The following is a 134,701-nucleotide window of genomic DNA, read 5'->3' as shown; positions in this document are numbered from 1 at the left end:
ACCAGAAATCAGTGCTGCCGGTGCGTGCGTGTACTTGTACAGTGCACAGCGTAATCATGAATATTCATGTGGTTTGGAAAGTACGGGACTAAGAAATACGAGTGTAAAAAGGTCAGTTTTCTCCTTAGCCCAGGACAAGAGCTCAGTACGGGATTTATTGGCGAGTGTAAAAAGCTGAAAAAATTGGTACGGGACTAACGATAGTCCTGGGTCAGAGAAAGTACGGGGTTAAGAAACACAAGTGTAAAAAGGGCTTAACGGACCTTACCGCGAGGAGAACGAAATTCCTCGAGGAAACAAAACCGCAGGAGAGAGGGAGGGGTACCGTTTTAACAGACACACTCCAAAAACTTTCCCTGGGTCAGGTTTTTACCACCGGCCAGAGCCGCGTGTCTGTAAACAAATTGCGGCTACAATCCATGATCTCAATAACTGCATAAAAATCAGTGGTGACAATCAATGCACATGATTGGCGCGCGGTGTGTCAATCATTCTCTGTCTGCAATGTTGCACATGCGTGTTGAGTGTATCGAAGGAATGTTACCGCAGTTGCGTTCTTATCAACAGAAGAGTTACCCGGGTGATGTCAGGGTAATGTCACGGTAATTGCCTCGACAAAGTCCGAGAAACATTTTCCGGCAGGCAGGGTAAAAAAAAAAGGGGGGGGGATTACCCGGACGGTACCCGGACGTTGTCGCAGTAACAAGGCTCTGCAATTGAAATGGGGCTTTAGTCTTTCTTTTTTTTTGTCTACAACGAAATATATTGTCATAAACAACACTTTTTTTTTTCAACATAGTAGACAGTTCCAAATTTGTGCACGGTCGTAATAAAAAATAACTTTATTTTCTTTACTTTCTCTTTTTCTGTTATCCTCTACTCAGAAAAAAAAATATATATGTGTGTGTGTACATATATAGATATGTATATATATATATATATATATATATAAAGAGAGAGAGAGAGAGAGAGAGAGATAGAGAGCTGGAAGATAACATCATTTGCTTGATTATTTTTAGAACGCCTATGGATTGAATTCTATACGTGAATTGACTATTTCTTATTCCTCATTTGGAATTTTTCCGAGATGGTGACAAAATCAAGAATGATCTCATTTTGTTATTTCAGGTTCTGCCTCTGATTCTGGATAGTGACCAATGACAACTCCATATATTGTGCACCTGATTTTGATACTGCCCCTCCATCTACATCTGTTCTTCTGCAACTTCTTCCAGCTGATGCTCCACCCAAGTAGAAGTTAGGGTATTTCATTTACTTGTCATGTCGCATAATAACACTTGCAGGGTGTCAGAAAACTTGCTGGCAGGAAGCTGTTTATCTATTTGATGAAGTAAAACCTGACTCATTTTTATTTAGTGAAAACTGTGCTGTTGTTGCTAATGTTGTCGTTGTTGTTTTTAGTTCCAGCGTGTATCATTTTCCAGTGTTCCAGGGTTACTAGTCACAGCATTTTACCCCGTGACTAGCTCTAGCTTTGGTGTCAGCTTCCGTTTTCATCGCTTCTGTTATATAACGGATGTTTATTCGATAAATATGTCATAAGGTAAAGAGAGTTACTTACAATTGCCGACATATGATATGTATGTAAGTGTGATTATATATATATATATATATATATATATATATATATATATATAGAAATAGCAGTAATAAAGTCACAACAGAGGAATGCAGGGAATGCATTAATAGCCAATCTTGATTTAATGAATAATCCGAATTTTCGAGGATCCTTCCTCTTCTTCAGGGATGACAGTGCGAATATTCACAATGATTATATCATTATATTATTATAATCATTGTGAATATTCGCGCTTCTTGTTGATTTTTAATTTAAACAAGACGATCAAGAATTTTACATTAAAATACTAGATTTTTGAAAAAATGTGAAAATAAATTTACACCACAGTAACACCAGCAGGTGTGGTCTCTTATTGAAGCTGGACGGGTGTTAAACCATTGATATTAACACCAACAAATATCAAATCAACACCATGTGGTGTTATTTTTGAATTAACACCAGTACAGTGTCAAAATAACACCAGGTACAGTGTCAAATTAACAACACGAAGTGTCAGGTGAACACTTTTCAACACCATCACAGTGCATTTTCTACACCGTGGGTGTGGTCCTCTATTGAAGTTTGATCGGTGTTAGATTTAACACCCATGTTTTTACATCGATGTTTTTACACCAATGTTTTTACAGTGTATATATATAAGGCCTATTCACATTTAGCATTTAGGAAAAGGAGAAAGAGCAGGAAAACACTGATTGGCGAAGGATCATGGTGGATATCGTGATTATGAACATGATCGTCTCTGTTTCATAAACTATTCATTGTCGTGACCATGCTCTTGACTTTAAAGAAGATGAAAGAAACTGTCATGACTCTTCAGAAGTCACGACGCCAGGAAAGGTCTTGCTTAGATGACGTGTGGAGGGAATCTTAAATTAAGCCGCTATTCTTGCCCACCCCCACCCCCAGTTTTTGTGCTTGGTTGTTCGATTGGTTGATCGGTCGGTTGGCTAATGTTCACAGAAAAACATGACATATTAAAAAATAATGGCACTAGTTGTCAAACACGAAATGAACGAGACTGGGAGATGCTGGAGAAAATGAGGAAGACGTACGGAGGAAAGAATATTTGAAATTGTTAGGGTTAAAAGACTTTCTTTAACTACCTTATGTATTGTGTGTAAAGCTAAGTTGTTATCAAGGTAACATCCACTCATATTTAAGGCAATCGAAGTCGACCTATTGCCATTGTAAGTATCTCAGGGTCTGATTCTAATTCACCGATCTTTGCCCCCTAGTTAAGATCCATATTAATCCATTGACGTTTATTTGAACCAATCGTATCACTCATTTGTATTTCATATCGAACACGAACGCATGAATATGCAAACAGACATAACACCGTATCAAACAGGTACATTGTGCCATGCGCTTGAATGAATGCCTGAGATTTAATGCCACAAAAGAGACGCCCTAACAGTGTTTTTATCACTGTATCCTTGTCATTAAGAATGTACAGCTCCTTAACCTATCTAAAGTAGAACAGAAGTGATAAATATTTCTATCATACATCCATACTAAATTATTCATATATATATATATATATATATATATATATATATAATATATATATATATATATATATATATCATATCATATCATATTGTATTAAATCATACATTATACAGTGTACATCATGTAATTATCACATAATATTTTTCATACACTATGTCTATTACTCACGCCAAACGCTTGGGATCCACATCAGTTTGGGCCTCGGAAGCAATGATCTGAGCTGCTTTGTCTAACGCCTCTTCGTTGCCCTCGTACACTTTTGGGATCTCGTCTCCGCTGACGGCCTTGTACGATCTCCCGGCCAGGTAGCTGTAGGTATAGGGCTCGAAATGGATCTCCGTGCCCTCGATGGCACCCAAACACTTGGCCAGGGCAGATGAAATGGTCCTAGGCACACACCACAGGATCACTCTGGCGCCACTGTCGGTAGATTCCCCAGTAGAAGACATAATTTCTGTTTCTGCTCTGTCTTCGTGAAAAAGTACTTGGCTGGCTCTACGCACTGGTTGTGATAGCAAAGGCCGTAACTATACTGGTCGCCGCACTCCAGTTGAAGTAGGACTACTCTCCTCGAGACCGCAACTTGACCTTGCACGTGACTTACGCTTGTGCCTGCCCTGACCCTTAGCCACGTCAAGACAAGATTAGATGAGATATTGGAGCCATTATGAAGTTAGGACAATCCCAGGTTATCTACGAGTACCTCGTTTTGTTTGATTAGGGGGTATTACTCTAAACGGCTATTTCACATTTTGCCCCTGAGCTACAGAATATGAAGAGACTATATTTCATTCTGACGTTGTACAATACACAGTTTGATATGGTTTGTGCAAAACTATATAGTCAGACCGAGTGACCCGTGTTTAGGTATTAAGCAGTCCTCATGAAATATATTGAGTTAAATGGTTTTATTGATGCACAACTCCACATCTCCACATCTATGAAAATGACTCACTTTGCAAAAACTACTTACAAATGTTATTCTTTGCTATTAGTACAGTCTACTATGTCGAAATATTGGGTCCCGTGAGATTTTCGTGCCAAAATTGATTTTTTTGGCTAACTTTGTCAATTTTGGGGTGCTGAATCCAAAAAACTTTGGTTCCATTTTTTCCAACCACGTCTTCAGCCGCCATTTTGAATTTCAAAATGGCCGCCATAGCAAACTGTATTTTGACCCAATTCTCATAATGTGAGCATCATAGAAGGCTCAAATTTGATGAAAAAAGCATATTTATGATGTCAGACATTCTAGTATACCATTGTCTGATACTGTAGATAGCATTAATACAATTTTTAGGCAGCCATCTTGAAATTCAAAATGGCCGCCATAACTAAATATATTTTACCCATATCTAAGGTTGTAAGCATTATGGAAAGTGTAAATTCGGGGTAAAAAGCATGCTTGTGATGTCAGGCATACTAACATATACATTTTTTTTTAAATGATGGATTATTTTATTGGCGGCCATCTTGAAATTCAAAATGGCCACCATAACAAATGTAATTGGGCCTGTATCTCATATCGTATACATTGAGTAAGGTTGTAATTCGGGGCAAAGAGCATGCATATGCTATCAGACATTCTGAAACATCTTTCTCTGAAACGATGGTTCATTTTGATATTGAAGGTGGCCATCTTGAAATTCAAAATGGCCGCCATACCAAAACGCATATCTTGACCAACATCTCATGTTGCTAGGGGCTGTTGTAAGCAATAAACAAAATTCACGTTTCGGGCATAAACCAGGCTTATAATGTTGAACATTCAGATGCACTTTTCCCCTCCCTGAAATTGCAGATCACTTTCGAGGCGACCATCTTAACATTCAAAATGGCTGCTTTTTAGCTAATATCTCTGGTTACAAGCAATGAATGTCTATGGTGGCTTACAGTGTACATTCTTTTAAAAACACACACATAGGGCCTATGCATTCTGTAATAATGGATTATTCGCATTGGCCGCCACTCTTGAAATTCAAAATGGATTTCGACCATATTTGGTACTGTATTAAGATCATTAAACTGCAAACCCAAGCATGCTGGAACACTCATGTGTAAGTCAATCACTTCAGTGAATTGCGTAGGCGGGACTACTTCCTGTCCTGTAGGTACACTGCCATGTTGAAATGCAAAATGGCAGCCATGGGAAACATTCCTTTAAAAGCGTAGCGTTTAGGTAAAAATTGTGAATGGGAAATCATGTGATTCTGACGTCAAAACAAATGACTTTCAAAATAACCCCTTAATAACTGTGTCTGAGTGACTAAATGCCCCGTTTAGACGATTTGGTTGTAGAGTTTACAATATTTGCCCTATATTCTAAAAATTTGTGGGATAGTCACTTTAATAGATATAATGGCTTCTAGGCTCATTCCCTGCATGAGTTTTTGAAGTCACAGCACTTTAAGGCTGTACACAGGGAGGATTGGTTCTATAAAATTCTTCCAGAAACAATGACTTTTGCATTTCGTTGGTGTAGGAAGCTCCAAGTATTTAATTTAACAGTTCATGGATACCCTCTGGAAATAGCTACAATGTAATATATCATATTTCCCTGTAGTAGATGCACAAATTAGGTTGTGAGAGTTGACGAGGTTTGCTCTCTCGATGTGTTGTATCAAGACTCTACTAGGGTAAAGCGGGAGATTGTCCTGGTTGAAGTCATCCACGCCAAACTTCTGGAAGATATGGACTGTGTCATTTCACATTCTGCATGATTCCAGGTTCAGATACTTCTTGGTCCATCTGCTCTTTGAGACATCCTCAAATTTTCAACTTCAGCCAGCACCATGAAAGGCATGAAAAAGCAGACCTTTATAGTTGTTGTTTTTGTCACAACAAACTGCAGAACATAATCTCTCAATAATGTCAATTGTACTATTATCATTTTAACAATTTTCCAGTGATGGAGCAGACATCATGCAATGCAGTAAGTAAAGCAAACTTACAAGATCCATCAGGAGAATTGAAATGTCAGTGTATACGTAATAATCATCAATATCTCTGATTTTCCCGTTGCTCTTGAAGTAGCATCTAATACATACAATGGAATGAGGCTATCTGTTTCCTCGTTGTGAGTGACGGGTGACAGCTCCCATGGCATCTTTGATGAACCCTTTGTTTCTTTTCTTTCCGTGATGTGGTCTCTGTGTCAGATAGAAATGACTGCTCAGTATTTCAACTTTCAGGTCGATTATTTGGCTCAGTTTTGTGGATTTCTAAGGCATGGGTATGGAAAATTCAATTCAATTCAATTCATGCTTTATTTCATTTTTCGAAAAGAACATAAACATTTCACTTTCTTTGGTAACAGAGAATAAGGTTGCATAGTCAAGACAAAGTAAATTGAGAAAAATAAAATCGAAGAACCTTGGAATAAGAAATACGTTGTAATGAAACTTGACTGAAGTGATAAAGACGACATAATGCGTAAGACATCGAAAAATGGAGGGACCCACTAAAAAGACAATGCTTGTAGAATGTGGGCCCCTCAAGTACAGAATGTCAATAGAAATTGAACTGATGCAAAAAGGGGAAGAAAGACTGGGAATAAAGTAAAAAAGAAAAAAGTCTGGAAGCCCTCTAGGAAGATAGAGTATCAAACAGACATACATACTCAGGCGAGTAAACAGAAAACGAAACTGGGACGGCGAAACTAATAAAGGGGGACTCATAGACAAGACAGAACGAGACAAGACAGAACGAGACAAGACTAATATAACAGGAAGACAATACAACGGACAGAAAGACAGAGCAGATCCAGTGATCCTCGACAGAATTCATTGAAAAAAATGATGGGATGCGTGAAAAGGATACCATTATATAGAAAAGTATAGAGAAATAGATGCAGAAATAATATAAATGAAATCAAACCTACTCTGTAGGTGTCTCAGGACAAGAGAGACGAGAAAATACGGTCACTTGTAAGCCAAGTTCTTCGAAAAGGAATTGAAATAAGCCAACAGGCTAATTCAATTCTGTGAATGAACCTTTGTTAGTGAGAATGAGGAGAAGGCCATGAAATTATGAGATGAAGAGTGATTGTGGAATTCCTTAGAACTTATACCTTCCGATAATTGTATCGTCCAGCAATGACTGGATAATGACAGGTCTATTAGACTGTAGAACTCGCAGAAATGTTTTGAGAAGTTGGTGATCCTCTTATGCTTAATGACTTTGGATCCAATCTTATACATGGTGTATTTTGATTGCACGAGCTGAATGTCTGGCCTTTTCATACTATCCGAGAAATGAATATATTTTCATTCTCTTAGATACGAATTTAGTACAGAAGATGAAAACTGCCCTTTTCATCTCTTTCTAGAATATCCCCCTTGCATGTTTCCGATAGCTGAATGCCAAACACCACATTCATCAGCTTCAAGGCAGTGACAATTTTTGAGATTACCCTCATGTGATGGTCTTCTAAATTGAGGAGGAATTCTGATGCATGCAAAGTGCCACAGAACTGAGCTATTATTGCTCCTTTGTTGTTTTAGAATCATAGGCTGTATACAGCAGAAAGCATCTTGGAAGTCTTAATAATTGAAGATGACCCACTCAAGGGCAATCAGGAAAGAGGCTACTCATTCCTTATTCATTCTGCATTATTCCAGAAATATATCTAGTGTCTAGCAAATCTAGTTTCAGTTTGTGGCCAACAAACAAGCTTGTGAATGGGGTGCCTGGTAGGGTGACCGTGGCATTTCTTGCCATTGCGAGACTTTTCCTTGTTTTTTGTCTTCAATCTCTCAAGGCAGCATCAAGTTTTTGAAGATCATCTTCAATTGTATCAATGGTTGCTTTTGTACAAATATTTTACTGACTGGGATTAACTGTAATCATTAACGAGGTTCCACGATGCAAAGTGATGTGTTCCCTGAGAGGCAAAAACAAACCGCTTTTGCGCACAATTCGGGAACCGCATATACCCGCCTGGCTATATGGGATGTAACGTTTACATGCTTGCTTGCCCACATGTATGGGACAGGGGTATACCCCCCCCCCTCCCATGCTTAGTTTTTGCCCCTCAGCATGGCTTGATGACATCATTGGAACCTCGTCCTTACATTTTGCATTTATGGCTGTCATTTTGAGAGATGGCTGTCATTTTGAATTGAGAGATGGCTGTCATTCTGCTTGAAATGGAAGTGAATTCGGTCTAACTAGAACTATTCTGGCATATTCATCTAAGGCGCTTACAACAATATTATATGTTTTCTATATAGCAGCCATCTTGAATTTCAACATGGTTACCTGTCTAATGATCCACAATTAGGAAACAGCTGTACTGGAACGTTGGACACCACAAGCATGCGCATTCTTGAAAATTTGATGCTGCTACAATAATTGCAACCTAGGATATGGGTAAAAACGCTACGGCGGCCATTTTGAAATTCAAGATGGCAGCCTACAAACTGGACAAAACAATGCACAATATTAGAAAAAGATATATCAGAGTGTCTGACATCACAACGTGGCATTTTGAACCAAATTTGAAGCTTCTACAATGCTCACTTTATGAGATATGAGTCAAATTACAGTTTCCCATGGCGGCCATTTTGAAATTCAAGATGGCAGCCTAGAAATTGTATCAAAACAATCCACAATATCAGAAAAAGATATAACAGGGTGTCTGACACCACACTCATACATTTTGCACCAAATTTGAAGCTTCAACAATGCTCACTTTATGAAATATGGGTCAAAATACAGTTTGCTATGGCGGCCATTTTGAAATTCAAAATGGCGGCTGAAGACGTGGTTGGAAAAAATGGAACCAAAGTTTTTTGGATTCAGCACCCCCAAATTGACAAAGTTAGCCAAAAAAAAAATCAATTTTGGCACAAAAATCTCACGGGATTACATAGTAGCCTCTACTATATCTATGTATCATTCCTTCAAACTCATGTCGAATTTATTCTTTTTGTACATTCTGTTGAAAGAAGTGAAAATAAAACCTTTGAATTGAATTGCATTGAATTACGGAAGTACAGATATACTGCATTCTTAACGAAGAGCGGTAACAAAAAGCGTATTTGTGTGACCGACAATATTCTGTATAGCTTCTTTAAAAATGTACAGGGTAGTCTGATTCAGGACCGGGTGGCCTGCTTTACAACAGAGTCATGTGACGTTAAATTACATTGCACAATATTAGGTTTCAGCGGTAAAGGCAACCACAATGCTTGCCCCCTCCCCCCCCCCCCTTTTAATTTTCGATGTAGTGGCACCAGAAAACTGCCCCGAATCCTTCCACTTTTTTTTTGATACGCCCCTTAGTGATGTCATGTAGTCGTGATCAATTTCAGTGTCTAAAGTTATCAAACTGGTCCATACGTGTACAGTCTTTGATATTTTTTCTTTTTTGTTTTCAGAAGATAATTAGGACTCCTCAAACATTAGTCCATTGATAGGTATTAATTATTATCACGCAGTAGTAACATTTACAATACTGTTCTCTACGTATCAAATTTCTCGTTGCCATGGTTGCAGGTGGAATTAAATGGCCTACTGCAACCCACTGTGTCCCGAGCAGGACTGCTAATAATCATTATTTCAGGATTGCGGCAGGTTAAAATGTGCCGCAGGATGTGACAGGGGGTGCACGGACTGTCGTGTTCTATTACAGGAGTGACAGGTTGCGTGAAAAGGAAATTTTGACGGCAAGGGCCATACCAAGTGTACAATAGAACAAACAAGGAGTGTTTGCTAATGTGTCTGCTCCATTAAAGGGATATGTTATAGTATTGGTTAGATGAGGCTTTATGAAATATTAAAGAGCATATTATTATAATTTTATGAGGAATCTAAATGTTATTTGATGAAAATACGGTTTTGAAATAACTGAAATATACAAAAACAAAGTTAAACAAAGCAATCCTATTACATTGGGTCCAACTTTTTATCAGGATCACTCCATTTTGGATATATCTGCCATTCCAAGACCAATTTTTATCACATGTACTTTAAGATATGTAAGGGGAACCCCTTACGTCTATATTTTCTTTCATATTTCTTGAAGTTTGTCATTATCTTAAAAAAATGATCTAAAAAAATAGTAAGCTGACGTCTAGCGTCTCATCCCATGCGAAAATATATCATCCCTTTAACGCTATACACAGCAATGGCAAAGATCGATGTAAACTTATCCGGTTGAACCCTCGACCAAAGTTTGACCTAACCTAACCCGGTACACCAATAAAATCTTATACTCTTGGGGCATTGATATGAACACGGGGTAAACGATTAACGTTGTAAGGGTTTTGTAGATAAAATGCTAAAATGATAAAATTTTGCTGATAAAATGTCATTGCGTGTGTTTGTGTGTGTATGGTATGTACTGTTGGTGTTTTTGTCTGTATTGTTTATTATTCATCGTGAAATCACAAAGGAACAATGATACAATACTACAGGAATATAAAACTGAAGATAAACGGATAGATTGCCCTGCTCGCAGCTCAGCCTTCATGGTCGTGCTGGTCTTCCGAGAAGTCCAAATTCACATGAATTAAACACATTAATTTAAACTCTATACAATGAAACTAATTATACACACACATACGCTTCATACCTACACATTATTATCATGTAGCAAAAAAAGCTGCTGAAAACTGCTTATCCAATAATACTTGATATGTTTGATTACTTTAATTTTGTTGCCTCCTCCTGGTACACCTTTCAGGGCTCACTGTTTGTTCATCCCCCCCCCCCCCTTCCCCTTGCTGTTGCCTTTTCACTCTTTCCCTTTCTTTATCCCTCTGGTGTTCCTTATATCCTCTTTGACGTTGCCTAGCTCCCTATTCATCCTTTTCCTTCAGTGGTTGCCCCCCTTGATCCTCTTGATCATCACTGACCCCCCCCCCCCCATTTGCCTTTGTCTGTCCACCCTCCTCTGCAGTTTCAAGTGACCAAAGCTGGCCTTGTTATCAGTATCGGCATTGATATCACTAGGATTTGTCTAACACCATTATTTCGTCTTCATACATTTATCATTATCATTTCAACACTTTTGTCATGTTCACGACAGACTAAAACAGACACAGGTCATTTTAAGATAATTACGGGTAATAATTATGGCATAATAAAGATATCAATGCATGCTTTGGAGATCAATGTAAGCTTTTGAGGTGAGGCTAAGTAGGGCGAAAGGTCTTGTTGATTGGAGCTTTCAGAGGTAACCCAATTGTTGTCTCTGATCAAGTGCATACGGATCATTTGCTGTAATCACCCTGCATCATCCCCTATATATACAATAAATGAATGGATTATTCTATTTCTTTCACTTATGAATACTCTTGAGAAATGCTGGGCCTTAATTACTTATGGGTGTTTTTTTTTCATGATCGATGAAAGGATTTACTTCTTGATTCAATGTCACAATAGCTGCCCTAATATCCAAGACAATAGCCCTCTTTTTTGTCATAATCATCATCGGTTTGACATGTGAATCAAAATTTCTGATACTCAACACAACTTACTATAATTGTTATTTTCTGCCGTTTCTTGAGAGATGGTGTCGTAGCTTGAACATAACACGAGATCACCTTCAAAGTATATCGACAGTCTTCTAATCAGATAAAGCTATCTTGAGATGAGGGGTATGATATTCAATATCTTCACTGAAACTATTATAATATGTTGACAGGATGTATCGATTGTTTCTACCTGGTGCATTTGGAATTACAGGAGTATCTATCGTCTCTCTAATTTTTAATCAAAGGTTTTCCCCATTCAAACGTCTTTATTTTTTTTTCCTGTTTGGCGGAGGTTTGTATGAGATCATTCTATTTTATTAGATAAGTTATATATTTATGGTATCCGAGGTAATTTGTTCAAATTATTTTCAAATTATTTGGATAATCAGAAACAATTTGTATCGGTTAATAGATGTAAATCTGAGATGTGTAGCCTGGGATGTGGAGTGCCTCAGGGTTCAATACTTGGTCCACTTTTATTTCTCATTTACATCAATGATATTTGCAGTGTCACAGAAAAAATAAAGTTCATTTTATATGCAGATGATACCAGTATGTTTATGTGTGATGATAATGTTAATACTTTATTGTTACGTTTTAATGAAGAGATTCAAAAAATTATGATTGACTTCTTATGAATAAATTAGTTTTGAATGTGAAGAAAACTCAATGTATGATTTTTACTACTAAGAAAATTGATATACAGAATTCAGCAATTTATATGAATAACAATTTAATAAAAATTACGAGTTCATTGTCATTTCTTGGCGTCATTATTGATAATAAATCATCTTGGCATAAACATATTGATTCAGTCTTCAATAAGATTTCTAAATGTATCGGTATTTTATACAAATTACGATATTTTCCCCACAATATTTTATGCATGATTTATAACGCTATTATATTAAGTCAACTTCAATGTGGAAACATTGCTTGGGCAAATACATCAAATTATTCTATGGTCAGACTTTTCCGTCTGCAGAAGAAAGCAGTGAGAATTATATGTCACGCCAATTATCTTGCCTCCACTAAACCTCTTTTTATGAAATGTAATGTTTTAGATATTTTTGAATTGAACAAATATATTATTGGTGTATTTATGTATTTATGTTTTAAAAATTGTATTCCCCCAAGTCTTTCTTCCTTGTTTCAGTTAAATAGTGCTATTCATTCGTATTGTTTGAGAAATCCTCTGAATTATCATTTACCTCTTAATAAAACAAATGTTGGTTTTTATTGTGTTTTGTATAGAGGACCTTTAATTTGGAATAACTTGCCACAGCCAATTAAGATGAGTCCATCTTCAAATGTTTTTAAACGAAGATTTAAATTATTCTTATTGGAAAAAGAAAAGTAATCTACACATTCGGGTATTACTCTGTGTTTGTTTGTTGTTTGTTTGTTTTTGTCTCTATGTGTCTATTGTAGAATATGTATTTTCAATCTCTTTGGTTTTAATAGCTATGCACATTTATTTGTACGATTTATTATGGCTTTTATCATAAATGCTTTTGTTATGGTGGCAGCTGCTTATAAAACTTTGTTTTTCTTGCTGTCTCCACATTCTGTTATATTTTTATTGTCAATTTGAATTTATCTATATCTTGTCTGAATGTTTTTCATCTGTTTGGATGAAATAAACGCAAATTGAATTGAATTGATATATGTGACCCTGCATCACAAAACCAACAAAAAGCCGCCAGACATGTTTTTTTTTTTTTAGTTTAAGGGCAGATTTCCAAAGAGTAGACTCTTAGCTTTAAAATGATGTATAACTCAATTCAAAATTAATGGACTCTCCTAACCTATCTAGATACTGGAAAGAAAGCACACACTCTGGAAAAGTGTGAGCTGAGAAAAGAGGCTCTGAAGTACAGGGTATATTCAAGTCCTTAATCTTTACCAAGCCGTGCTATAGCTGTGCGATGAAAGGGACAAAACACAGGATGTAAACCAACGAGCAACAACAATGAAGGGATTAACAGATAGAAATGAAATTGAGCATGTTCTATTAACATATTTTGTCCATGATTAATACCAATTTTCAAAGTACTCTCTTTATCCTTTGAAACATTGTTAGACTTGAAAGTGAAGAGTGTGCAAAGGATTTCAAGAAATGAAAAGGGGCCTTTAAGACATACCATTCCCCTCCCCCCCCAAAAAAAAAAAAGTTGTAGAAAAACTGCTGAAAACACACTTTCCAATTCACGTTATGCAGCATTATGATCCCAAAATAAAGAATAATGTAGATGAAGGATAGCTCTTTCAGAAAATATGAAAAACTCAAGATTGACGGGGTTCACCCATCATCTTTTTTTTTAATCCTCACTTGAAATCAAGGGATGCAACGTTTTGTTGGTTTTGTGATGCAAGGTCACAAGTCATATGTTTATGGGGAACAAAGGGGACTTTTGATCTCACCAAATCAATGTTAGTTTAACGAGGCAAATTAAAGTGTTCAAACGTTTTCGCAATTTTACCATTGTCATTAGCAAACATGAATTCGTCATGCCAACCATTATGAGATTTGTTTGCCATTCGTTACTATCAGTAAACAGTAAACAACAACAAAAAATATATTTGCCTCTGCACCTGCTACATTCTTTCGTCTCAGTGAGGCCCTGCGGGTTTGCGCTGAGCCAAAAATCTATAATTTTCGATAGGTTAAAGGTTGCGGCTGTCGGAACGAGGGAAAAGGGGTGGAAAAGTCAAAATGGGCTGAAAAGAAAAGCCACCATAATGTAAGCTACAAGTACTACAATGTGATTAGCCAAGTGATCGGGTCGCCATGGACGAGTGTGTCCTTTGCTCGATCATGATAGGAAACATAAAATTATTCTAAGTTGTGGGATAGTGACGCAAGGTATCAATTTAAAGCAAGGAGGTAAGTATGATGGCGATAGCTCGCTTATTCCGTTACTGAGTTCCTCCTTGATAAATGAAATACCTATACATAATTTGGTACATGGTAAGATTGTAGGGCTTGGGACAGAAACACTTACCAAGCGATTCAGCTCTAAATAACTTGTGCAAAACAGTAACTTACAAAGCTTCTCATTTTCATCTTTTTGATCGAATACTATTCTAGAATTGCTGTGTCACTAAGAGTGAATTCATGGATGCTCCATTTTTTTTTTTCAACAGACGTCATATTCAACAAACATCGTAGTTAAGTCACAGAAGAAAAAAATCACAACTCAGCTTGCACTGAAAAATAAACGAGTTTGGCTTGCAGAAAGCATTTTGACTTCAGAGCAAATCTTAAGACTTATAACTGCGGTGTGTTTCATCGAAACATATAAGTTGGTATGTTATAATAATTATTATCTTCAATTCATTGTGACATTCTGTAGTCAAATTATATCGTATATTGATGTCACCAATGTAACTTTCAGAACGTATTACCTGTATGAATAGGGGCGTACACACTACTCAAATTTCACCATATTTCACTCGCACTACAGAAACATTGAGTTTATAGTTTCGTTGATTTTGTCAACATACAAGCAAACAAGCAAATATTTGATTGAATCAGAGTTTGGCATATCGAATGTCGTGTCCAAATACCGCCTACAGGTTTTCTCAAGAGAAAGAAGAAAGATATATTCACTCACTTATGGGCGTTGGCGAATGACCTACAAGTGACTCTACGCAGTATGTGTTTTACTGCATATTACATAGACGACAGGTGCAGGTCTCTAACAATAAAATTGTTTCTTTTTGGTGAAATATTTTATCCCTTATTCGGAAGGTGAGCCAAAGTGCATTGATGATGACCCCTACCCTTATAAGAATATAAAAGGCATGCTCAAAAGGCGACTCAGTATCGGACTCTTGAGACATGAAATTTAATCCCTGCTGAAAAATGATCATGCGATGAAAATAATAAAAGATCCACTATGATGCAGAAGAGCAGTACATTCCCACCGTTTTCATTCATTTTCGTTCTGTGCCAAAATGAGCTCGTTTATTAAAAGGGATCGTACAGTTTTGGTCGAGACCTAATTTCAGGTTTCTAACATTTTTTGGTGAGATAATGAGAATTAAACCTCTTATGAAATATGAAAGAGCATGTAATTCTATGAGGAATTCAACATTTGATGAAAATTGGTTTTGAAATGGCTGAGATATCCAAAAAAGAGCGATTCTTATAAAGTGTGGGACCCACATTTTATTACGATTCCTTTGTTTTACTTTGTTTTTGTATGTTTCAGTCATTCCAAACCCGATTTTCATCAAATAAACTTTGAATTCCTCTTAAAATGGTATGCTCTGTACTATGCATAACTGTTTTCTTGGTATTTCGCAAAAAGTCAAAAGCCCAATTCTCATCTCCACCAATACTGTCCCATCCCTTTAAGCGCATGAGAAGGTTCTGTCTCTCTTTCTCTTTATTTACCATTTTCTATTAAGGATTCCATTCTGATATCTATTGTGATCGCGAGTTAACTAGTCCCATTTTAATTGCATTCCAATCTGTTCGATCCCTTCCAGCATTGCTCTTGCAGGCATTTGTTCTTGATAGCACGATCATAGATTTAAGAGAGAGAGCCAGGTATATTGTCCATTCAAAGTTAATAATGTATCATTTTATCCGACACCCATTTTCATCGCCACTAATAATTCTTACACTCGGAAATCACATCTCATGTTATTCCTCCGGCATGGTGGTATAATAATTGTTCAGTTTTGTCTAACAGCACCAAATTTGGCCCACATGTAGATGACACTTCTCCTCTTTCCCATACGGACCAACACTGCAAACACAATTCGCACGATGGCGTCAAATTATTGAAGACAGGATTGAGTTTATTTATCATGTTTCTCAAGTAATAACTCGATGTGTTCATTAATTTTGTCTTTTATCTCAATTGTTGTTGTTTTTATATTAATCTAGCATCAGAACCTATAATTCTACCAGCTTGTTCGGACCAAGAGTTCTTTGTAAAGATTGGCTCGTTAAGCAAGTTCGAAATGTAACTTTACGTATTGACGTCATTATGAGACAACATTGTGGTCCTGGTCATCCGTTTTATTTTGTTAGTTTGCTTGCTTGTTTGTGTGTGTATGGATGTGTATTTTGTATTTTCATTTCAGTTATCATCAAGTAAACGAATGAGATGCTCGGTGTTTTCATTATCAAATTTTAATTATTCACGTCTTTTGTATGAAAAAGAGAAGAGTGCACATGAAAGAAATATTTTTCTCAGTTTGTCCAAACTATGCGAATATTTTGTAAATTGTGGCAGACATACAAGTTTCTATTACTGTCCTTATATCATTTGTATGGACATTGATAAATACAACCATGGGGGAAAAGTGTGTGTGTGTGTGCGCGCGCACTTTCATGCATTCTTCGTGCATTGTACATGATATGTATACTAGTACATGCAGTGTACGACTCTTGCGAACTGACACCGTGAACATTGATGGCGGTATTACATCCTCTACTTTTGAGCATTATTATTGACGTTCTTATTATTGAAGAGAGCAAGGTAAGACCGTGTGCAAACTGACTTAGCACGATCTTTTGAACCTACCTTATCATGTGAATGGCTGTATCTTTCTATTCACAATACAGATCCTGGGGGGGGGGGGAGCTATGGATTACTACAAGTACATCGTAATGATAAATCACCATCTGTTCCGCAATACATAATTATAACACTATCAATTTACAAGCGCAAAATCTGTAAAGATAATATTCTTCTGCGCATGCAAAAGCTTTTGATATACTTGACAATAATACTCACTTAAAAAGAAAATGTGTCTTGAGTTTCGATTTCAAGACTGCTACAATTGGGATTTCGTGACTTACATAATCAAACACACACAATCACATGCAGACATAATAAATGAATACACATGCGTATAAAGTGATAATGAATAACCGTTTGCCTTTGTGATTGCGTGCGTGTACGTGTGCTTAAAAAGATCCTTGTGAAAAGAAACATCCGTGGATGTCGCAGAGTTCCATATTCTAAATACTGTGCTGCGGTTACACTTAGAACATACTGAAAACCATGAGCAACATGTTCTGTCATCAAACTATGTCCTGTCAACAAACGTGGGTCGCTAGATGATCTCAGCATTTTATGTTACGCAGATACGGACTGTTTTTTTCGGGCCTTGTTGATATTATTGACCAACTCTATCTCGCTTTATTTACTAAAATACCTCACTTGATGAATCCTCGTTTCGGATTGACTGAACTCGCGGGCATAAATACAGCTATGGCACGTGCAGCACAGAGCTTCATAGCATCCAAGCGACCCTTGTAACATCCAAGCGAACCGCTTCATAGCATTCAAATTGACCTCAACTAATTAATCAACCTAATATCAACCATGCCCCGAAAAGCAGTCCATTTTTAACTCCCCTTACGACCCGAGGAACTTGCCTTGCGTGTCATAGAATGCAGGTGAGATCCCAATGGGGGCAAATGTTCATCTTTTATATACCGCATAAACTTAAACTAGCAGAAATTTCTTACAATTGCGATAGTGTTCACATCAAATTAACACACCATTATTATTGTGATTATCGTTAACAAACTTATCTCCTACACATGACGCAGGTACGTTCTAACACCCTAATGACCGAAAGAGGGCGCGGTTTACAACTATGGGGCAGTGCCGTATATATACGGCACTGCTATGGGGCAGTTTAGTTTTCATGGGGCTGTTCAAGTATACTTTGCGGCAGTTATAGTGCAATCCACTTTTATTTAACAATGGGAGGCGACTAGAGAATGTATGCCCCAATTTCTACCAGTCAGATTCGAGAATTAAAATGAGGTAAGCTTATCATACAATGTAGAATATTCTATGCCCGGAATGTGTTTACCACATTCGCTTCTGTGGTTTTAATCAAAATTAGAAAACAGATTGGACACCACTTATTGGTGCAAAGTATTATTTGAGAGTACCAAAGGGAAATTAACGCCCAAAGTACATTATGTTTAGATTCAATGAATGCAGAACTGTATAACATTTTAGGAAAATTCCCTTTTTAAACAAAGATGCCGATGATGCTGTTACAGTTGGCAGACGGAGTTCAGAAATGGCATGTAGAGCATGTCTGATATTTTTGTTGTTGTTGTTAGGTATTTAATCAGGGAGGTGGCTTCCCACTTCCTTGATTTAATAGATCTTGATTTAAGTAATAATGCCGAGAGTCATGCACTGATAAGTAGCGCTTTGAAATTGTCCTGTTTCTCTATTATAATGATATGTCAAGCAGAATTCAATCTCTTTCATTGTCATTATACGTGTGACATTTTCGAGATATTTTGGCAAGTCATAATTATGCTTTCAGTGTTAGATTCAAATATTATTGTACTCAATTACTTTTTTTCTTTTCAATTGACTTTTGGTAACATTTCGGTACAAATAATGCAGAAACAAATCAACCTGTCAGTATCATAAAGTCAATCGAACAAATCAATCAATCAATCAATCAATCAATCAATCAATCAATCAATCAATCAATCAATCAATTAGTCAGTCAGCCAGTCAATATGAAGAATTTAAAAAAAACTATGGCGACAGGTATGCCTCCGCCATAATGCATGGTTCTCCATATAGGTCTATAGCACAATGTCTTGACAATGTGTGATGACAATTTTATTTACTGGCAAAATATTAACATGACAGGTTTGTAGCAAATGCACTGAATGTTCACTTTCCTTGACCTAGGTTTCATTGGATGAATATGGCTATACTGTCTAAGAGTGCAGGTATTTGGAGATTTGAGGATTTGCACCCAACATTTGAGTCTTTTATAAGTTTAAAGAAGAAGTGAAATTTAGCACTTCCACTTGACCTTCGACCTTTTGACCTCTCACCTTTTGGTAAGAAACTTCCAAGAGAAGCTGTATTGGGTAATACATGCATATACTAAGTTTCAAGAAAAAAATCCTGCAAGCATTGCATAGATAAGAGGGAAATAATGATATTTTGATGAGTTGACCTTGACCTTTGACTCCCAGGGCCCCGTCTTATAAAGACTTCAAATCAATCACAAGTCCCTAAATCAATCGCAACTTGCATTGCAGCTCACAAGAAACTTGTGATTGATTTCTATCACAAGTCTTTATAAGACAGGCCCCTGACCTTTGACTCATGACCCCTATATTCCCTACATGATCACTGCCAGTCAGTACATGCATATATACTAAGTTCCATGAAGATATACCTTGAAATATTTGTGAGATATGGAGAAAAAAGTGAAAATTTAACATTTTCACTTGACCTTTGACCCTTGACCATTGACTTCATGACCCAAAACTCCCTCTAGGGAATCTTTATTTGGTATATCATGCATACACCAAGTTTAAAGAAAATACCTCTGATGGGCATTGCATAGACATAGGGGAAATAGTGAGATTTTGAGCATTTGACCTTGACCTTTTGATATTTGACCTTGAGCATGTGCGCCCAAAAGTTGATAGGCACAACTTCGCCCACTCATACTTATTCATGCCAAGTTTCATTATGATACCTCTGACGGTTTTTTAGATACGCTGTCCACAAAATTGATTACGGACGTAAGGAAGGACGGACGGACGGACAACCCGAAAACATAATGCCTCCGGCGTCACGTCGTGGCGGAGGCATAATAATGCTCACGCCGCCGCTCACGAACAAGCATGTGAAAATAATCATTTGAAACATACACCGGTATTTGGTTATTTTCAAGGTATTATGTTTCTTGGTGAACGTCTGTGACATTATGGATGAAACAACAATTTTGCGAAACTCAAAATAAACGTGCCCAGTAGACCCAATTCACATCTTTTTCAGTGTTGGTTGATTGTGTTCACCACCATGGCTAATATCAGTCTTCAGTCAGAAGAGTTCTTCGTTAAAATCTTCCTCATTGGAGGATACTTGTTATTAGGGGATTGGACAAACGAATGTTGGAAGAGATCGGGCTTCATTGTGACCCTGTGCATTGTGATTAGTTTAATCACCAATTTCGTCACACCTTCCTTCATGTTCGACTCGAGCAAGTTGACTTCTTCGCAACAATAGCAAGACTCCCAATTCCCCCCCCCCCCCCCCCCCACCCGCGCAATCTGTTATACACTTTAGACTGGATTCGGGGGAATTTGCATCACAATAGGCGTTATTGTTAGAACGCCTCTCGGGGGAAGCCAGTCGTGAACTGTGTGGCAATAGGCGTTGTTGAATCACGCACGTTCCCCTACCTGCAATGCAAACTGATTGTTCACACAGTCACTGGTGTACACCTATTGGACTGGTATCATTGGTGACGTGTGGTCTCCTGCGTATTACACCACAGGACCTGTTTGGTTCGAGTAAGCGGATATCCCGAGCAGATGATTACGACTATGGCCGACTTTAAGTTTTGTACCTTGCTCATTTGTTTTATTACGACTCTCTCTTCCGCATGGCTAGTATGTGGATTGCCACTTCAGGAAAACGGTGAGTATAGTTTCCTTGCCAGTTTTTGAGGGAGTTGCGTGTTTGGCTTCAATCATGGAAATAGGTAGGCTCTACTGACGTTATTGCATAATACCTTCAGAAAGGAATACGCTTGAATATGTTTAGCCTGATATAGACACATTATACAGACCTAATCAATTTTAAAGCACTGTAACTAAACTCGTCGATAACAACTTCGCATCCAAAACGTAAAGAAAAGGTGATTCAATGGATCATGCAATGAGTCAGATACATTGCTATAGTGCAAGTTGCATAACTTTCCAACTTTTGTGACAGAAACTAGGGATATGATTCGAATGCCTTTTGAGAGAGGTCTGTTTAAAGCTGGCATACATGTACATGTAGATCCCCATTAAGTTTTTGACATGACTGGTACTGTCCATTTTGACATCAGATCATTTTTTTTTTTTCATACAGACAACTTACCCTTTAGTTTAGAGGAAACGGTTGTGTCTAATAATATAATATTATAACGTCGTGAAAAAAACTGTTATACAGAAGGATACATCAGACAATGAAGGTTAGGCGTTAATGTCTACAAAGGTCTCCGGCTAATACGTGTGAATTGTAGATTGTCTTTTCCCCCCGTATTAACAGACTCAGCGACTCATACCCAAAGAAGTACAGTTCATATTTTCTCTTGTGTCACTTGGTTTGGTACACAATGAAAAAAAAAATCATCTTTTTCTGTTCTTAATGTTTAAAGGGATAAATAGCCTAGTAGCACGAAGAGGATAATCTTTTTTGGGAGGTACTGTAGGTGGGCCACTTCATCGGGTTAGCACCCTTCTCTTTCCGATGAATGAGTGAAGTGGGATCTTTTATGTGCTTGGATTGAGTTTCCCTCACACGGAACCACAATATTTATTTAATGTTCTATCCGAGGGCTTGCACGATACTGCGATAAGCTGTTTCTTGTGGTCGTTATCTCGATTGAAGAAAGCATGAGTACGCACACAGATATAAGTATTGCCCCTTGAGAAAGTTAACCGAAGATATAAAAAGATTACACTGTAAATATTTGGCGAAAAGCAAAGAGGAAACACGTATCACTCTTTTTTTTTAATGCTGGAGACGGAAGATAAAGACCTTTCTTATAAGCTACATGGACTTTTCTATTTCGATACATGGATGGTTTGTGATTATCACGTTGCTCGTTCTGAACCTCACCAAGCTGTAAATTTGCTCTAGATCATGTTTTTAGGTACTGAAGCAAGTAGTGCACATGATATGTTTAGCATAGGTGCGTTCGAGCAGACCTCAGTTGTTCTGAATTCAATTTGTGATGCAACTCGTTTACTCATTATGTGACTTCCGGTATAAGCATTAATATTGTTTTGTCCCTTTTTGCGTTTGTTTGTCTTATAACATACATGGTTAACATACCTGGTTTGAGACTTGAAGTTATACTCATTTGCCCTTGTCCTTCTCCATATTGTGGGTACGGTGGCAAACAAACTTGCATTTTTGAAAATAGAATGACATTAAAATAATTATTACTCAGACTTATGTTTGTCCCTTTCTTCCATGCTTTCTCGGTGTTAGATTTGAAAGAATTGAAAGAGTTTCAACTCATGCGCATGGTCGGACATGAACACCCTGCAACATAAAGCAAATCAGCCAAACATGCCTCGTGCTACTCTTTAATACTGTCCTTCGAACCTGTGTCACATAATACTTACTTACTTGGTATACTTGGGTGTAGAGACTGGAAGCAAAGCTTATTTGTCCCTCATTACAATTCTGTTCCGTCTCAGGTAGGGTTCATACTTGATTGGATCATTTCACCAGTATCTTTCTACATGTAGGGAAGACTTGAATTGGTTTATGGTGGTAGCATTGATGACTTCCTTAGGTAGTGCATCCCATTTGTTTACATTTCTTATCGAGAATACATTAAAATTTAACTACACAATCCAATGCTTCATAACATGTTATCAGGCTACTTGTCTTTTATTTGATTATAAAACCTCACTATACATTGAATGGCAAATACATATCATAACTTTAGTCTTAACTCGTGTTATTATCACTAGCAACAAAGTTTGCCAATTGGCGTACAAGCATGCTGAGAGTCAACGTTTTCCGTTTTTTTCAGGAGACACACCAGGATAATTAAATGAGGTGATATGGCACTTTAATATTGTTACCTTCTTCATCTTAATCACCTCAGAGGAAGATATTTTCAAAGTGAAACTAATCTAGATGTAGCATGGGAATGCAAGCAATCAGTTCTGGACAAAATCAGCTGTAATAAGAAATACTCTTGTACTTTATCCGTTCTCATGCCCAGTAACTACAGATAGATAATTGTCGTCGAGTAGAATGAACAAATAAGATAAGATGTTGTACAATGCAGAAATCATGGTAATGCAGTAATATATATACAATAATGAAATAAAACTAACCTTGATGACAAGGAAATATGTTATCAAGGTATCATAAACCAGGCTCAAATGATCGCATTAATATCTCGTGGGAATGATCACAGACTGTCGAGTCTCAAATCAAATCGATTTGTTAGCATGTTGACTCAAGCAAAATGTGACACATGTGTTAAATGTAAACAAGTGAGGTATCTCACGTGCTCAAATTAAACTGTTCTAATTTGTCCATCAGATACGGTTTGTACAGTAAATCAACAATGTTGCAAAACTCCTCACATTTGCAAGTAGTTAACACATGTAGAATTAATTTGCCGCACTGTTATCATAAGTTACATTGTTATTCCATTACGCACTGTGCAGAAAACTATATACATTTAGGACACATAACTTACATCGAAATTGAATTGAAGAGCAATAGAGAATGTCACGTGGCGCGTATGAATGATCAATCTATCGATGATTGGAACCACAGACAAAAATGATTCAGTTCCATCTTTAATTACGGGAGGAGCCAAAGCAAAAAGTTAATTGCATCTTTAATCACAGGAGACCTGAGTGCCCGTAATCTAGTTACCTATACCTGCTTGGCAGACACCGACACAGACCAGCAGACACACTTGCTCTGAGTTTGCAGTTGAAAACATGTCTTTTGCCCGATCTTATTTTCAGCTACGCGATTGTTTGCCAATTAGCTTGAGTCATGGGAGACTTACTGTTTGTTCGCCTCGTTAGTAAACCACACAACTGTCCATGCTAATGCAAATAGACGTCATTTGCGCAAATAATTTCGTTTTCCCTGCATATACATGCTACAATCAACATAACGCCGTCGCCATTAAAGACGGTTTTCATTCGTAGCATAAATATATCTATAATGATAATACATTTATACATAATGTATAGCGTATCTGTAGCAGACCAGAAAAGGGGAAATAATCATCCAGAAATTTGTCATGCTGTAGTAAAACACCAACAGTTTACTTACAAAAGCACAAATTTTTAGAGCACCCTTCCCCTTTTCGTGTGATTTTGAATACAGACGTAAATAAACTGTAACTTAAACATTGGTGTTGAGCTACAGCATGATACATTTCTATGGGATTATTTTGCATCTGCTGTTCTCCTACTGTCCATGACCCTATATGACCAATTATGTTTGGCAGTGAAGGAAATCGAAATATTCAACAAAAACCTCGTGATCCTTCTTTTAACGTCTGGCCTTCTCACTCTCTAACTGCTGGACAAAAGGTTAAGGATTATGAAGAAGACAATTTGACAATGAATATCACACTTAAATAAGTATGGTCACAACTCAGAGCAGGGGCCGACCGATTTGCATCCTGCTCTTTCGTCGCAGAAATTTTAACTCCGGATCAAAACTTCAGCGGCGACCGACCGATGCTCTAAAAATCAGTCGCACCCGGTAACACACCTATAGGTGCCCGACCGAAATGATCTAAAAACTCGCCAACCGGTCGCCGAGCAGGCTAATTTGGGGGGGTTGTGACCGTAGCCCCCACTAGACTGCAAAAACACACGTAAGGAGAACTGAATACCTGGTGTAAGGAATCAATTTCAGCGTGACATCTCATCCTAGTGTCGGACTTGAGCAGTTGAAGGTCAAGTCCTAGACCAATGTAGGTATTTACATAAGCAAAACAGGGGGCATCGTGGCTAAACCAATGGGCATATAAATTGATTTCAGCCCTTCCATGCAATGACCATAGTCTGGTCATTATTTGAATACGTGGGCGTTCTCTGGTTATGTACAAAATATGTACGATGTTATAGTAGCCCTTATTTGTTTTAGATTGTAATTTCTCATTTTGATACCTGTGCATCAAATGTTTTGATATATCATGCATGCGCTAGTCATACTTAATCTCAACCGTCCTTTGCGGCAGGTTGTGAATAACGGTTTTTCCGAACAACATTCTTCACAAATCACGATCGCGTAAGGATTGTGTTTTCAGAAAGTCCCTGAGAAACAAAATTTGACCAACTCTGATGGGCAGTGGTTGTATCGCACCATTGATTCCACAGGACAAGATAGAGCCTCGACAATTGTGAACTCAACACGACTACTATGTCTTTACCTTCAAACATTAGATATTCTCTGTACTGCATCAAAATTAGGTATAGGATTAATGAGTGTTCCATCGACAGTAAACTGTTGTTGCTTTATTTTGGAGGGCACACCTCTTGACAGTCGTGTATAACGCATCTAAACATTTGTAGATTGACGCGTGCAGTATTTAAAAAATCATGTTTCTGTGCACTTATTCTTTGAACATTTGCTAATCTTTTTCAGTCAATGATGGTGACGTACCCTCAAAGCAACCAGAGGCAATAAATTCCGGCTCAATGTTCCCATCTGGCATGCAACCTCCGCCTCCTGGTGCACTCAACGATGGTGCCGTACCAGTAAAGCAACCACAGTCAGCCAACCCTGGTTCCATGTTCCCATCTGGCATGCCACCTCCGCCTTCTGGTGCCCTCAACGATGGTGCCATACCAGTAAAGCAACCACAGCCAGCCAACCCTGGTTCCATGTTCCCATCCGGCATGCCACCTCCGCCTCCTGGTGCCGTCAACGATGGTGCCATACCAGTAAAGCAACCACAGCCAGCCAACCCTGGTTCCATGTTCCCATCCGGCATGCCACCACCGCCTCCTGGTGCCGTCAACGATGGTGCCCAACCAGTACAGCAACCACAGCCAGCTAACCCTGGTTCCATGTTCACATCTGGCATGCCACCTCCGCCCCCTGGTGCCCTCAACGATGGTGCCATACCAGTAAAGCAACCACAGCCAGCCAACCCTGGTTCCATGTTCCCATCTGGCATGCCACCACCGCCTCCTGGTGCCCTCAACGATGGTGCCCAACCAGTAAAGCAAACACAGCCAGCCAACCCTGGTTCTATGTTCCCATCTGGCATGCCCCCTCCTCCTCCTGGTGCCCTAAACGATGGTGCCCAACCAGTAAAGCAACCACAGCCAGCCAACCCTGGTTCCATGTTCCCATCTGGCATGCCCCCTCCTCCTCCCGGCGCACTGAACGATGGTGCCGTATCACCAAAGCAACCACAGTCAGCCAACCCGGGTTCAGTGTTCCCATCTGACATACCTCCACCGCCCCCTGGTGCGGTAGACAACGTTGCACAAACTACCATTCAGCGGGAAAGTCAATATCAGACAATACCTTCAAGCAACCATCCCAATTCTTTGCCCGGCAAAAGTCAAAGTTCAAACTCTCCCGCCGAATCACCGGATAACGCCGTTGCTGAGCCAAACTACCTCACCGGATTTCAAACACCAAATAATGCCGCTCCGCCAACGGGACAAGAGGTGCCTATCCTTAACCCTTCCCAGCAACACACTGAGGTTAACAATCAAACTGCCTCGGTTATTCCAACAGGGAATATAGCGGATGATGCTAGCCAAAACATTTCCCCCAATAATCCGAATGCCGTTGCTCCATTTAGCCCAGATAGTGTGTCTCTGACGGATGGCGCGAAACTAGCCGAAGAAACAGGAAGCGTTGTACATTCTGAGACACAAAGCAGCCCAGATGAGGCATCTCCCAACGAGCAGGGCGTAGATGGAAACCTAGCACAACCACAGGATGAGACAAAAGTTATTCAAGTTGGCATTGATACCGTTCCCGATAAGGAATCTTTTGAGGAAAGCATTGTCATAGTAGAGGAAGAAGGACCTGAATCTTCGGATTATTCATTTATGAACTCGTTTTTTGACTTACAATCAGAGGACGAAAGTGATTATTTCGGAATGAATGCATTTGACTCGTACACAAGCCCGGACTATGATTTTGGCGGGGAAGAAGATCAGACGGAAATGACAATAAATTTTGGCGTCTCCAGCAGTGACACTTATGGTGGTGAGTGTCATCTTTATATTTTGCTGTTAATCGTAGGAGTTTGCACAGACGTATATTGTACGAAAAGTTACTAACTTTAAGGACTCTGAAAGTGAATTAGCGTTGAAAAATGAGGCCTTCAGCAAATGGAGATACCAGATACCCACCCAAATTAAGATTGTGGTAGCCATGTATACAAACCGAAAGGATGGATTGCGATCGTGTCAATACTGTGTCTGACACAACACGTTTCATCAGAGATGACGTCATACACAGACATTAGGTTGTCATGCTCTTTGCAGATAATGAGTGATGATTCATGATAAGCGTTAGATCGCGTAATAATCAAACTACGTTCCTGTCATACATTTTATCGATGCTCCACCGGTGTCTCTCGCATTTGATTGTTGCTGTAGTTAAACCGTCAAAGCATCACTTTTGGCTTTTAACTAGTATGTTCTGTCCCTTCTTCTCACAGAAATGGAGAGCTCATTCTATTCCAATTTGGACTGGATTCTGAGCGATGGGAGTGAATCTTATGTAAGTATCAGAATTCTTTTTTTTAAACAGGCATTTCATTTTCCAACCTGGTTTGTCAGAAACATAGGGATGAAAAGAGAACCATTAATAACTTCTCAAAAGAGAGCATTAACGTGACGTTAGTCCTTGCTGAAATATGTGAAAATAACAACAATGAAATGGGAAGCGGATGTTCAGTGGTACCACAGGCATCGCGTTGGTTTTCACTGCGAGTAACATTGTAGGTGGCTCGGTTTAATTTTCCCCTATTAAGTATTGTGTTAAGTGTGTGATACCTGATTCAAAGGCAGCATTTTTCCTTTTCAGTGTTACGAGTTAACAAAATACCTGTCCCCACCAGTTGAAAATGACCCTAATGATAGCAGGGTATATGTCGCTTAAATTTCTCACTTGTTTGGAAGGTAACAAGTCACATGTGATTGATATAATTAATACGCATGACGTTAAATGTCCATTTGCGTTTACAATAAAAAAACTAACCAACAGACTTGAAATTGTGACACACACCATAACGAGGATCCTGATCTATTCACAATCAATATCTCCTTTAAAATGTGTGACATTAATGTTTAGATAAAATCGTACGAGTAAGGCATTCATGGCATATATTATTATTATCTTTTGGTACATTAGGAAAGACTGATAATGAAGTCCGAAGTCCTAAGGCAGTGAATTATAACAATCGTAAGGGGAGGGGGAGGGGTAGGTGAAGTGGCAATACTTTCCTTCTTGCACCACCAAGTTGTAATAAAGGATATTTGAGTTTGATTGTGCTTTTGTATATCATATTTTGTATTTGAGTATTTGAAGTTGATTTGTAGTGTAGGTTATATCATTGTATCTTGTTTTGATGTTCATGACATTTCTTTTTTTATCTGTACATAATGTGAGCAGGGCCCCGTGGTAGAACATTCAGCCAACTGAAAGGGCTATACCTGCTAAAAAATAAATGAATAAATGAATAAATAAATAGATAAATAAGAAAGTAAATAAATAAATAAATAAATAAATAAATAAGAATATAAAAAAATTATACATACCGGAAGTGCTGTCAAAGTGGCCCAAGGAAAAAGCAACAAAAAGCAGAACAAAACAAAATGAATCTCTACGAGTGAATCACAGGGAAATCATTTTGTATGCCTTTACTACAGGAAAACAGCGACAGTGATTCACGATTTGAAGTGGTCGAAGAAGCAGACGTTAAGCAAGAACATAACTGGGGAGACGACTGGAAGCCGGAGGATCAGGAACCTATCATTCCGGACGTCACAGTCGGGCTCGACGATGATATGCAGGCCGGTAGTTTGCTCATCCTCTACTGCATTCCCGCTATCATCCTGGCGGTCTTAATTATATTGGCGTGGCGAAACTATCGAGGGAGAATAAAGGCAAGTATAGGTGCAATGGAAGATCACTGTTGCCATTTGTGTCCATAAAGTATAATATCTTAGGTTTCAAGGAGGGATTGATTGGATATAACTGACGTATTTCTCCTCCAGACCTGATGATGATTTGTTTAAACCAGTTTGCACAAGGTCCTGTTATTATTAACTATATATTTCACCAGGAAGTGAATTGATATCATTAGAGGATTCTAAGTTATTTTGTTTCAAGATGCTCCTTTGCTGCCTTTGAACCAGTCTGTTCCATTGAAGTGAAATGAAAACGGAAGCGTTCAAAGTATTGCAACTGTCTGTTCGACTGATAAACCTTCAGTATTTGTGGACTCGCGTAGATGATCATTCTGCATGATTAGGATAAGTTTGATAATTAAAAGTCACTCGTCCACTTCCATTTTTTTTGTATGGGTTTTAACATTTTGAACAACACTTATAGTAGAGATATTCCTTTTAAAGCATATATCTACTTATTTTTCATAGCAAGTTCTTCGTAATCGAAGCAAAGCATTGTCCTAGTTGTGGCCGTTGAGGGCGGATATAGCATTATCAATTTGTGCGGAAGCGTGGTTCGTTTTTAGGTGTTGGATATAACAATATATCATGCTCAAAGAGAAAATCAATCTGAAACAGCATTTAAAAAAGAAATAATGCTTCTGTAAAATCAAACAAAGCAAAACAAACCAAACAAACCTGTCACCATATCTGGTGGGGTTTTTTTGCGAGATGCTTAGAAATGACTTTGTGAAAATGTTAAAGAACATACTTCAAAGAGGAATTCAACGTTTATAATTATTATGAAAATCGATTTCGAAATGTTTGATATATCCAAAGCAAAGTAAACAAAGCGAACGTAATAAACGTTGGGTCCCACCTTATACAAGGATTGCTTTGTTTTGGATATATCAGTCATTTCAAAACCAGTTTTCATCAAATAAATTTTGAATTCCCTTTAGAAGTATATTGTCTTCTGTATTTCAAAAGAGGTTTCTCATTATCTTAAAAACTGAAAAAAAAAATAATCATTAAAAAAAAAAACGTTGAAAACCTGAAATCCCATTTTAACCGTTACTGTATTATCTCTTTCAATGTGCAAATTTTCATTTCGGCATGACATATCCTTTTTCACGGTCTTATTAAAGAGTGTCGTTTCGCGAGAGAAACTCGAGTATCTCCTTGTTAATTTTTTTTTTTTTTTTTTAATGTACGAGACCTGAAAGTAATAATAATCCATGACTCAGTTTAAATTTATTCCTGATGTGTATATATTGTTTGTTGTTACGTCGATTAAGCCTCCAATAAGCCGAGCGGTATTTATGAATGTACCATGGATATTGTGTTTATTAATAGTAATGATCACAGTAATCATTCTGGAAGGCTTGGAGAACCCTTCCGGCCTTCCGTAACTACCGCATCTGTGACCATTATGACATTTTGTTTCGTCCACGATATAAACAAATTGTGTGTAGTTTCGTTCATTTTCAACAGCGGAAGGAGAAGGATAGAAATATAAGATTAAGTCATTCTTTCCATACTCTTAAGTAAAAAAAAGAAAAGACACCCTGTCTGTAACATTTTCCATGATGGTGAGAAGTGCAACAGACTGAATTGAATTGAACTGAATACTGCGAAACTCCAACCACACCCCTTGAAAAGATGGAAAGGATTGCTCCATTATTCACTTAAAAGAGTGAAACCAAGATTGCAATAAACTATTGCTATTGACTTCTCTATTTCATTTATTTTTATCACAGGTTGTCACTGTCGCTCCTGCAGCGAAGAATTATGATTGGAGAGAGAAGTCTGGTTCCAGGGAGCAACTAGAGCCGATGCTGGCACGAGGAGCGGACGAGGATGGATATTAAAGAAGAGATCCGTGAAACCATTGTGGGGGCATTAAAGGGGCATTCCAGACGATTTTTGTAATTTCACATCGTGTAGTACATAAATCAACAGTTTATTTACAGATTTGTGGAATATATTGTGGCCCTTGAGCAGAGAAACTAATACTTACTCTGAAAAACATTAAACAAATTTACACTGAACAGTGCTGATGACACAGAAGCCTCACATATTTCAGAAATGTAGCAGTGTAATTCCATTACACTTTACCACTTGCTTAACAAGTTCACCTGTGTAAAATCTATGCCTGCCTTCGTCTTTAGATCTATACTTCCTTGAGCCCCAACTCATGCATTCTTATGTTGAGGCTGCCATGTCATCATCCTTTTTCATTGCAATTTGTTGTAAATTGTGGAAACATTCTTTAATATTCCCTATTCTAATCACTATAAGTTCTGAAACTCTGTACTTAGTATAACTTATTTATAGTTGTTGAAATGTAAAAGTCTGCAAAAAAAAAAATCCGGAGGTCTCCTTTTTAATAAGTCTTGTTTTCTCTCACTCTCTCTCTCTCTGGACGAATTAACATTCGAACACGTGTGGCAATCATAATCAATTTAACCCTTGATTGTTTTATCACATACGCCATACCTCTTTACACCGTGTAGGATTATTTTGTAAAGCCGTTGAGCAGGCATGATTATGTGTATAAAGATTCTGTTCCTAAATACTGTTCATAGCATTGATTTAAACTTTCAGAGTGTGTTTGCAAATAACTGAAAGTATATCACTAAAGATTAAATTTTTACGACTTATCTCGGGGTTTTTTTTTAGATTGTGGCTTCCACACACGTGACTAGTTATGTGGCCTGGAGGATATGTCAGTTGTTGTTTTTTTTAATCGCAGACGTTATGAACATATGTCCCATGCTCATTCTATCAAGATATATTTGGAATGCCTGCTTAAGAGCTTGCGTATCTTACAAGTCATACTGTTGTTATGTTTACATACTTTATGCGAAAACCTGCAAATGTCTGAGTATTTTCTGCAAGTAGATGTTTGTTGTCACTTTTTCTGCAATATTTTTAAGAGTCACAGAATCATTTCTTTCTGTTGTGGATGTTCTATGAATTCTACGTCATTTCTTCCATACTTCCAATGTTTGTTTGTTTTGTTCTCTGTTATGTCATGAATGAATGCATCTTGAAGATCCGATTATAATGTGTCCACACTTTATGCGAAGACTTCCGCTTGTCTGAGCGTATTTTCTGCCAGGACATGCGTGATGTCAATATTGTCTGCAATACCTTTTGAAAATAGTCTCATAATTATCTCTCTCTCTCTCTTTCTATCTTTTTTTATTATTTCTTTATACTTAACTTTCATGCCGCCTTTGTTTGTTTGTTTGTTTATTCATTCCACTTCTGTTTCAGTATTTCTCCTTTATTTAGTTGAAGCAACTCAACATCCTTGCAAATTGCCTCAGCGCATGGTGTCATGTGCCAGGAAATGAAATCAGTGTCAAAATCATACACACCAGCGTTTGGGGAACAAATTTAATGTTTGAAAAGAAAGTTACTCGTGATTGGTCGACCCAGCATACCGTGCCGAATTTGGGAAACAAATTCGCATTATTTTGTTTTATTGTTCTTTATGTGAACTGCAGAAATAACTGATTATCGTTACACGATTCTTCCTTCCTACTAACCTTTTACCTCCAAGTCTTCCAGATAGCATGTCTTTATGGCTGAATATAGTTCTCTTGTACAATGTATTATACAGATTCTAACTTATCTTGAAATTGTAATGTAACGGTGCAGAAAGTATTTGCTAATTATGATATTTTGTATATTTTGTAAAGTTACAAAATATTGAGATATTTTGTAAACACGTAGGAGCCAAAGCACTGAAAAAAAAAGAAATGTTTGTTCATTGGATTCACTTAAAAGATCAGTTAAGTAATCTATGATATTTCATTGTTTTGTTTTTTATTTGTTTCCCTGTGAAGTTTTGTCCTTGCAAGTTACATAATGTGCATTATCATAATGCAAACTTCATAGGAGTGTATGACTTCATTGTGCACTCTTTTTTTCAAAAATAACATCAAAAGCAGTTGGGTTATCTCACATGCTCACTCCGCACTTTATTGTTCAATAAACAGGGAGAACTGCACAGTGGCTGAGTTTTTGTTGTCATGAGTGAAGTCGAAATAAAATATTTGAATGAAATGAGCATGGTTCGCACTCCGGAAGAGTCTCTGTTGTACAAAAAATGATATCTTAACATAACAAGCAGTGAAATAGCTTTGTAGCTGCAAGTATAATGTGAATCTACTTGATATGTATGTGTGTGTGTGTGTGTGTGTGTGTGTGTGTGTGTGTGTGTTTGTGTGTTTGTGGTATCTGTTTGTGTATGCTGAAATGTGGATTTCAAAGAGGATTGAACTTTTATTAATAGTGTATCATCTATCCTTGTTACGAAAGGTGCACGTCACGAGAGCGACACCCGCTAGTAATACAGCCCAAAGGTTCAACACTATAAAGCAAACAAGGTCCACAAGACCGACACATCAAGCCCCGTGTTATATGTGTCGAACTCGTGAGCTGTTTTCACTTAATGTCGAACTCATGGGCTTTATTTGGCTTGTGTCGGTCTCGTGGGCTGTATGACTCGTGGGTGTCGGTCTCGTGGGATGACCCCGTTACGAATGCGATAGGTTTCATCAAATGCATACATACACATACATATGTATAAATACGGTATCCACTCACTATGTGCGTGTTTGTGTATCTCTCTCTCTCTCTCTCTCTCCCTCTGTTTTCTTATATGCCAAAAGGGCTGAACTTCTTTCAATCATATTGAAATATGGGATTTTTTTTTATCCAGATTTAATATATATATATATATATATATATATATATCTTGTCTAACGTGAGGTATATGTATCACTGGAATGATTCATTTTTGCTCAATCTAATTATAGACATACTTTATAATGATTACAAGTGGTTGGATAATCTGTGTCGCGATCAAAGTCTTAGTATGCGAGAAGAGGAAAGACTTGTGCATAGCACGCAATGACAGGTTTCAACACTCTTTGTCAAGCTTTTGGTCTTTCTTGCAGACCTTCATCGGGCAGTATAGACATGAAAAAATAAATGACTCTTTAGCATTATACACAAAGAGACTACACACAACAGCTGTATCAGTCGAACTTGTGGGATCAGTAAGTCTATAATGATAGTATGTCAATGTTCACAGTGTGCGAAGGCTATGCATACTCGAATTGTTCGCTACATATATATCAAAGGAGGTATAATAGCAACGAAAAATGGGCTTCTCAGGTTATTGGCTTTGTGACATACAGTCATGACAGTGTAAGAATTAATCAGGAATGTGAGGATGAAAATTACTGTGATATTGCCTATAAATATTGCCTATATGATAACAAATCGATTCATTGGGCAAGGGTTCCCTTAGACTGTAGCTGTTAGAGATATGTACCCGGTAGGCATGATGGTTGTCAGGTCACTTTATTGTAATCTAGAGCCTGCACGGGGTAATGGTTCATTGTAACTAAATCTATGTTTGTATTATAATCCATGTGATAAATATGTTGTTATGATTCTCGGTATTTTATTGCATTTAGAGCCTGCACGGGGTTATGATCCATTGCAACCAAATCCACGTCTATACCATAACCCATGCGATAAATATTTTGTTATGATTCTCAATATTTACTAAAACTGCCTGCAATTAATGCTTTGTTGTCGTTGTTGATAAATACCCTTTATAATAATAACAATAAGTTAAAAAATGTGTTTGGGTGGTTTTTTTTTTCTCTCTCTCTCTTGGTCGAAATATTTTTCTGGTTAATTGGCATCCCAATTCAGAACTCCATCAGCTGATGTTTTAAATATCTAGGTATGCTCCCAAATTACTCAACCTTTTAGCAGTCAACGTACACAAGCTAAATTTCATTATCATTATTGCAACATGCTTAAGCATCTTATACAGGTTGTATAGTTATCCAGGGTGAATTGTTCAGTTTGTTCTTTTTGTTCAGGATGGCATCTGCAAACGGGTGCCATCTGAACTGACAGTATCAGCCGAGTATTGTATTCTTCTCCACTGACGCAGTGGACCGGCTGCACAGTTTAATACAGTTTATTACAATATACTATGTCAACTTGTAACTTGCTCGAATTTGATGTGTGCCTTGCTCGCTATAGAGTTGCCCTTGGCAACCGTGTACTTGCCCTATCTAATATTATACTGGCCGTCGGCGGTCCCAGCGTGTTGGTCTTCTTGGGGCATAGGGATGGGGTGATCTTTTGCGCTGCAGCTATGGGAGAGGAGGAATCCGTATAGAATTAATGATAAAAACGGTTTATTTATAGATGTTCCTTGTGAACAAGCCCATTGCTGGTTCTCTCCAAATTGATTCTTCGGGCAAGGATTTCCTTCCTAGAGTTGCCCTTGGCAACCTAGTATTTGCCCTATATACTGGCGGTTGGCGGTCCCTATGAGACTTGAGATGTCTTCTCTTCTGTCATAACACAATACGTATCATATACATATGTTCCTTCTATTGAATGGATAGAGAATAATTACCGGAGTTTTATTATAACTTATTTTGTAAATATTAGTATACATGCTTATGACAAACTGTTCTCTTTATGTTTGTGCCAACTAAGATCGTATTAATGTTACGTATAGGACGATCCTATTTTCTTTTGTAGATAACGTTATTTCAAGAGACAACGATATAATGTGTAGCTGCAATATTGCAACAATCTCCACAGTCATATTGTTCTCTACTGCCCTCTACAGGTGCCCTCGTGGACTCAAGCAACGGACAACACGCTCACCCTTTAATACGCAATTCAATAGACACAGCATTCAATTCAATTAATGATGATGACATTTTTTTTAAGCAGGACCTTCCTTTGAACAAAACGAATCAAATATCAATCAAAATGACACTTTTTTTGATAATTATGTTTCCGACAGTTTTAATTCATCGCCGCAAGAATTAGATTATGATTTTGACACAGAGAACCAATTGCAAAGTCCGTCTTCTGAATATCTTACTCAAACCCAATTCAACAATGTTGTCCAGGAATATGATAGTACTACTTTTTCTCTTTTACATTTTGATATTAGGAGTATTAATAAGCACTTTGAAGAATTGAGGTTATTTTTAAATAGTCCCATTATGCATAATATCTCGGCGGTAAGTTTAACCGAAACCTGGCTCTCTCATGACTCCAGTCTTCCATTCGCTCTCGACGGGTACGATTTAGTGGTTAATAACAGACAAAATAGGGTAGGTGGAGGTGTTGCCATTTATGTTTCACAAAATTATGATTATGTAGTTCGTGATGAGTTTACCAGTATGACTGATTTTTTTTTAGTCTTTATTTTAATATTGAAATCACAGCTCCAGGCAGTAAAAATGTAATCATAGGTGTAGTATATAGACCACCAAGAGCGAATACTAAATCATTTTTAATTTATTTTTCGGATCTGGTTAAAAACCCACTTTTTATTAACAAAAATTGTTTTATGATGGGTGAATTCAATATAGATTTACTAAAACAGAATAATATGTCGCAAGATTTTTTGGAAATATTTTTATCTGCCTCTTTTTTACCCTTAATATCTAAACCCACACGTATAGTTAATGAATCTGTTTCTCTTATCGATAATATTTTTTTGTAATATTCTTCTTCCTCCTGATTCTTTTGTAGTACTCTCAGATATCACCGATCATTTCCCCATCTCGACTGGTCTTTCTTTAAATGAGACAGTTAATAATAAAAACAACCGTATATTTAAACGAAGAATTACTCATGAAAGTATAGCTAGGTTAGGTGCTAGTTTAGACACCGCAGACTGGTCCTGTATCTTTGATACAGATGATGTTAATTTGTCTCTTGAATATTTTATGAAGATTTTTATCCAACATTTGGACACTTGTATTCCAAAACGTAGAGAAAAATCAGCTAAGTATAAAAAAATACCCAGGCTCCCATGGATTTCAAAATCGCTCCTGCGTTCAATAAATAGAAATAATAATTTATATTACAGATTTAAAATGAAACGTACTGAGCAATCAAAGTTGAAATACACTAGTTACAAAAATACCTTGACGAAAATTATACGTATAGAAAAGAAAAAATATTATACTAATCAGTTACAATTTTACAGGCATGATATACAAAATACATGGAAAGTTTTAAAGCAAGCCATGAATATATCAAATGTTAAGTCAAATATTACAAAAATTAGATTTGATGGCGAAATTTTTGAAGATTCTCAGCAAATTTGTGATATTTTGAATGACCATTTTTCTTCCATTGGGGAAAGCCTGACAAGTAATATTCCTCCCTCCACAAAACATTTTTCCGAACATGTGGGTCCACCAAATTTTACTTCAATATTTCCAACATACACTCAGGAGATAATTAATATTGTCTCTGATTTTACCTCCTAAAAAAAAAGTGCTGGACACGATGACATCAGCAATTTTCTTTTAAAGGGGGTAATATCGTCAATTGCGGATCCTTTAGTGGTTCAGGAGCTACCTCATGAACAGGAAACAACTCTTTAAATGGTTGTAATTCACAAATACTAAATATTAAATGTGGGGTGCCACAGGGAAGTTTATTAGGTTCACTGTTGTTCAATGTTTACATAAATGATTTTTGTAGATCATCAGATGTTCTTTCTTTTATTCTCTTTACAGATGACTCAAATCTATTTTTTTCACACAATGATCTTCTTACCCTTGTTAATACAATAAATTCAGAATTAGAAAATGTTGCCCAGTGGATAAAAGCAAATAAGCTATCTCTTAATCTTCAAAAAACAAAATATAAGCTTTTTAGTAATTCTACTGAGGCATTACCTGTTGATATTGTTTTAGATGGTACTCCACTCGAAAATGTTTCCCATATAAAATTTCTTGGAATAACAGTTGACAATAAGCTTTCCTGGAAATTTCATATTGACAGTATATGTAAAATTATTTCACGTAATATTGGCATAATTAATAAGCTTAAGTTTTGTTTTCCTTTGTCGTCCTTGCTTGTATCATATTCATCCTTAATATTGCCATATTTAAATAACAGTATTCTCGCGTGGGGAAATACATTTAACATTTTTAGACAAATTACTTTTATTGCAAAAGAAATCACTCCGTGTTATATGTCATACCGCATTTTTGTCCCATACCGACCCACTATTTTATGAGCATAAAATATTGAAAATTAATGATTTGTATTTGTTTAATCTAGGACAATTTATGTATAATCATAATAAAAATAATCTCCCAAATATATTTGAAACAATGTTTCAAAGAAATCAATCCGTTCATAATTATCCAACACGGCAATCAAATGATTTCCATTTGCCATTTCTGAGAACTTTGTTGGTTCAAAACACATTCATCTACGATGGGCCAAAGTATTGGAATTCACTTCCCAACAATATTACAACAGCTCAATCTCTGAATTCCTTCAAGAATAAATTAAAATCATTTTTATTGAAATTTTACAACATCAGTACAAGATTTGATTGTACATATCAGATGTTTATCTGAGCCGACATGGACATAGACAAATGTTATCATCCCAAGATTTCTCATGCAAGCAATTGATATCGTTATAGACAAGGTAAAAATCTCAATAGACTTGACTTAAAGTTTCCTTAATTGTGCAGCTTTGGACCAATTGATAACAACTTAGACTTTGTGATGTTTTATCGTAAGGAGAGAGAGAGCTCATCAATGAACGTACACTCTAAGAAAAAAAAGGTTCTCAAATGGTTCTCGTCGGCTCCAAAATGGTTCTCATCAGATGATTCTCGCAAAATGGTTCCGATGAGCACCTATAAATGGTTCCCAATCGAAATGGTTCCGTTCGTCACCATTTGCTAGTATGCGACCCAGTCCCCGAGTGATATTTGTGGTAATCCTGCAGGTCAAACAATATCTTAAGGTCCACTTTCATTTTTGCCCTTGCTGTATATTCGAATGCCAGATGTAAGAATCACCAAAAATGTGGTATTGGTACAAAAATATTGTATTTGTTTCTACTGCTGTGATAATAAAAAGTACATATTGTTTTTTATCGTATACTAATGACTTCTCTTGGCTGCGTGCCAACTGACAGCTGCCACGATCCAATTTTAGCGCTCGATCAGATATGCGTACGCGTAAACGCACACATACTAGTACATGTACTGCACTGTTACACCACCGCATGGGAATCTTGTGTATGTAACCGTCGCTGCACGCGCCGCGGCTATGTAGCCCTGTGCTGCCTGCGTGCCTGCCTATGCAAACCTACCACCACTGCGGGCAGAGTGCCAATGCAATGCTAGTAGTACCGTGCATGCAGCGCAGCAGCAGACGGCTAGTAGACACACGTACATATCTATAATGCATCACACACACCCATTTGACGAACGGCACCCGGTAACGTTGTTATAGACATTAATTTTGTCAAAGTGGACTGGAAACGTGTCACTGATGTCAATTCCATTTTTGCCATGGCAGTCATCACAGTCTAGGAGAATAGGTAAGAGTTTTAGTTTTAATGTGGTTTTATCTCATTTTTAGATGACATTCGTTGGTAAGTCTACAAAATCAAGTTAGAACTAACAGTTATAGATTCATCACTCAGTTTTCGTTTTCAGTCAGTGATAACCTTTAACGGTTAGATCCTAATGTTCTAGATCTAATTTGATCGAAGCTGCTATCTTGTGTAATGTTTACCAGGTACAGTAGATCCAGATCTAATAATAACATGTTATGCCTAACGTTAACACTTTACAATTAGAAATTTGGCATAGCAATGCCATAATGGGCTAACAGAATAGCCCGAACAGACGCCGTGCGGAGCATGGCTGTCACGTTTTTACAGCGACTGGGCCGGGCTAAGTTACTTAGTTAGGCCTGTATGGAACGTTTATGCTTATTAAAAGTAGAGTCTACTAACTCCGAAACACAGCCCGGACGCCGAACACAAATATATAACTGTGTACAAGGAGCGCCCCGGGGTAAGGCCTATACCGGTAACGGTACATGCAATAAGGAAATTTGTTCTATATAAGTTATAACTGTTAGTAGAGCCAATAGAGGTCTGTCTACAGCCCATGCAGGAGGCCTACATTGCAGGTCAAAATCTCTTCAGTATGTTTTCAGAGGCTTGTTCTAAGTAAGGAGTCGCGTCATGTAATGCTGTGTTCTGTTTATCGAATTATAGCAATGACTTTGTTTTATTAACGCGGTGTAGGTCTAGTGAATTGTTTCTTTCAATTCATATGTCAGGAAAGTGGACACACCAACATGCACAGAAACCAGGGAACAAGTAACTCCGGCCGGGACGATAACCAGTACGGACGTGTTTGGGTCGCTGGTGCGGTTAGGGAACAAGGTAGACTCTACATTGATCAGAGAGACAGCCCGTGACAGACCGTTGACAACATCGGCCAGAACCATAGGCTTAACACTAGCCAAGAATGAGCTGGGCGGCCACAAGAATTCATCGATCAGAATAAGAGCCCGGGATAGCCCATCCACAGCATCAGCCAGAACCCTGCGGCTAGTCGAGAATGAGCTGTGTGGCTAAGACAATACATCAATCAGAATGACAGCCTGTGATAGCCCGTCGACAGCATCAGACAGAACCCTGGGATAGTCAAAAATGAGCTGGGTGCCCAAAAGAATACATCGATCAGAATGACAATTTTAGCCCGGATAGCCAGTTGACAGCATCGACCAGAAACCTACGCTAGCCAAGAATGAGCTGAGTTAAAGAGAAAACACTGATGCTGCCAGAGAAAACCTTTTAGAAATATGTAGATTAGCGTAGGTACGTCCGTTTGCATTGACTTATAGTGTATTTTATAGCTGCTCTTTCAGAATCTGCCGTCAACCCAAAATTCATGTCTGGCGACTTTTTGTTGGTTTGTTTGATGGAGGGTCACATGTTATGTTTTGTTATGATCCCAATACAGTATTTGGAACTTACAATGTACCAGTGACAATGTTTCATTATAAATTGCATTTAACAACTTTGAATCAACTGTATTGGAGGGGGGGGGGGGGGGGTAGACGTAATGAGATCAGACCAGATGCCAATCTGAGAAGTGGAGTCATTTATAGTTTTAAACTTTAAAAGCACAAACGGAAAATGCTCTTTATACTTCTCCAGTCATTGTGTGGTCGATTTCTGCACACTTTTAAAGTTTGCACCTAGACTGGTAAAACTTATTGCATTATTTTATACCCACGCTGGAATTACGTATTGTGTAGAGAATTGAAGATTATGTAATATTTATTTCAAAGCACTGATGCACCTCTTGTCACCAGTTTATGTTTTTGCAGAGATACAAAATGTACATGAACATGTACGTGGTGGTGGTGTTTAAAAGACTGTTGCCAAATTTGGTGAACAAAATGACAAATGCTAACAACATATTATTGTCATAGGCAGGTTATAGGACAGCAAATTCAAACCTCAGCTTTAGGCCTGCATTGTATATAGTTTACTCTAATGAATTCATGGCTCTGCTTTTAAAAAAGTGTAAATATTTATTGATTCCCAATGTTATATATTTTAGATCATGGTTGAGGAATTTTGTTCATTCATTCTTGTGAAACTGTGTGGGTGTGGTATCCTAGCTCTTTTCCCCTTGGGATTCTTATTATCCTTCACATTATAAAACAATGTGTTCTTTTGTGTGTGTGTGTGTGTGTGTGTGTGTGTGTTTTTTTTTTTTGGTAGGACATGCTGTAAATTGTCAGAGGTCATGATTAACCTGAATTGATACTCTTCTTGTATTTGCAGTATACTTTCAAATTGCAGAACAAAAAAAGAAAAAGAAAAAAGGTCACTCGTATACAAACAAAGATAAGTTAATTCAAGTACTCGACGTTACAAATGTGAAGTGAAGTGAAGTGGAGAAGTTTAAAGCTTATCCTCTCCCAAGTATCATACCAGCAAATAATGTATGTTTTCTGTGACAATACCAAAGGTCCTGTTTAATGGAATTGTTTTCCTGCCCTTTGTAGTTGCTTTTAGGACAAATATGCTTTAAAAAAAAAATCCAACACCAAACAAACTAGCAAATATGTGGAAAAAGTTCCTCATACTGCTTAAGTATTGTACTTGAATTCTGCCTATCTTAAGACTGACACAATAAGTGTATTTCATCCATGCAGGCATTATTTCACAGAGAATTAGAAATTTTGTTATGTATTTCAAAAGCCTGATGCACCTCTTGCTATTTCATATCATCTGTACAGAGATGTGTGATGGTGTTTCAAGAACTGCTCGGTACACAAATGACAAATATTGTGGAAAAAAATTAGTGAACAAATGAAAATATTTTGTTAAGAATATTTGACAGATTATAACATGACAAATACAAACCTCACCTTCAGATTGTAAAAGTTAAGGTGAATAAATACATTTCTGCGAATTTGTGAAAGAGCAAATTTCTATGGTTTTCAGTTATTGAGTGATGTTTCATGAAAAATGTATTGGTGAATTTCATGTACATGTGAAAGTTTGTTTGCAAAATCCGATAAGTTCATTTTTGAAGATTTTGAAGTACGGTCTCTGTCATAAAGTACAAAGTAATACCTTTTAAATGATATATTGGTCACTGCATATAAAGGTACGTTTTTGAAGTTATGGTCAAAAGAAGCAAAAATTTTCTTATTATTCTCTTTATTTTTATTGACCTTTGATCGCAAATATCTCCATTTGGCAAATATGGACTTATCGTTGTTGTTTTTTTTGCGAACAAACTCTTCATGTACACGTTTGTATTCATGCTTGTGAAACTGTGTGTGCATGGGTGTGTTATCCTTGCTTTTTTTTTTCTAGTGTCAACGATAATGTATGACATGCTAATGTATTGCTAATATGTATGTTTTGTACGTATGTTTGATTGAGGAGATGAAATTCAGTTCAATTCATTTCATTTCAAATGAGTTTGTGATGCACATTTTCAATGCAGATATGTACAAATGTACCTTTAAGAATGGTGCCAGTAAAGCAACTTACCAGCACTGCGTGTGAAACACACCAAAAATACACAGACATCAATTCCATACATGTACTACATTCTAAGAAAAAAAAGAAGGTTCTTTTGAGCACCATTAAATGGTTCTCAGCACTGTCACAATAGCGACACCTTTTTTGGAGCCTGTGAGAACCTTTTTAAATGGTGCCTGTCAGCACCTTTTAACATTGGTGCCCATTAGAACCTTTTCCAATGAAATGGTTCTCATGAGCACCTTTTGAAAAAGAGTCAAAAAGGTGCCCGTCTTTATAGTCAAAAAGGTGCCCATGGGCACCTTTCAAATGGTACTCACGAGCACCATTTCATCGGGAAAAAGGTTCTAATGGGCACCTTTTGCAAAAGGTGTCGACAAGCACCATTTAAAAAAGGTTCTCACGAGCACCAAAAAGGGTGTCGCTATTGTGACAGTACTGAGAACCATTTAATGGTGCTCAAAAGAACATTTTTTTCTAAGAGTGTATATCATTGACATATCGTTGCAGTCGTTGCAGGGTATTGACAGCCTCAGATTGGTTTGGAGAAAATGATGCATACAATTATTGTATGTCATCAACATAACAATGGTAATCTATATTATGATGATTAAGTACACTGTACTTATTTGGGGCTGGTTAGATATAGAGCGAATATGATTGGTCCTCCCACAGAACCTTGAGGTACTGCAAATAATAGCGGCGTAGGATTAGATTTGAATCCCTCCATATTCACAATCTGTTGATGATTCGATGAGTATGACTGAAATCATTTGCTGAACCTTTGATACCAGACGGAAGGGAGAATGTTTAATACAATCATATGGTTTACATTATCGAAAACTCATGGCATGTCTACAAGGAGTAAGGCTGTGATCCTGCCTCGTGCCATTTCCATTAGAATGTGGTTGGAGATGTTGTCGAACAGAGTCTCAACACTGTGCTGTGGGCGATAAGCAGATTGGAGATCGTTAAGAAGGTTGTTCTCGAATAGATAGGCCTATTTCAAGAGCCTGGAGAAGACAACGCGTTCGAGGAGTTTAAACACAAACGGTAGCTTGGAGACCGGCCGATAGTTGTGAAGGAAATGGAGATTCAAGAATGACTTTTTGCAGAAGAGGCTGGACATGAGCAACTTTCAGGCAGATGGGTACAGGAGATTGCAGAAGACCCATGTTGATAATTTCTGCCAGAATTAGTGCGAAGGTGTGGAAGTAACTAATCTTAAGTAGCGTAGTGGATATGGGATCCAACTGACACGACTTGACTGGGAGTTTACGAAGAGGATACTCAATTTCACTGGATTCGGTGGGTCAAAAAGGCGTCCAAACGAGCAAAGGTTGGAATATAAGACGTTATTTCATCTGGAGACAGGTTGCTGCAGATGCATGCAATCTTTGCTTGGAAGAAGATTTTAGTAGCTATAGGTGCCATGCAGGGATTCTGTGTTGACGTTTGCTGGAAGAGGAGATTGGAGTTTACTGTGTTAAAGGTGGTTTGCAATGGAGAACAGCTGCCGTGAATAGTTGCCACAGTCATTGATCATGTTGATGGCTTGCACTAGATGATCACGTTTGGCCTTGAGAAACCAGTTCGTTCAAAACAACCCTTTGGTCACTATACAATTGCCAGTCGATCTGGAGTCTGCCCTTCGAATGCCATCTCCGTTCAAGTTGTCTACACTTCCTCTTTTCCAGAGTAATGTGATGGTTGTACCTCAGGGAGTCGGGGTGATTTTGATGAGTCGCATTTTGGGTGGAACGACGTCGTTGAGAATATTACAGAGCTGGACATTGCACACTTTCAACTGTACCGGTCAGAGAGTCAGATGCTAAAGCCTTGGAGACAATGGATGCAAACTCCTCTCTGTTGCATGCTTTGAAGTTTCGTGTCTCAACCATGTGTCTCCTACTGATGTCTAGCTTGCCCGACTGAAGACCGCAAGCAATCGGAAAGAGTAGGAATAATTTGGAGATCTCTGTAAATGTGAACTTCGGATCCTCAAACAATGAAGGCGTCCAAGGTGTGACGTTTTTCGTGAGTCGGAACTCTAACTTTTTGTGACAGGTCATGGGTGACCATAAGGTCGTTGAACTTCTTGGCATTCGATGATGGGCTGTCGAAGTGGACGTTCAGGTCGTCTGTAATGGTAAGAGGAGTGGGTTTGTAAAGTCTGCTGTTAGGTTTCTCAGAGAAGTCGTCCAGGAATTGGGAAAATGACGAGTGGTTTCTTGATGGCCGATACAGTATGATGGTTTCGATGCTGGAGCTGGGAAAGATGTGAAAGCGCAAAAGAGCATCTCGAAACTTAATTACATAATCCTCAGGGGAGAAATGTGGGTGACTTGCTATCTCGGAAGGGTTGAGACCCATTCTGCCATCTCGTTTCCGCGATCTGGGAAGTTGCTTGAACGTGAAACCATTTGGCAGGAGGTCAGCGATAACAGCGCGTCGTTGCTCGAAGTGGCCCAAGTTTCACATACACCTACAATGTCTAGGCGGAGATCCAATGTGAAGTCCTGTAATTCAACTGATTTGTTCCTCAGTGAACGGACATTTAACATGCAAAAGTTGGGACAATTCCCTCCGCCCCTTGTTGTGAGAAGAACATTGTGACTGAAACTTTTGAAGTGGGTGGTTTTGCTAGAGGCTTTACGTGACGGTGTCGTCTGGAGCCTTTGGTGCCAAGGTATGTAGGTCTTTTACGAAGAAGGTTGAGCTGTTTGATTCTGAGAAAAACATCAGGTTGCAAGGACATTTATTGTCAATAATCCTGCAATGGAGATGATAGTATAGAGAGTCGTCATCAAAGGTGACGACTGATAAGTTTCATTTATATAATCCTAAAACAGTGATGGCTCTGAAGCCCCAGTCACATAATGCTGTGCGTCCGGCGTTACGTCTAAAAGAGCAATTTTGTCTTTGCCTTCACCAGAAAATGTGAACAAAAACATACGGGGGGGGGGGGGGGGGGGGGATGCGGGCGATACAAATAGATACGACCAGATGCGAATACTTGCGTCCACTTGCGGATATTCTTACGGATTGGCACATAATAGTTTTGAACACTTGCGGAGAGTTGCGGATATTTTCGGATATTTACGGATGGTTACAGATTGTTATAATTTAATATAATTATGGACAATATGGTTTTCTCTGACGATCCTTGCTAAGTCAGTGTATTATGACAGCAAGGTTATCACATATTGGACTGTCTTGCATTGTACACTGGGGAAAACTGAAATTGAATGACGTATAATACAAGTTGTGAAAAAAAAATCGTAATCCTATAATTTGTTTTACAGTAATAAAAGATATGAAGTTGCAAAGTTGCAAACTTGAAGTTGCAATTTTATTTGTGCAATTCAAATAATATATGATTAAGCGTCATAATTGTAAAGAATACATAACATAATTATACCACAAATAAAATACAATATAGATCGATAAGTTAAACATTAGAGAAGCAGTCATAGAATAGACAAACTGTGGTTACGCTGTCATGACTTTTATACTGGGTTATGTTAAGGAGAGTTTTATAATGAATCAATGCTTATCAAATTTCAAGAAAAAAAAAAGACACTAGGATTTTCAAACACCCCTCCGACACATAAGTACGATATATATATATATATATATATATATATATATATTATATATAATATTACGATATATATATATATATATATATATGTATATATATATATATATAATGTACAATGGACAATAAACAGTCAAAAGAACAATCTCACCTTTCATGCTTTTATTTCTGCAGCTCCATTATTCTGGAACGCTCTTCCACTGAGGATCCGACCAACAGAATTTGTAGAAACATTTAAAGGGCATCTGAAATTATGTTTTGGTTAAATATAGGTTTTCCCTGCCAATTTCGCACTTTTGTCAGTCCATTTGATAAAAGGTTCATTCAATTTAGCGAAAATCCTCGTCACTGCACATTCTGTCATTCAAAATTGCAACTTGTTCGTTCAATTTAGCATTTCGATCAATGAAATTCGCACATGTGCCTTTTGAATTCGTAACGGGCATTCAAATTGGCACGTGCTCTTCAGTTATTCAAATTCGCCAGCACTGGCGGAAAATGGATTTTCAGTCATTCAATTTCGCGTATGGGCAGTCAAATTCCAAACATGTTCATTCAAATTGGCGTAATGTTATTTCTATTTTGAATAGGTGAGAACCGTGATTTAAACGTATTTAAATACAATTTTTGTTTCATCCACAAACTGTTATGTATATAGTAAAGGTATCTTTGACCCTGAATAACTCAGGTTTGTTGTTCTGTAACGCCCCTATTCTTTCATACATGTTATCAGACCTACACATGCACCAGTACCATAGATTCACTTCACTTTCTTATGTCATTGTATGTCCAGTCATGGCAGCACAAGTTAGATACAGGCGTATCTCTCACGAAGACAGGGAAAGAATCATAGAAGCATTTGAGGGTAATAACCTTGACAAATTGATGGCTAGAGCTGATCCATGAACTTTATACCTAATGATGATTAACGCAATATATAGCACCCACCAAATAAATATAATGAAACATGCAGATGAAAGAATTAATCACCATGTAAATTGAAACCTCCTTCTCCCAATTAATGTAAGGAAATTAAGATTAATATATCTGTGAATGAAATAATGCTATCGAATATTTCAAACACATACATATATTTTGAAAGTACTGTTGCAAAGATGATATCAGAATAAAGAATGAATACGAAAATATTAAATGTTATGATTCTCGCAAACAGTAAATATGATGAATGAAAATGAAAAAAGAAATAAGAACGTAATCGTGTCTGCTAAATTGACTGCAGTAAATGTGAAATTGGATGCCCAAGAATGAATTCGAATGAACGAGCGCAGCGTATACGTGATCACGTGACTATATCATGCGAAATTGAATGAACAATTTGCGAAAAGGTGCTTGTCTTACGAAATTGAACTGAAAAAGTGCTGATTCGAATGATGTTAAAGGTAATTTGAATGCTCCAAAATGAATTTTGAATGAAAAGATTATAAAATTGAAATACCGAACATTCCATCCAGGCTAAATTGTGCTAAATCGAATACAGCAATTAGGAATTGGACTGAAAAAAGTGCGAAATTGGCGGGAAAACCTATATTTTGTTAAACTGTTGATATGATTAGATTTCTATCTCTGCCTAGATCTTTCTTTTTTCATGTGTACAACTGCATGTAATTCTTTGTATTTGTTCCTCTGCGTCTCAGAATAGGCTACTAGATCGATTGCGCATTACATGATATACTTATCATTATTGTTATCATTATCTCTACTATAATATTGTCATTGTTGTTATTGTGAAAAAAAGGAACCATAATTATACTTGTGTAGATCGTATTTAGCCCGTGGTTTTTGCTGTCATCCATGTTAAAAATCGTATAATAATTTCATTTCGTTTGCTATATGATTCTGTACATTGTATGAACTTTCCAGTTTTGTTTTTGTTCTCAAGTTTATGTAAAACTTATCCGTATCACTTTGTTTAAGCATATTGAGATTTCACGCATTGGCTTCACGAGGAAATATAAAGAAAAAACTGGTTGTGCTTTTTTTTTTGGCCAATAAATCGTATAATGTTTGCTTAGCTCACATTTGCTTACGCCTTCTTCAGGAGTTTGCTTTTTGTTTGTTTGTTTGTTTGATTGATTTATTTTTCTTCCAACACTATTTCATACATAAATCAATATTCTTTTCAGTGATATCACATACAATATCAGTAAGCAGATTACAATGTACATAATTCAAAGAAGGAAAATTGATGTATAAATTAATTCCATTAACAAAATATAACTCGTATTACCAAATTTCCAAATAATTGCCTGAGAAATCATGCGGAAGAAGGACTGCCACTATAAGATTTGATCCATTATGCCTTAAAGATTTTTTGTGCAATTAAAAATTGGGGATTTACTAAATGAAAATTTTGCGAATTACAAGTGGGATACGAATGGACGGTATAATTCAGTTTAAAGAAATCGTCAGAAGTGTTTGGAAGTAAGTTGTTCAAATACTTAAACATAAAAAGCAAAGAGTGAAAGGTATTTATATCAAATATATTCAGTGTTTTTAACTGATAAAAAAGTGGATTGGTGTGGGCTAAGTATTGCGATCCAGTACAGATGCGAATGGCTTTCTTTTGTAATAAATTAACAGAGTTAAGTTTGGTTTTTGCACTTGTAGCCCACCCTAGATTACAATACATAATATATGGTAGGATTAAAGAATTATAAAGCATAATAAGAGTATGTTCAGGGAGATAACTTTTCATCTTTGAAAGAATGCCTATATTTCTAGAAATACAGGTTGTAGCATGACATATGTGATCATTCCAGGTTAAGTTTTCATCAATGAAAATGGCTAAAAACTTAATAGAACTTTTACGTTCAAGAAGTACATTATCAATCCTTACTATTCACAAAATCATCCGTGTGAGTTTTTATGTGCTTAAAATAAATAGAATTTGTTTTATCAATATTACGTGATAATTTATTACTCTTAAACCAGTTTGATACATTTGGTAGCTCTGCATTATTATAATTAATATAATAATAACGTTTCTGTATTATCGTGGGAATAAAAAATATTGGTGTTATCGGCATATAATATAAATGATAATAAAGACGACGAATTAACGATATCATTAATATATAACAAAACGAGAAGGGGGCTTAAGACGTAACAAAATCGAAATGCTTCTACCATTGGGAAATCAGGCAACTTTCAGCACACAATGCTATAAGTACGTATGGGTGGAAATCACTGATATCTCTATGGAAGAACAAGATCAGTGGTGAAAATGATTTGCATGCTTGGCGGAGGTCTGCGCTCTCAGAGTGCTTCTCTAGTTAACATTAAAATCACCCATTAAATATATCTGCTTATTTTTACGTGAAAACGCAGCAAAACATTTTTCCAAATCTTCCAAAAATAATTCATTATGAGTATTCGGGGGTCTATAAATCAAACCGACAATCGTATTTTTATTTTTTGAACGTTCTATTTCTACAAATAATACTTCACATTCTTCAAAAGAAATATCAACTCTTACTTTATATTGCAGGTTTTTATGAATGTAAAATGCTATACCTCCACCTCTTCTTCCTTCACGGTCTGCTCTAACCATATAATAGTTTTTTAAGTTAAATAGATTTGCTTAAGTAGAGTGGAGCCAAGTTTCTGTGATACCAATAACTGAAAAGGGAAAATTATCTACAATATGAAGAAAGGTTTCAAAAGAATCAAAGTTCTTATTCAAACTAAAATTCTTCGAGTTTCTGAAATTCTCAACAAATTCCGTAGTTGTATGATAATTACTGTCAGAAGTTGAAGTGTTTAACTCAAAGCAGGATTGCTGCATTAAATCCATTTACACGGTACGTAGCTGTATTTTAGAATCTTTTCCATTTGAACTGGATTCAATGAGAAGTTACACAAGAGGTTTCTGTCAAGAGGAGCCTTGACAATACGACGGTATCAAAAGAAAGTAAAATTCGCTTCGGGGCCTACATTAAAGGAAGCTTGTTCGGTCTTCTGTCCCACAATAAAATCAAGTATACTGAGAAATACGAAGCATGGATCGGGCCTATCTATAATAGACCATTATTATAAGTGCTCGAAAAGAACACAAAAGAGAACGAACTGATATTACTATATACAAAACACTAATTCAAAGAAAACACGTAAAGCACGAGTATTTATGGACCTTATTGGTGTCACTTATACATTATTGACTAGTAGAGACACTGAGACAAACGACTGAGTTTTGATTATCTGAACAGGTATGGGCCCCTTGATGGCAGTTCACTTTCACATGTCGTACGTAGTGGCATATGATACGCAAAACGAATACCGTATGACCAACCAAAAAAATAAAAATACATCGGGAACCTTCGCAACGATAACATGGATAACTTTAGAAATAGGGAATCAATCAAAATACAATGACAGGGTTTGAAACTGAAACTTTTACGTATACGTCTTAGAGAAAAGCCATTTCGATTTGCTTCAGCGGTCAAAGAGAAATGAGGATTTTAGTAGAGCATGTTAAGAATCCCTTCCCTCCAAATTCTGTTCATTGTGTTAGTTATGCAGTTCCAAGAGCATCCAAGTGTAAATTTATAGGTAAAGATGTTACACTTTTAGACCCAGAAATAGCATTCAGACAGTTTAATCATGCTGAAAGTTATCAACGCGGAAATCTGATCGCATTTTCTTCTTCTTCTTCTTCTTCTTCTTCTTCTTCTTCCTTTTCTCCTTCTTCTTCTTTTTTTGTTGGGGGGTGGGGGGGGGGGGCATACGTACCACACAGTGCTGAAGACACACGTTCCAGCAGAGGCCCCTGATTGCCTGAAGAAGGGCGCACGTCACGACCAGGGCGCTGAGTCCGAATCTATAGTATAGATGCAGCTCTTGTGTCCCTGTGGGGTTTGAGATATTCATGTAATAAAATGTTCGCAAACACACACACACACACACACACACACACACACACACGAAATTCCACTATAAGAATTGTCTTAAAAATGGTGAAAAGGAAACCACCATAATTTTGCCCCGTTTCAAGGGTGTTGAATCCAAATCTCGTTGGTGCAACTCTGGATCCTCGAGGGTTTTGAGATATTTAAGATCGCTGCAAGAATGGCAATAAAAAATCTTGAAAAATCTAATTCTGAGATTGCCTAAGATTTTAGCAATCTTGAATATCTCAAAATCATAAGGATACAAGAGTTCCATCTTTTGGTTTCGAATTTAGCCACCTAAAAATAGGTTTAATCAAATATGTTTTCAACGTGCATGTTTATCAATTATACGGAAAAGATTATGCAGAAATTACAGATTTTGGCGGCCGTACACTTGTATTTTCGGCCATCTTGAATATCTCAAAACTCTCAAAGTGTTCCTTCATCCAGATTCGGATGTCAGCACCTCGTAGACTAGAATCATCAGAAAACATCTGGCGAACAGTAAAGTAAAGTAAGACTTATGGAGCGGGGAACTGTTTACAAACGATGGGAAGTATTCTCTAAAATTATATAAACGGGAACAAACGTTAAAATATGTCAGGAAATGTACCAACACATCCGGCAAACGTGCAAATCATTTACTTCAACGGTATTACGTACAAAAGGTAGACATGGCAGATAAACTCGATCCGTATCAAAACTGCGCATGAACCTGTACCGTTTTAATTTTCTTGAAAGCCTTGCACACAACGGATTTTCACCAAGGATGTAATTGGCAGGTTTTTGTAGGGTTATGCGATGTCATTTTATATGAGCATCTCCCTCTCCCGAGCGTCAAAGTCCCTAAACTTAGGATTGTTTTTATCTTCTTCTTTAGAACCAAATAATTCCTATATGATCTGAGTTAGAGATAATAAAAATATAATGACTGTAGCTTCAAGCATGTCAAGCTTAATGCGGATCCACATGGTGCACTGAAGGGGGGGGGGGAATCGATCTAAACTTTCACATTTTCAGCTCCCTATTAAAAGCCATATGAGAGCTTCCTCTTGAAAATACTACAACGGATTTTCACCAACCTCGATAGCATCCTCATGGTGACAGGATTTCAATTTGTTTAAACGCCCCCCCCCCCTCCCCGAACACACACACACTCACACACACACACACACACACACACGGGGGGGGGGGAGGGGAGGGAGGACCCTCAAAGTCACTAAACTATGGAATTGTTCTTACCTTCTTCCCAAGTACTAATATAAGATAGAGCTAAGTTAGTGCTATGAACCGGACTTGACGCCCCTACTCGAATGAAATGAGATTATATTACCCTATAGGGATGCTACCTGCCACGTTAGGTGAAAATCCGCCAAAGGGTTTTCAAGAAGAAGCTGAAAATGTGAACAATGGTGATAGTATAGCTCTACAGCCCCGCCCCTAACCCCAACCCGTTCAGGGCACTCCTGGATCGGCCACAAGCAAACTTGAAGCTACATACAGTTAATGTATCTTTATAGCACTAACTAAGCTCTGTCTTGTTTAGTTCTGAAGAAGAGGATAAAACATTCCAAAGTTTTAAGAACCACCATGGGGGGGGGGGTGTGATTTACAAGTAAATGAAAACGGTAAAGATTCAAGTGCAGTTTTAAAACAGATCGATATTATCTCCAATTAAAGATGATACCGTTGAAGTAAATGATTCTCACATATTTTGCCGGATACCTTTGTATTTCCCCGCTCCACGAGGCCCAAAATATGACTTTTCCACCCGGACTATAGTATCTCTTAATCGTGTCTTGAGCCATGTGAGTCCTTTTTAGACTTTTCAACACGTTCGACCGTATTTCTCAATTATTCTCCATTTTATAAACATTCGATATCTTGTTATGATGGCTATCAAAAATCATATTTATGATATCATATTTATGAAAAATAACGCCGTAATGATTATCAACTAAACGAGGTGTCAAAATATTGGAACACATGTTCTTTCTCTGTCTGAACCCATCGAATCTATAAGTTTCTCATCACCTAAATGATCCTTTTATACCATTATGTCCAACCAACTGTCCTGAGTTAATCATCAATGCAGACATGCGCACAAATACGTACAAATGTATAGTACATAAAACCGATCTGGGGTTATCTGATATACCCCATAATATGATATAACTGTATATATACCTCTGGCATGTTATTTCTCTATCCCAACTTTCCCCATAACTGTTCAAAAACCATCATTAATATGAACGTATAGATGGGATGTCAATTTTTTGTGACTTTCGGACATGGTCCTGCATGTATCATCGTATATTGGCCAAAGGATACACAGAAGAAAGCATCATCGAGTGAAAAAAAAATCAAATTTCATACGATACAATTCACATTATAAACAAAATACAATTTTGATGGTTATTTGCACGTATAGGTTATACATTAGTTATACTTTTTATCATTCAAGTTTTGCTAATTTCTATCCATACACTGATCTTATTTCCAGCAATCTACAAGAAAATTTGTAACAAAATAATGTCATGATATCGTTACAACGAATTATCTAAGAACAGTCTCCTCCTCCCAACTATCTATAGTCACCGGTCACGCAGCAGATCATAAAATGTTTTTCCTGTAACCTTTATGATATGTCAAAATTTCCGTGAAAATAATCTAACAAAGAGAAAGACATAGAAGCACTATTGGATTACGCCATTCTTGGAACGCGAAACACAACCTAGCTCTCGAGTGTCCTCAAAGGCCGGAGGGGTCAGGCCGTCATTCGGCAGTGCTATGTTTTTTTCCTCGTGGTATTTTCCTCCGAATTCACGGTACACTTTCGCTCCCTCATCGCTGGTAGCGCCGTCGCAAGTGCAAGCTATCATCACACACATCTTCTCCGCTCACACACACGATTTTAATGCAATACGTCTACCGAAGATAGCACACATTGCGCTGCGCTGGTACGCAGTGGACATTTAATGTATGCGATCCACTCTCGCTGTTCGCCTTACACAAGTGCATTGCTTTCATGTAGCACAATTATTTGCCCTTTTCTCTATTCAGAGTTTCTCCTTAGAGATGGAATCTGAAAGGAGTGTCTAATTCTGTGACAATGTCAGAAGGTAAGAGTCTAAATTTGATTGTCTCATCTTTTGAGGAGCGGCGTAAATGTATGAGCATTGAGTTTACGGTATGTGCAAACGCCATCGTAGTATCGGAACCTGTTGTCTGCGGATCACGACAACGCGAACGGTGCCCGAACATATCTTATCAGATTTGTTTGAATGCATGTCAGGTACGTGTCTGTACTCATCTATTGTCATTACAAGTAGCTTGGGTTGAACTTATTCTTTGCCTGTCTACCAGAGCTGATGTCGGCAATCAGTTTGAATAATGGGAAATGTTGCGTGCGATAGGCCTACGTGCGTGCTCAAGTATACTCTGTGCCTGTACGATACAATGATAAACACATGATTAAGCGATCAATCATGAAGCATTGTAAACAGCTGCATAAAATGGTAATGACTGACAATGATAGGAGCAACAGTAGACACACTACCGTTGCGATCAATATCGTTAGACAATGAAACCATCAATTCGGTGATTACACCATACGATTGTTGTTGCTCTCTGCAATCGATGATAATTAGTTTCCACGGATGGGTGGCAAACTACATACATTCGGACACCAGGGAAGCAATATACGTCCTTTCTGCCCTCGCAGTCATGCACTCAAGACACCAGGGAAGCGTTATATGCGTCCTTTCTGCCCTCACAGTTATGCACTCAACTGACACAGCTTTAAATATATAGTGTCCTCCTAATTCTATCAAGGAGGTGCATGCCTAGTACCTCCTTGATTCTATACGCAGATTAATCAGAGGCATATACTATTAATTAGCAAAAAACAACAACAAATGCAAATGTATTGAATGAACCGTAATTACAAACGTGTTCTTCACCGCTTCATATTCATGTCGAGTGTCTCGATAAATGCAACAAAATCATTATACTTTGATGCAATCGATGGAAATTGGAAACCAAACTGCGAAGATTAAAAGTGAATCTAAGAAATAATCTTGTGTATTATCATGTTTCTTAATAAAATCCGTCCTCAAGTGATGGCGTCATTGAACTCTTATTAAAATGTTGATTGCAACTATGAACAGAAAAAAAAACACCGACAATCGAAAAGCAAAGCTAAGAGATATCATAAACGCTTTGAAACATTGGTAGTGTTGAAACAAGTCTATTCGCCTTCTCTGCATAATTATTATCTTGAAGATTGTCACGTGACATTTCTCTGGTATTTTGATGTGAATCTATGCCGCTGATGCATAGACGATTCCCATTATAGAAGCCACAGTATGCTGGTATACTATGAGATTTGGGCTCGTTGCAGTACGTACAAGGAAAGGGGGAACGAGATTACAAGCTGATAATAAAATAGGTCAATGAGATGTGGGGGGGGTGCACATTCAAGATGAATGGACAAAGTGACGTGGAATTACTAATCAATTAAACCTTCAACTGAAAGGGCAAGAATGGGAAGAAAGGAAGAGAGAGAAAGATAACAGTTTTAGAAATGGTGAATTTACCCATATAGGTTCTCGCCTATTGCTCCATCCTTATTTCAACTAATATGTCAGCCTTCATTCTGCATGCGCATTGCCTTTGATTACCAACTTAGTCCGATATTCATTCCAAAAGCAATATATATATATATATATATATATATATATATATATATATATATAGCGAGATGAAACTTTGCCAAGGTTTACATAATTATGTATACTGTTATGATTTGTTTATTTCCTTTTCTTATCAGTCACAGCAATATAGTTCGACAAATGTATAAAATGATATACCCGTAACCTTACTAAAGTATACTTATGATAAAGACTGTTATGCCACCCTAAATCATCGCGTTATTTTGCACCATTTATCTGCGATAATACACTTCTTCATATCGTCTAAAGTGATGCCACTCTTATGTTTCATTTCCCCTATCATTATAATCGTATACTTCTCTCCGTGCATAATTATAATGCATGATATAATATGGCAGTGCAGGATGTGTTCATTCGCTTTCGTGCATGTGCTTGCGCGTGTATCTATGTATGTAGGACCGTATGTTTGAGTGGAATTATGGCCATCAAGAAAAAAAAAGTCACGGTATATACCAGGGTAAACGACATGATTTCCGTAATCATGAGAGCTTTGTTTGTCTTCCATGCTTATTCGTTTGTTTTGACTTGATGATTTGATAGAACTATTAACTTACGGAATGAAATATCAAGGAATGTTTAATACCGTCACCATTTTGTATACGTGCAATATTTGGTGTAGTAGTTTGTCTTGAGATCAATGAGATGACTGTGCCGCATCGACAATTAGATCGGACTACGAATGACTGAGCTGCTATTCCCACATGGAATTCAATTATCGCTCCGTGCTCCGGGAGCGTCGAGCCCCGCGTGCCACCGGTGATTACAAATTTTATGTGAAGACTCACCTGAAAAAGTCATGCGCGTTATAGCATATACACTTGAAAGTGATGGCTGCATCATTATCGCTTTCCTTTACATGGTGTCGTTGACTGGAGAACGCGTTTCACACCACAAGCAATATTTTAGGAAAACTTTTTTATGCATCAGATATTTAGATAAAAACAAACAAATAAACATCATGGTAATATTGTTGTTTTCTATTTCATTGTCTCCTTCTCCTTTGTATTCATCACTTGCATGAAACATCCTCACCTCACCTCACCTGCCCCATGGCGGTTGCCGTTGGGGCGCTACAGATGACCTAGCAACCAGTCCTTTCCATCCTTCCCTGTCCTTCGCATGAGTGACCGCTTCGCTCAGCTTCAGTCCTGTCCATTCTGTGATGTTGTCTTCCCATCTCTTTTTCTGTCTTCCTCTCTTCCTTCCTCCTCTGACTGTTCCGTGGAGCACTGTCTTGACAAGCCCATCTCTTCTTGTTACGTGGCCGAACCATTTTAGTTTGCGTCTCTTGATGGTGGTGAGAAGATCTTCATACGGACCAATGGCTTGCCTTATTCTGTTTTTGACTTCCTCATTGGTTATGTGATCTTTGTAAGAGATGCCAAGCAGTCTTCTGAAGCATCTCATTTCTGAGGCCTGAATCCTCTTCTCTAATTCTGCTGTAAGAGTCCATGTTTCACAAGCATACAGAAAAACTGAGTGTACAAGGGAACGCAAGAGTCTTGTTTTTGAGTTGAGCTTGATTGTCTTGTCCTTCCAAATGATGTTCAATTTAGCAAGTGTTGCAGCTGTCATTGCAATTCTGGCTAATACTTCAGGTTTGGACCCCTCATCTGAAACTATTGCTCTAAGGTATTTGAAGTTCTTCACGGTTTCAAGCTTTTCTCCGTTGGCAGTGATGTCAGTTTGGGTTCCATTGATATTATTTGTCATCAGTTTTGTTTTGTTTGCATTGATTTCCATGCCGTAAGCTGTGGAGGATCTGTCTAGTTGCCTGACCAGGTTCTCCAGTTCTTGTTCCGAGCCTGCGAGTCCATCTAGCATGAAACATATACCTCCGTTAACCCTACCCCAATCAGACGATTTCTCATTCCAAAGATGGAACATTTGATGACGCTCAATCTTCTCTATGGTCTTCTCATGCTCAACATTTTCCCCGCACTCCCCATACGCTACGGGACAAAAATTTTCAAAAGAGGTCATAACTACATAACAGTCAATGGAAGAAAGCTGCGCAACGGCAGTGATTCGTCTTTTGTGCTTGCAGTAGAAATCGGAGACCGTGTTATTATCTTCAGCCAAGTCAAGGCGGTATAACGTGCCAAGAGGTATTAAGCAGAGACGCGGCATCCCCTGATGCGGGCAAAGCATCTTAGCATCTGTACTTCACACCTATTAGAATCACTCCATGTTGAAATTTGATAGCGAGACTGAGGAGATCCCTCTTTTTTCCACCCTTAAAGCTCGAATCGTCGTGACAGCAATAGCTGGCTATACGCCTGGCTATGGGTGGTTCGAATATCTTTCAATACCGCACTGAGCTAGATGCTAGACATGGTCCTCTATCAGGCAGGAAGAAACGAATGCATGTAAGAGACCGACATGGACTGGGGGCTGAATTAATTGTGAATACGACATTGCCGAACGATTAATCGTCTCAAGCGGGTGCCATGTTTGCTCATTAACGTAATCATTTCGGCGCAGATAATGTCGTTAGAAATTAATCAAAAGTAATTTGATTTACTCTTCAATTCGAGTCAAGAGGTACCACTCCACTAAGACACTTCTTGATACTGAGGATCATTAAAAGGAGTGGCTAATTGGTCTATTATCACTTGGAGAATTTCATGAGAGAATCACGTTTTGTGTTCAACAATCTAACAACGCAAAATCTATATTTCCTGGCCACCAAAAAACTTCTCCATTCCTCTTTATAATTCCCTGCATCTATTGCATCAACTATAATGAATGCAGGTTTGATGAAATTCAGTATGTTACATGAAATGATTCACAGAAGCTATACGGAGCAAGAAAAGAAAACAATTAAAACGTTACTACATTCTTTTTTTTATTTATCATCATAAAACTATCACTGCATAAAAAAGAGACAATTTGACAAGTACGGCGTATTTCCAATTTTGAGCTTGTGACAAATCTGTTTTGAGTTATTTTGTTATATATTATTGTTACCGAAACAAGATTAATGCAATAATGGTCCTTAATAATAATAATGATAATGATAATGATGATGACAATAATAATAATAATAATAATAATTAGACAAATTTGTATGGCGCAGCTACTATGTAAATATACTCTACTGCGCTGTGATGTAACAGAGCTCCTGAAATTGTTACTGATTAGACACACGAAAAATAGATAACAAATTAATCAAATTCTGAAAAAAGGTAAGTCTTCAACAAAGATTTGAAGACAGCAAGTGATGAGGCCTTCCTCATTTTCTCAGGAAATTTATTCCAAAGTTTTGGAGCAGCACAGCGGAAGGCACAATCCCCCAAAGTTACTTTCGTTTTTAAGTGAGGTTGCTTTAGAAGCAACTTATCCTGTGCACTTCGTAAATTATGAGAATATGAATGTGATTTCATTGATATCAATTCTGATAAATAACCAGGTGCTTGACCATGCAGTACTTTATAAACAAGTAACAAAATTTCAAATACAATTCTCTGCCTTACTGGCAACCAATGTAACTTCATCAAAACAGGTGTAATATGTGAACATTTTGACGAACTGGACACAAGTCTCGAACATGCATTCTGAATCACCAAAAAAAAAAAAAAGAATCGAAATTTGTTTCCCGAGCGGTGATCCATTGTGCTATACTGAGGAATCTCACACAGAATATTTTTGTTTGTTATGCTTTCTAAGAGTGTACCAACATGGCTAGATGATCACAGTATGATGGTATATAAGATAAGAGAACGATAATGTTTTACAGCAGTATATAACATCCGTATTTACAATGACATTGGCAATGCTTGTGATTAATCTAAATATGATAAAATCCAGCACGTTCAAAAAAAAATAAAAGAAAGAGACCTTGCTTAGTTAGAATTTATAATGAGATTGAATGTTTTTTAATTATTTTCATAGTCATAAAAGCTGGATTGCACATATTTTCTTTTAATATATACAGTGTATTGTTGTTGTTTCTTTTAGTATGCCATATCACAATACTCAATGCTTCTAAGATGTGCTCGACGGATTGTGCCGGCTATACTTTGTCACCGTACAATGGAATAATACTGTGTTCTTCGCTGGCGAGATGAAGCAAGCTACCACCAATGGATCTTCTAGTACAATACAAAAACAAATTTGTTCGGTCAAGAGGTAGAGTGAACTGAGAAATGAATATTGAGCATGCCCCTCTGAACGAGAATAGTGGACATGCACATGGTAATAGAAATGCGGAAACTCCTCAGCGACCCATTACGAATGCCTGGCGCAGCAGTCTGAATAACCACCCGCATTGATATCGATCCATCAGCCAATAATAGAGCATCTGTATTTCTGAGGCGACGGGGAACAAAGGGAGCGTGACATCTTGTAGTTCCATTTCATTCTCACTCATGTGAGTCATAGAATACCGAGGAGTTGTCATATACATCTTTGAAATTTTTTTGGTCCTATTATAGGCTACTATACATATCGTATGCCATTTCATTTCAGAGTCCTATAGCAGGCATACCGGTTGCAGTTTAAGCAAAAAAAGATATAATGGACATTCTAACACCCCTTATTTTTATTTTTTCGCATACGTAAAGAGAATATATTCCAAAAATCATCATACCTGTCCAAATTGAAAAGACATTCAACCTAGCTGTACTATTAAAGTTAATTCATGTTCAGCTGTTGTTTGCTTGCCTGCTTGCTTGTTTCAGGAGGGTAAGACCGATCAAAACTCGCAGTCAGCCGCGAGGATTTTGTTTAAAATAAATCCGTATAGATGCATGCATACATAAATGAACTTAGGTAAAACAAATGTAATAGACTATAAGTGGTAAGGTATACCTGAACATAAATAAGAATAGTATATAAATGACTACTATAAAGCAGAGAATGAGTACTGTAGCAAAATGGGGGAAATCTTTCATCACGCGGTTTGAATGGTAAAAATGTATAATCGCTACGTCAAATACGCAATTTGAATGAAATTACACACCGACGTTTGATGTCATCGGTAATGGTTGTCATATCAAAAGTAGTATGTTACATCGGGACTTAAAACTATATTTTATGTAGATATAGAGTGATAGAATTATAATCATTTCGGTTCGAGGAAAATGTCACCTTACATTTGAATAACAATGCATTAAGAATGACGCGGAAAGTTCACATCTTGGAACAAATTGCACACAAAATGTTGATAAACATGTTTCTTTGTTTTCGTTTTCTTTGCGTGTTCACATTTCAAATATTGCTACAATTTCCCAACCGTCCATGAAAAAAAAAAATGGAGATATTTCATGGCCTCGGTTACATCACCATTAAAAAGTATTTAATGAATTTGAAAAAAAAGAGTTCCTATCCTTTTAATGATATCAAGTATATGAAAGGATGCAGTATATAGATGACAGCTTATTTAGCTGAACAAGGAAATTACTGCTAGATAACCGGCGTACGTTAAATCAGACAGTTTCTATGAAAAGGTTTATAGAGACATAGTCTGATGTCCTTTCATGCCTATCATAGGTCTAAAGAGAAACCAATAGTCACGTTTTGCCTTTATAAACGAAATTTATGTCATTTAACTATAACTATAACAATACTGATACCACTACTACTACTACTACTACTACTAATGATAATAATAATAATAATAATAATAATAATAATAATAATAATGATAATAATAATAATAATAATAATAACAATAATAATAATAATAATAATAACCATAATAATGATAATGATAAGGTCTTATCTATATAGGGTAACCTCTTCGTAACCATTGCTCTACCTGAGGGCCCTGCCATTATCATTACCCTGGCGTTGTCAGGTACCCATTTATACCCCTGGGTCGAGAGGGACGTGGTGGGTAAAAACATCTTACCCAAGGACGTAAGCACTGGGCGGAAATCGAACTCGGGTCCTCCAATTGGGAGTCAGGAGTCGAATCCACTACGCCACAGCGCCCCCTTTGACAAACATTTTATGACAAATAAGTAGTTTCTGTAATTGTTTTATATTGTCTTAAATGTTCATGCCAGCAGCCACAAAAGTACCGATTCTTCGTGATACATCGCGATGTTCATCAGTAATGTGAGATTTGTAGTATATCGACTTTTCATGATCAACCAAGTATTCTAAAAATAAATCGAAAGTTATTATAAGTCAGCTTCCATGCTTCCATTGCTCTCATCTTTGTGACTATTCGTACACAATTTCTCTCATTATTGATATCATTTCCACCACGATGGGTTCAAATAGAACCAATCGGCTCTTATTAATAGAGTTGACCTTTCATAGCTTGCCCCTTTGCCTACGCAAACGTAATTTGTTCAAAAAACATGATTTTTACGCTTCAACTATATACTCGCCGCGCATGCTGACTTAATTGCGTTGATTTTCATACGTTCTCGTTTGTACTTCATTTCAAAACAATATGGACACGACACCTTGTCGATATACACGACGGACCATCCCCTGCTAGCAATATATGCACAAAGTCACTCTGATGTGACACGGCGGTATAGTTCCTCTGTATTAAATGTCAGCCTCGAAGATTTAGTTGCACCAATCCACATACCCCTCTGCTTTTATACCAAAGGTCATCCATACATTTTATACTCATACTTTGGCGGATAGCAATAGGAGTTGCAAAATGTACGTAATATTTGTCTTGATATACACATGCAGGATCGCGAAGACTTCGCCTAAGTGGAGAAAGTGGTGATACAGACGCAATAACCAGTGAAAAATTGGCATGGATGACTGTTCAAATGCCAGTGGTGTTATTGAATATGACATCCTACTTCGGAGAACTCCTAAGGATGCGTCTGCATTCTGATTCGTTTAGAACGCTCCTATACTAAAGCTCAAAATACTCTCGACAGATATGAGCCGCAACAATAACTGTAGAACTTACAAAGGATATCAATTTCCATTATTAATTGTCTTGTTACGAGGCGTGACATGTAGTCATACAGTTATCATAAATGTAAATACATAGCATTATCACACATAAAACACACACACACACACACCCACACTCATACAAATCCGGGACGTGTGTGAAACATGCATGTTTCTTCAACAGTAAATAAGAGGGAGGAGGGATCTGTCGACAAAATAAATGGTAAGTAAGTAGTGTTACAGATAAAACAAACCCGATCCTTTTAAGATGCCCACAGATCGCAAAGTATGGAATGATTATATGTATTAAGTGTTAAAATGTATCTTGTTTATTGGCGTGCATGTTAAATTACTTGAACAGACACCATGCACTCTCTGGGTCTTATAGAATGTTGTCGAAATGATATGAGTGTCGTTTGTAATTTGACTGTTGGAATCTGTTTGTGGTTTTGCGCCATTCTGATAATCTAGTGGGAGTGGAGGCGGTGCTTTAAGGTCTTGTTTACCTTTGGGAATGCATATATGTAGGTCTGTTGTACCACAAAACATCCTATCATATGAAATTTACCTGATAAAGCCTAAAATATAACGAGATATCTGTATTTTTCTCAATAAACCGTAACTGTAAACGGTTTAGTCTGGAAGCATTTTTATTATAACTATTGTTCACATTTTGTATATTTAACAATATTTAACATCGATTTTACAGATTCATGTTTTACAGTAGTTGTTTCTATCCCTAACTTACATCCCTAACTCACATAAAAATATTTTGAAGCGCTAATGCTGGGTTTTTGTTTCTACAAATGGTAAATCATGGCTTTAACGGTCTCGTCTCGACTGATGAGGCCACGTGAGAAAACATGCATGCTTTCCAAATTCTCTGACGCAGAATATGGCATCTATTTTCTCTTATCTCAGCTGCTTACATTGATAGCTACCGACTTTTCCCAAATACTCGTGTATTACATTAGACCTACTCTGGTGTAGGCAGAAAGATTACTCAGTGCTTCTGCTATGAATATCACATATTCTGTTGGTCAGAAATCAATGAAACGTTAGGGAGAAAGGTATTAAGAAGCGTCGAACGTGACATTATACCCTTACAGAATGATGTTTTGTAGCGATTTATATTGGAGACCTATATTGAACTGAATCAGAAAAGCAAAGAAAAAAGCTTACAAACACATGTCTCCTCCTCAGCATCGCCTATTAGCCATCTTGGTGACGTCAAACCCAACGCCATGAGTATGTTTCGTGCCAATTTTGTTTTGTTTGGGAAGCGACCATGGACATGAAAATATGTTTGCCTTGAAATGTGCGCATTTAAAACATACTTTCTCGAACATATTTTCGCTGCACCCGTCAGTTACAGGAGACAAGTTTGTTTGGACGTACAACGTTCTGTATTGTTTGATTCTACAATATTGCTTAGATCAAACTTAAAAGATGATATTAGCGACCAATCACGTAAAGCATGTTTATATAGGAAGTCGGATTCAGTGAATTTAGCTTCAACATAACCTAGTAGTCCAAATATTAGAATCTATCTTTATCTCTTATCTATTTGGAAATCTGATATTGTTTTACAGAAAGAAATTCTATTCAGACCTATGATAGAAAACATAATGGGCAACGTATGATATTAGTGGTTCTACTGGTGTTAAACGTTAACAGATATAGAAATATAATATGATAAATCAATGTAACTTATTCAGAGACTAATCCGAAGGAAATTGGAGTGTCTGTCCTTATCGATTCTAATTCAAGACATTGTTTACAATTTACTCTTCTTTTTGGATATTTATTGTGAGGCAATAAATACTTCATTTCCTGCCCTATATTTCTCACAATGGAGACTGTCATAATTATGGGCGTTACACGAGAGGTATACAAGCAAGCTAATTAAATACACATCCTTGATTCATACATCAAACCCTCTGAAAGTCCCATCCATTGAAGCAGAACATGGGGAAGCTTCTGCGCAGATACTCTAGCCGCGCTGGCTGTATCGGAATAATTACCGAAATTGAATTTCTTACTCGGAATGGCAGGAAACCAAAGCCTGTCTTTTCTATGCCATTAGTCGGGAGCAATCGAGTGCCACATGAACGTGACATTTCGTTATCTGCTCCTCGTTAAGTGCACCTGTTAGCAGAGGGCCATTAAAACTCGGTATTGGTAGCCTATATGTTCCGCGACAGTAAGACCCAATTCTCAAATTTCAAATCCCTATTTTGTAACGCTTTTCCCGCAGTTCTAACAGAGGTCTGTCGCGTACTTTCTGTATGATGAGAAAGCGTCTACTTTATAACCGTCGTTGGAGAGGGACCAGAATATAGCGTTTCTTGTCGAAAGCAAAATTTCATTTCAGGCTATAAATTCTTTACAGTTCTGATTTCCTCTCCTTTGCTTCCCTTCCCATCCGTCTATCTCTGTACTTTGCTTCTCTCCCCCTTTTCTTTCCCTTTCCCTCTCACGATTTCTCGCTCTTTTACATCTAACTCGAGAAGGGCCCAGTTAGCCTTGCTAGGAGGTATCAGCCAACACACTGCCATCGATCCATCTCGCTTTGAAGGGTAAATTTTAATACGCCTGCAGACAGTCGAGTAATTGTGTTTAACACGTCGATGGTGCTAACCATGTTCACCCTGCATGCCGCCATGCAGTTTGCATTATAGTTCTGCCACCTCTGCGACTTTACAAAATACTAATGATGAACAGTTATCATTGAGAGCAGCAAATCCTGATTTTTTTTTTTCATGCTTATTTTAATTTCACGTTGTGGCTGGATATAATGCTGCACATATTACATGTTTTTCTTCAGTTATGTATTATAATTTGTGTTATGACCAGTCTTTACCTTGATGTAAGTACACAGACTATAGTGACTTCAGAGCTCAAGGGAGTGATATAATTTTTTTTCTGTAATCATACCGTACATTTTGAATTGGCACAAAAGTGCTTTTTATAATCATGTATCAACAAGATGATATGAACACTTGTATCACATTGAAATTGTCGTGTATTCTGATAATAATGTATGTACGCATGTAGGTATATTTATGCATGTATGTATGTATGTATGTATGTATATACACGCGTGTATATATATATATAAATTATTTATATCATTTTATGGCATCTAATGTATAAATTGTGAAGACATTGTACATGCATCCAAAACTATACTTCGTGCGCATGTACAGTGACACCATGTGCCCGACAGCTATAGAGATGCTTGCATCTGGCAACGTTGTCTGGTTACATTAGATGACCACATGACATTCAAATTAATCATAGTTAAGTAATTAGGTCATTATTCTTTGTACCTCTAACTCTCCGGCGCAAGACATCATGCTCGACAAAGTTTGGAACAATTCATTATTTTGTTTCCTTTCACTATAATCTCCTCAAGAATAGTTAAATTGTTGGTAAGATTTTCCTTGGAGTCTGAGTAAAGCTGTAAAGGATCTCGGTAGAAAAATAATAAAACTAAGATTAACAAATGAAATTAGAAGAAGAAGAGGAAGAAGAAGAAGGATTCTCTTTAACTTTACACACACCTAAAAGGCTACGCGAGAAAAATACATTATTCTTGACGATATATCTTCAAATTAAAAGAATAGGAAATCGAGTAAAGACGAGTTTTGTTTTGTTTTGTTTTGTGTTTGTTTGTTTGTTTTTTTTTGTCATTACAAAGATAGACAGAACGATACATCGTTCCTTCTATCTGACCTGGTTAGTGAGGTTCCAAGTCGGTCTTTTATCATTGCAAGGACGATGATTTCGTGGCAGGTTTTATATGTTTGATGCTTACATGGATCACTGCCGTGTCGTGGGGGCATCTTATTATGGAGAAATATTTGTGTTCTGATTTAAACCAGTCATTAAGAACATTATTCGCCTTCTCTGCGTATAACATTAATGTTTCCATAGGTTTCCCAGATCTGTCAAACATGATATATAAACATAAAAGATTAATGCATGACCAAAGAGTCATCGCGAAATTTCCATCTTAATACTAAAATGCATTTTCAGGTTGTGATTGGAATACTCCGATGACTATATCCAGAAGGCATCATAATATGGATATTAATGCACTTCACTTCAACAGTTTCGTTCCAGTGGCTGTTTTTTTTTTTCATTATGTCATCCTCATTTTGCATCGTTAAACGTCTGGTTGTTCCGTTGCTGGTGCTGATATTTTTCCGACCTCATTTCTGGAAGTACATGTTTCACCGGTTTGAAATGAGATTGAGTATTGTCTACATGCTCCTCAAATCTTTGCTTTTATCTTATGCCCCAGGATTGAAAGTGTCTGTGGCTGAGAATTAAAGAATCTTTCTCAGAAGTGACGCCTTATACTACCACATCATTCGTTAGTGCTCGATCAGCGTACATCATGTTGGTTTACGGCTTCTTTCCGCGATTACTGTGCCTAGCAACCGTCGTCTGTATGTGCTCGGCCATAGGTGAGGAAAAATGTCTGTTAATACGTTGATATTTATATCGTTAAAGACAATCGCGATCATGACAGAAACTACGAATTTTACAATTCAAATTTGATTTACTTTCGGTTGGATCTTCACTGTGATTACAAATTCTGCGACCGAATAAACTTTGAAGAGGATTTTTTTTTTTTATGTTAATACGGAAAAGCCGTAGGCATTAAAAAATTCAGTGCCTCTGTTTTTTTTTTTCTGACGAATTGTTGTATAATGAAGATCATAAAGATAACTCTACACATTCACCTTCGCGTGTAAACATTCTGGCAGATGAATACCATGTCGAGCTCACAGTTTATTGCAATATCAAGCAGTTTCCTCCCCTTATTAAAAATCTTGATAGAATACACTCGATCACGTTGGAACTCTTCTCTATCCCCAGTAAATCCGAAGTGTGACGGCAAAATACATCCCATACTAATTATTGTTCAGAACTGGCTGTCTTACCGTTGTGCGTAAGTCATGAAATGTGGATGTTCCTTTCATCATTTTTTTTAATATTTGTATCCAATAGTCGTGACGTCAGAACAAAAGCTCCACTGTAACGCCGGGTTCTACAAGAACCCTCAGTGTGTGGACACACCAGCCGGCTACTGGTGCGAGTGCGGCACTGGTTTCGAATGGAACAGTAAACTATGTATGAGTAAGTGCCCAAAGTTACTTCAGATGCAGCTTGAGGTAACATTGATATTGTTTCTGCTTCCCAAATCCTTTTCTTTTTGTAAGTGTGAGCGTACAGTGTATTTTTATGAGTACGTTTTGGTATGTACGTGCGTTTTTGCGCATGCGCAGCATCAGTTATTCAAAATATTCAAAAAAAGGAGGAATTAACCAAGATATACGCTGAATTATAATATAATACAAAACTTTTCATCTGGACTTTAAATGATAGTATTCAATGTGACTTCGTGCCTGTGATTTGTCTGACTCAAATTAATCGCATGTCTATTAGACTACATACACAATGAGAAAAAAAGGAACAAATACATTCAATCTATTTTGCCATAACCATCTGTTCATATTATATTTGCTGTCCTTTTATATATATATATATATATATATATATATATATATATATATATATATATATATTATATATCCTTGAATGATAATGATGATGATTTTCCCGACCGGAGAATTGTTAAATATATACTAGTGATTACTGACATCTGTGTAATTGTTTCTTTTGACATGTTTGAAAAGGTTGAGACCATTTTCATTACTTTCCTTCCATCATAGTTTTTATTCTATTATTTCGAAGAAGGAGAACATATCGTGGCAAGATCCATGAACGCCATAAGATGGGAGACTGGTGATATTCTTTCTCCATACAGGGCTTAGATTCACCTAACATATTTCGATAATGATTACACAACGACCATGTAGTATAGCAGTCCATCAAACATGCAAGCGTCAGGGTGTGTAGATTGAAATGTCAGCGCTTCCGAATAATTTATGCTGCATCCACGATACACGGGTGGGGCAAATTCAATTTCGTCTTCGTGTATCAATAAGGCAGGTAATTTACATTGGAGAAAAAAAAACAAGACAGGCATGATATGAGGGAGTGATAGTTACATTAGCAGTCCATTAGCAATTTATGTACAGGCCTTGATGACTTCGCCGTCTACTTCCCCGTGATATTAGCAGCAAAGGGCTTTGAATATCTGTAAAGGTCTTTTAAAAGGGAGATTGCTTACATGTTCAAGTAACTGCTAACATCCAGCAAAATAGAAGATTAGACCATGACCTTGCTTTATGTAGATGTCGCCTGATGGTATAGGTTTGTTTTTCCAGTTCAGTAATGAGCTCACAATGCAAAGAATTCCCATCTGTACGTCCACGTTTACATGTCTGCTGTTTATCACAGGTGAATTTCGTTTTCACTTTTATACTGACGAAAGCCACTGCAAAAAAAAAAAAAAAAAAAACCGATGAATTCATTTTACGCTACGATGAATTCTAATCTTAAACAAGTTAACAGGGCATCCTAACCCCTGATGTTTTCACTGTCATCTTACCTAGTGACGCTAGGGAGGTGTTTGAAGAGACCACCTCCCTGGTGAAACCTTACTTAAAAGATGTCTCTTTAAACCTTTTTCGCATCTTTCCAGCTGACGCTGTGGACTCCAGGTTAGACTTCAAACACATAGACCCTCCCAGCTACGCCATACTGCTGGGAAAGAACGTGCCTGCACTCGAAGCACTCACAGTAGCAGCCTGGGTAAAGCTGGATGAAGAGGTGAAAGCAAAGTCCTGAGGTTCTTTCTTTTCCTTTGACCTCACCACTTACCCCTTTATCCCCTTCCCTACCCCCTTTTCCTCCCCCCCCCCCCTTCTCTCTCATAAAGGTCGTACAATTGTATATCCCTTACGCAAACGTCACGAAATTTTGCATGGTTGAAGAATAATGTCTTCCAACATCATATATGAAATCTTACAGTAATACAACTCAGAGTTTGTTTTTTGTTTTTAAAGAAATAACTAACCCAGTCACTCGAGATTATGCTCCTTCTTTGTACTGAGAATAAATAAATTCTCTGGGAAATCTATTGTAAGGTTTCCCTTACTATCACAGAGAAGCCTGTAGTTCTGCCTGCCATGCACTTGTACAATATAGCAGCTTATGAAAGGGACACACGAGAGGGGATTTGACCACCTCGATAAGCTTTGCTTTCTGATACACACTTAATACAGCATAACAGCTATTTCTGGGATATTCCACTTGTATCTCTGTTAATGTTATGAAGGTGTTGTCTTGTAATCAAAGCGTCTTTCCTGTTTCAGTGACTCCGATCCACTTTTGACAATCCTCACACGTACTATGTTTAAATTAATTGGTTATGGAAAAATGTCACACGGCATCAGGACAGGTGACCATCCAATGGTTGTATACTTAATATCGTTTCTCGTCATATTTCAGTCGATATAGTCATGCTAGTATATTCTAATTGTTGCACCTGCCAACATTTTGCACTTTTTAAGTTTCTCGCCTTTGCACGTTTACAGAGAATAAGTAAGAAGCCGACCCTGATCGCCTATGTGGTGGGCCACAAGGAGGAGCTGCGGATCAACATTGGGCGTGTCTTCCGAATAGGCGTCTTCAATAAGCACACGGAAGAGGCAGACTGGGGTATGAGGGCGGGGTCATGGTGCCACATCGCGGTGACGTGGGACAAAGGTATTCCATAAAGGGCCTGCATTTATACTCCGCACTCCAGTCTTTTTAGCCTTCTGCCATTTTCCCCCAATACACGAGCATTTTTCGTGAATTCACGTCAACCTACATTATACGTATCTATAATTTCAAAAGAATATGAGAGTATACCATCGTGACGAAAGAAATTAACCTGACGAAATATGAAATGAAAAGAATGTTTCAGAACAACTTATCCTGGTATCTTGCTGTGAAAACTTATGGAAGTATTCGCCGGCACAGGAAACTGAATAGATGTAATTACTACTCTCTGAACTATATGTCTAATGATTACTGAATGATTGACAAATTATGAAGCTTACATTAGAAAGCAACTCTTTTCCTGGGTTCTATATTAAGAGATTTGATTGGAATTCTGTCGGTTGGAAATCTTGGTGGACGAGGCAGGATCCTCCTCCAATCTCCTTTGAATTAACTGATTTGGTAGCCTACATATCATTCATGGGGAGACCATATAGATTTAGTATCATTTTTTTTTTTTTAATGTTGTATGGAATTGCAAGCATTGAATTAAGATGGAAAACGAGGAGTGCTGTGGATGTTTCTTTTCCATCATCTCACAGGTGGAGCTTGGAAGTTATTCAGAAATGGCACCCTGGTGGCTGACGTTAGCGGGACTTCCCCCAGAGCCCTGCCGCTCGACGGTCACATCGAGTCCGGTGGCGATTTGACCATTGGTCACATGATGCACCACCTGAAAGATAAGACGAGGGCCTTTCTGGGCGAGCTCAGTCACGTGCATGTGTGGAACGTCACTCTGAATGACTCGTACATCCACCAGATCGCCACCGACTGTACCTTCACTTACTGCGGTAACGTAGCGGAGTGGGTAGACTTCCGTAGCGGTACGAGGGGTATGGTCAAGCTTCGATGGCCATCAAGGGTGTTTGGTGAGTTCGTCAAAAGCAATGATAAGTGATAGTAAGTGGTCATTTGGACAAAGACGGAAAACCCGCATCGAGTGCAAACCGAACAACTGATGCCGAATAGTATGGTAATGTCCAAGAAATCAAACTCGTTTGTTCCTTGAAATTTCATAAGATTATGATACTCCGTACTTCTACAATAAGAACACATTCACTTTAATTTCAAGGCAGAATGACTGACGATGTGTTCTAACCATTATTCCATAGATTCTTGGATGCTTCATGAGTAATGATACGGTTCTGACGCTTGTAGATACAAAGCTGAAGTTCTTTGAATATCAGGAAGGACGAAATCTTTCTGTCTTATTTCCGATGGAAAATATATCTGTCTTGGATTCAGATATTTTGAGATAGGTTACAGTAATTGGCGTAAGGGGTTATAGACTAATCTATTCAAATTTTGCGATTCATGACTTTGTAGATTTCCTCTGTCATATCTAACCAATTTGTTTTATCCCCTTCCAGATGAATGCGTGATGAACAAGGATGACGATTGTGACAGTCACTGCAGTCATACGATTGGTGAGATCATCAAACTTAAATGAAACCTTTAAGTTCTGTATCACACATGTACAGTACTTGCCTGAATATCATTTGCATGAGAAAGCTTGCCATTGTTATTTGCTCAAAGTAGGGCCAACAATGAAACTATGGTGGTTTTTTTTTTTTATATATTTGTCGTTGTACATTTCTCTCTCCAACTTTACGAAGCTTGATTTTAAGCGATTTAAAAACGAAACTAGTAGCAACATGGTCGTACAAATTGACGTGCTTGATATTAACCCTTCCTGAACAAAACAAAATGTATAGTATATATTTCCTTCAGAATTAACATATATATTTAGATATCTATACATTATTAACATATCACTAGAGGTCTTTACGAATCATTGTGTAAGACACTTAAATCTGAAGTTATTGGCTTAAAACACAAAGTCTGTTTATGTATATCTTTGTCTTATGAAAGGACCTCAATGTAACCAGGGCCATGATAAGAACATTCTATGGCCTCGGACACCAACGGGTCACAACTCCACCAGACCTTGTCCGGGCACAACACAGGGTAAGTCTCAGGACACACAGTATTTGTGTGTAACATGTTTTGTAGTGCACACACATGATACCAGATTGATAGATAGATAGATAGATACATACATACATACATACATACATACGTACATACATAGTTATATAGATGGATATATATACATCATACACGGTTCGATAGAGAGATGGATCGATTTGTGGATGGAAAATACACACATACACATACTAGTACATAAAATACATGCAAACAAGGATGGACAGAGAGATATACAGGTAGATATATAAATAGTAAAACAGATATGCTTGCAAACACACAGATAGACAAACACAGTATAGAAATATTTGTACATGCATATCTCCCCACGCATTTGGATGTAACCACCTTGTCACTGTAGGGTGCAATATAATTCTATTCTAAAGGTAATTACTATACTGGAGATAATAATTTCACAATATGTGTGTTTCTTCCAGGTTTCGCTACTCGCACATGCCTGCAAGATGACTTGTTTGGCGAGTGGGTGGAGGCGAATGCTTCGGCTTGTGTGTCCCATGAACTCAGGGATCTGAAGAACGAGGTAGGTGATAAAAGCTCACGCAATGATTTTGTATTCCCTGTACGTCTTCTACATAAGCTATTCAACATTGAGGCTTTTTCCATGTAAAAACATCGTAGTTATAGTGTCTGAAACATTACTTGCACGAAAGCAGTACCATTGTTGGACATGACAATTGCTTAGATAAGCCTGAAAACTAAACACATCGGAGTAGAGGTAATATTTTGATGCATAGTCTAAAATCTGTAAGCACGTAGAGTTCTAACGACTTCATTTTCGTTTTTCTCAGATCGAGAAAAGCGTGTTCGGTCCAAAAGCCAACATTTTGCCCTTCCTGGAACGCCTCTACAATTCCACCCTGGGGAAGAAAACAAACCCGTCCGATCTATCGGCGAGTATCGATTGCCTCCGATTGATCGTCAGAGCTCAGGCTTCGTCGTTCGATGAATATCACTGGACCGATACCATGCTGAGATTCAAGCAACCCAAGGCTTACCCGAAGTACGGCGATACTGACAAATTCGTGAGGGTAAGACCACATCGCTTTCTTGAACGTGCCAGAGTTTGAAAATACAGATTAAAACCCTCAAATGGCTTAATAGACGTTATTGGCGGAGAGTTTTGTAGGTAATTTGGATAGATGGATTGATTGTTAATATTAACAATAACAAGGCAGATGAAACACCTCTGAAACTAATTGAAATTTAAGTAGCATTTTCCGCTTTAAATAACGTGGAGAGATTAACAGATTCATGAACTTGGCATCATGGCACGAAGCTATGTGCTCAACTTAGGAAGAACAGAACTTTAATCTCATTGTCCTTCGTTTATACATAATGTTTCCTTTCTGTTGGTGTAGCCAAACCTTCTCTCTGGACAATCAGTAGATCGACCATTTTCACCGCTAATTCCCTCTTTTTCGGTAACAGGTTAAGTTTCCTACAAATGAGTAAGACGTCATCAGTGAGATCATTGATCTCGTCAGTAAACATACACATTTCAATTTAAAAAAACAACCAAACAACAACTTATGACCTGAGTAAAACCATTTACCGGGTATCACATTCTATACGCCACATGTGCAAGAACAGCTGCTTGAGTAGCTAAGACGGTTTCCGAGCAAGTGTTTATGAAATGTATATCACAAAAGCCAGATAAGAAGCGATTCTGTCTTTACGATGCAGTGGTTCACCGACACCGTCGACAATATCATCGACGAGCGAAATGACGTGGCGTGGAACGCGACGCTTCCCCGGGGCGCACAAGCCGTGAACCTGCTCGAAGTGATGGACGAGTTTGTGGACTTGTTTGCCAAGAGCTTCCTCCGCCATGAGAAGAGGGGCGATATATCGGTCGAGGAAGGCGATGGAAAGAAAGCAATCGTCAGGAATAACATCGGTACGATGGATTAGAGAGCTTCATCATATCGTACATTTTCGCTGATATTAATGAAAAATAAATCTATCATATTTGTTTTCACCACCACTATTGTGATACTAACTGATTTTATGATAATTTGTCATTAATTCTGTTCCCATAGTTATTAGACCACCATTATCACCCTTAATTATCATATTTTTTTCATTCATTTTTCTGCTTTAGTTTCCATTTCAAGCGCGAATCGATCAAATGTCGATTGAACCTCTACTAAGCATCAATGTGATCATTTTTGCAGAAGTGTTCATACACTCTAAAAATCATTTCCATGATGCTTAATTGCGAAAACTTAATTTAGTCCGATGTGAGTCATGTTTTTGATGTTTTGGCTCGAAGGCAGACACTTTTTTTCCTTGAAATTCTCCATCACGCATAAAATCACACTTACGCTTGATACATTTGTTTTCCTCTTGTTTTCAGCTCTGTATTTGGAAATGGTGCAGCCCAAATCGTTTACCGGCTCGTTCTTCCCTGACACCACAATCCAAGGCATGGGATCCATAAAAGCCGAGGTCGGACAGGCCATCATTCCCAACACGCTCTTCGACGACCTGGACGACGATCTTCTGGGTGCGAAAATGACTGTCGTTACAACTGTGATGAAGCCTATACACAGCAGAGTTTCCTAAGATTTCGAAAGAAAAGACGATGGACATAGATATAAACAGGAAACGTGTGTTTGGATTTCTAGCTGTGAGATATTTTTGAAGACATACGACGCTGACAAATCCTCGTGGGTTTTACACATAAAGTTCCACACAGTTGATGTACCTCTTTTGCCATATTACTTAAGTGGCAGATAAGTTTTGGTGCTGATGCAAAGCACGTGAATTAATCTCCATTTCTCTTCGCTGCAAGATGATTTGGGAACATCTGATTGTGTATCTAATTCAGATATGAAATTATCATTACAAGGGCACATATAATCTGGTGATAATCACAAGTAGTACTCATTCAGTATTTGGTTGGTTGATTGGTACATTATAGCTTTTTCTTTTCGTATAAAAACAGTGAAAATATAGCAAATGATAATGCTTCAATGGTTGAGTAAAATAAGGTTAATTTCGTTAGGTACTAGTTTTGTTTGATATCATTGCGTACTGGGTGCTTAAAGGGATGGTACCGTATAGATGGAGCTGAGGATTTGGCTTTTAACTTTTTGCAAGATACCAAGAAACCACTTATGAAATGGTACAGAGCATGCCATTCCAAGAGGAATGCAAAGTTTATTTGGTGAAAATCGGTTTTGTAATGGCTGAGACATCCCAAAACAAAGTAAAACAAAGCGATCGTAATAAAATGTGGGTCCCACACTTTATTAGTTTTGATCTGTTTTGGGTATCTCATCCATTTCATAACCAATTTTCATCAAATAAAAGTTGAATTCCTGTTGGAATTACATGCTCTTTCATAATTCATAAGAGGTTTCTCATTATCTCACCCAAAAATGTTAAAAACCTAAAGTTAGGTCTCAAACAAAACTATACGAGCCCTTTAAGCAATACGCATTTTTTTTTAAATCCTCGACAATCATGTGTTCCATTCCTTGTTTATCTTACAGAAAAGAGCGTGGCTGTATATTACATCCGATACGAGAAGATCGCAAGATATTTGCCAAACCATCCTGAGTAAGTAATCAAACCACTGATGATTCTCTTACAGATTTGCTTCATAACCATCATCAGAAAACAAAGCATTATGTGGTTTGGATGTGCCTAAATATTACCGATGTTCGCAACAGTCTTAGCGCTCAGATTACTTTGTGAACATGCCCTTCTCTTTCTTTGCTCAACTGCATAACAACAAACAAAAAGAGTAAAATAGATATAGTTCATACAATGTTTCGTCTGCTGCAAACCTTTAAACAAGTTGACAGCATCGCATATGCCTACCAAGCAGTATTGATTACTGACTTATTTTTAATGATTTCATTAAGCATTACAGCTAGGCACACATCATTTCTCAGTGGAATTGACAAACTGGAGCACTTTCAAGCCTCACTCAATACTCACATCTTCACCAGGCATTTAATTGCTTACTCTCTTTGAGGAGTCTGCGCCTTCGAATGTTTTTAAAATAGATATAAATGACGCTATACAAAATATGCTGTGGATCATGATCATGATTATCATAAATACTACGAAAGAGTCTGAAAATTATCAAAAGCTTAATTGTTGCTGAATCCATATAACATTGTGATCTGACATGATATCCTCACACTGTTAGACAAGTCATCGTGCAGTACGTCAGAGACAAGGAAAAAGAAGACCGACACAAACAAGACAACGTCAATTCCGTGGTCATCTCGACTGGCGTGTACTCGGAGACTGATATTGGAGACGTCTTTGCCAACCTCACAGACCCCATCGAAATCAACCTGAAGTTTACCAACGTAAGAATGCCCGGAATGTCATAGCCAGCATTTGTAATATCAGTGTAACGTTTTGCTTTTCCACCCGCAATGATACTACTCGCCGTCTGTCTTCAAAAATCTTACACGAATTTTCATCGTAATGTTATGCTAACATGGTAAATCATGTACAAAGTATGTTATGATCAACTGTATAACTTCCACTTTTCAGGGTTTCCCGGTCAACGACAAAGATAAAAAGTGAGAATAAGAATTTGATCTACTAACTTCAGCGTTTTGTTTTATGTTAGTCATACTTTAATGATTAAGGGAGGATTGATCCATCTCAGTTCAGTCGTATCATGCATAGATACAAATGTTTTTACAGTATGTATTTCAGCACGAATAAGAATCGTGTTAAGTCAGAGAAAATATACAAATTTGGTCAGACAGAAAGGCGTGTCTTGTTTTTTCAGGGATATTATCATTATAGATATTGGATATTAAACTTCTCAATCAAGTCCACTCTGTATTATAAAAGCGCTTTCGACATCTTCGTATTCATCGCTTTGTATGATTATGTACACTTAAACTTTTGTGTCATGACCATGAACTACATTTTTTATGTCATTTTGTTTTCCTTTTGTAGTCGTTCAACATCTCCAATCCGGACTGTGTATACATTGACATCAGTGGCGGGTAAGTGGATCACATGGATTGCTGTCACTATCTAAATAGCAGTGTCATATCGTAATGTAAGATATTCATATGGTGATAACAACGTACATATAGCAAATGATATAGAGAAACTGATGCCAGCTAACACCGAATGCTAGTTGAAAATGTCTTTGGAATCACGCTTGAAAAAACGTTTACAATCTGTACATGATATCTTCTTGAATAGAAACTGCAATTAAGGTATAACTCTCAATGCGATCGACCGTAAAGCAAAAAAGATATGGATGTGATCTTCCTTCTGAATATATGGGGTTTTTTTACTTTATATGACCTTCAAGAACTTATTTATTTCTTTTCTATCTTTGACAGTAGATCCCGTCTCTACAAGCATGAGATGTTTCTTTTTAGAAAGAAAGGGTATTCGATTAATACTGTAAAGCATTTGAATACACAACACTTACACTTAATAAGATCCCAGTTTTTCTTCCACACCATGCATCAGGGTAATGGTGGTTATTTGGAAGGTTCGTAAATTCGAAAATGAAATAAGGTTCATTATTCCGAAACACAGAAATTTCTTTTACCTTAGATGTTTGTTAATCCGTAAATAAAATGAGCTTCGTTATTCCGAATTTCCGAAATGAAATAAGGTATACGTAAATCCGAAAGGTGCGTACTGACGAACTTTATTTCGTCTTTGGATTAGCGAACCTTCGGAAGCACGACCTTTTTTCCACTTCCGGATTAACAAACCTTCGGATTATCGAATCTTGGAAATGACGAGCCTTGGAATAACGAACCCTCGGATTAAGGAACGTTCAGATTAACAAACTTTAACCATTCATCATATTATAATCTGCATCTCTTTCAGGCCAAATGGATGGTCTTGGGAGGATTCGGACGGGAACATTTCGTCGGACGGAGAGTTCGTCAAGTGTCTGTACTACCGCCTAGGCACGTTTGCTGTCACTACCGATATGTACGACATTAATGTAAGTAACGTGAATTACAGTGGATCTCAGTCCACACACGCACGCATACAATATTATAATATGTGTATACGCAAACTGTGCTGTATGTAAACATAATTATACACGTACGCGTATGTTCCATGAATGAGCATTCCAGTGTGTGTGGTCAATGAAAAAATTGGCACATCATGATAATATAAATACATGATAAATTCCACTTGTTCACCGTTAATACAATTCAAAAGTTGCTTGGCATAGTTAATCATAGCACCAAAAATAAAAAGAGAATAGATTTACACACACCATTCATTTCTCTGTGCAAAACTAGATGGTAAATGTAGGGTTTCTTTTTACACTATTGTTCGTTCATGAAGCAATGATGTCATCTGTTTTCATTGTTGTATTATAGTGGGATCCCGGTGAACCTCCTCGGTTTGTCGTCAAAGCAGCTGGCTACATCGGTATCCTCATCTTCACCACAATGGTCGCCATCTCCCTCGGCGTCTTCTTCTACCTCCGGTACGATTCGTCAACCCCGAATTCCCGCCCTTTTGAGAATCATTGGGAGAAAAGCTGTATTAAGTATTAAGGACCCTGATGTTTTATAGGTGTCATTTTACGAAAATGGTCCCTTCTCTACTAGTGCTGGTGTGGGCTTCACTGTACTGCTGTAGCAGTACAGTATAAAGCGTACGCCATAAACCAAGGTGACCCTACACAGACATAGAAAAAGGGGAAAGCTGTAACGGGAAAGTTAGTTTTGATAATAGTCAAATTATGTCATATCAAAGAAGTAGAGAGGCTCCTACCAGATGCAGTGTACAATGTAGGTGCTAGCCCTTTCCCTACAAATTTGTATCCTCAAAGACTTTATAGAGGAATTATCATGTTTTGCTAGGCAAACGGTTATAGGTACTCTAACGTCTATTACATGTTGACTTCTGATGGGAATAATACTACAAATTTATTAATCACTAATATTCTAGATGTTTAAATAAAAAACTGTATTGCAGATTGGTATCATTCTATTGTTTAGTTTTCTGCACTCACCAAGCTCCACCCCTAAAATAACACCTGTCTTGCCATTCGTGATCTCATCAACAGTACAATAAGTTAACAAGTAAAGATCACAATACCCACTGTCTTGCATCTTTCCTTAACTAGCGCACAAAATCTCTCCAGACAGATCTCATATGATAACACCACTGAACCTTGGAAATTACCATCGTCATTAAAATGCATGTTGAAAAATTGAGAGCATGGCAAGAAAAGGTGTGAAATTTTCTTAAATGAGTAATGTCTTGCTGTTGTGAACTAGTATATCATGTTAGAGCAAGGTGCATACCATTTTTCACTGATCAACTGCCTTCACAGTTGATGACATCACGAAAGGCATGGGCAATTTTTTGAGGATGGAACTTAGTAGGTACAGAAATATGAATAATGAAGTAATCAAATTTGATGGATATTTTGATAAATTTAATGATTTCTTAGTTTGTGACGTCAAGACCTATTAATTTCAGAAGAAATCATCATGGGCGCAGAACCAGTAGTGTATTAGATGTCAGGGGACCGAACTCTGGTCATGATCTCTCTTTCCCCAATCTCACGACAGGTGTACAACAGACACAGTAGCGGTCCATCGCAACCTTGCCATTTCGCTGCTCTCCCTTCATATTCTCTTCATGATTGGCATCACACGGCAAGAAAACGCGGTAAGACATGACAGTAATTTTTTTTCTTTCTTTTTTTGATCGCTAGAATTATGCATCCGGAAGCGAATGATTTGAAATTTGCTTCACAGGATGTGAGTTTTCAGTCTTTTGTAGTTCCTTCTGTTCGAAATTAGCACAGAATGTTTTGGCTTTTTTAGGAGACGTGTAGATGATTATGAAACTGATCGGGGTTATAATGATGAATAATGAATGGATGATGATGATGATGATGATGATGATGATGATGATGATTACCATTATCATACTTGTTATTACTATCATCTTAGTAACGAAAGTAGCGGTAACAAAAATAAATTAAACCACGCGATACCTTTGTAGCTTCTCTACTCTCTGATAACTCGTAGGTTTCGGTGTTTTATGATAATTTTCACTTACAACTTTGGTCCGAACGAATGGTTTGCGGTTAATGAATAGGGCCCATGTTTCGTCAGTGGTCTCAGCAATCTTTGCTGTGTGAAGAATGTCCGTGGTTCTCATTCATAAAACCGGGATTTTACTTTGTCTCCTCTGCAGACCGTGTGTAAGATTTTCGCCATCGCCATCCACTTCTTCTTCATCGCCTCCTTCAGCTGGATATGTAACGAGGCTTTCAATCTCTACATCGAGGTGGCCAACTCCATACACGCAGACACACAGCAGCAGAGACCCATGCTGCGATACTACGTCATTGGCTGGTGTGAGTAGAGACTATGGACAGCCATACTGCTTCAATTTTAATTCAATGCAAATTCATCTCCATTTCCGACAGAAAACGTAACATACATTTTACTTTTATAGCAGGAAATAATGTAAACAAGACAACGTGAAATGAACAGAGTGAATCATAATAGTGAAACACTGTATAGAAGTGATACATTGTAATGTATATTGAAGTAATCAAAATGAAGTGAACAATATGAAAAGTTCAGAGAATGGAGGGACGCACTGAAAAGACAATGCTTGAAGTATGTTGGCCCCTGTGGGGAGGAAGATCAATCGCATTATAGATATCTGCATAAAGTCTTAATTATGTTATCGTCTGTTCACAGTTGTCCCAGCCGTCTTGGTGGGGGCGCTCGTCCAGAGCAAATGGGAGACGTACTTCGCCGCTGATGTGTGAGTCGTAATTATTTGACACACTGTGAAATAGTTGCATTGGTCGTCTGTTACTCAATAGAGGGCGTATTTGAATATCAATACATTTTGGGAAAAGACCAGAGCTACTGCTTAACAGACATTTTTTTTTCTCAAAGTTATGTCATGGAGCAACAGCTAAATGTTTACTTGTACCTGCGTAAGTAGATAACGATAGCCGTTAAATGAAATGTAACCTTGATATGAGGCTGCTGACGGTGTAAAAGAAAATCAAGGAATGATAGTATCCAGCATGTTATTTACTGTGGATTATTTATCAGATTATCATAATGCATTGCGCAAGTTCCAAATTCTTTTGACACTCCAGTAACGAATTAAGAGAAATATTTATTTCATTTCACATTTTTGTGTCATTAAAATACGGAACCATTTTCTGCATTCACTTACAATTTCACTTCACAAAATGATGATGTAAAATTGTCAGTGACATTTTTGTGACTATTATGTTATTGAATTTGGTTCAATGTGCAGCCAGCTTTGTACATTGATTTTTTTTTTTCATAGAAGTATATACCTACTGCGGAATTTGCGGATATTGTAGACGCAAAATACTTAGCAGTTTTAAGCATGTAAATGCATAATTTTGATACAGTATAGCGACACCACATTGTTGTCGTGGTTCATACATTGATTATCTCGATTCAACTGTTGCATGCATGACTGTAATGAAGTGGTTCCATGACAGTCAAATCATTAACTTAAATTCATACTCCTGTTTTCTGTCTCTCAGATGTTTTATCGATTTTGAGCATATATGGTTATTGGCGGGACCGGCGGCGGGAATGTGGGCAGTAAGTTCGCTCATCTCTGCTATTTCCACTCCCTCCTCTTTCTCCCTCCCTCCCTCCCCCTCTCCTCCTTCTATCTCTCCATCTATCTATCTCTATCTCTATCATCTATCTCTCTCTATCTATCTATCTGTCTATCTATCTATCTATCTATCTATCTATCTATCTATCTATCTATCTATCTATTTATGTCCCACCAGTTATCAATTTGTATTTTCTTCTCTCTCTTATATGCTGTTTACATTTTATACGTTATCCATGTAAATATCATCTAAATTTCTACGACTGCAACCAACTTCTTCGATGCTACGAACATATACATGTACATACTTTTCAGGGTTTATGTTAGCCCTACTATACAATATCATACTCTATGCCACAGCTTTCCATTAGTTACAATATTATGTGCATTTGACAAACTGCAAAAGCAGTGTTGTCGACTGTCAGTAGCAGCAGTTACCCTTAAAGAGAATTTTAGAAGATCAGAAATCACTTTAAAGGCATTATTTGATACTAATCTATAAAAGAAGAATCACTTGCAAAGATTATGACATACTGGTAGTAAAAATTACAAAGAAAACGTTTCCTACTATACGTGATGTCATATCTTTGGATAAGTGATTTCTGGATAGTCGTTTTCCTCCTGAAAAGTATACCTTTGTTTGATATTATTTGTTTCCATCACATCAAAAGGTCATACCCCTATTTCTAAATTGCTTGTGTTACAGATCACCGTGTTTGTCTTAGTTTACACAATGAAGGATATTATGGAGAGTTCCTACTCCAAGGACAAGGAGGCAAATAAAGTTATCGGGTAAGAAACAAACTTTTGATTCCACTTTAGTATCTAATCATTAACAGCCCGAAACGTGATTCCGTTTACAAATACAATGTAGGTCATAATCTTGGGCCCCAAACGTGATGGCTGGTTCAGATACGGATGCCCGCGGCTCCACGGTTCAGTTTTTTGTTTTTTGGTTTTTTTTTTTTTGTTTTTTTTTTCAGCCAGGGCACAGTCAGTCAGGCACAGGCGCAGAAAACTGCGCCTGTCGAAAAGCGCCGATTTCTGCTATCATGAATATTATAATGACAATACCCATCATGCCACGCGATGCTCGTAGTGTAAAAGGCATGGAGAAAATTTAGGTGATTAAAACACCTAATCGATATTAATTTCGTACGAAAATTCCAACCTTGACACTTTTCTGATATTTCCTCTGTAGTAAGCCAAATACCTAATCTTGCATAATAATCATTTCTAGGGGAATAAAACCTTGACATCTGGCGTAATTCTGGTCGGAATACATAATTAGGTAAATGTTTTTTGAATGACCACCGGTTTGCCCTCTTTTTAGCCTTGTGCAACAGGTGTTGGCTAGTGTAACAGAAATGTACTCCTTCCTATCAGACCTTCCTCTCTCCCTTCTCCTCTCTCATCCCCTCTCGTGGCTTCTTTCCCTTTCTCTCCCCCAGCACAGCCACCTTCCATCTCTCAACGCATCATCTCTTTCCCCCTCTCTCTTCTTTGTGGTACTCTCCCCGGCAGGTTGGGTTCTTATCTCTGTTGAGTAAACATAGGGCAGCAGTTTAAAACAAGGAAAGTGTTGTGAAAGTGCGGCCAGGCTCTCTGTGGGGCCTACCTCGTACCTCCCTGGTCTTGAACTGACCATGGGCAAAGCACAGAGGCAGGGGCTATGCGATAGGTATTGCAGTTTTAGATTAGATTCCAGAGAGACAGAGTTATACAAGAGAGCACATAACAAACATGAGTTATCAGAGTTAATTGCAGATGATTCTGCAAAGGAAGCAGAACAGCGTAACATCGTAACAGCAAGGTAATCCCAATGACTCCTACTTCATTCTCAATCTCACTAGCCTATTTCTTGATTTATAAATGAGCTATGGTCAGTGTGGAGAGACCTATATACGCATGGTGTTTGTTGGTGAGAGCGTATGGCTCTGGATGTGCCTGATGCATGCTGTATTTCGATATAATTATGGTGATACAGTGAAGTATACACATACATACTATCGTGTTTGGGCAATTTGTCTTGCATACAGTACTTCGTGCACTGCAAATCAGTAAAAAGCAGTAACGGGCGCCTGATACACAGACGATATCAATGGAACCGACTGTTCGCGAAAACTACGAGAATCGATTGTAGCGGGCACACTTGCTCGGCGCTCGGGCGGATAACCCCAAAGTAGCAGTTTTCTGCGCCTGGCGGGAGGCGCAGTTTTCTGCGCCTGTGCCTGACTGACAGTGGTGGAGCATACGCTTTGTCAATTGATTAGGGGAAAATATTCTCCCATCTCGGATACGAAGTCATACTAAAGTGCTATTATTGTTGTTTTTTCTGAGGGCCACAGGTTGTGACGCATATACGCATCTTTCATGGTCCTGTATACTAGTCCCAACTACCAGGACAAAAAGTAGAAACTGATTGATATAATCATTTTTCAGTTGTTAGCTGTCTTTGCAAGTTATTTTAAAATGTATTCAGTGAAATACAAAAACAACATGAATAAATTCATCAAAGGGATTTAGTCGTTGATATTGCATTTATGTCGATCAACGTGAATACGATCGATGATTACCTGTAATGAATGAATGAAATGCACGAATGAATGAATGATTCAGTCAATCAATCAATCAATCAATCAATCAATCGATCAATCAAAACCGTGGGACCTGCAGATATTACAGCTTCTGCTGACTTCTTTTCTAGCACAAAGCAGATTAGACCTTGATATACTGGTCGGCCAACGCTGAAAGACATGCAAGGGCCACATGCACCAAAAGGATATCCACATTATTTCAATGATTGGCAAATCATAATTATCAGTCATCAGTAGTCAGAACACTTTTTGGAATCATTATAGAGTTTGTGCCTTCAACGCTCGATTGTTGCAAATGAGGGGTCATTTTCACAGACGACAATGGCGGTTATTCAGCTTCTGTTTCGTAGTGTGTTCGCCATCACTTGATTATAATACAACCATTGGGCTGAAGAGATCATACCTGTAAGATACAATATATTGGATTATTATCCATACAGAGGATTTTTAGAGCCCAAATACAAGTGTTATTTTGTCGACGCACCTCATAACCTCCAACCCACTTAAAAAGTTTGTTGAACTCGACCAATATTTTTTGCCGAGGCGACCAATATTTAAAATATTGGACGGCAAGAGGGGGATTCCCCAAAGTTTTTATAAACTGGTTGAGATATATACGAGATAACCTGAAATATGAAGTAAAAACGTCTGTGATTGGTCAATCACGAATTAACTAGAATATCGTTTCTTCTAAAATTCTGTGTTCATGCAAACAAATTTCATATATCAATCAGTTGAAATTATTTTTTATACAATTTTTCAAAATAGGAAGTTAAATTTAGGTTTGATGAAAATAAGTTGCCTTTTTTTTTGTGCATGCAGGCGCAAGGCGACGAATGATCTGCAGCTCTGCATGCTCAGCGCTATACTGCTAGATAGCCCGCGCGCGATATACAAATACATGTAGCCGGCCGCCGCTTGCATTTGCATGCGCGATAATGCATAATCGATACTGTACCGCGACGTGTACGTATACACTATACAGTAGGACTACTAATTGTAGTAGCCTAATTCGATCTTTCACGATCTACGGTAGATGTGACGTAAATTGTTTCTCAGATCTCGGATACAAATACATCTAATTCTGGTCTAAATTAGCTAGATCTCGGTCTAACAGTAACATGACGGCTACCTTGGATACATAGATCACTGTTTTATCAGAGACTGAAGTGGATTAACTTGCACTGAAGAGTGTAGGCCTACATCAACATACCATACCCCATGTCAGGATCACTACACAGTAGGAGACCACACAGCACTCGGAGTCGGAGACAGAAAGGGTAGGCCTAAGTGAAAACATTCTTCGCTAAAATCCTCTGTAGGATAATAATGATGATATTGAATGTCCTATTTTCGATTAATACAAGGAAATATTGGACTCGCTAAGCAAAATATTGGACTCGTCTTCGACTCGTCCAATATTTGTGCATAGCTCGTCCAATATTTCCTTGTATTAATCTCAAGGCCATCCAATATTATATAAATATTGGGACCTTTGTCCAAGTTGCTCTTTTGCGTTCGTGGCCAGTGTTGTCGTCATGACTTGCATTTTTATTCCTTTTTTATATATATATATTTACAAGTGCTTTTGTTCTCTCTTGATTGTAGTAACCACTGCAAAGGCTGCTGGATCCAAGTTGTGTTGATGGCAGTAGCCTGGGCCTTTGTCTTGATATCAGTCGATATGTACAGTGTTATCCCGCAGATTCTTTTCGCCATGTTTGATATCTTACAGGTAAGTGGCATCGCCAACGCACTCAAAATCCACAAGATCTACCCATAGTTTGATTTTCACTTTCCATGAGTGCACTGAATAAGCCATGAATGTGACAAGTATGTCAGAAAGTGTACATCAGTGACATTTTTCAGTGACACGTTTCATAGAAGTGATTTATTTAAAGTCCATATGATTTCATGAACTTAGCGTGACACCATGCCGCATTTTTGACTGATAATGTGTACACGAAGTGTAGCTAGGCAACAATGAAGGCAGCAAATATTCAGGCACTTATGAATATAGTGTGCCTGTGAAGAAAATGGTGGTAAAACTTTGTATAATCTATTCTTACACATGATATTTGCGCCAATAACTTCTACAACCGGCATCATTTAATATCCTTTAGGATAGATCTTTTTCCAGTCTTAATACCAAAGCTCATCAGACTTGTTTATCAAATCAAAAAATTGTTAAGCATATAATTTCATAGGAAATATTTTCGAGGTACAGTAGTTTGTCAAAGTGACTTTCTGCTAATAAATGGTATTGCAGTATCGTCAAAACCAATCGGTATATTGATTATAATGTGACAGCTCCCGCATCGACACTACAGTTTTAAGCATAAACCATACCACTGCCTGCATTACCTTGCCCTGTTTTCGTCTTCCAGGGGGCTTTCTTCTTCGTATTCTTCTGCGCACTGGACGGAGAAGTCACGGAGATCCTAGCAGAGCGCCGCTCGGCCATGCCGGGCTTCAACGTGTCGCCACACGGCATTCAACGCTCGACCAAGTACAGCGTGTACAGACGCTATCTCCCGCCGAGGTCTAGCGCGAGGAGATCCCAGCCACCGTCTCACATTCACAGCCCTTCACAGCACGGCAGGTAGACACCATTCGAGCTTTTGTGAGATTCTTACAACTACATACATTATCAAAATCAAACAAGTAGAGTATCCAGTGACTAATGCTAATTAGTGTAATTCCCATAATTGTGGTGTAAGATTTGGTTGACCAGTAGTTTGTAATGAAAGCTACCGAAATTAACTGAAGATGCTTTACTTCCGAAAATGCTTTGTCGCTAAAATTGGTCCAACAATTTTAGTGCATAAGACGATATTAATTTACTCCATTTCTCAACTCAGAATCAGCGATTACTATAGGAGACTGAGAAAGTTGAATAGGCAACATAGTAATATACTCCTGCAATACATGTTTTATGCAATACAAACACAGTGAACACTATGCTTTATTTTATCAACATCAGAGAAACATTTGAATTCCTAACTCTGGACGAACTTCCAAAATGAGGGCTTTCCAACCCCTCCATATCCCTGCATTATAGCCGAATAACCCACTAAAGGGACGAAAATCGATAAAGTATATAACACTGAAAGGCAAGATTCAGATAATGTCACATCGACCTAATGCCTCCATTTTTGTTTTACCTGTACTAGAAATCCATTGTGTTATTCACAAATATGGACAAAGTAGAAGTTTGTCACGTGTTATTAGAATGGGGATCTTTGATTTTGCCATAGACAAGTGTTTATTCCGATCCGAATATCGCAATGTTGTCATCAGTCATACCTGCTTCGCGTCATGTTCCTATATTCATTAATATAGCAAGAAACAGTAACAACTACATAGAAAGTTTCATGTTGTAATCACATTTGTACTACACGTTGTTTTCGCCTTTGCGAATCTTTAGACGCACATATGATTTGGTATTCATTATGTTGTGTTTCACCTTGTTTTGTTTTCTACATTATCTGAACCTTTTCACCAAAGCGCCCATTTATCTACGTCAGAGCGCGCCAGAGATTCTGGTGATCTGGCGCCACAACCACAGGAGAGAGGCGCCGGCTACGGTGGCGACAGGGGAAGTGGTGGTGATCGTAGCCCCGCCCTGGTGAGGTGGGGCGCCACTGCCGTACAGGCCCTACGGAAGCAGCACCTCGCTCGCAAGGACAGCGAGGCGAAGCGCGAGGTACTGGCACGCTTCTTCAGTGTGAGTGTAGCTAACCGCTTTCACATGGGCAACGCCCACTTCACTCCTATGCCACACACCTTGTTGATGTGACCCTATGCACCAAGACATATGTTTTGTTCTTTCAAAGAGCACATAAAATGGCGGAGGCTTCTGATTACTAGTAGTGCAGCAAAGTGCGACTGTTTGAAACTTGCCTCAAGTGCTTTCTCTAGTTGTCTAGTGAAGGTAACTCCATAAAACTCATCTTAAGCATTATTTATGTTTGTTTGTTTGTTTGTTTTTGTTGTTTTTTTTTTTTTTTTGTTTCTTCGAAGTTGACTTCCCGCCTTGTCTTCCTAAGCCAAGTGCCTTGGCGAGCTTTAACAAGTCGCCCTGAACAAGGCGCCTGGGCGAGTTTCAAAGAATCGCTTTTTCGCCTCTAGTATAATTAATTTTTCCATACACATCAAGCTTTAGCATTTGAAGTCATTATTTGACACTTTCTTAATGTGGTGGGTTCATTACATTGCAGTCAGCAGCCGTCGCAGTCAAAATATTACATGAAAGAGCGCTGGTTTTAAATACATGTATTTTTGCTTTTGGATTGAATATAAAAGAAGTTAGGGAATATTGATCTATAGAGGAAGGACCTTATTCATATCACGCATATATATAGTGTGTACAGAGTGCCAGGCAAGCTACGTATATTCAAGACATTTTTGTGTGCTGCATGACAAAGTTTAGAATCCCTATCTTAGCCGGCTACAACTTTTCACGAAAGTTTTCTAGCATTAAAACCAGAAGTTCATAAGAATTGACGGTCAAATTCAGTCAGCCCTGACCTAATTCCGTCTTCCAGAGCTTGTTTTGGAGTTTATTTCAATGCAATAGTATCTTTCTTAGGCATAATTAGAGGATACTGATCGCCATTCGATTTCAGCACAGTATGTATGAACATGAAATCTTTATTCAATGAGAGACAATGGCTCACAAAGGCTAATGTGTCTATAGGAAGATGTTTGGGTGTGCATGTTTCAGGGGGGTTTTGTGTGTAGGAGGTTCTTTTTTCTATTTTTAAGGTTTCTGCTGCTGTAGCATTGAATACGTAATGAACAATACAACTTAAGAAAATCGCAACTACCATGGCATTGAATAGAAAGCTTAAAGCTTGGTTAACTTTTGCCAGTGAAACCGCTAGTAATGTTACATATTATGAAGTAGTTCAATTTCATTTAATCCTAGTCTGATGTATTTAGCAAAGTCAATTCGATCACCAATTGCAGTTTGGTAGGAGTGATGTTACATCATGCATAGATGTGTTCTGAGTTTCTTTTCCTGTTTTCTTACTTTACGTTCATACATCCTCTCGTGTTCAGGATGAAGAAGTGAAGGTTGCCCTCCAGACTCCACCCAGGGGCCCGGAGCCACAGGACGTGGGTATGAACGAAGATGACCATCTCGTCACGTCCGTGTAATCATCATGAAATTATTATGCAAATTAAGGGCGCGGCGAAGAATGTCCAATCACGTGGTGTCTCCCCTGTATTACGTCACGCAAAACATCATGTGTGTACTCACACGAAAGAGAGGCTTTATAGAATTTTTCTTCCCTCAGAATACATGTAATGATTCAAGCAGTAACCCTGTCTGGTTGCCGTGCTCTTACTATCTAGCATGCATTCATGATAGTCTCCATATTATATATAGACGGAATGTTGTCTCCTTTCAACAAACCCGACAACGATCAGTATGATGCGTGCACCCGAATTATCAAACTTTTCAATGCAGATACTCAGAATTCAATTCAATTCAAAATGATTTTACTTCCATATAAAGTAATACAAAGTAGTATACCTAACGCTTACATAAGTACAGAATTGCCACCAAATCTAAAATCACCAGAACGTGTATCAAATTCAGCTTGCATCAATTTTACTTGTGAGATACAAAAGTCTTTCTTTAAAGTTTCAGCACTTTCCGCGACTGCTCGATTGTGCTCAAGTTAAAAATGTGAATCAAGTATAACTAAAGTGAACAACTGATGTACAGATTTACCAGACAAGCTCATACGTCAGACTACAAATTTTAGTCTATTTTCTCTTCCGAACCCTCAATGATGTTTCGCAAATTTCCGATTAAGAGAATAAAAATCGTCGCTAATGTTTTCCAATTTTTGCAGAGACCAAAGGACAGTATTTTGAATGATGGGCAATAATGTGATTGTCATTGGTTGACTTCGGAAATTGATCACTCCTTAACCATTTTCATTTTTTTTTAACCTAGCAATTATTCGTTGTTTTGAAGGTATCTATTCTTGAGCTTCAGATCCCAGTAAATGGATGTTCATCTTTCTTTCTTTCCTTCTTTCGTAGGGTCGGATTTCACGGAGCACGCGAACGATTTGCGAATGGCAAAATCCGGCATTCGTATTTTAGTCTGCAAAAGATCGCCAAACGAACGTGAGGGTTCGGAAGCGTCGTCAATTGTTCGCGAATGTCGTTTTTACTTCGGCGAGAATTTCAAAAAAGTTTGCAATTTTTTGCGAACCTTTTCCGCACACTTGGTCGTGATTTGCTCGTGAATTGTTCTCGAAAGTGTCTTTAAAGCCTCGTCACATGCGCAAGACCTTCGCAAGACACGCGCAATGTTCGCAAAATGTTCGTGAAACCCCAAACAGACTCCGAAACTTTGGAGAATGTCTCGCGTATGTTACGCGAAATCTGCGAAGTTTTTCCGATCATTTTACGACGTAATTGCAAACTGTTTGCGTACCTTTTGAGACATTCTCGCGAACGTTTAGCGCACGTTTGGAGGATGTATGGCCTATACGTTTTCTACAAATAAAAATCGTAACATACATCTAAACATCAAACAATTATTAACAACTATAGTAACAAAAGAGATTAAAGACTAGCAAAGAGAAACAAATGTTTGATATACAAAAAAAGATCGCAGAATACACTTAAAATTAATCTAAAGTAAATAAAATTTCATTTGAACTATAGATATTATGTGTTGGAGGAACTGCAAAAAAAAAAATCAAATGCTTTACTAATGGAGATAGGTCCTAGGAAAAAAAAATGTAGGCAAGCGCACGATAGAGAAATGAGAGAAGAAGAAAGGAGAAATAGAGGAAAGAAAAAATTCAACTCAAGACAGCTTCCACATCTCCTTGGGTACATTTTCTCCCATGATTATTGAAAATTTTTCGTTCGCATTTCTGTCGCGTGTTCTTTGTGTACGTAACATGCTGTACTTTAGCAATGCTACACACGACATTCGCACATACGTCGTGGAAACTTCGCACAAATTGCGCAAGAATAGTTTTCGGTTTCATTGTCGGAACACATTCGGAGAAAAACTTTTCCGAATGTTGAATTTTGTCATTCGCGTCCTTCGCAAATCGTTCGCGTGCTCCGTGAAATCCCACCCTTAATTTTTTTCTTTCTTTCTTCGTTTCTTTCTTTCTCTCTTTCACTTTTTACCTTTCTTTAAATTATGCACAACTTTTATCAAACAAATCATCAAAAACTGCTTATGATTTGAATAATACAACTGGATGGTGTGAACTTGTTGAAAAGTATTTATTTACAAGACTTCTTTTTACCTAAGGGTCCATGGACCTGTCGTGTCAGGAAATATACGATCGCCTCTGTGTTGGCAAGTTAAAGGAAACCAAGGGAAATCCTAGAAATTAGAGTTTTGCTGCCTTCATGCCAAGTTACTATATTGAGTCTGTTTTTATTCCTAATTGTTTGTTAGCTAATATTGACGAAAGACAGATATGCGTGTCAAGACCATGGATGTACTCTCAAAGAGGTCTGTACAGGCTCAGACTTCCTTGAGCTAACACCTTAACACAAAATTCTTCTCATACATATTGTTTGTTAAAACTATAGCAAGGATAAAAGGCTTATCTTACAATCATCTTGGTTTGATGTTGCTATTCTAATACACTTTAAACCTTGTTTTGTACGCTGAAATGTCCTCAGCTGCTAACTCTGGTAAAATGTGTGTACATATAATTATACTGTAATGATGATGTAGGTTTACAAGAGGTATATTATGAAATAGCTTTACGTGTCGTGTGAGTGTGTGTGCGCGCGCGTGTGTGCGCTTTATAGGTTCAACTAGAAACTATCTGTTTTGTCTGAATGTATGATTGCTGCTTGTTACAAATGAATAGCAAATTGTCATTAGTCGGAGGAAAGATTGTTGTCGCTAATGTGCAATAAAATGAGGTGTTTTTTACCGTACAGATACAAGTGGAAATGAGATTTGTACGTTTTCATAGGCCCAAGTTGAATATCAAGCCTATTCTTTGCAAGTAAGAAATCAAGATGATGTCTATAAAACACCGGAGGCAATTATAAACTTTGTAGTGATATGTCAAATTGATATAAAGTGTATAGGGCTTCCTTGTGTAGAATGATATGATTTTATACATGTACAGCCACTATCATCCTATAATTCTGAAGCATATGCAACAACACGTAATCCAGCTGTGGTAATGAAATGATGATAATGTGTCAATTCACAAATTTTTCGTCATCGCATTATTTCTTTCACTAATACTCTCCTGCGTGCGTCCTTCATAATACAGATATAGACATGAGAATTAATCTTTATCGTTTAGGGGTTTTTTCTAATCAAAGGGAAACGCTACCTCTGAGAAGTCATCCAAAAGGTGGAACCGGACGGTTTACACCAGCAAGCGACAAAATGAATGGCCTTGTTACCATGGTTATTATGAAAATGAAGTTCTAAATGTGACCCTGCATCACAAAACGAACTCAAAGTCGCCAGACATGAAATTTTAGTTAAGAGTATATTCTGAAAGAGCAGAATTTAAGCTTTAAAATGAAGTATAACTCAAATCAAATGTACTCTTCTAACCTATTTAAATATTGGAAAGAAAGCACACACTCGGGAAAAGTGTAAACTGAGAAAAGAGGCTCTGAAGTACAATGTCTATTCAAGCGCTAAATTTTTATCAAGACGTGCTAGCTGTACTATGAATGGAACAAAAAACAGGATGTAAACCACTAGAGTAACAACAATGAAGGGATTATCAGATTAAACTGAAATTGAGCATGCCTTATTGACACATTCTGTCCATAATCAATGCCAACCGTGTGTAAAAGGTTTTTAAGACATGATAAGGGGACTCTAAAGAAACACCTAATCACACTTTTCTACCAAAAAACTGTTCGAGATAAACTGCTTAAAAACACATTTTCCTGATCATTTATGATCCCAAATTTTAGCATAATGTAGAAGAAGACTTGCTCTTTCAGAAAATATAGAAAGTCAAGATCGGCTAGGTTGACCCATTTCACCTATTTTCAATCCTCACACAAAATCAGTGTGTGCGACTTTTTGTTCGTTTTGTGATGCACGGTCACAAATGCTTGTAAGAAACACAATTGATAAAAAGGTTGATGAAAAGAAACAAGAACAAAATCAGTTGTTTAGAATGCCAGAAATGGATGACCCACCCCTTAAATGTTGTTAAAGCTATATATCAAGCATCCGTTGTGAAGCATGTCACTTAATAATTCTGTCGTTCGCTTTTTCGTGACCCATCAACTCTATATCTTTGACGCATTTTTAAAATACGCTTTGCATAAAAACCACATACTGCTATGACTGTTCGATGCAGAAGCTTCCTCTAAGATCGAAAATCATTTCGACAGACACTTGCAGATAATGTACGTTAATCAACCTCATTCAATATATACTCGTCATATGCGTTGTTAAATTCGATTCAGTGTTCGACGTTTTTATACTACATGCCAAGTTTGAATTATGTATTATGCCAAATTAGTTTTTTATCAGAATAAAGCAATGATGTAGGCTCCTAGCGTTTAGGGCTTTTTTGTATGTGTGTAACTGCTCAATTCTTTGTACAGCTTTTCGAAGACCAACCTTCGAAGCTTTTTTTTTTCCGGTTTGAATGATTATTTTATCCTCGCGGGGCAAAGCATGACAAACTTGACGATCCCTATCGTAAATGCGTTTTGTCTCTGTTATCTGTGAAGGTGTAATGATTAATAAGTAGATGTTTTCTATGTTAATTTGCTGTATATTGCTTTTCAAGTTTGACAAATTCGCTGAGCCAATGGAAAGTCAGATTTTATTGTTAGCATCAGTGAGGCTTACTGATCTGTAACACCTTTGTTAGATCTAGTTTCATTCTTACTGGAAAGTATGAATAAAAATACCGGAAAGTCGACAAACACGCAGTCGTGAATGTGTGATTATTTCATTCTAGTTCATATTATGATTTCAGCTGCGCGTTCAGAAATCCTGAAACACAATAAATCCTCAGAACATTCTAATTATATACATCACCATTCTTTTCCCTCTTTCTGTCTTGTTCCCTATCTCACATCCATTAATCTCTCCCATCCTGTCCTGCCCGTCTTCAATATTTAGACCATCTGTCTATCTATCTGTATCATGAACCGATTAACCATATGGATCATCCTGGTTCATTATTATACGTAGGTAGAATGCAAGGGGATGTAGAAATCAATATGTATGCAGGATTATAATCTGGAAATATGAATAGATGTGATATGCATGTAGGTCTAGGCCTGTGTGAGCTATTCAGACTTCAAGTCAATTTCTTCTCACACAGACCTTTACACACGAACACACGAGAAGATACAGCGCTTGACATGAATTTTTATGATGAATATAAGCTCGTGTTACAGCTTAAATTGGGATATCTGAACGAGAGATATTCACAGCAATGAATATATCACCCGCAATTCGAGCTTAATATGCGTGTTCTTAATCATAAAGGATTTAGAATAAGACTTCATTTCCTCACGCAGTCTTCACTCTCTCATAGCTCATTCCTTCTCCTTTACCCTGTCTCCTCTGGCAATGAGACAATGAGACATTCCATAAGTCATCCCACATCTGTATGTTTCTGTCAGGGTTTCATACAGAAATGACCTCATTCTTCTTCAAGTCCGCTTTGCTCGGGATGGAGCAGAACGCTTAATATCCGCCGCTAATCCGACCCAGCGTCGGCCAAAAGCCGGCCATCGTAGGAGGCGACACTCTCGGGGAGAGATCTGACACGAACAGTGCCGCGCGCTCTGCACCCTCTGATCCCTTTGACCGAATTCGGGGATGGAGAGGGGGATCATCGCGATATTATGCAATCTGAATAATTGGTACACTATAAACAAGCGATGGCCGATCAGCTACGAGCACTAATCACGGACTGTGAATCACCATCAGGATGGAGACACCTGCAAGATCAAATCGCTGATGACAGCTTTTGACAATAATACATAAAAGTGGGTCAAATTAATGACGCGCTAGATTTGTTTTGATCTGTCCTGAATTCTTGCAGGAATCGAATCATCTGCAATTTTCTTTGATTCATTTTAGCATTTTTACTTTTTTTTAATATTTCTTTATTCTTTCTGTCACGTTAAATATCGGCGTTAGAATTTAGGATAAATGAACATCAGGCCAGATCTCCATTACCAATGCTGTTCGGATATCATTGTGTTCGTCTTTGACTATTAATTATTTCTTTAACTTAACTTTGAAAATAGAAGTAGAAATTATTCAGCGTGCAAGTAACGGAATTCGTAGTTGAAAGTGCATATAGCAATTTCATGTAGTTGATTAATTACTACTGTGGACAAATGAATGACTCATAATCTTTGGTGCTGTTTTCTCTCTTTGTGTGCGTCTTTGTGTTTTCGTGCCACAATTCATTCATTATTTCAAGGGTCTACAAATGAAAATGTTGTTCACAAATGAATTCTTGAATTATAAGCAAATAAAATTTTTTTAAGTTTATGATTTTTTTTCATCTCATTATCATCAGAAAACACATATGCACAATGTAAATAAAAGGAAAGAGATATCAACATATAAGTTATTCAAAAAGCAGGGCACATTAAGATTTTGAAGAAGATCAAAGGAATGAAACATTTAAGGGATAAATAATGATATTTTGGGGATGGCTACCGTCAATCGTCACGCCGTAACGGGGAAACAGGTACACCTACGACTTTAGTTGCTGTAGTTCTTATCGAAATTTTAGATTGCTTCAAGTTCCAATCGAAGGTTGAAATGGTTTTATCATTCCCTCGAAATTACTTGTAACATCTAATAGCGTATAGCGCATTTAGCAAATATGCGTATCACACATTTATAACACAAATTACAAAGGTAACCTTAACACGGTATGCTAAGAAGTGAACATTCGCATCAATCACAATCTGTAGTTTCGTAAAACTTTGTACACTTTGAGCAGCACACGTGCTGTCTTGTCTGCTTATAGTGCAGTAGCATTATCTTCGCCATTTCATCATCTTCTCTAGCCCTCTTTAGAGTTCCAAAATACCGCCAAATATGACCCAATAAGACTATAGTTTGGTCAAAAAACGTTTAAAGCTTCCGAGTCTTCATAACATGCTCATTTTGCGCTTGAAAGCAACATTCCCTCCTGCGTTTTGAAAGATATGTTGTTGTTTTTTTCGAATTTGCGTTCTCGCTGTTTCTCTTATTTTCACCGCATCGCTCACTTTATGTATTTTCCGCATCATGCATCTCTGGCGCATGAATTCCACAGGGAGCTGTGCCAAAAAAGCGAAATCCTTACGGTTTATTTGATGTCTTCTCGGATAGAATATGCTGAAGACGATGAATGCAGACACATCGCCTCTCGGGAGTCTGTGTCAAGAAAAAGAGCAAACTGCAATCAGCGACGAGCGACTCCTGGCGACGAGGGTGAATCGTTTAATTGGCAAATATTTCGGTAATATGATTAATCTTGCGAAAAGCCATTGCTCCCCCACCGTGCACACTATAGAATGGTCAGAAGGAGTAGATTATTTGTCCACTGAGAGAATAGATGAGGTATTGCGTGCTACTTGTGATTGACTAGAGGAGAAACATCAGAAAAAATATAATAGTTGTTCTTTTTTTTTATCTTATCGTTAAAAGACGAAGAAGCAAACAGGCAGATCCAACATTGTTTTTGAGAAATGGGATACATTTCACACACACTCAAGTATTGAATCGTCTTGTAGATCGCGTTACAAAGGCAACCTTGAGTTCATTTCTTTTTCTCCTGGGCTTGACATTTCTTTAATCAAGAGAGGTAGAAATCGTGATCACCCCGAATTCTTTTTTTTTTTTTTTGCTCTACAAAAAAAGGAGAATTAATCTACTTCTATATCAAACTTCGTTCAATAAAGTTAACGAGATTAAGAACCGACGGAAATGGAACTCCTTTAAAAGGTATAACAAAATCCTTAAATATCAAATAATGATTCAAAATTTCATATACTGAGTAGATAACATATAATTGCTGAGATAATCCTTCTCATCATGCTTATGAACTAAAAAAAGAAGTAAAAATTAATGGACTAATTCTTATCAATGTAAAGATTTTGATAATCCTCTTGTCCCTCTCCCCTCCCCGTCTATCTGTATGTCTGTCTCTCCCCCCCCCCCTCTCTCTCTCTCTCTCTCTATCTATCTATCTATCTATCTATCTATCTATAAATCTCTCTCTCTCTCTCTCTCTCTCTCAATCTCGTAGATGTTCGTTATGAAAGAAAGTATCTCACATTTATATTAACAAGACGAAATTTTTCTAATGCCTCAGATCAGATTCTAAACCTCAAACGCTTTGATAAAGTGGTCATAGTATTTCGATAACTTCGATTTTATGGAAAGTCTATTTGACCTTCTAACACTCTTTTTTTTCCGTTGCCTATCTTCAGAGCTGTTCATTAAAGATACAGAGGATATAGCGCTTTACTGGTTCTCCTATCTTTATTTCAGGTAACATGCTTTTCCGAAATCTGATATTGGGACGAAGTATGAATGCTATATATTAAAGCCAGTCATCGCAATTCAACCGATTGGGGCAAAGAGTCTACATAGGCGTGAAACTCGCAGGTTATGGGGGAGTCAGTAATCCGTTTACGATTGCGATCTGCGGCGCTTAAATTCAAAAAGGTCTTCAATTTCAGCATCAAGGATGACTCTTCGGAAATAAGTCATCTTTATGTCTCTATCCAGATTCATACTGTGATGAGCAGGGACGCCTTCCCGATGATAAGATAATCCGAGACGCTTTCAAGTACACATGTCACCTCTTGAAGTTTTCGGTCATCCAAACAGATTAAACGCAGTGCTTATTGGATCCATTACATCTTTTTCTTCCCGTCCTCATGAGTAAAATGCGGGGCAAGCCACGGGTAAGATGGCAGTCTGTTGATTACGATATTAGAGGAAGGATCATCCTCCCTGAGAATGTTTGCGTGAATTTGATTCGTAATTCTTCGAGAGACAGCTTTTTGGTTCTTCTTCTAGCCGCTTCTTTGGTCATGTACAAATTTCTCGGAATATTAATTGAGTGTATTGTCGGCATTGTTTGTGTGTTGCTATGGCAGCGCGTTTTTCTTTGTTTGTTTGTTGTATGCTATCTTTGTATAGTCCGATTTCAGATTCTGCATGACGCAGAATGTACACTTGGCATTAGAGCAATTGTGAATTTTAAATTTCAAGTTGTACAAGACCACACCTGTCACTGTGGAGTGGTAGAAAAACAAAACTAAACAAGGTGATATGATGTGGTATTTCTTTGGATTTACAGGCATCATCTCAACGTAAGGTCAAATATCAACCATCAAACGCCACGCTGCATGTCTACTTTTTTTTCTCTCTTTCCTCGCAATGCTTTGTTTGCTAACCAAAGTCACTTGCATCACACCATTTATTCTGTATTCTCTGCTCCCTCGCTAAACCAATCGAGGCCGAACCCATCCTCACATCTCGCCGGGGCGTCAGGGGCGATATTGCCGATCAGATGCCGAGAGTTGACTCGGGCTAATTAATGTGTGCTGAGTTGATAGGCTGATGCGCAAATGAGACCTTAATCTAATGCTTTTCCTCTTGGCATCGGCCGGCGTTGCCTCCGCCTTGACGCCCGACTGGTCGGGTACAGTTGTCTCAGGGAATTTGGAAAAACAAACACGACTGCTTTTAGAGTTCACGCCACTCGGAAAGGGAAAGACAGCCTGATCATAAAAGCCACGATGCTGTGTTCTCCCGGTTTGATGCCGGAGAGGGAGAGAGTGCAAAAGCGGCGGTAAAAAAGCAATGCGGCTTTTAAACTTTGTTAAACACAAACCCACAGTCCGTGATAGTTCAGGATATGTGAGTGAACCTTAATTTGGTGAAAACAAATAAAAGTAATACAGAAGTACATGAACAATCATACAATAATGCAGTTTTGATCACAATAAAAACGAAACAGAATTCTACTCCGTTATGAATATTGCGATAATATCTTTAACAAAGAGCAGCGAACTTTAGAGCAAGAAACACTTGCATATCCTCTATAAGAGTGACAAATAATTATACGAAAGGCTTAAAAATCTAAATAATCATTATGTTTCGTTTAAATAGAAGTATACACATTTTAACAGGATTAAAATGCTATATACACAAGACAATATGATATAAAGGAATACAAGAATAAAACAAAAAGCAAAAGTGAATGCAGCTGACACTGTGTCATCATGGAGAACATTCTTTTTTTGCAACGACATAAACGAATATGTTTGCTGTTTTCTATTTCAATCAATGGAATTCGAATCGCATTCATCATATTTTTTTTTGTGCCTGTAATTGTTTACGGTTACTATTGTTTATGCCCGCGTAAAGGACAGAGGTCTCTGAACAAAGTATTTGATTTTACTATACTGTGCCTTTTCTACTTATTACCAGTGACACTGACTCTTTTCGTATTATAAAAGTTTTCCTCAAAAAGCACAAGAGACAAAACTTGTCACATATTCCGTATAAACGGCTCAGCGTTCGTGGCATTATCACTGCATTTTTTATCATTACTTTGCACTAGGGCAAGATTATGTCAAGGTACAGTAATAATGTTTTCCTTTCCCCATATCAGTTTGTAGGCAATGGCGCACATATATATAAGAGCGCCCAATTAAAAAAAAAATAAACTCCACAGCACGAACGTTACTGGAATCGCTTCTTTGTTGACCACTTAAAAGCATTACTTGAGCCTCGTTGGCCATTTTGAATGGGCGATGAATTCAGCCTGACGTTCATTGGGTTGACTTTTCAATGTTGGAATTGAGCAATATGGCAACCTTAATGGGATTCCAAGGCCGATATCGAGAGAAATCTAGGTCCGTGCAATATTAGGTTATCACGCACTGCGCATGCTCAATGGCAGTTTACGTATTTCCATATACTCTCCAAACACTGTTGACGGCACATTATTTCATGAGCGTAGGGCTTCCTGGATTATGCGAAGATGAGTATTACATGGAGCCACATCATCATTATGATATCGTGTTTATCTTTGCATAATACTTGCCGATGAAAGCAACAAAAAAAAATTGTAGAAGACCACAAACTACCTTACTTTGATGGACTTCCATTTTTTTTGCTCATATTTCATTTGAAGCAAAAAACAAAACAAAACAAATTGAACATTGTACCATCCATCAAAACGCATTCGAAAATAATCAAACTTTTCATGTTTTCATGTTTCTCTAACATACAATAGATCAAAGGTGCAAGGGATGAATTCTCTAAACGCTAATATAGTGCTATTAAGAATATTGGTTCTTAATGTCCCTTAACTTAAAAAAAAAATTATAGGGAGAATATACAATATATTGTATTGTACGAAAAGAGATCAACAAACCATGCATGATTGTACTGAGAAAGTTATTAGTAGTTCACGAGGGGGAAACGCGAGAGAAACACACCATGAGTACAAGGAATTCAAACAGATAACACCAGAATCTTCATTTTAGCCATTTTCAAGGACACAATACTTATCCCCTTTCCATTTGTCGAACGGAATCAAATGTCTAAGGCATTTTTCCTTTTTTTTCTTTATGGAGCACCAGATATCATTATCGTTGACTTCTAGTAGTTGTTCTCACTTTCACTTTGCCGATTTTCATCTCTTTCCATTTCCTTATTTTCCTCTCTTGTTTACGGCATCTAAGCTCCTTGGGAATAAGAGGCGCGGATAATCACCGGTTTGTCCGCCCGATTAGATGAAATCAAAGCATATTTTCCGACGGGCTTGAATCCTCTCATCCTCATCACTTGATGAGAGAGAAAAAGGTGAGCACGAAGTCGATTGAAATATTGGACACCTGACGGATTCAGACAGGCTAACAAAAAAAAAAGGCATCTCAAGCAGCGTCAATCAGGTCCGAGAAATCCGTCAGCTTGAGTTCATCCCGGAACTTTTTTTTTCTTCCCGACGTAAGCGTAAGAAGAATATTTGGTATTATACATATTGAATATTGAGTTGAAGACGCTCTCGCAACGACTTAAAGGCTGACTTGTTTATATCTTAATTTCTGGTTAATCTAAGATCCACTGGTTTCTACAAATTGAAATTAAGAATTTAGCAGACTCTCTCTCTCTCTCTCTCTCTCTCTCTCTCTCTCTTTCTTGTGGATTGTCTTCAGTTTCCCTGTTTTCTTTGAAACCTATGTCGTACAAGCTTTTATTCGACCAGGCTTCACTACTTTTTTTCTATTGTACTCAATATTGTACGATTGTTTAGTTGTTTCTATTCTTCAATTCCTTAACTTTGTATTATGTAATACAACAACAATCGTCAATGACTTGCAATTCATTTCAATCACTGACAAGTTTGTTTCACCTTTTGTTCGTTTCATTTGACGAATAAAACAAAACCAACGTGGACATAAACTCAGAACTCAACTCATGATAAATAATCATAATAATAGTAAGTCTTCACATACATACTATATTAATATACGAAAATTTCATAATCTAGCGTTTATAATCCATCAGTTTTCTATTGTCATATTCAAAGATATTTATCTATAGTGGGTTTTTTTCTCTCAATTTATCTAACATTTATTTCTTTGTTTAAAGACAGGACTTTTAAATTGAGTTTTTAATTTCCATCAGACAATTTTTGCGGGTAGAATACTGTAAAGTAATTGTGGTAAAATGTTTTGGTGCGATTTTATATTGAATCATTGTATTGAATTATTGCATTAGTCTTCCATACACGCAATGAAAGATACCAAGGTAATAATAAAAAAAAAAATGTGCAAGATATGTTACGTTAACGGGTATGTTCTTTAAGAAAACAGGGTCGTCGAAAGGCGAAAATCCCACCAACTACGTACCAGATGGTTACCGATGTTCCCTATACCCCACTCCACGCCTTTTAGCGGTACGAGGATTGCCCGCCAGACACAGCCAATTAGGCCAAACAAAAGATGCAACGAGCGGGGCCGACACGGGAGAGTCGCTACCGTTGGAGCCCCGCCTGGCCGGCCCACGTACGATCAGGAGCAATCAGACGGGCATATGTTGGCGGTAAGGCGCAGACGGACGTGTTTTCCCGCTCTGCGGATATTTCATCCTTAAGGTGTCAGGGCAAAGAGAGCTTCATTCTTTTCTCTTTTCTCACGTGACCGTGATGCGCTAGCATTGTATTTTAACCACAGGCGCATATTATGAAGCGTCGTTTCTCTCATGGTAATTTCCTTGATTTGTTTATGTTTTTAGAGCACGACGTGCATTCGTAATTCGGGACTCGTGATAACGAGCAATGTAAGTTGCCCCATGTATACCATACGCGCATTCTCGCTACATGCATGCATCGTTCATGCCCCCCCCCCAATTTTCTTTTCTTTTTTCTGCATTAATGTGAGATTTTTAATCACATTGATCGGCAGTTAAATACAGATATTAAAAGAAACCCCAGCAATGTCCAGTTCAGCTCAGTTCAGTTCAGTTCATTTCATTTCTGCAACTCTTTCGAAGTACAGAAATATAAAGAAAATACAAAAACACCAAACGCAAATGATGAATAGATTTTTTTTTTAATGTTATGCAATAATATAACGAATTTCAAGACATAAAGCCTAAATGAAAATGGTTATTTCAATGGTTGATTTGGGGTTTTTTTCCAAGCATACTATATAAAGGACTCGTTTATCATGACATTGTTCAATATTGTATTTTTTTTCATGTAGTATGATCATAACTTAAACTTGTCATAGGCTCTGTCAAAAGCGCAAAGTTGCAAGACGAGACAATGTTAAAACTAAAACAGCTCTTCACCCACCCCTCCTCTAAAAATAAGTGTAATGCATTTTTTTTAACATTACAAAACGTTATAATGATTATGATATTTGCAATGTCCTTATCACTCCTGTCGAGAGTTGCCAATATGACACGAATATATTATAATCTCTCTTTCTTGCTCAGTAATTCGTTACGTTGTGGCGCATTTCTTTCACATCTGTTCAGGTGTTGTTGGTGAACGACGCGGTCACGGAGTATGCAGCCGTGCTCGAATGACGTCAAAATGCGCGAGCGCTGACTCCCAGCCACGAGATCGACGCGTATTAACCCACGTCACGTACGCGTGCTGTAAGCGGTCATGCGCAATTAGGCGGGAATGAAAATATCAATATCGTCTGGTCGCGATCCGCCTCAGTGTGTGTCTTGACAACCCGGCAGCATCCAAGAGGGAGCGAGTTTCCCGAGATAGTGAGATTGGTTTGCTGCCTCACGTTCACTCGGTTTCTCATCTTTAAGCCTGGGAATATCACTAGAATGATCTCCATATGGATCTGGTGTAGACCACAGTCGACGAATATAGATGACATATTTTGGTAAGTTTTGATTTCCTATCTGCGTCATATGCACACTTCATACCTCACAAGATTATTTTCAAAAAATCAAGAATTCATGATTTAATGAGAGTGTTACGAACGTTAATTTTAAGCATTCATTGCAATATTCTTTGGCTGATCTACTACCAAAGATGGAATTTCGTGACTACAGGACTTTCATTTCAAGCTGACATACTAATGCTTCGAATTAGGCTACCAAGGGAAAATTTCAAAGTCGAGTAATATGTATATAATTATATATACATGTATATGTTGTTATTCTTATAGAAATGATAATGATAATAATAATAATGATTATCATTATTATCATCATTAGTGTTTTCATGTATTCATTTGATGATATTTGGATTATCTTTTTATCCATGTGAACATTGTCCTCTGCGTTAGGTTCAACAAAGGCTGCGTTTATCATCTTTCCCCTGTTTGAAACGGCTTTTGAAAGCCGTTTCAAAAGCCCTTTAGAAACGGCTTGCAAAATAGTTGCGTTTATCAACTCATCGCGAACACGAAAACCAGCCTTGTCGCTGCGCAGCTGCATTGCGCATTTTGGTTCGTAACCGCAGTACAAAGCCGTTTAAAAACAGCTTTGCGTTTATCTCGCTTCAAAGGGCTTCTAGAAACAGGTTTCTGGAAACCTGTTTCGGAAACCTGTTTCGGAAAGCACAAATTTACGGTTTTCAAAAAGGCTTTCCGAACCCCATGATCAAAACAGCTTTGCGTTTATCATCTCGTAAAAATTCCCTGAAAGCCGTTTGGAAAACCTGTTTCTGCCGAGAAAAAGAGTTGATAAACGCACCCAAAATCTATTCAGATACTTACCAGCAGCACAATGACGATATAGCTACCTATAGTCAAGTTGTACATGCCACTCACCCTGGCAACATTCAGAGAAGCTGCTCTCCCCTGTATTACAACCTTGCAGCCTTCTTCTGGTTCCCTCATCCTTTAAAGAAGGATGCGTTCAGATTTTACTTGCACAGCGCACACTTTTATCGTAAATAGAGATCACCACCGTGACACCTCCCAATGGCACACACGTGTAGTTCATCCCAGTATAGCTTCTTGGAGCTGCGAGAGGGATTACAGTATCAAGTATCAAGTATAGCTGGATGTGTTTGCGTGTGTAAGTAAAAGAGTAAAAGTAGAGGGAGACAAATTGAAGAAACTCACTCCTGAACCTGAACCTTTACCCCTCTGAATAATATCTTTCTTTCATAAGTAAAAGAGTAAAGTTTGTTTTTGTTTTTTTTTTGGGGGGGGGATTGCTTAGTTTCTTGTTGTTTTCTTTTTTTGGGGGGTTGGTTTTTTGGCTTTTTTTTTTTTTTTTTTTTGCTTTTTTTAAGGGTTGTCTCTGTCTCTAACTCCATACGTATACTTCGAATTTAATCATTATTTCTGTCAGAACAAATTTTGACAGCTTTATGGGGGATTGAATAGGTTTAGCGCCGTATAAAACGAGAAGCGTTTTCGTTCTTTCTGTTTTATTATTTTCTCATCTACGTGATACTTTGTCTGTCTGAATCGGTTACATTGTGATGTTAAAACAAAGATGGCCATAATATTCAAATGATCCGACATACTTGTGCGCAAATGGGGAATGTACGCACTCAAGAAAGTAAAATACGCTTGACATATTACGTGACTGGCAAAAAAAATGTAATCTCGAAGGTATGTGTCTATAACTGTATAATCCAGATATGCACATGCGTAAGAATATGAGGTTCCGTGCGCAAAAGAATATCTGCTAGTAAATTACCGAACGTTGACAGTACAAGAACGTTGTGCCATTTAATGAAGGATGCGAAAATAATACGGTTATCACAGGTGACATTGCAACAACGCATTAAAATGACATATATATATATATATATATATATATGTATATACACATATATATACATGTTTAAACCTCTCTTCTTTCAAAATTGATCAGTTTTCGATTTAAAATCATTCACAGTATTTGTCTTATAGTGACGGCTAGTGTTTGTTAGTTGATGAGTTTAAAAAAAATGGACAATGACGTAAGCGACGTAACAGTCACGTATCGTTATGGACATGTCTTTCTGCGAAGTACAGGGTGAATGCCTCGTTGGACGTACCGACGTTGAAAGGACCACAACATTCTTAATAACTATTTCCGTTACCGTTTTCAGAGAATTTGTTTTATTTCTTCACTTGCCTGCATGGTTTCCCTACTTAAATGTAGAAAATAAGAAATCCCTCTAAAAAACATTGATCGCCACTTGTTTCAGGTCAATAAAGATTTAAATGACTTCGTTTTTGCTATAACAGATTCCATAATGTCTTAAATTCACTGAGGCGTCACTGCTATGAAATCTGCTTTAGATTTCAGTCTCACGCAAGGTTATAGTTATATCAACGGATTTATAGGCAGCTGATGGTATTGTTGTTGGGTGACTTTAACCAACTCTCTTCCGATGGCTGTGTATGCGAAATTCCATTGCTTGTCACCTATGTTCGTGTATATCAGAAAGTATAACATCAAACTAAATGTGATGAGACAATTCAATTTTGCATGTAAAGAGTTATAATTGTTAAGGAGATGTTAGTATGTTACCATTTTGCCAGCGTCAGAGATAACAATGTCAATGATTAAAAAATGACCGCATACTGCAAGCGGATAAACGATATTAAGCTCAAAATGTGTGACTTCAGAATCATTATAGAGATTTTCAATTTCCTGTATTGCCACTAGTGTGATTATCTTGTGTTCGATCCCCACTTCATCATAATCATGTAAGTAATGTGCATTTCCAAATCTTTGCTAAAATTCCGACGCAATAATCTTTAACCATATACCCACTATTCCCTGAATTTTGAACGTGCACTCAAGTCAAACATTAAGAAGATTTAAGTTCATTAAAACCGGTCCGCACTGCGTTTGAATTCTGAATGATGTTGCCATAAAGAAAAGCTGTTACAATAATATATGAATGATCTCTGAAAAGTCTTCAAATAGAAGTTGCTTTGAATAGATTTTATTTTCAAGATGAAAGTGAAATGTGAAATAATAGTCATCGGCATGTGTCCAAAATTTAGTTGACGTTTATATGACTTTATTTCTATCATAGTCACACACACACACACACACACACGCACACACACTCACACACACGCACACACAAATGTTATCGAGAAGTACGAAATACAAAACAGAAAGCGGCAAGTTGGCAGTTCCGTGACAGGGACGCTTATGAAATATACATGACTGTAGTATTTGGGGTTTTTTTTAGACATACATGTAATAAAAAAGTATAACGAACATTTATTCATGAATTGGATCGCATACATTTCTTGATATTCCCAGTAAACTTCCTAACAAACTTCCCATGATCGATTTCTCTTTATCCAATGTAATTCAATACTTCTAACACTCTTTGTTAAAATTCGATAATGGTGCAATGACCATGATAATAACGATGATGGTGCAAAGAACGATAATGGTGCTATGATCATGATGAATTAATGAATGGTTTTACCAAAATGGAACCTGCATGAAAAAGTATACTTGGCATTGAGGATGATTCTACTTTACCTCTGAAATCATTTGCAAACTCTCCAAGGTAATGGAGCGTTGTCTGAAGAATAAACCTATTCAAGTAACATTTCGAAGACATGATTAATTCAAATTTCTTAAAGACGACAACAACAACAACATTTTTTTTTAAACTGCGGGACGTATAGCGTGGGTTAGGTCATAATACCGGAAATAATGTAAGGGAATAGAGAGAGTGAAGGTGAAAATGCTGACGCAGTTTAGGAAAGAAGTGACAGAAAGATTAGTAAAAGTCAGAGGAGAATTCATAACAAAATAATCGCGATCGATAAAAGCCTCTGAAATCTTGCTTGTCGTAACGCCTGCCATGCTTTGTTGACAGAACTCCTGAGGAAAGAGCAAAACAAAACAAAACAGGCACCTCTTATTTCGATTTTCTTGCTCCAGCTACAAAATCATCAAGCATGCATCGGTGATTTGATAGATGAGGTACAAACACGTGTCGGTGTAGATTGTCCCAACATCTTTTGGGGTCTGAAGTTGGAGGCTAAACAATAGGAGGTGAAGACGGACCGTTCTACTGATTGTCTTCGTGCCGGTAGCTCCGGGGCCAGAAGGTGGCGCCGCTTCACCCACTACATACACACGCGCGCGGATGTATCCTGGTGCAGGAATAAAATGCAATTTGTCAAGATGCGTCTCCGATCTCGTTGGGTAAACATCGCGGGGTTTTCTTTAAATCGAAAAAAGGAAGGGTGGATATTTATTGTAACCATGCGTGGACAGATCGCTCGATTCGCCTCGATGTTTACTTAGTATTTCCTGTCAGAAGGTGATCGAAGATGCAGCCGAAAGGCTTTGGACATCAAGGTGACAGAAGCTATTTCCTTACTCCAGAAAGGGGAGTGAACGGTCAGGCGTTTTGTCTTATTATACATTTTGTCTTATTGATGCTCTTATTCTTATCTGAGACAGCATGACAATCTGAGCTGAGCTTAATTTTACTGATTTCTATTTTGCTAAGAAGTGGAGAGATCATCACCTTTAATTCGTCTTACAAGAAAGTAAAGTGGGTCTCAAAAAATTAGAGTTTTTCATTTGTTGCTCACCAAGAAATTTGAAATGCGCAAACGTTGAATACATTTTTCCCTTAATTTAAATCAAAGGGACATTTTGAAATGTTAGCTGGTACTTAATCTATACAGAAACAGAGGTTATGGGGAATCTTGATGGTTTGTTTATGATCATGGACCTGTGTTGTAGCTCCATGATAATCAATGATCCACCCTACCAGAGTTAATATCGTTACTGGCACTCACCTGCTTTAAGGAAGACTGTAAGAAGACAAAAGAAAAACAACAACAAGTAGGTTCATGGGTAGGCACATTGCTGAAAATACAGAAATAAATATGAAGTAGATAGATGAGTTTATGGATAGGAAGATGGTAAGAAAGGCGGATAAACAAGTGGATGAGCGAAAGACAGAGAGAAATGAAAAGAGAGGTGGGAAAAAAATGTAAGTAAGTAGACATAAAGATATAAACAACTTAAAGAAAAAAAAATCGTCAGGAACATCAAAGTTGTGTGGATAGATACAAGCACAAAAAAAAATGATGGGCGATAAAGAAAACATGAGTGAGATGAGAAAAGGAGGGAGATAGAAAGAGAAAAGAAAATGAGGCTGTATGTGTGTGTGTGTGTGTGTGTGTGTGTGTGTGTGTGTGAGGGAGAGAGGGAGGGTTAGAGGCCTATAAGAGGTCACATCATTAGATAAATTGTTGTTTTCATATAAGTCAGCCGAACGTATCACAACTCTCGTCCACAGGCAGGTGGCAGGCTTATGTATCTCTCAGTCTTGTGCCACCTTTTTTTCCTCCCTCATCTTCTCCTTTTGGGAAGTCTTGAAGCGGCCGAGATTTAGAGATTGGTCGGCGAGCTGAAGTGGCTGACACTAGCCAGGATCCTCGGCGGCGGAACTGTCATCGCTCCGATGACAGCAAGATGGAGCGGGATGTAGAGATCAAGATCTCTGCTGGCATGACAACAGCTGATGCCCCCGTTCATCAAATGCCCCGTGGTCTTCTCCGGTTGTCTGAGCTCTCAGGCAATAAGGGCAGCGCAAATTGCGTTAATGAAATCGTGAAATCGAAACTGAAGACACCATTATGGAACGCCATTAAGGAAATAATACAAAATTCATTTCACTCCAGCCAATATTCATTTCACTTTTAACAAATACATTTCACTCACAAACATTGATTTTACTTTTTATAAAAATACATTTCACTTTTCACAATAATACATTTCACTTTTAGATTAAAATTCATTTCACTTTTCACAAAAATACATTTCACTTTTGAATTAAACTTCATCTCACTTTTCACAAAAATACATTTCACTTTTGAATTAAAATTCATTTCACTTTTCACAAAAATACATTTCACTTTTACATAAAGATTCATTTCACTTTTCACAAAAATACATTTCACATTTACATAAAGATTCATTTCACTTTTCACAAAAATACATTTCACTTTTAAATACAAATTCATTTCACTCTTCACAAAAATACATTTCACTTTGGCGTACCATAATATCACTCAGACGAAACCATTTCACTGCGCTAAAACCATTTCACTCTGATAAAACCATTTCACTCCGATAAAAAAAAAATACGTTCCTCTTTTTTCCCGGCCAAAAGGTGGCGCCAGTCTGAGAGGAGTCACAGTGCCATGGCACTTAGCACTGAGCTGAGGTGAGTGGCCGGCCAGCTGGCCGGCTGGCTATGCAGTACCTAGATTTAGCGCGCTACGCTGGCGCGGAAGCGACGCGAGGCGAGCTAGCAGCACAGAACTCTTACACCTAAGAGTTCTGTGGCTAGCAGTCGACGGTCCTCGCCTCGGCCTCACTCACATGCACGCTCGTGCCGTTACATGCATACTACATCGAGAATTGAATCTACGCCTGACTTGCTGAATAATTAACGTGTGTTTTACAACGCTTTTCAACAGCGATGTTGTGGGGTAAGTTTGACGTCTGACTTCTTGTGATCGACATGCTATTTTTTCCGGTTCAAAATGAGTATTTTTTTGCGTTTAAATAGTATCTCGAAGTTGACATAGTATTTTTCCTCTTCCAAAACATTCCCGTGTTTATAGCTGGCTGCTGACCCATCTAAAAAGGGGATTGATGTGACTTTTTGTTCATCAGGTCGGCAATACTTCGTGCTTTACGCAGATACCAAGATCGACGGTGCCCTAGAAGCATAACTTGTGAAAAATTAGGCCTGAAGATTGCATTTTTAGAGGCCAAATAATGTATTCTAGTCCTCCGGAAGGTCACGTGATCGCATCTAGTGCGGAAGGGGACTTTTTCGGACCGTAAATGCACCGTTGTTAACGATCTCTGCGGAGGTGCAGGGTCAGTCCCATATATTGAAATTAGCGTTGTTCATTCGCTCAATTGGAACTTTGAACAGTGAGTCCGTGTAGGCCGGTGGCGGTAGGCCTACAATTGTATGTGGCGATGGCAATTTGTAAATTTGAATTTACAACTTATTCACAAAAATTGTACAGTGTACAATGTGTATGCTGTCTATAATAAACAGGGTCTTAGTCTTCATCTCTTAGTAGTTAATTATTGTATGATTTAGGCACCTACTCATCACTTAATACAAACAAGAACAGTATAGATTCAATATTATTATTATTATTAGGCCAAGTAAAAAAAGAAAGTAGTTTCTCGTCCGGGTTTTTTGAGCAAGGCGATGAGGGAGGTCCTTACTATTTGATATCTTACTATTTTTTCGAGGATTGTCAAAATGAAAGTAATATGTGTTTCTCGTCCGGTAATTCTGAGAAAGGTAACGAGAGAGGGCTTTACTATTTTCTATATCCAATTTATGAAATGAAATATCACTCTGGTAGCTGTGTTATGAGAGACCAGGTCCCAAGTGTATGTCTTGCCTGCACTCTGTGCATTTTCAAACAAATAGATATAATATGTACCATACTTGAAATGAAAATTCATGCATGCAGAAATACATTTGCTTTTTCTTTCCACTACAGATGTCAAGGGTAAATGACCATCTTAATACTGGTATTTAGTGTTGTAATGGCATTTCTGATACCAGTGTACTTGCAATTCTGATGTATTGTGCTATTAATTGAAACAGGTATAAAATATTTTATCAACAAATGTACGACTGAAATAACTTCCATGATATTCAAAACACTGCTTTATTTATCATTGGTGTTTGTGACTTTTTGTGTCCACACAGCTGGTCTGTATGTATCTGCATCTCTTCACAGCACAATTGTAGCACATTCAACTGGAAACTGGCTTGTACATTGCAGATGGATGTCAAAGTGATACTGATATGGCATTATAGCATTAAACATTTAAAGATGTTTCTTCATGTTCTAAAAAGACATTTGATAATCACTCATCATTTGGATGATGAATGATTGTATCACACTACTGGTGATGTACGACTCACGGCCGTGTCCGTGAATTTACATCGTAAAGAAAAGTATCCCGCAGAAATACGAGACAAACCAGAATCCATGGAAAAGTTATTTATTTTGTAGATACACCCATTAAATAATTCTACATTTGCTGGGAAAGCGCATTCATTTTCTCTTCAAAATAGAACAATACATCGCCGTCAGATGCAACGTTACAGAGCAAAGTGTTTGGGCCTCTACACATTCGAATGTGTTCATGCGTGCGTGCAGACAACTGACAGACCAGGGCCCCGTTGCTAGAAACTTTGCGTTTAAACGCAACTTGCAACTGATTGTATCTGGCCAATCAAAATCATTGTTGCGTGCATGTCTTCTTAATAGGGTAGACCTTGAGCCAATCAGAATGGTTGTTTCAAAATTAGCAATTATTTGCAATTGATTGCAACTTTCTTGCAACGGGGCCCAGGCCTGGGGGATGGGGACCCTGACAGTTACAGACACGCATACGCGGCCGGCACGTCCACTGCACTGGCACTGTACCTTCCGACACTGCACACTGTCATGCACATATTCACAATGACATGAAAATTTATACATACAAACTCAATACAATCCTCACAAGCATTTGCACGGTACAATTCATCCGCTTAAAATATGAGAAGCGGGGAAACAATGCGCGAAATATGCGTGGAATATCAGCGATTGTTCGCAAAAAAAATGTTGCCGCTATCGCGTTCACGACGTACCGAGTGCGCTGTACATCACAGCCCAGGGGGCCCGCGCGCCCATCCAACTACAGTTCGACGGCTTTGTGGGTCATTCCTTCTTGCCGAGCTCGCAGTGTGAAATGCATGCGTAGTTACATACGCACTACAGAAGCTACAGCAAGGCGTAATTAGAAATGAGACATCACGATTGGTAGGTGAATTGTCGATTTTGTTTTTTCGGCGGCCGAAAAAATAGTAAATACAATACTGTATCAAAAAAGTCGATGCGGCAACTGAAAATCCATGCGGGCGGGGAGCGGGCTGGGAGGAGAATTATGAATTTCTTGGTATTTTCAGCGCCATTTTGAAAATAGTAAATAGTAAAAAAATCGATGCGGCGGCCAAAATCGATGCGCGCGAGGACGAGAAACTGGTTTCTTTTTTTACTTGGCCTTAGTTTTTTTTCTTTTGCATGGAGAAAGAAGGCACAAGAGCGATTCTAGTATTTGATGTAAACATAATTTTCATGACATGTTTAAGAGTTGACCCGGCTGCAATGTTAACACTATTCAATAGAGTACCAGGCTATTTGAATTTTTCAAGTTGGTATACAGGTTGTCAGTAAATATAGAGATGTATTATTAGTCTTCCGCATCTACAATTTGTAACAATAAAGTTTACGAGGATGTCTGAATGAATGCAATTATTCTCAGAATAATATGAAGAGTTTGTTCGCAAAAACCGATAAGTCCATATTTGCCAAATGGAGATATTTGCGATTAAAGGTCAGGAAAAATAAAGAGAATACTAAGAAAATTTTTGCTTCTTTTGACCATAACTTCAAAAATGCCCTTTTATATGTAGTGACCAATATCTCATTTGAAAGGTGTTATTTTGTACTTTATGACAGAGACCGTACTTGAAAATCTTCAAAAATGGACTTATTGGTTTTTGCGAACAGACTCTTCATATGTTTACCATAGTACAGTGCATGTCTGTAGTTTCTCTCTGCTTGAATTGGGGTTTACTCCAACATAATGTTTTCGGACATGTTATTGTGAATAATGGTTTATAATATCATCTATGATTAATTTTCTCTGTTTGTGTCACATTGTATATGTAGGTATCCCCAGTACCTGACATCACACCGATGGAACATGCATATTTAAGGTGATTCTCTTCTCTGTGGCCTCCAGGAAAATCTGCATGACATAAACGAGAAGATCTACACTGTCAGTTCTATAGTGTATTTTGTTTTCTTGGATGCACACGTACCATTCAATCTCTGACAGATTTTTATCAAGGAGAGCACTGCTGTTTTGCAAGCGCTGAGTGACTTCCTCACAAGAATAGAAACAACTGATTAGTACACCTGTCAACTTTTTCATTTCATTGAAAAACCTAGAGCAGTATGTGATCATGATGACCTACCTCAGAAAGGTGCTAAATATGTGATATGATACAATAGGAAGAATGAAGTTGATATACAATTGTAACATATTACAGTATGTTACTGTATATCAACTTCATTCATCTTTACGGTAACATTTTTAGTAAAGAGGATGTACATGTATATTCTTTGAAAAGCACGGTTGTTGTAGTAAATGTGAAGTTCGACCATTACAGATACATCAATGTGTGGAACTATGCAAGATAGTATATGTTAAATTATGTGCATTTAAATTACTTTGGAGTTTGTACAGATGGCAGAATTATGAGCCCTGATTAAACTAAATATTATCCTTCATGATATTCTTGATAAATGTTATGGAAGCAAGTACATTGTACAGTATGAAGTAGTATCTGGACGTACATCCATTACTCGACAGGGGCATGTCTTGTTGCTGAAGGTATGAATTTAATTTGTACATCATCACTGAAGCACTATAAGAGGTTTAGTTAGTACATGTATGCATGTTTTATTGCTAATATTTTGGTTGTGACCCATTTCAGAAGAGGTTTCAAAGATGTAAGAATTCTGTTCGATCAGGAAGATACACAAGGTATGTCACCAAAAGGAATTGAACGGTCAAGAAGGGATAAGGAAGATGAAGATTTTGACACAACAGTTAGATAGATGATACATTACATTAGTACTTCCCCCAAATCAACCAAAATTTTGAACATGTTCGCATTGAACGGGCATGCTCTTATTAGATACCTATAAAGAAAAATTGTGGACCTTGTGAAAGGTAAGATGAGCAGATTTTTATAACACCTGGGGGGTTTCATGTTGGCCTGTAGTCTACCCCAGGGTTGTTGAGTGTTGTTACTGGTAAGGGGTTCGAATACACATTTGTATCATTCACTCAGTCATAACCATGAAGAGAGTGACACACAGATATTTTAAATGTGTATGATACTGCTTGTGTACATGTACTGATACATGTGTATTCAGTTGACAGATGTTGGGATGATTAGTTTGCCTTTTGACATTTCAGATAAGATTATATACAGTCAATGCTAAAGTTGGGAATGAAAGATTTCTTCACATAGATGTTTTGCAAGATGCTATAAGGCCAAATCTAATCTGTCTGCTTCGATTTCCAGTAATATTGATGTTTTAAAGTTACTTTAAATTTTTTTATCTGTTTAGTTTCCAGTAAGTGTACTTCATACATTGGCGGATCCAGTTAGGACCGCAACTGGTGCACGCCCTCTTTATTTTTTGTTTAAACAAAAGAAATTAAAAGAAAAAAATGGGGGGAGGGGTGCATGCGCCCCCTTTAATTTTGTAAACGCGTCCCCTCTTTACGGAATTCCTGGATCCGCCCCTGCTTCATATGTAGTATGTACACTTCTGAATTGTTGATGCAGCTGCCAGTTCATGTGTTTGAAACATTGGCAGTGTGACCAATAGATACATTGTACTTGCCTTCAAAGTATTTAAGGGCATATGTACACCTTCAAAACATTCTCTGCTGTTTGGACTGTCGATGAAGTTTATATATTTTGTACATGTTTCATTTTGTTTCCAGTAAGTACACTTCATATGTATACATGTACACCTTCAAATTGCTCTTGCAGCTGCCAGTTTACTGTCACCCTCTATTCATGTGTGTGAAACCTTGGTGATGTGAATACTATAGTAGATACATGTATGTGTACCTGCCTTCAGAGTACTCAAGGGCATTTGTACACCCTCAAACATTCATGCAGTTTGAACTATTAATGAAGTTATCTCTGTACATGTATCATTTGAGTGAAACCTTGCCAAAAGTGTAGATGGCATGTAATTTACAGAGTATTGCCTCAAAACATTTGTGGTATTCTTGCTTGATTTTATTCACTTACATAACATTCAAGCCATATTCACAACTGTTTCATGTTTGTGCAACATCGGTATCAGTATAGTTTGTTTATTGCCAGTGTAAAAATTTGCCGGCATTTTATTTGTACAGATCTGCTCAATACAATGTAGCTCTGCAATTGTTCAAACTACTTGGTACTTTCATTTGCTCTTGTCTTATTACTGAGCTTCACCAGAATATTTTTTTTTTTTAATGTTCACTGTACATCACTGCTGTAGTCAAGACAGACTGATCCTACTCACGTTCCTACATGTACTCACAAGACCGCTGACAGTTGTACCTTTCGCAGGTCTCTTACATGCCACTTTGCTGGAGACCGAGTCCAATACCACCACCAAAAAATAAATTAAAAATAATTAATAAATGGATGAATGAATAAATGAGAGATATAAATAAAAAAAATAAAATGATCTAAAACTGCATTTGACTATACTGCTAAAAAGTAGATAAAACTGTAGACTGCTTATGCAGCTCTTACTTTAGGTATTTTTTTTTTTTGTTATGTGTGTGATACATTGTCATGAAGATTGGTGGATACCTTGAAACTTAACTGCAATGTAGTTCTTTCAACACTTACATGTAATAAATAAATAAATATATATATATATATATATATATATGGAGATGTATATACATTTATAAAGAAAAAAAACTTGTGGATTGTGCTCCTTTCTGTTGTTATTACCGGGTAATGAAAAAAAAAAGTATTTTATTAATTGATGAGAATGGCACGTGCAATAATGTATGTAAATTTCTCTGCCTAGTTAGGTAGGCCTATAGTAATAGAGTGAAGTAATGTAGCGAAGTCCTTGGGATCAACAGCTTTCTTTTGTTATATCAAAATGTTGTTATAACTAAGCATGTAAAAAAAAAGTGGATAATGTAAGCGGAATTTCGATATAATGTAACTGTGTTCACTTTAGCGGAGTGAACGGTATAAGTAGTGGTTATACAGTAATGTATTTGAGTGGATGCTTAGGATGCTTTGAATTGAGAGAGAGTGATGTGAATGATTGATGGCAGAATGAAACTGAGAATCAGACACTTCCTGTTGACGAAATCAGAAGGGTGGACAAAAGCAAACAAAACAAACATACATTGTATTATGAATAACAAGAACAAGACATGTAATCAAAAAAAGAGAGGGAGAGAGAGAGAGAGAGGGAGGCCCAGCAAGAGGCTGTAGACTATTAGTACGTAATGCCTAATGACAGACACAAGTACAGTATATCACAGCTAGACGCTCGAAACTGACCACGTGTATTTACGCTGGGGTCGCTCATACAGTAACACACACGTACAAAGGCATCGAGGACACACGTCAATTTCTATATGTGGGACAGTACAGTACTTCGCGATTTCGTGCCGAGAAAAAAAGGAATGACATCCCTATGATATCAGCTGGCTGCTGACCCATCTACAAATCATCACATTACACTTTTAGGTATCATCTTAAAGCTGAATGAATTTCCTTTTACATGATATAACTTTTGTTGGTGCCCACGATGAAAAAGAAGACTTTTAGGAGGATTTTAGAAGAATATTTGTATCCATTATTTCACGAACATCTGCAATTAGTTAGCCACGAAGTTGATAATCTTTCATGTCGTTCTTGGAAAAATCAACAAGATAGCATCCAAGTTTTAACCTTTGCCTATCAAATAAAAGAAAAATCATGTGAAAACGTAATTCAGTGACCAAGATATGAGCATTTCAAAACGATTCTCCAATCGCGCTCTCTATGACTTGCGGGGTCAACTCGCGTGCGAGGACTTGGATATTCTAGACGGGTTTTTTCGGGCTTGCCGACTGACTGGCTACTCAGTAAATCTAGGTACTGCATGCATAGCCAGCCGGCCAGCTGGCCGGCTACTTACCTCAGCTCAGTGCTAACAAAGTGCCATGGCACTGTGACTCCTCTCAGACTGGCGCCACCTTTTGGCCGGGAAAAAAGAGGAACGTATTTTTTTGTATCAGAGTGAAATGGTTTTATCAGAGTGAAATGGTTTTATCAGAGTGAAATGGTTTTAGCGCAGTGAAATGGTTTCGTCTCAGTGATATGGTACGCCAAAGTGAAATGTATTTTTGTGAAGAGTGAAATGAATTTGTATCTAAAAGTGAAATGTATTTTTATGAAAAGTGAAATGAATCTTTATGTAAAAGTGAAATGTATTTTTGTGAAAAGTGAAATGAATTTTAATTCAAAAGTGAAATGTATTTTTGTGAAAAGTGAGATGAAGTTTAATTCAAAAGTGAAATGTATTTTTGTGAAAAGTGAAATGAATTTTAATCTAAAAGTGAAATGTATTATTGTGAAAAGTGAAATGTATTTTTATAAAAAGTAAAATCAATGTTTGTGAGTGAAATGTATTTGTTAAAAGTGAAATGAATATTGGCTGGAGTGAAATGAATTTTGTATTGTTTCCTTAATGGCGTTCCATACACCATGCACCAAAAGAACACACACACACACACACACACACACACAGTGTCACATGTATAAATAAAATTATATGTGAATGCCTTCGCGAGAGGCATCATTTCTTGAGTTGTTTTCTCTGTGAAATATGTGGTTTGTCTGTAAGTGTGTATTCATGCATATTTATATGTATCAGTACGTATGTAGGCCTATACATGTGTGTGTACATTATTATATATACATATGTGTGTGTGTGTATGTGCGCTTACGCGCGCTTACGCGCGTGTTGTGTGTGTGTGTGTGTGTGTGCGCTTATGCAGTGTATAATTAAAGGGGATGGCTAGTAACTGATCAGTGGGAATCAGTGGGAATGCTGAGGTGTGATTGTTCCAATCCTTGTGGGATTCATTTAAGAGTACATTATATATCTATTCTTGTGTGAAAATTATTTGCTTCAGAATGGTCTCATATTCAAGTAATGTGCAGTTTAATGTTTCCAGGTAAGCGTCCCTGGTCAGTGACGGGGCATTAATCTGCACATTTCTTGAATATGAGACCGTTCTGAAGCAAATAATTTTCACACAACAGTAGATATATAATGTACTCTTAAATGAATCCCACAAGGATTGGAACGATCATCCCTCAGCATTCCAACTGATTCCCACTGATCGGTTACTAGCCATCCCCTTTAATTGTACATTCCGGTTTTCTACCATCCTGGCCATATTCAGTATGCGGTTGTTATTATATATCACGTGGACGAAAAGGTTTACGAAATGGCACCATTTACAATTAAGTTATCCCTATTTGTATCACACTGTTACATTCCTGCACTTTGTAACTTGGTCATCTCACCGTGAGATAGGGCAAAAAAACAATAATAACAACAACAAAATCAAGTGAAATTCATTCACAAAATAAATGCTCTACGTTACCTGTAATTCAGAGTTGCAAGAAATCCATAATTCCTTTACGAGAACCTCTTGGATGATTGCCATTCAACTCCGATACTCACTGCACCATTGTTTTTGTGTCACCACAGGCTGTTTTGTAAGCCCCCTGCAAGAGTACGTGTGACCATGTAATATAATGAATCTTGGCCTTAGTATAAACCTTCGGGGGAATTATCATGATTTGTTACTATGTACAGAATACAAATATATTACGGTTAAAGGTGTTACATACTTTTGTCACGAATATAGCTACCTTCTTGTTGGAGGAGCGTGCAGTATTGATCCGTTCATATATAAACACAATATGATTACATGAAGACACAATATTTCAAATATATACATCTGTAAATGAATTGTTATAATGGTAGTAAAATTAAAACTAAGTTATGTAGAATCAATTAACGTTGTATTTTTATCAATTAATACGTGGGTAAAATGGAAAGAGGTTGAAAATGAAGGGCACTGCTTAAAAACTTATTTTGTTTGTTGCAGCCCCTCAGGAAAAAAATAACGATCAATGCAACCCTTGCTACTCTTGTGCCGCTCTACTTAATCTCAATTATTTGATCGGAAAAGTCGAGTTGGAGAGTGACGAAACAGAAAAATCGCCTTTCGCCTCAGGTTAAAACGGGTGCACCTCACGAGTTCGACACCTACGAGTCATACAGCCTACGAGCTAGACACGTGAACAAAGGCCTATACCGTCCATAAGCTATACATTACATCGTGGGGCTTAATGAACGTGATGAAGAGCTCGTGGAACTTTTATGCCTGGTGTCGATAACGTGGGCCTTATCTGCCTATAGTGTCAAGTTCGTGTGCATTATTTACCTTGTGTCGAGCTCGTGGGCCTTATTTGCCTAGTGTGCAGCTCATGGGAATGTTTTTACTTAGGGTCGAGTTAAGTAATGGGCCAATTTCATTTGATGTGTACCTCGTGGGCCGTGTCGAGTTCGTGGGATGACCCCAATTAAAAAAAAAAACCGGGTGACATTTGTTTTGTAAAACGAAAATGAAAAAATAGAAAGACAAATGCAAACAATTTCCTAACGCTTGGGGGGAAAAGTACAGACACGCAAACACAAGCACAAACACACGCACACTCACTCACGCACACCCTAAGACACACACACACACACACATACACAAACACACACACACATATGCATTCCAAATTTGTTGAAACATAGAGCTAGACATTAAGGCAATGAAAAACGACTGCATAATGATTTGAGCTACTTTGAATCTCGGCACGGTATCTTCCTCTAAGATAATGGGTTTTGTTTTGTTTCCGGGGAGGGGGGCATGCGTCTTTTACATTTTATCATAGACAAGCAGGGCTATGAATCTCATAGACCTCGTTTTCTAATTGTGAAACCTACGTCTCTTAACTGGAGAAAATGATATTCCATGAGAGCAGCTAACTCTCGCTTACACGAGTCCAGTTCAGGGAGGCCTCACAACTAATAGGGCTGCAGCACAGTAAAATAACCAATTACGAGCGCCCGCTAGAGATTAGCCGTAGGTTTAGATCCTGATGCTGGATAAAATAAACAATCGAACCTTATTTTCCATCAATCTTCACCAACGCCACCAAGCTACTGCGAGAACCCGCTTACGTGTGTGCCAGCCGGCAAGACAGTTTTCAGCTGTGAAATTTCCTCCCTGTGTTTTTACCAACTGATGGCGCTGTTCTACCCTGCAGCAGAGTTGTTTGTTGCAACGCTGCTGCTGCTGCAGTTCTTAGCCCAATACACTCGTCTTACCAACACGCTCTCCTCACATACAGTAATACAGTGCTCACATTGAGTCCCCACTTAACGAGAACATGTAGGCCCAATGTGCAAATCACCAGATCTTTGTCATTTTACTGGAGTATTATAATAATATTTTATCCTTGAGCCTTGAAAAAAAAATAAACAAAATCCAGTGTGCATATTTCCATCCGAGCAACCATATTCACTATGCAAAGATGATTTCGAAAGTTGAATATTCGCGATCCTTGCATAATAGACTGTGACAAAATTTTGAATATGTCGCTGTCCCTGTATAAGGAAAAAACCTGTGTGTGTTGATGGCTAAAACAGTGATAGCAAGCGGAATCATTTAGATGGCTTGATCTGTAAGTGGAATAAGTAAAGTATGGTTTAACCGGTAGTTTGAGTGCCAGTCTGATTACCAACCACGAGAACCGGAGAACATAGATAGATAGGTAGATAGATAGATAGATAGATAGATAGATAGATAGATAGATAGATAGATAGATAGATAGATAGATAAACGAATAAATGAATAAATAAGTAAATAAATGAATAAATAAATAAATGAATGAATAAACAAATAAATAAATAAATAAATAAATAAATAAATAAATAAATAAATAAATAAATAGGAACGATAAATAGATAGATAGCCGGATGGATGGAAAGATAGGTGAGGAGGTACATTGCCATTATTTTGCTTTGTAAAAGTAGTTTTCTTTGTCGCCTTTGCAATTTCTGCATAACATTTTTCATCTTTGTTGCTCTCTCCTTCCAAACTCTGACGTGACGTTTAAGCCGGATTACGGCTTGTAGTTCGTTGTTGTTTTTGTTTGTTTGTTTATTTGTTGTTGGGTTAAGGAGGGTTTTTGTTTTTTGTTTGTTCTTTTACTGAATTAATTATGCACAGCTGATCAAGAGGAGACGATTTTAGATAGAAGGCCTTATTTTTCGCCCAACCTGATGTAGATTACCGATACAGTTGCCTCACCACTTTTCCTACAAGTTTTGATTTCGAATTCTTCAAGACATCCTCCTCGACAGAAAAGTGCAATGCAATCCAAATGAGTTCGTAATGGTCATCTGGTGTGAGTGTAGGGAGATGAGGGAGAGAAGACGCACTTCCTGCGGAAAGTTAGTCTAGTTCTGGACCCTTTTTATCCGGGTTTTTTTTTTCCCGACTATACGCGTTAAGCCGAGTGATGGCGCGATCCCGAGAACTGCTGCCCCGGGGACGCGCCATCACTCATCTGCTTATACTAGTAGTCGGCGAAAAAAGAGAATCGATAAAAACGGTCCAGAACTAGACTAGTGAAAGGTGAGAGGTTCCTCATCAGGCAGACCACAACATCTTGCCGCAGCCACGCGATCATCATGATCATTGGGACTTTTAAACAGCGCCATCTTTTGACTGATGATAAAGTGCCACGCAGCATGCGTTGGCAGTGATGAATGATTTCCAGTTCAAACTTGGAAACAAAAATAATTCAATTGTTGTCGGTCACCGTACATGTGCTCTTGATTGGTGATATGAAGGACTATTAACCGCTAAACAGATGACTAAGCGGTGTAATCAAATAAAAACGTAGCTGCACAGTACTCCATTGTTGATTCGGTGGCGTTTTAAGTCTACTTTCAGAACCACCGCAAAGAAGCTTAGGAAGAAAATGAAAATAATGTTCACTCATTAATGAAAGAGTTGAATTGTTAGGAGGAAAATCGCTTAGAACAAAAAAGGAACATCCTTAATGCATGAAGGGCAAATTACAAGCGATCAAAAGAAACTCATGATAATCATTATATATTCCGAGTATTAAAAAAAAAAGTCTGAAGCTCTTGTATTCAAAATCTCGCTTTATATGTGCGCGGGCACTTGGGTACATAAATGAATGTGTGTTGTCGTTCTTGTTTATCACTCATTTACAATCCATTTGCTTCCTATGAGCTTTGCTCCCATCGTACTTTTCTCTCTGCGACTAAACAAAGACTCTGGACCGGAGGAAAAGAGTCCTTTTCATCGTTTCATCATCACCATCACTTCGATAAAAACAACAAACTTGGTGTGAAAACTTTCTGTCTTTCCCAATTTATTCAGAGATATTTTTCGTGGGTGTTGATTACTGGCCTGAATTTTTTTCTTCGTGCGGGGACGTCTTCATATTGTGGAGATTTTTTCTTCTTTTTTTTAGTGCGAAAGAGATTGGCATTCAATTTAGACTTTATTAGCTAGTTTGACGATCTCAAGGCAGCGAGGCAGGGTGTTTATTGGTCAGGTCTCCACCACATTGCAGTGGTTCAAGTTAGAATATTTTTTTTTCTTGACAGGTTTTGAGAATAGAAAGAAAAAAAAGCACGAGCGCAACATGATCGAGGCCATTTTGATATAGATTGTTTCGAAGCTTTCGTTTGCTAGGGTGTTTGATTTGAATTGAATTGAATTGACTTGTTTGTTTTTGCTGTAGCGATGGGCATGATTGCCAATTGTGAAATATCAAAATTTTGTTTGTATCATTTGCATTGTTTTGTTTGCAATGTTACATCTTTTATCAATAAGTGTATGGTTTTGTTTTGTTTTGCTTCTCGCTTTTATCCTGAGAATGTCAACATCATATCGTCTTTTGAAGGGGAGACTTTAAAGCAGTGAAATATACAATGAGAAAACTTGATATTGTTATTTATGCACATACATAAACATATCTGTTCATCAAATAGCGAACAAAGTTAATAGAAGCAGATGAATAGATTGTGAAAAATGTTTTAAATTCATGTGGGAAGTCATTAAGCAGTCGTTCTTTAGCAAGTTGCAATTAGCTTGCAAAGATCACATTGATGATCACACCAAATATGAAGACAGGTCGTCATATTCATTTTTAGAAGTTAAATCGTTATAGGTTAAGATGTTATGCAAGGCTTGCTCTGATCATGCTGTCTTTATTCACATTACCAAAATTGTCGTTTGTATTATGGTACCACCAGTATCATTTTCATCTATATCGGGAATTACGTTAGTTTCATTTTGTCTTTTCTGACGACAAACGTCTTCGTTGTCTTCCATCAAACTTCAAGTGAATTTTACGTTCAACTATTGTTATATATCAATTTTAAAAGATTTTGCGTTTCATAAGCATGTGTTCATTAAAGAATGCCCCGTATCACTTTATGTTCTTTTGTTTCGAAATTCTTGGAGAATTATGAAATGAAGGCGTAGTAAAAGAAATATATATATATATATATATATATATATATATATATATATATATATATATATATATATATATATATATTTAAAAAATAGGAAACTATCAACGCGAAGGACCACTCAAGTAGATTATTGCTTCAGCTCTTGTCATGTCTACGCCAAAGTTTGGTGTCGCTTCAATCTTATAGCCTAACACAGTTATGTAGATACCAATTTCAGTGACACCGGGGCGCTGGCGGCTATGTTTCCTGTAAATTTTAAAATCAATTTTCTAATTTCATCCCCCCTCGATTCTTCGCTTCGGGCGTATTTTGTCCTTCAAAAGTGCAAACGTTCGTGGGCACTGATTCTCTCCCTCGCCCCACGTGTATCCCCACCCTCTATTATTATCATCATCGTATTTTCTTTCAGCGCATTGGCTCGGCTGATAATACCTCGTTGCTATCATTGGTTTCTTTATAATGATTTAATGAAGACAGCAAGATACGAATCAGACCAGAGCTTTGTCGTCTGCAAAATCCAAACCGAACAATTACTTGTTCCTATCTGTGCCGCTACCCTCAACGCCGAGGAGTGCGCTTTGGGGATTTCTCTTCGCACAAGTGCGTCATTCGAAAAAGTGCAATTCATTTTAAACTGTCAGCCTCGATGCTGGTTGGAATTATGAGGATTTGAGACAGTTGATGATACTGTTGTATACCTTTACTTGCCTTTCTTCTCAATGCCAGTGGGCCATATACGGGAAGATATCATCGAGTTCAATCGATTTGTTTTGCCTAATCACCGCACACAAATGACACAAACATGATGTGCCAAGAGGTTTTGGTATATTTTCTTTCTTTTTCTTTTTTAGACGGAAATAGTTAAATTGGTGGCAAATCTCTGAATGAATATATTCCCCTACCGCCCTTTAACCGAAATAGATATCTACAGTTCCAAAATAGTACTTTGTTCATGGCACAGAAAGTAATAATTATGCCTACAATGGGATCACTTTTTCTTTTCGTTTCCGTCGTGTAACAGGTTTCTCATCCACTGTATTTCCTGCACTCTAACAACTTTCCTGCGTTCCCTCAAAGTTTGACAGAGTAAAAAGGAAATATGACCGACTGTTTTCATAACTGGCCAGACGTAACTCTGAAACATCAATATTGGAGAGGGGGAGGGAGAGGGAGAGAGAAAACAGAGAGAGGGGGAGGGAGGGGGACAGATGTCATAAAAAATAGAGGAGAAAAACTCACTTAGAACGCCATTTCTGGTGAAATGGAAAGTCGCTGCAGTGTAATGGCTGATTCTTGTTCATTTTGCATGTTCAAATTACTGAGAAAAAGAATTATCTGTTTGTTCGACCCTTGCATAATCCCTCTCATACATAGTAATTAAAGTAAATCAAATCAAATCAGGTTCAACAATGCACTTCTACTCCTGGCGATGTTTTGATGAAAAAAATAAAAAAAAATAGATGAATGAATCGTCAATCACTATATACAAATGAATTAAGACAAATGAATTAATAGAATATTGAATAAATGAATGATGAAATGAATTAATAAATACATAAATGAATAGATGAATAAATTCATTAATTCCTTCATTCATATAAAATTATATTTTTTTAAATAAAAGAGTGGACTTCAATGTGCAAGTATTTCTCTTTTTATTTCAACATCTCTAACTCTATCAGTCATTCAAAACTTGCAATTCAGCCTAGCCCATTCAATCGGCTTTTGATTTTGGTTTTTTGTTTGCTTTTTGTTTGTTTGTTTGTTTGTTTGTTTGTTTGTTTGTTTGTATGTTTGTTTGTTCGTTTTTTGGTTGTGTACTCGTCTTCGTTACAGATTCATTCTATGCTTTAATAGATTGCTTTATAAACGGATATACATTGCAGGAAAACATTACTTTATATATATTTTCAAATCACTCTTCAAATGTTGATTGATATGATCTGTGTTCCGTAGATGGGAAGATAAAGCTACATAGCTCTGACAATCAGGAGGTCCCATGAGAATAAACGCACAACAAAATGGGGAGTTACACTATTCATGACACAATCATAAGGTTGCAGATCGTTATTCCGAAGTAGGTTCGTCAATCCAAAAATTAAATAAAGTTTGTTGTTCCGAAGGCTCCTTAATCCGAAAATGAAGTAACCTTCGTTATTTCAAAGGTTCGTTAATCCGAAAATGAAACAAGGTGAATTTGTAATTCCTAAAAAAATCGTCAAAGGGATCGTATAGTTTTGGTTGAGACCTAATTTCAGGTTTTTAATTTTTTTTTGTGTGAGATAATGAGAAACCTCTTATGAAATATGAAAGAGCATGTAATTCCATGAGGAATTCCACGTTTATTTGATGAAAATTGGTTTTGAAATGGCTGAGATATCCAAAACAGAGCGACTCTAATAAAGTGTGGGACCCACACTTTTTACAATCGCTTTGTTTTACTTTGTTTTTGGATGTTTCAGTCATTCCAAACCAGATTTTTATCAAATAAACTTTGAATTCCTCTTAGAATGGTGTGCTCTGTACTATTTCATAAGTGTTTTCTTGGTATCTCGCAAAAAGTTAAAAGCCCAATTCTCATCTCCACCAATACTGTACCACCCCTTTAATGCGCACCTTCTTTTAATTGTCGGATTAACGAGCGTTATTTCATTTGAACATTCGGAACAACGAACATCACCGATTAGGAGCAACCACGTGCAACTTGGGGAAGAGATACTTTTCTTTGTTACAATATTGCACTGATTTTGTGTTACTGTGATGTATATGTAAATATTTTGTGCTGTCGGAAATAACATAGAATAAAATGAAGTGAGACGAAGATTGCATCATCTTAAAAAATCTTCCATTTTCTCATTTTTACTAAAGTTTTATTTTTGACACGAAGTCATTAGGCCTAAGAATAATGCTGCATATTCATTGTAGCACCGTTTTATAGTCTTGTAATAATATGACTTTCATTTGGAAAGAATGGTAGTTGCTTAATCATTTATTTAAACAGAACATGATTTGATATCATCAAATAATTTTTATGCCTGAAGCTGGCCTGAACCAATGAAAGAGTTGTGAGATGGTGACGTCATCTCCTCCTTTAGTGTGCCTACGTGGTTGGTCGTGATATCAGTGTTTCTTGAAAATTTGAAAAGCTTCATACTCCAGAACCTTCTTATTTTATATGAAACCTCTCAACAAAACCTTATTTGGCTGATTTTACTCTACATAAAGGCAACTTTGAAATTTACGTGGAACGGCACCTTGTATCAAAACAGTAATATGGTCCAGGGCAGACCCTTAATTCAGCGCTGGCACTGTTTTACCAGAGGACCCTGCCATTATCATTGCCTTTAGCGTTACCACTTTAAGATATGTATATAAAAATTGACAATATGTATGGACGTTTTCTGTTTTTATTTTTTATTTTTGAGTGTTTGAATAGGCTGCATTTTGACATTTGAGTGGGGGGAAACACAAATTGTTAAATAGCCTTTAAAAACCTTTTAATTGCTCTGCGTTTCTTTTGGAACCGTCTTGAGGGGAAAGTTGGGTTGACAGGACTGATATACGTGTATACTATATGTTGAAGCTCTACAAATCCTTTTCACACATACAAATCACACACACACACACACACGCACAACAACAACAACAACAACAACAACAACAGCAACAACAATAACAACGTCTCATAACGTCGGTCGTGTGTAACAAAGAGAAAGTAATTTTGATTAACGCCGTTTAGCGTGACTTGGAATTGTTAACACCTTTTAATATTCTTTAAATTTTCAATGTAGTGATACAGCATGTGGATGGGGATGGCTAAGATAAACGGAGGCGGGTCTAAAAAGTAACACCGACCGTTTTGTAGTTAGAACTAAGCAACTTGTCTGACAGAGTGAGCCCTTTATCATTCCATTGATAGATGTGCCATAACTCAACGCCTTGATGGAATTTACCATCGTGACATGAAGCAGGGAAGAAAGTGAACAAAGCTCCTTCCAGACTCTGGCCGCTCTCGCCGCCAAATCTGTTGGCAGCACGAGCCAAGACGAGACCGGTGACGTCTTTATACAAAAAAAAAAAAAAAAAAAAAAAAAAACGATATCGGGCGGGCTTCGAAACGAGGGCTACTATCTCCCAGGTCTTGGGAAGGGAAGGTTCACTCCTTATCATCTGTTTTTCATCTGAATTTCACATCAATTTTTGTCAAGTAACGAGACACGAAAATTGGTGAGTGTCGTGAAACATGTGAAAAAAGTGTGACACATCGTCTGCAACAAAAGTATTTTTTCTATGGGTTGTGTGTCTACATGAATGTGCGTGTGTGTGCGTGTGTGTGTGTGTGTGTGTGTGTGTGTGTGTGTGTGTGTGTGTGTGTGTGTGTGTGCGTGCGTGTGTGTGTGTGTGTTCAACGGCTGTGATTTTACCGGCAAACTTAACATACGAAGATTGAGGAAAAGAAAGGGAGAAGGAGAGAGAAAGAATGAAAAAGAGAAAGAAAGACGAGACATTGAAATGGAAGACGGGATGCCTTCGGGCGTCGGTGAAAAGAGAGAGAAAATAAAACGATACGCACAATGCTTTTTGCTTTAATACCACTTCCAGTCTTGATCCGTTTGAACTTGAGAAAGTGCTGCTTGTTTAATCGACCCATGGTGAGCGAGGGACAGATGTGTGAATTAGACATTTATACCATCGTCTGCGTTGTATATCTACTGACGCCAAGGTCGTATAGGCAAATTGGACGTCTAGCAACTGCTCACCGCATGAGATCGCCGACCACTTCTCTTGTCCCCCCCCCCCCCCCACCTTGCTACCATTTTTCTTCATCGATACGATTTGTCTGTTCATAGCTAGCTAGCTAGGATTTAGCCGTCAGATGTACATCCTGTTTGTCTAGGTGTACGATATCGCTTTCACCATAAAGTCTGAGGAGTAAAGAAAACATTTCGGGGAAAAGACTAAAGAGTGCTGCTCATATTTTTTACTGGATGATATGCATTATTTTAGTTATGTGATGAATTGGATACTGATATTTGATAGTTTATTCATATATACATTCATTCATTCATTCATACATTCATTCATTCATTCATTCATTCATTCATTCATTCATTCATTCATTCATTCATACAATCAATCAATCAATCATACTTCTGTTAATCCATTCTCCGACAACGCCGAAATCCTTATTCAATTGGCCAGGGATTACACACCATGCATGTAGATATCACACACATAAATATTGCATGTAGATATCACCTGTCATCACAAGTCAGAGTACACTGATTTATAACAGTATATTATGTACATCTGTACAGTAGAAATAAAGAAGGGATGATAACGAATTACCAGAAAATTTTTGTTCAAAAGTTCTGTCTCGACCTTGTAAATCACACAAACAAACGATAGGTATCTTATCCTTTATTTTTATGCATTTTTTTCTCCCTTAATTATTATGGCCCAGCATACAGTATCCCACATCGCACTCTAATCCTAACGGTATGGATTGTTTGTCATTTAAGAATGATTTCATATGGCATACACTCGCTAGATTCCAGCGCAATAATCAAATAAAACATGCATAATCAAATCTTGCAAATTAATGACCCAGTATCATTCAGCACAAACCTTTCAATGTGCTTTATTCCTTATTCAAATTCTGCGACTACTACTAGCTATACCGATTTCATTTTCAGAAATCAGTCAATCGTACAAAGATGTATAAAATATCATTGTCATATGGGATACGAATACATTTTCACGGTAGACAAAGGATTGGTTCTGTGTGACCCATTCTTTTACACTTTGACTTTATCGAACTGTCTTGATCCAAGTCTCAAACCGAAAGAAGAAAGAAGAACTTGAACATTACACCGGACCAAATAACCCTCTCTTCAAGAACACATGTCCCAATCACGTGATCACAAGCAAAGAGAAATGTAGGTAATTCCTGCATATCTTGTGATATGAAATACTTGTGCATGTATGCGCACACTCATGAGCAACTCATTATACAACCCTCACACGGCGAACACAACACAAATAACAATTTTGCCTTCGGGAAAGGAATTCTCCGCTCTATGTAGTCAATCACACACCTAATCGGCGCTGCAAGTCAACTTGGCTGGATTTTTGAGGGCATTTTCCCAAATCACCGTCAGCCTCTTGTACCCAAAATCAAGGCGCACTATTGTGCCTCCTCTTTATGTGAAAGTATTGTAAAGTGAGTGTGAGAGGGGGAGAAAGTTTCATTTCCGTCTTTCAGAAGGTTACCCAGGCCCTCAGAGAATGAAGGCAATTGTCTGAAGGTTGCCTGAAACCGGATTCGATTAGTTGGCCTTTTGAACTTGACCTAGGGACTTTGACGGAAAAGCAAAATTCTCCTTGGAATACGTTTCTTCGTCGAGGGACACGTGAAAAGGAACAAAAACAGTCACGTGTTGAAATTGAAGAGCCAAAATAGAGGACTGCAAAATCGTGAGAGTTTATTTAAGGGCTTAGAATTCAACCGCGTTCTTATCAGACTGTTCTTATCATTGTGTGATAGTGCATGTACCCGATGTAATAATCGGTCTTGTGTTTGTCCAGCATATTATTATCGTTAACGCTCCAGGTATTCTTGGTCAGTACTGTGTCTATTGCAACGGATTTAGACAGAGTAAGATATTAATGTCGTGAATGCAGACAAGCACATACGTTGTCTTACATCTTGAACTGCATGTGTGCGAGTGGGTGTGTGATAAGTGTGCGTGTATAAATGTGGTCTGATAGTACTCTTTTCTAACCAGTACGTCCTGTGCAATCCAAAAGCTGTTTCCAAAGAGTGACAGGATGTTGGACGGATGACAAACTCGCCGTTGGATGACGAAACATTCATGTTATCACTCGAGAGTTCTCAAATATGTCATTGTCTCGAATTTATCTCTCCCCTCTCCCTCCCCACCCCTTCTCTCCCCCTCTCTATCCCTTTCTTACCTCATCTATCTATCTGTCTATCTGTCTGGTTGGCTGCCTGGCTTGCATTCTCTTTGGACATTATTTACCGACACATTCACAGTGCTGTCATATCTTGCGGAAGTTCTTCATGCGTTGAGGTCTTAAAAGAGGAATTACACTTGACGTTGAAGTTGACTGTGTATACCGAGTGTAGTCCGACTCTCAGTCTTACAACTCTCTCATTAGTTTGAGCATTAAAGATATACATGTATGCACATATCTTCTTCTGTTAGTCATTGGAATCATATCAATCCAACTTTAAATATCACAACTGCTAAATAATAATTACAAACCTGGAAAATTTTGGTATGGAAACAAATGATTTCTGGGTTTTGAAATCATTTCAAAAAAGAAAAATATGGAAATTTGATAGCTAATCAACGGGAAACTTGTGATGTGATGAAGTCGTCATTTACACTTCACTCAGTGATTCTCGACAACCTGTAAAATGTTGCTATTCCCTAACACTCCTCTTTAAGGCATCCGTCGGTCCTTTTCGGCGTTCGCTCAGTCCCCCTGCTTGATAGGCTGTGCCAATAATATCATATTCCCAATGCCTAAAGTTTAGAGCTGAGAACCTGTGACGCAGTGTATTCATCTTGTGTTAAACCCTTTATGTACCAATGAGTCCAATGCACACAAATTTCACACACAAAGCAATGGACTGGAAGTCAATGTGGCATACGAAGGGTTAAACAGGGAGATGGGAAGAGACACCTCCCTGGTTTAGATATTCATTTTCTTGTTTGAATAACACATTTTAATAGTCACCTTTTTTTTTGTTCAAACTGTGGTGTTATGTGTAAGCATCGCAGTTAGGACAATGTGAATGTTACAGTACCTGGAATTTTCAAATGTTTGGATTACAATCTTTCAATTCTCTCAATTCAATTATACTTTATTTTCATCACGCAAAAGGTAATACATGATACAAAGTATGCATTTGTCAACGCATATTGTTACACAATACGAAGGAAATGCATGTCATGAACCGCAATACATAAGCATGTACATCTAACACAACTCTTATTTCTTGCAGACACTGGTTACACCTGGTTACACACCCCTCGACACTATCACAGAGGACGTCGCTTTCTTCATGATTAAAGAGAGAAGGTTCCTGGATCGCCAACACGCAGTTACAATCATCCCGTAATCGAGGATGGCATTGCAAAACAGTGCCAAGCGAAAGGGTGACGACGACAGAGACGCCTCGCGTCCGGCGAAGTGCAGGCGAGATAGTTCGTTAGTTGGACCCTCACTGGACCCCTTGGTCCCTCGTGACAAATCTCTGTGGGATACACCCGGGGGAATGCTGGATTCAAAGATGGTACAGTCGGCAAACTGCTGGTTGCAGTCGTCTCTGCCAAGTCGAGACGGAGGTCGAGGGCAAATGGACTCGTCCGATGTCCCGCGATCTCTCGGAAAGCCTCAGCGGAATGCACGTGGTCAGAGTGAGACGGACTCGGCCAGTGGGCCAATGTTATCCCGGGTGGAAACTGACGTTGAGGGCAGTCTTACTCGCCTGATGACTCGACGCGTGTCTGGGAGCCACAGGGATGGGTCGACGAGGAGTGCGTTCAGGGAAGTTCACAAAGGGAAATCATTTTCATCGCGCGACGCTGAGGTCGTACCGCATTCCCTGCCACAACTTCCACAACTGTTCCATGACCGATTCTTCGACAAAGATGTCCTGCGTCTGAAGAGTAAGCCATTCGCAGGACTGAGTGAGATCAATGCAGGAGACAGTAGCGGTAACGTCAACCCCGCTCAACCGATTATTCAACCTCTGCAGGAATCCCAAGGTCGATATGCGGGATTTTCGCACCTCGCGGGGCGTAGATTCCATCCACATACCGACGTGAAATGTTTCGGTACATACATAGCTCCACAGCACAGTCTGTTTGATGGATGGCGTGGTGTTGCTCTAAACGCCAAGCGCTCGGACGAACAGATAAAGTATGTAGAAAAGACAATCATCCCACTTGGAAGGCACTTCCAACACAATTATAACAACAACATCAACATTACAAACAAAGTCAGCCCATACCTTGCCATTCCGGGGCTCGTAATGGCATCCCCTCTGCCCTCCCCATCTCTTGGGATGTTGAGCGCGCCCTCGGAAAATTGGTGCGCTCGCTGCCGAACCAGCTTCCGCATGACCAGCGACTTGGTGTACCACATGCGCACCTACCATAAACGAGATAACCCGAGTGGGTTGAGCAGTGGCGGTGGGGACTCCTGTAGACGTGACGATGCGCCGAACGCAGAAGAGAGACAGACTTCAGGAAAGGCTTGCGAGGAGAAACTGCTGCGATGTCAGGTATGCCGTGAAACCTTCAGGGAGCGACATCATCTGACACGTCATATGACGTCACATATCAGATGACATGGTCCTACGTAATGAGTTGAACACCTGTAAAACTGAATTGTGAGAACTCAGAGATCAAGGCCATATTGGGCTAAACGTTTTTTAGCTTTCCTTGAGTAAACACGGTTACCGACTGTAACTCAACATTCAAATCAATGTATTGGTGTATATTTCCGCATGATATTTAAAGATGTTTATATGCGTCATTGTGTAAGTTTCATAAAGATTATGGTGACAAAGTGAAACTGTAGAACTGCTCTGTCTTGCGATTAACAACATCAGTTAATTTTCGATCTGTCATGTCTGTAGATAA

The 134,701-nt window shown here is 37.9% G+C and overlaps 3 protein-coding genes across 3 annotated transcripts in view; 2 read left to right on the top strand and 1 right to left on the bottom strand.

Annotated features, from left to right (window-relative positions):
• LOC139731626 (uncharacterized) overlaps positions 1–3,561 on the bottom strand; it is a 4,495-nt gene extending 934 nt beyond the window's left edge. Inside the window, exon 1 of the mRNA XM_071642518.1 lies at positions 3,281–3,561. Coding sequence (XP_071498619.1) covers positions 3,281–3,561 — 281 coding nt within the window. The remainder of the gene's footprint in view (positions 1–3,280) is intronic.
• Positions 3,562–20,826: 17,265 nt separating this feature from the next.
• Positions 20,827–33,003, top strand: LOC139731625 (uncharacterized). Its single transcript, XM_071642517.1, has 5 exons — positions 20,827–21,044; positions 25,764–27,350; positions 27,808–27,869; positions 29,021–29,257; positions 31,021–33,003. The coding sequence occupies exons 1-5, from the start codon at positions 20,939–20,941 to the stop codon at positions 31,129–31,131; spliced, it is 2,103 nt and encodes a 700-aa protein (XP_071498618.1). The 5' UTR covers positions 20,827–20,938; the 3' UTR covers positions 31,132–33,003.
• A 21,704-nt stretch (positions 33,004–54,707) lies between these two features.
• On the top strand, positions 54,708–90,428 carry LOC139731684 (adhesion G protein-coupled receptor L2-like). The gene is made up of 26 exons (XM_071642573.1): positions 54,708–54,813; positions 67,610–67,775; positions 68,323–68,451; positions 69,923–70,050; positions 70,818–70,989; positions 71,589–71,915; positions 72,417–72,473; positions 72,919–73,014; positions 73,470–73,573; positions 73,842–74,081; positions 74,737–74,950; positions 75,410–75,559; positions 76,551–76,617; positions 77,216–77,381; positions 77,989–78,038; positions 78,889–79,009; positions 79,398–79,507; positions 80,604–80,703; positions 81,238–81,400; positions 81,753–81,819; positions 82,589–82,649; positions 83,375–83,460; positions 86,874–87,000; positions 87,653–87,867; positions 88,773–88,992; positions 90,330–90,428. The coding sequence occupies exons 2-26, from the start codon at positions 67,706–67,708 to the stop codon at positions 90,426–90,428; spliced, it is 3,339 nt and encodes a 1,112-aa protein (XP_071498674.1). The 5' UTR covers positions 54,708–54,813; positions 67,610–67,705.
• The last annotated feature ends 44,273 nt before the right edge of the window (positions 90,429–134,701 follow it).

Source organism: Diadema antillarum, unplaced genomic scaffold (genome assembly GCF_040938485.1).
Source record: "Diadema antillarum isolate AM-2024a unplaced genomic scaffold, OU_Dant_1.0 seq00000382_RagTag, whole genome shotgun sequence".
Lineage (NCBI taxonomy): Eukaryota > Metazoa > Echinodermata > Echinoidea > Diadematoida > Diadematidae > Diadema > Diadema antillarum.
The sequence above is the reverse complement of the archived record's forward strand: the minus strand, read 5'-3'. Positions and strand labels throughout refer to the sequence as shown.

What these genes read in the sequence shown, in the direction of transcription:
- LOC139731625 (XM_071642517.1), top strand. Translation starts at nt 20,939, where the DNA reads ATGATTACGACTATGGCCGACTTTAAGTTTTGTACCTTGCTCATTTGT. An exon ending in ATTGCCACTTCAGGAAAACG is followed by an intron (nt 21,045 to 25,763) that starts GTGAGTATAGTT and finishes AATCTTTTTCAG; the next exon opens with TCAATGATGGTGACGTACCC. An exon ending in CAGCAGTGACACTTATGGTG is followed by an intron (nt 27,351 to 27,807) that starts GTGAGTGTCATC and finishes TTCTTCTCACAG; the next exon opens with AAATGGAGAGCTCATTCTAT.
- LOC139731684 (XM_071642573.1), top strand. Translation starts at nt 67,706, where the DNA reads ATGTTGGTTTACGGCTTCTTTCCGCGATTACTGTGCCTAGCAACCGTC. An exon ending in GGGTAAAGCTGGATGAAGAG is followed by an intron (nt 70,051 to 70,817) that starts GTGAAAGCAAAG and finishes GCACGTTTACAG; the next exon opens with AGAATAAGTAAGAAGCCGAC. An exon ending in GGCGTCTTCTTCTACCTCCG is followed by an intron (nt 79,508 to 80,603) that starts GTACGATTCGTC and finishes ATCTCACGACAG; the next exon opens with GTGTACAACAGACACAGTAG.